At 42.8% G+C, this 143,769-nt stretch overlaps 4 protein-coding genes across 7 annotated transcripts in view; 1 reads left to right on the top strand and 3 right to left on the bottom strand.

The window, feature by feature from the left end:
* Nucleotides 1–6,443: 6,443 nt before the first annotated feature.
* baz1b (bromodomain adjacent to zinc finger domain, 1B) lies at nucleotides 6,444–23,093 on the bottom strand. Of its 3 annotated transcripts, XM_084949928.1 has the most exons (22): nucleotides 22,298–23,093; nucleotides 20,999–21,115; nucleotides 19,882–20,026; nucleotides 19,524–19,713; nucleotides 19,258–19,379; nucleotides 18,900–19,097; nucleotides 18,619–18,807; nucleotides 17,199–18,519; nucleotides 16,833–16,988; nucleotides 16,602–16,740; nucleotides 15,386–15,546; nucleotides 15,040–15,154; nucleotides 14,837–14,935; nucleotides 14,508–14,685; nucleotides 13,485–13,670; nucleotides 13,149–13,296; nucleotides 12,752–12,889; nucleotides 12,412–12,559; nucleotides 11,745–11,860; nucleotides 10,917–11,056; nucleotides 10,722–10,828; nucleotides 6,444–9,532 (listed from the first exon to the last, which is right to left on the bottom strand). In XM_084949928.1, the coding sequence occupies exons 1-22, from the start codon at nucleotides 22,414–22,416 to the stop codon at nucleotides 8,842–8,844; spliced, it is 4,923 nt and encodes a 1,640-aa protein (XP_084806054.1). In that variant the 5' UTR covers nucleotides 22,417–23,093; the 3' UTR covers nucleotides 6,444–8,841. The 3 variants fall into 3 exon arrangements, with proteins under 3 accessions (XP_084806054.1, XP_084806053.1, XP_084806052.1); XM_084949927.1 differs by lacking the exon at nucleotides 12,752–12,889 and having other exon boundaries at nucleotides 17,199–18,489; XM_084949926.1 differs by lacking the exon at nucleotides 12,752–12,889.
* A 757-nt stretch (nucleotides 23,094–23,850) lies between these two features.
* Nucleotides 23,851–26,182, bottom strand: bcl7bb (BAF chromatin remodeling complex subunit BCL7B b). The gene is made up of 6 exons (XM_084949931.1): nucleotides 26,070–26,182; nucleotides 25,493–25,568; nucleotides 25,313–25,400; nucleotides 24,843–25,001; nucleotides 24,645–24,748; nucleotides 23,851–24,533 (listed from the first exon to the last, which is right to left on the bottom strand). The coding sequence occupies exons 1-6, from the start codon at nucleotides 26,180–26,182 to the stop codon at nucleotides 24,462–24,464; spliced, it is 612 nt and encodes a 203-aa protein (XP_084806057.1). The 3' UTR covers nucleotides 23,851–24,461.
* On the top strand, nucleotides 26,143–116,465 carry hip1 (huntingtin interacting protein 1). Of its 2 annotated transcripts, XM_084949929.1 has the most exons (32): nucleotides 26,143–26,235; nucleotides 29,792–29,914; nucleotides 50,404–50,467; nucleotides 50,990–51,132; nucleotides 51,237–51,293; nucleotides 55,432–55,512; nucleotides 56,182–56,258; nucleotides 58,213–58,274; nucleotides 59,360–59,500; nucleotides 61,132–61,189; nucleotides 61,379–61,454; nucleotides 61,697–61,840; nucleotides 62,995–63,092; nucleotides 63,376–63,448; nucleotides 63,539–63,722; nucleotides 63,871–63,959; nucleotides 64,080–64,196; nucleotides 64,376–64,477; nucleotides 66,379–66,573; nucleotides 66,709–66,856; nucleotides 66,968–67,054; nucleotides 67,204–67,311; nucleotides 109,434–109,570; nucleotides 109,670–109,780; nucleotides 109,941–109,999; nucleotides 111,640–111,733; nucleotides 111,862–111,962; nucleotides 112,760–112,865; nucleotides 112,984–113,107; nucleotides 113,187–113,248; nucleotides 114,008–114,125; nucleotides 114,230–116,465. In XM_084949929.1, the coding sequence occupies exons 2-32, from the start codon at nucleotides 29,798–29,800 to the stop codon at nucleotides 114,238–114,240; spliced, it is 3,144 nt and encodes a 1,047-aa protein (XP_084806055.1). In that variant the 5' UTR covers nucleotides 26,143–26,235; nucleotides 29,792–29,797; the 3' UTR covers nucleotides 114,241–116,465. The 2 variants fall into 2 exon arrangements, with proteins under 2 accessions (XP_084806055.1, XP_084806056.1); XM_084949930.1 differs by lacking the exons at nucleotides 26,143–26,235; nucleotides 29,792–29,914 and adding an exon at nucleotides 37,617–38,166.
* Nucleotides 116,466–132,435: 15,970 nt separating this feature from the next.
* ypel2b (yippee-like 2b) overlaps nucleotides 132,436–143,769 on the bottom strand; it is a 16,478-nt gene continuing 5,144 nt past the window's right edge. The window contains exons 2-5 of the mRNA XM_084950009.1: nucleotides 141,025–141,256; nucleotides 140,329–140,372; nucleotides 139,858–139,966; nucleotides 132,436–134,998 (exon numbers count right to left, since the gene is read on the bottom strand). Coding sequence (XP_084806135.1) covers nucleotides 134,909–134,998; nucleotides 139,858–139,966; nucleotides 140,329–140,372; nucleotides 141,025–141,141 — 360 coding nt within the window. The 5' untranslated portion in view covers nucleotides 141,142–141,256 and the 3' untranslated portion in view covers nucleotides 132,436–134,908. The remainder of the gene's footprint in view (nucleotides 134,999–139,857; nucleotides 139,967–140,328; nucleotides 140,373–141,024; nucleotides 141,257–143,769) is intronic.

Genomic DNA, 143,769 nt, shown 5'->3' on the forward strand with positions numbered 1-143,769 from the left:
TGCTCCCTCACTTTTCTCCCCTCTTACTTTGGTTATATCATCAAAGGGAGAAGGCGCACATCAGTGGAGAAAAAAAATGGGGGAGAGACGGCTCTGTTTTGTGAATAATGCATTAATAATCATTTATACTTGCTCTTAAAGCAGAAGGGGGAGACAGAAATTTAGGGCATGTCGCTGCTGCGGTCATGTGAGTTGGTTTTCACACTCAATTTTCGAGACACCTTCATGCTCTGTGAATGATTATGTTACTTCGCTTCTTTCTGTTCTGGCAGCCTGTCAGGATTTTTCTCTTTTTCCCCCCGCTTGTCCTCATTTTCTCTGTGTGCATTCCTGCAGCTGCCAGCCTGATAGACTATTGACTGAGCTCATTCTGAAGTGTGGCATGATATGACACAAATCGAGTTTACGCTCACAGCTCAAAACTACCTTCGCTGTCTGCCGGAGCAGTAAGAGCCTGACTCGCTGTGATGGCACCGGTGGGACAGGTGTCAAAAATGCGGCAAACAGGCCTCGGTGTAACTTCATCTTAAGCTGGGGATGTGTTCAAAATGTACAAAGATATTCATAAAAGATCCTTACAGTGACACCTGTTACAGGTACAGATGTGCTGCTAAAAGACAGTCACAAGCCTCCAGAACATGATAGGATCAGGTGACTGCAAAGACCAATCCTCAAACTCATCTATCTGCCGTTTACTGATCCCTTGTGCCGTCTATGGAATTATCCATGTTTGTTACATTCCTAAATGTACTTTTTTCCTGTTGTTTAGTCACCTTTAGTCACCTGAACATATGTTTTAAGACTGAATCTTGATTTAGACTTCCACATCGTAACTTAAGACATTACCAGAAATGTTGTAAGTTATGCAGCAGATGGCCGGCCCTCCTTTAGCCTGGTTCTGCTGGAGGTTTCTTCCTGTTAAAGGGGAGTTTTTCCTTCCCACTGTCGCCAAAGTGCTCGCTCATAGGGGGTCATATGATTGTTGGGTCGGTGTATGTATTATTGTAGGGTCGACCTTACAATATCAAGCGCCTCAAGGCGACTGTTGTTTTAATTTGGCGCTGTATTAATGAAACTGAATTGAACTGAACCAGAAACCCCTCCTAACCTTGTACTGTAACTTTCCACACCATTCAAGTCAGTGCAGGCTCCGTTGACCCGACGGGCAGTAATAATTCTCTGGGAGGTTCACGTCAGGGTGTGGGAGGTTACACCGTAAGGTTAAAAGGCGTGTCCAAATCATGCATAAGAAATGCCAGTCACCCCATGCAATGCTCAGAAAAACTGCAAAAACCCCAAGAGCTACATCTCAGACTCTGCATTCCTCAGTTAGCATGTTAAATGTTAAAGTTCATGACAGCACAATTAGAAAAAGACAAAACAAATATGGCTTTTTTGGCTCCCAGGAGAAAGAACATGGCAGCATGGGTTAGGAACAAACCACAAGACTTCTGGAACAATGTCCCTTGGACAGTGACCAAAGTGGAGATGTTTGACCACAATACACAGGATCTTGTTTAGAGAAAACCAAACACAAACATCTCATACCAACTGTGCAGTGGTGGAGGGGTGATGATTTAGGTTTATTTTGCAGCCACGGGACCTGGGCAGCTTGCAGTCACTGAGTTGACCATGAACACCTAAGACAGCCAACACTTTGCTAAATTGGGTCATGCAACTGGACAATGATCCAAATCACAGCAGGAAATCAACAACAAAATGGCTGAAAAGCAAAAGAATCGAGTTGTTCCAATGGTGCAGTCAAAGTCTAGACCTCAACCTGAATGAAATGTGTGGTTTAAGAGAGCTTTGCATAAACAAATGCTTGCAAATCTCAATGAACTGTTAAGAAGAGTGGGCCAAAATTCCTTCGTAATGATCTGAGAGACTGATAAAGTCAGACAGAAATTGATCGCTTCAAGTTATTGCTGCCTAACTTGGATCTATAAGCTACTGAATCATTGGTAGACTTCACATCCCTGTAGTTCCTGGGATGGTCATGAGTTAGTCTTTGGTGACTCCCATCTTTTAATGCCCAGCTTTAATCTGCGTCCACACGAGAAGCAAAGCACTCATTGTGCATCACATCGTAGCTGGTGATTGGATGACATTCCAGGCTCTGGTTGCCTAGGTAACTTTACTGTCAGATGTTAATCAACAGTATCCTTCCCTTTCATTGGTAGTTCAACCCATCACTCGCCTGGAAATTGAAAAAGGTTCATCTCGTCGCCACACTGCTTCTTGTGCTGACTCAGATTTTGAGCAGAAATAAGAATGTTTATTAGATTATTTCCCCTTTTGTGACGGCTGTCCAAAGTGTGAATTTGTGTATAACTCACCTGTTAACACAGTATTAAGGCTTGGAGTTAAGCCTCAGCCAGATGCTGACACAGACACTAGATGCAAGTCTCTTCCTGTTTAAAGGGAGCTCGTTCTCCCCATTGGTGCCAAGTGCTTGCTCATAGGGGATCATCTGTGCATTAGATGAGTTCTCTGTCTAATGCACATTATAAGGCACTGTTGAAACAGCTGTTGTTGCAAACTGGTGCTATATAAATGAAATTGAACTGAACTGAATAGCTGCCAGGCTTCACCTCAGCTAACATGAATTTCTGAACTCGACCGTGTTGGCGCATTTTGGAGCATTTTTTGATGCAATTAACTGACAAAGAGACAAAGAGAGTGTCCAACAAGCCTCTCCTCCAGTTTCGGTGAATATTTTATTTGTATTATACGTTGTATTATATAGGAGTGCCAGAACTGTATTGTTTTGAATCTATTTCAAGCAATCTAAGAATTTTTTTTAGGAATTTTTGATCTTTATTAGCATCCTCTTGTTTGTTTCCGTAAGGTCCCAATATGAAAAACCAAACAAAAGAACAAACTAAAGTTTCACAATGAAATAAAAGCTCATAAGGAACAAATAAAGGAAGGAATACAGCATGACAAGTAAACAAATATTTTAATATTGCACCGCTCTTATAGATCGAGGTCCCAACTCCAGGCCTCAAGGGGCGGTGTCCTGCAGTTTTTAGATGTGTCCGTGATCCAACACAGCTCATTCAAATGGCTAAATTACCTCCTCAACATGTCTTGCCGTTCTCCAGAGGCCTGGTAATGAACTAATCATTTGATTCAGGTGTGTAGGCCCAGGGTGAGCTCTAAAACCTGCAGGACACCGGCCATCAAGGCCTGGAGTTGGGAACCCCTGTTATAGATGCTTGAAGCTCGCTGCGACATTGGTGAGTATCACATTAACAATCCAGTCCCTCAGCTGTCCTGCTATGTGGCCCCAGTGAAGTCATTCCTTGTCTGAATGAGAGCGACAAACACACTTGTTCCCCTCTTGCCACATGCCCTCTGCACTAACTTGGACCTGAGGTAAATATTTGCAGGGCAAGTTGCTCCACTCTGCTCGTCCACATCCACACGCTGTGCCGATGGACCCATGATACAGTCGGTTTGCACAGGGTTCAAAGGTTAGTCCACGCATGGCCAGTGTTTGCTTGCTGGCATGCTGCTGCTGCTGCTGTTTGTACTTTTATTGAACTCCGTGTGTGTTTGTGTGATATAAATGTGTCACTAGCAATGCCTAATGTGCAACATGAAACTAAAGGGGAGTTTCACACATCCGAACACATTCAATCAGTGACATAAAGGAGAGCAAATCCACATTATATAAGGAAGTTTTTCCACATTCCACACCACACATTAAGTCATAAAACAGCACAACATGCTCACAACTATTCAAAGTAAAAGATTCCTCTGACGTCATGCAGAGAGGGAAAAAGCAGCTCAAACAGGAGAATGTTGTGCCGTGACCCCGTATGAAAGGCACATGTTGTTTGGCACCAGAAACTTTAAAAAAGAACTGAAATGTAGCAGGAATTTAGGCAGTACTATGTGCTAAAGAGAAGTGGAAATGAACAACCGGGCCAGAGACCCCTGGCAACCACCTGTCACTAGTATAAAATATGTATTTCCAAGGCAAAAACCTTCCTCAATGCAAGCGTCTACAAACATTTTAAAGGTACTCTCTGAGCTGCAGCGAAACCAGGAAGAGTGATGTAAATAGGAAATAGAGACATTCCCCTTCAAAGTAAAAGTTGTGCCTTTTCAAAAATGTGGACTGCAGTGCTGAGGAACAAATTCTACTTCAAAAGTAAACTGTCTTAATTTCCAGTTTGTATTGCGCTTTTTCACGTTTTGCTATTGCTCGGCTAGTAGTTAGCCAGTATTTTCTCATAAATACTTGCTATGTATTGTTGTTGTTGTTGTTGTTAAGCATTTAAAATATTAATAATATAATAAGTTAGGTTTCTTGTTCCTGCCAAATTCATTTTACTCATGTTGGTTTGCTTGTGACAGTTTTTAATAGTATTAGCTAACTTATTTGCTAATGCTAACTGAAGGATTGGTCAGTTGTGATGTTGAACCTGGGTTGTATCATGTCCAATGATACAACCCAGGTTATATAGCACCAATTCACAACAACAGCCACCTCAAGTCGCTTTATAATTTGAAGACGCACTTGGCAACAGTGGGAAGAAAAAACTAATTTTTAACAGGAAGACACATCCAGCAGTACCTGGCTCAGTGAATGCAGCCATATGCCATGACTGGTTGGGGTGAGGGGAGCAAGACATGATGTGGAAGCACAGTGCACAAAGCTCAATATGACTATGTAAGGTTAAATAATATCACATGCAGTGAAAACTATTGGGTTAAATATGGATGTCAAACAATGTATCTGCAACTTTTGAAAATTAGACTACCCCACACGCACTCGTCCAGCACATGTTCATGACAATCCATTGATACTTGTTGAGATACTTCAGTCTGGACCAACATGTGGGTCATACTGACATTGCCAAAAACTGTGTCACTAGCAATGCCTAATGTGTAACGTGGGGCGAACCCGACACAGTCGCTACATAATGAGTCATCATGAAGGACTGTGGACCGTTTATCCCTGCTGAGCTACCTGTAAAATGTTTTTGGTGGGACATGCCAATGTGTGCAGTCGTTATCTACTCTGACCTCAACAAGGGAGTGAGAGTTGGGTGATTAATGCGCGTTTCGCTGCGTAGGATGGACTGTGTGAGGAATGACAAATACCTCACGTTTCACAAGCTTGGACAGAAACCGATAGATCCACAAAACTCCTAAAACATTAATATATCATGGCTGTATCTAGAAGACAATGAGACTCCTCAAATCAAAGTGATCTACGCCCCAGAGTTCATTAGAAGTTCATTCAGACTTTGGTATTACGCTGTGAACCAGTTAAAGAACCAGTGTTAAAAAGAGGTCCTCATGTATTGATTAGGTTTTTATATATTTATACGGGGAGTAAATAAAAAGCACAATAAAACATACCAAAGTGAAAGATCACTTTAGGTTTATTATAGCTGAATGCAGCTGCCACCATGCCTGAACTGCCACTAATCAAGTGCTACGTTTCCAGTGACTTTTCACATCTCTGACCTTTACTCTGATCCATCTTAGACTGTACACCTGTTGCCAAATTACAGATGGCTCACAGGCTGTCACCACTTCACTCCTAAATATTTCATCAGGTCCTGCTGTCCTCCTTGCACTCTTCTTTGGCCCATACATCACACGCTCTGTGGGATCATCGTTGCCGCCTGCTTACCTGTACAAGCCTTTTCTGAGCGAACCTGGTTACCAGTGGTTACTTTTCTCAGGTTATTCCGAAATTATTGTGCAGTTTTTAAAAATCAGGTAAAGCTGCACCTTATAGTTGGATAAATACAATCACCAGTTGTTTTATTAGGTACACCTTACACGTGCTGGGTTGGACCCTCTTTTTCCTTCAGAGCCCTCATTCTGGTCCATGTAGACACGATAGCATCACACAGTTGCTGTAGATTTGTCGGCTACACATCCATGACGAGAATCTCCCGTCCCACCACATCCCAAAAATGGTGTCCTCCCAGAGGACTGCTGCTTACCTCCCATCTTCTTTTTCAGACCACTCTCTGCAAAGATGGTTCCCAGTAGATCAGCAGTTTCTCGAGTACTCAGACCAGCCTGATACCAACACTAGCGCCGCATTCAAAGTCACTTAAATCATCCATCTTCCCGATTCTCACTTTCAACTTCAGTCTTGACCACATATAAATGCCTAAAAGCACAAAATTACTGCCATGTGATTGGCTGACTAATTATCTGGGTTGACAAGGTGAATAGGTGTACCTAATAAAGTGTTAGTATAGCTGACTATGTTGAGAACATCTGAATCCAAACAGACAGCTTCACCTTTTCATGGAACGCTTTGAGTCCAAGTCGCTCATCCTTCTGTGAATAATGAAACCATTTATCCTGTTATGACGGCTTTGGCTTCGACATCCAGGGTTTGCAGATCATTTGTCTTCCACACAAAGATTCAGATGTTCCGAGAAAATGAACCAACACCAGTGTAAAACAATGATTTGATATTTTATTAAAAAGTAAAGACATAACTTGCTTGTCAAAGCTAGCCCATTTTTTGTTTTTTTAAAATCACAAAGTTTACAGACGGACGGCAGTGATGTCAGCCTCATCAGCTCAGCACAAATCAAACAGGGAGAACTACGGTCTTCATCCATAGCCTTTATTGGAAATTCTTTACAAGTGAATCCTCAGAACTTGCCCAAACCCAGCTTTTAGAGACTATAAATATATATAAAAAAGGAGGTGTAAAAGGATTTTGCAGTTGCTCCAAGTACAAAGAAAGCATTTACAGTCAGATCTCATTCTGAGAAGGGCAGTTTGCTCGTTTGTTGACATGTCAATTTTTACAAACATTGTTGACAGCTGTTAATCGTGTCGGGAAGCTGAATTTAAACAAAAACAATACGGGGCAAAAACAATCAGTGGCCGAAAGAAAACAGGAAAGTTTCGATGGTAACAGCACTAGAAATAACACGGGCGAACGGCACAGTACAGACAAAAGAGGGCGACCCAGCCACTGCCACATCAGTATACAGGTAATATATACACACATTTGATGGCAGGCAACCAAATAACTACACATGGTCTTCTGCACACTAAGAGCTAAAATATCCCAGCACTATGAAGCTTCCCTGCAGTGACAGGCAGGTGGTACAAGAGTACAGCTAGCAGCAGTGCCGCTGAAGTACTTGGAAAATGCTGGCACCAGAGTAATAAAAGTGCAGGTATAGAGCGCCACCTGGTGACCACACCAGGAGATGTGCTGGAAAACCTTTGATTTACCTTTAAAGAGCTGCTTTACCCCAAGTCTGAGCTACTAATCTAATTGAGCTGAACCACAGCGCTCACTGTGTCACAAAACGTAAAAAGGAAAGATTTCTGCTGTTGACTATGCGAGAAGTAAAAGAACTCGTGGCACGTTCTGAAGAGAGCCCCGTTTTAAAACCTTGCAAGTTCCTGGGTACTATTTATTATTTACAAATAACCAAATAAAAAGTGCAAAAATTATCAAAGGTTAAAAAAAAATGCCCATTTGTCTTAACAAACATCACATCTGCTGCTTTTAAACACTGTTTACAAATGTTTATGCACATAATTTCAAATATAGTATGGTCCTGCAGCTGCTGGCATATTAAGTGTACTTTACACAGGAGGAGTGCAAACTGACGGATCATTTGAGGTACCTTTAAAGTGGCAGGGCACTACAGAGGGGGGAAAAGGTTGAACAGCTCTACAAGCCGACAAAGAGGGGGCGACTCAGAGTCCGTCCCTGATAACATCTTGGCACCAAAAGCTGGGATGAAGCTTTTGTTTGTTTTAAACCGGTGAAGTGATTGGACTACAAAGCCCCTTTCAGACACAAGCTCCTTTCCTTCTAATGGCTTCACATCACACATTTCGCGTTTTCTTTCTTGTGATTGATAAATTGGCCAGCGAACGTGTGGCTTCACCACGAGATCTCAAGGCTTCTTAATAAGGATTTCGCAAACCAGTGGTCGACATCACGGTAGCTACATCCAACTTCTAAACAGTCTGTGGTTGCTAAAAATGTCCCGGGGCTCTGTGAAGCCTGAAAATTGACTCAGTGCTGTCACTAACAAGATTGAGGAAGCTGAGAATCTTGTGTCTGAAAAGGAATTTTGATTTGCAGTCTCAGCCCAGCTTTGAATGAAAGATTTAAACCTGGGCTAGGAGGGAAAATATATATATATGTATATTTATGTATGCATATGCTAAATCTAGTAAAGTCCTATGGTGTTTATCTATGAACATGGAATTAACCAAAGATTGTAAGCAAGATGCTTCACAGAAAGAGCAATTTACAAGTGACGGCTATCAGCAAACTCCTAGATTGTTTCAGACACACCAACACGATCTGTTACAGTCAGCGACTCGTCACAGATGCTTGGGGGGGGGCAGAGAGCTAGCTGGACTCATTCCTGAAGCACACCAGTAAAGCCATGTCTCAACTAAGTGCGAAGACAAGTCCCTCTGATTACACTGTACTCACGTTTGGAGAGGACACAAAGCAGTTCACAACATTTAAGTCAAATTACACTTGTGTGTGAGGTTGTCGACTTTAAATCGAAGAGTCTTAAGAGCTATGAGGACCTCTCGATTATCTCAAATGTCTCATTTTTCTTGGTTGGAAAAACAAAACATCACCAATATTAAACATGTTACAAATATATATCAGTTTTCTTCTCTTGTTTTTCCAAAATATGAGCATAGACTTATTAACACAAAAAAAAAAAGTCCTTTGAGGATTAGGTCCCGCTGGCTGTGTGAGGAGGAGATGAGGCGCTCGTGGTCATCATTCTGAGGAGCGGGACAGAAATTTTTAAAGCAAAGAGAGATGACAGAAAACAAACAGCACCCTGGATTTCACGAGCGTTTCTGTCTCTTGGAATGTCGCTGCTGGTTTGACCGGTCCTCGTCGCTGCTCGCTGCCTCGTTGTCGCCCCGGCCCCTGCGCTTACGAGTTCTTCGTGTTTCCCGCTCGCCGTCGCTATCCTGCTCCCTGTAATCCTTCCTGCCCGAGGTGGCAGAGGTTCTCTTACTTCTCCTCCTGCCATCGTCATCATCATAATCATCATCCTCCTCCTCCTCATCTCCATCCACCTCATCATCCTCTTCCTCCTCCTCACTCTCGCTGTCGTCATCCTTCTGTCTTCGATCATTTCTGGTTGTTTTCCTCGCATGAGATTTTCCATTTGTCATCTTCTTCTTGGGCTCTTCTTCCTCTTCCTCATCTTCTTCCTCCTCCTCCTCCTCCGATGTTGCAGGAGCTTGGTAGACACGCTTGCGGGAACGCCGCCGGATGTAGCTGAGACCAGGCAACAGCTTCTGGAGCAGCTCGGTGAACGTCTGCTCCGTCTTGACCATACAGGAGAGCACGGTGCTGCCCTGCTGGTTGTACTCCTCGGCATTGGAGAAGACCAGCTTTACATCTTCCAGGAAATCCTGGGCGTGGCGGTACGAGCCCTGGCTGAACTTGCCCAGCATTGTCTGATAATCCATGGGCTGAGAGATGATATCCAGGTAGTCCTCTGCCTCTTCAGAGGAAACAGGCTCCCTGAAAGAGGATTTAAAGCATGTGATGAGTGTTAGACTGGAGACTTGGGACCATAATGTGTCTCATGTTTTATAAAAGTCGAGAAACATACATAAGGCATATTAAATATAAACGTTTAAATCCTGTCAGACATTTATTGGAGGCAGAGACACAAATCCCTTTGGGGTTGCGTCATGAGGGAGATCCAGCATCAAACATGCAGACCTACCCATTGTGGTGATCCCTTCTGAAAAAGGGAGTCACATGAGTCAGAGTGGTGAATGTGACCACCAGCTACCTTGTCTCTTCAACATATCTGAGCAGCTCCCTGAAGACCATCCAGCATGTTTAGTGCAGTTGTTATTATTACGATCATAAACTGTCAGAGGAGCAGTTCAGCCCCACACCTTTCTCTCTCACAAATCTCTACTGCTGCTAGGATTAGCAGCTAATAACCAGCCATACAACCCACACCATTGCTCTGTATAAAATAACTTGCAGAGGTCAGCGCTCGATCTAGAAGGAAATAGTGCCCAAGAGGCTCTGGGCTTTGCAGTTTTCACACTCTGTTTCTGCCGAGGGAAAACCATTTACAAAATGTGACTCAGTCTGATAAGCTTGTAATATTTCTGTGGCACACAGGTTTTTGAATGCACAAGTAGTTTCCATAGACAAATGCTTTCCACACTGATGGAAGCATAAATACATACATTATGTGGACAAAAGTACTGGTCCACCTACACGTTGAGCAGTGCACCTAGGTGCTCCCAGCACACAACGTTTGTGCTGATGTTAATGCCAGAGGAGGTTTGAACTCTGCAGTTACTAACTCAGTGGTCTGCAACTGAGTTTCTCCTAAACACTCAAGATGACACCAGTAACAGCTGCAAGTACAAGGAGTCAAGAAACTTCACAAACCACCTTGATGCAGTGGTGACATCCTATCATAATACCACACTTACATTCAGTGAGCTCTTTAGAACAACCCACTCTTAAATGTCTGTAGAGGCAAACAGCATCAGGCTAGGTGCCTGATTTTACACACCTGTGGCCATCAGGCTCAAAACAGCTACATTCAAAGAGTAAGAGGTGTGCCCAACACTTCTGTCCCTATAATGTCTGTAGTTTAGCTAATAGTTGAAAAGGTTGTTCAGGAGTCAAAGTGGCTCCTGTTTGACATGTACTTGTGTCACATTTCTTCTTCCCTCACCTGAAAGGCCAGCTGTAGCGATATTTCATCAGCTTCTTGAGGATTTCCTCACACCTCTCCAGCTCCAGCACCTGTCTGCTCACTCCTGTCTGGGAGCTCTGTCGCACCTGCAGAGACGGCACACACAAAAGCTATAATTTTAGGACATAAACGATACAAAGCTGGTCTGTTCTAAGCTCTCTGTAAACTTCGTACCAGTTCGTCGATGTCTGCAGGACTGTTGGGGCCTGTTCTCTGCTTGCCACTCTGATTACTAGAAGAGGCCGACTTCTTTGATTTACTTTTTGAGCTTTTCTGCCGTGATGAAGACTGCTTATTTTTCTTTCTTGGTCTCACTGTGGAGGAGGAAAGACGTAGAGAAGAAGCAGAAGTAGAAATTAACATGTATAACGCTGCAATTTCTCTCATGAAATCAATCCACATCCAACTGTTCAATTCTTGGCATTTTAAGAGGTGGCTCGAAACATTCCCCGGCCACCATGATTTGAACGTTCGCCTGTCTGAGCCTCACGCTTGAATTGAGAAAGATAACTGGCTCTTAGGTGCACCGACACCTCTCTGTTGAAACTTCTAAATCATTATCCTTGACACACAGGCCTGAACTGACAGAAGGGATCATCCTGCCACATACTCTGAGTGAAGCCACAGTGACAAAGCTTCAAAGCCAGGTCCAGACCTGTGAGCTGCAGCATCACACACAGACAATGAGACACAAAGAGGACAATGGCTGAAATTCCCCATCAGCATTCCTTTCATTCTCAACCTTCAGCACCAAAGATCCTCCATTTCCAAAACAAACTCGGGTCTTAAAGCCTTTAAAATTATCCTTTCTAGACCATTAATGTCTTCACAACAATGATTAAAAAAAAAAAAAAAAAAAAAAAAAAAGGTATGGAAAAAATGCTAATGCTAACTCAAACTGTTGTATTCCTCACCACCTCCTTAACTGTAGGAGTGAACTTAAACTTGGTCAAAGAGTTACAATTTTTTTTTTTTACCTAATTTTCTCTGTAAAATACTCACAGCTGTGTCCCATGGCTTTGTAGTCGTTCTCTTCTTCGTCCTCATCCTCTTCCTCAGAGTCCTCCTCTTCAGACTCCTCCTCATCGTCTTCTTCATCAGAGTCTTGCTTATAGTTCCTGCAATGGAGAGCTCGCCTTTAAAGACAGCTGATGAAGTATAGGGCAGACACATCTGGGCTTCAGTTACACTGGTTGATCTGCTGCTCTGTTTGTGGAGCACCCTGAAGAGGGTCTCCCCTTTCACTATATCCAGCTACCACACCATCAGTGGGGTATGCGATTACTGATCACATGATAGAAAACTAATAAAATAAACAATGTGTTTGTTAGACTATGTCCTAACCAGCTGTTTCTCAGCGCAGTACAGACAGGTTAGCATTAGGGGACTGGGGCACAGGAGAGATGCTTTCTGTAGTCACTAACTGTCTGAATACTTTGATGTATATTTAAGGTGCATGTCAGCTGGAACCAGGAATTCCTTTAGCCTTTATTTACATTTTGGTTATCTTTTTCCTCCATGCAAGTGGTAGGGTCTGTGAAGGCATAATTACTGTTAGCAGAGAGCAAGACGCAGCTTGCTATTAGACAGCACTTTAAGTTATATTTTAGTCTCCTTTTGTTTTGAACTCTTTAGGGATCAGCTTATTTAAAGAGTGGAGGACAGTTACCTTACGCGGGAGCCACGTCTGGCCACAGTCGGCTGGCAGGCTGGGCACAGCCACTCTCCATTGGGGACCCGGTAGAGAGCCGGTCGCAGGCAGAACAAGTGGAAGGCCTTGTTGCACTCATCACAGAGTATAAGTTTCTCATCATCACCTGGAAGAGATCAGCATCAACCATAAGGCCTTTTCTTTTTAATTTTAAAGCCTTAAGTTTTATTCTGGGTCTTTTTTAGCAGCCCCACATATTTCCACCTCAACTCTTTTGCTTTTCCTGACCTTCAGTGTATAAACAGCTCAGCAAATCTCTTACATGTTTTCTAATGTCATCTTATCACTACAGGTTCACCTGTCGGCCTGCGGAGTGGTTGGCTCCGTATGTAGATCTGCCTGACACTACTACTCTGATGTGCTTTGACCCTGCAGTTGCTGCTCTGCCTGGATCTACACTCCTCCAACTTCAGCACAGATGGGTTCTCCCAGAGCACTAGACAGGAGGGCAGAACATCATTTGGCAAGTGTAAAATGCTTCACTCAAACAGGATCTAACCTTTATGAAGTTTACATGCAAATTAACACCATAATAATCTGGCAAATTCAGAGTGAAACTAGATAATAGTGCAGTTTTTGTTGTCCTCTCTGGAATTTGAACTGTGCGCAATCAATAATGCTCCCATCAGCTGCAAATAACTGGTGATGTGCGTTCTCCCACACAGAGCGGGGCAACCTTGGAAAACATTTCTAACCTTTCCTGCGACAGACTTTGCAGCGAGCGTTCTCAGCAGACATGTCCCACTTTATGCAAGCGTCCAACATTCCCAGCAGCACGTGCATGCGGGAAAATGTCTGGGCCTCTCGGATAGCGGTCTTCCACTTCTCCACTGCTGTTGCTACCTGTGAGGAGAAGGAAAGATTGAAAATAAATTAATTGGTTTTGGGCTTTTTTCAACATTTTTTACTTTATTATTTGTTTTAAATATCAAAAATCAGAATTTCAGTTTCAAATGAATAAAACTTGACCCTGATTTGGCTCCATACTGCTTTAGCATCAGAGTGCTAACAGTTCATCTCTTTCCTCTTACCCTGGCCTCTTCTGCCAACCGCTTCTCCTCATCCACCTCTTCAGCCTTGCTGCTTTCCTCTCCTGCTTGCTTCTTCTTCTTCTTCTGCTTAGGAGCCATGAACCCCTGCAGGAACTTTTTGATTACACAGGCCTGAATGGTGATGATGCACTCGCCGAAGTCTTTCAGGCTCTCCATGTCTTTCAACTGTGACAAGAGGATGAAGCAGACAGAGAATTTCAATTCAAAACACAGACGGCATGTCCAGTAAAGTCACAAAACTTCCCCGATGGGTGCTTCATGAGGAAAGAGCATCTCTCTAGACCAGTTAAACATCTAAGTACAAATGTTTCATGGAGATCATACTCCCTTAAAATTTACAAAGCATACAGAAAGTAATATTTCTTGTTAAATCAGCTCCTCTGTATTACAAGTAATCCATTTAGAAAAAAGGTTAAGGACAGCCTGATGCGTTTTAAGAAAAATAAGCATAATTTCAACAATATCAGGTTTCCAACCTGCAGTGAGTCCCAAAATCTTCATATGCAGAGTTTTTGTAACTAAACTAAAAACAGTATTTTACATCTTTATGATTGAAATAATTTGTGTTTTTAGAAGGACATTTACACTTTTGTGCTGTAGGCCCACACTGGCATCGCCACACCAGGGTTGGCAGTGAATTTTATTGAAAAATTTGAGTAATTAAAAATGACCAAGCATTTCTTACACCCTGGAAAGCCAATCAGTGGGCTGTTCTGACCCCACATTTGTTTACACCGTGGCTTTTAATACTTAAACTAAACATTTCAGAGCCTAACTGTGTACTTGGTTCTACCATATATGCCTTCCACACTGAACATGATTTCAAAACACCTGTTTTCTTGCACTAGTTATCTGTCTAATCAACCACTATGTCCCATGCCCATTGCCTGATAGCCTGAACAAACACTCTGACTACATGCTGTGCCCTTTTAGTAGAATTTAAACACAGATTTTCACTATAGACTGGGAAGAGTCTCATTTTCAAACTGTCTGATTATTCACCTTATCCTCAATGTCCACGTTATCGTCCAGGTACCCAAGGCCGCCCTTCTGCAGGCGTGAGGCTACTTCCTGGATGTCGCTACGCAGATATTTGAGTAGCTCTGCATAGCCGTCACAGGTCCTGAGGCCGAGCCTGGCTTTCCGGGTCAAATGGATGGAGTGGAGTATTTCCTGATACCTGACACAGTGAGAGGGTATTTGACATTATCACCACTGCCACCATAAAAATCATAGACATGAACTACAGACAAAAAAAGAAAAAAACCTGAACTCTGCAGACTGGATAGTTTTATGTGGGTTAAAACAATCTCTTATAATACTGCATTCACCTGCTTTGTATATTTGACTTTAGTTCACTCTCTCTGACCCCCTGAGGATGAAGACTCTCCACCAGTTCCTCCAGCTCAGCTGAACTGTCACATATGAACCTGAAATCAGAAGTGAAAATGAGGAGAAGATCAATTAAACAAAAAGGATAAAATGCATCAAATGAAAGTAAAAAAGGAAAATAAAGACAGACATAGACACCTACCAAAGGTTCTGTCCCTGTTTGGGAACAGTAGTTTCTATACAAACATCTGGTGCTGCACCCTGCTGGGCTCCCTCACTAACAGCACCGTCTACACTGCCATCATCTTTTTCAGTTCCTGCAACATAAATAATAATTTAGTGTCTCGAGATAAAGCCATGTGTGGAAATTTGTTTCTCAAAAACACATTAACTACCAATTATGTGCAAACAAGCCTGCACACAGAGCAAACAAAACCAGACAGAAACAACTGGAAGGAAAAAAAATTCTATATCAGTTAATAAAAATATTTGCATTATTAGATCTAAAGAAAAACAAACATTTTTCAAGAGAATGTATTTTTGCTCACCTTGTGAATCAGGAGCAGGGGCTGCCTCACCGTCCTCCTCTTCTACCTCAGGCTCAGCTGGTTTTTCCTCTGGTGGAGGGGTAAAGCTGTAGTCTATGCTTTCGTGCACCCAGCCTTTCTCGATGTACAGACCAGGAACCACATCAGAGAAAAGCCAGAATCTGCACAAAAACATCACATATGGTTACAATTTACCAAAGTGCTTCTGGTAAATACGTCGTTAGTCTTTTAATTTTGAAAGACTAAGAAACAGCTAAAATGTCCAGAAATTTTGTGATACCCATTAATTTTTGACATTTACAATACATCCCTGACTAGGGATGTTCCTGGGGACTAAATTCTTATTCCCTAACCTGACTAATCCACTATTCTAACACTGAGAAGCAATCAGATAAAGTCACATTTGAGACCAGTTTAATGAACAACGTCAGAAGCTCCCTAAAAATTTGAAAACAATAATTATTAGTACTTTAAATGCCGAATTAACCTCTGAAAAATGAATCAATTGCGACTGAATAGTGTGGCACATTTTGAATCATTCATAGTGCACAGCACATTCGTTTACAAATACAACCCGCGCTATAAAAATTTAAATATAAAAATCATAAAACAATCAGTCATCCATCAATTTCTTCCAGACTTCTGTCCCCAGCCACCTCCCTCAGCTTAACTGGGCATAAACCGAGAATACCGAGGCGTTCCCGGGACAAACAAGAGATGCAATCTCTACAGCATGTTTTCAGTCTACCAGGGTCTTTGTCCTGGCAGGACACGCCCAGAACACCACACCAAGGAAGCAACCACCTCTGCTGGCTCAGTTCAATGTGGCAGAGTTATAGTTCTACTCTGAGTCGCTCCCAAATGGCTCCTCACTCTATCACTAAGGCAGAGCCCATCTGTCCTTCAAAGTCTCATTTCCATTGTTTGTATCTGCGACTCATTCTTTCACCTTCAAAATAACTAACAATAATATGCTTTAAATAAAAAAGAAAAAAAGAAAAAAAGATCAGGCTTAGATTATCTGATTTGTCTTCAATGATGTCAGGCTTGCAGCGCCATCTAGGGCAAACAGCTGCATGACATTTAGGACACAGCACTTTACCTGTAAACAGTTTCAATTAAATTAATGACTGGTACATCTGGTCCAGACGATTTCATCTGTGAGCAGACATGATGTTTTGGCTCACTGAGTTAATTCCTCGTGTTAAGTACCAACCTGTTGTGATTTCTGTCGGTACCTAGAGGAGTCCTGCGCATCACTTGTCTCGCTTTGGTTATTCCATCCTGAAAAGCCCTCTCTGCAGCCGCCCTCTGTTTACGCATCCGCTCCTCTTCAGCCTCCTTCTCCATGCGTTCTAAAAGGAATAATAGTAACCAAAAATAAATAAAGCATACTACGTAATGAATCAAAGTTATAATTAGTATCAATCTTGCTTAAAAACTGTACCTTTGTTCTGTCTGTCCATCTCCTCCTTCTCCTTCTTAGCCTGCATGGCCATTAGTCGCCGGCTCTTCACTGAGCTGATCATGTCCTCTGGTTCTGGCTCAACCTTTACTTCCTTCTTGACCTCCTTTTTAGAAGACCCTTCTTTTTTCTTCTCACCTTTAACCGCATGGAAAACACAAATATGTTAATACAAACAGACACATGTGTTGTGCGAGACTTCAAATACACACTAGACTTGAAAGGCATCTACTTTCTCTGACAATTCTTAGGGTAAAATGTAGATGAACAGTTTAGAAACTGTGTGTAAAGTACACATTTGATTCACAGCAATATATCGAGACTGGTAAAACTGATGATCCCTCCTACCTTTGTTCTCCATCTCCTTCCGCCTCTTCTTCTCGGCCCTCTTGCGGTCATTGGCCTCTTTCAGTATTGCCAAACGCTCCTTCCACAGCTCAGCTGACCGCTGCTGCATTGCATCAACATGGTCTTCCACAGAGTACGTCATCAGGATCCGGTGGCACAGCGCCACTAACAGGGTGACTTTCTCCTCGGGGCTCAGCTCAAACACCTCGGTTGTCTCGAGTTTATCCAGGAACTCGCTGGTCACCACATCGTCATATCCACCCATGGCCCCAGAGTCTTCTGAGCCCTGGCCGCTCTCCTCACCGTGAGCGTCACATGGTCGCAGGCACAACCGTGCCAGCTCGGAAGCTGAGTGCATAGTCAGAGGAATCTCAGATAAGGGCATGTCGAGCTCACTGTAGCCCTCAGCCAGCTCATCCTGCAGTAATGTTTGGAGCAGCACCACCAGCACACGGTTTAGATAAAGGAAGCCAGACCGTTCCCCAGCCAGCGCTTCCATCAGAGCCGCTGCTGTGATGGGATACTGGTCATTTGGCATCAGCAGCCCTGAGTAACAGTGAAGGAAGTCCACAACCATGGCCACATTCCCAAACAATGTGTTGGGCAACCCCTCAGGCATGTCCACAAGCTTGAATGCAGGCAGAGGCTTGCCACCTTCGATCTCCTGATCTTCGTATCGGCGCGACTGTTCACGGCGGACCAGCATCTCCTTCTCTCGTCTCTCCTTGGCCTTTTCTCTTAACTTCTCTTTGAGTTCCTCACGCCTCTTCTTCATCTCTTCCTTCCTTTCCTCTTCACTCATGGCTGCCCATCGCTTCTTCTGCTCCAGAAGCTCCCAGCGTTTCTGCACTAGCTCCTTGAGTTCCTCTGGCAGGCGACTACGATCATCTGGGGACAAGGTCTTGGCAGCTTTGGAGATAAGGGATGAAAGGGAGTTCTTCTTATCCTCTTTACCCTTGTTCTCCTTGTAGTAACGAAGGAGGTGGAGAGCCATAGGGTGTAGTGGCTTCCCAAGTTTCGGTGTACCAATGCCAGAACTACGAGCTCTCTTCTTTGGGCTTCCTGCAGCACCGCTCTTAGCCAGATGCAGTAGAGTCATCTGCTTCATCTTTGGCCCCTTAGCACCAGCTTTACCGTCCTTTTTGGATGCTTTGAGAACATTGAGTTTCTTCTCACCACTCTTTCCAGTTTTCTTTCCTTCTTTTTTGTCCCCTGACTTTTTGCCAGATTTTGGAGTGGAGGGAGTGGAGCCTTTACCTTCTCCTTTCTTAGGGGTTCCTGAGTTCTTTACCTTGAGTGGAGAACCATTCATTTTTATTTTCTGAAATACAACCAAGGAACCATTAAACATAACAGTGACGTTTGAGGGATACCTCATAAATTAAATGACATTTCACCATGTACACACAAGCTGACTAACCTGCATGTGGCCCCAGATGGTGGGACTAAGGGGCATGCCTAAAGCATCTTTCTTCTTTTTCTTCTTCTTTTCCTCCTTCTCATTGCCCGAATCTTCTCCTGGAGTGTCAGCAGTCTTGAGCTTCTTGTTAGGTTTACCCTCTGGAGATGACAAGCTCTTGCGCTTCGTGGAGGGATTCTCTGCCAAGAACTTGAGATGTACGCAGGAAGGTGAGTCAAGAACATGCAACACTTAAAAACTGATTTAAATAATGAGCAGCAAAATGAAATAACTAAACTTACCTTGTGTGGATCGAGAAGAAAGTCGTTGAATTTGCTGGGCAGGTTAAATTTTTTCACCAGTTCATCTTCAACCACCCAGGGAGCACTTTCTCCCATGCCCAGCCTTAGAGCATAGTGTCTGATGAAGTAGCGCATGATCTCCTTGGTTGGAGGACGCTCTGTTCTATAAAGACTGTCCGCTGGGACGTCACAGATCACCTATGACACATGTTGGAAATTTAGAGTCCAGTTTTTCTTAAAATCACCAAGTCTATTGTCCACAAGTATATGAACCTTACGTATAACCTTTTATACTCTAAAAATAGAACACACTCCACACACCATTTCTTGAGTGATGATGTAATAAAACAAAACAAACCTTGTCCTCATTGATGAGCTTTACATCATACTTATGAGGAAGGAATTTAGGCATTGCCCATTTCTTCCTCTCTTCTTTCATGGCAGTGGGTAGTTTCCTCGGAGAACGTCGTGCTCTGTCACCTAAAAGGAAGCCAAACATCATATATTGAACAAATACTGTATAAATAAACAATTTTAACCTGCTTACCCAAGCAGCATTTACAACATGTTCTTAATTTTATCCACAATGCAAGATTTCGCCTCTTAAAACTGATTGGCACTCACTCAGACTCTCCCTCCTGTTCTCCTCTCGGGGAGGAGGCTCCTTCCTCTGGTTTTCCTGGCTTGCGTTCTCCTTGTCGCTGGATGGAGAGTCACAAGCACCTTCAAGTTTCTTTTCCCCGGACTCACCCTCTGTGTTTTCCAAGGGGTGGATCTTTACCACTGTCACTCGCAAACTTTTCTCCTTCCCCACCTGAATCCAAGATGTAAGATTTGACATTATATGAGAAATTTTACACACACACTATAACTTTTAATGCAGTAAATTATCAGGTTACAAAAAAAAAAATACTGACAATATCATAAGATTGACATTACAGACAAGTTTAGAAATGTAATAAGAGTAAGCTGTCAAACTGACCAGGAAGTCGCACTCTTCACCCACAGCATATTTGGTGAGGATTTCCACCCAAGCCATCTCAACCAGTTTGTCTAAAGACACTGTGTTGTGGTGAACCATCTCAAGGACTGGTTTCTCAAACCACTTTGGATACTCCTCTTGAAGCCTGCACACACACACAATGTGATCAATGGTTAGTTTATAAAAAGGTAACAAATGTGACACTGTCTTGCAGCTCCATCGTTCTCTGTTCACAGGGGTTGTGATGCTAACACAGAGTTCATCATCACATGATTTGTTTTACTTTGCTTAGATCTGCAGTGCAGAAACAGGTATGTCAACCTGTGATAGATATACCGTGACCCTGAACTGTAATAAGCAGAAGAAAATAGATGGATGGATCGTTTGCCGAGGGTTGCCAGTAGGGGGAGTAGTTTCTCTTGGCTGACATAATTAGAGCATAAATACTGTACAGCTCATGATCCCGACTTACTTCAGCTCTGGGCAGCTGAGCACTGCTCTTCCCAGTCTCTGCTGTGACATCTCTTTGGGCCATATTTATTTTTTTGTTCTCTCCCTTGCTAAAAGGACATAGTGATCCCATATGTCAATACATATTTCAAGTCAAGTGGACTGAAAGAGATGAGTTAAACCATTTTATTATTTTCCATAGGTTTTTCCATTTGCAGATCAGGATAAAGGAACTCAGGCCCTTGCAGATTCAAGGATGACTGAGTCACTCGCCCTCTAAATAGACTGAGAGGAGGAGCATAAGATTTATCCAATCATAGCAAAGCAGTAAGCCTTGTGACCTTCACTGGGGTTGTATGGTTCCCTTCTTTGTTGATACCATGAACTTCTGTTAAGTGACCACTCTGTATTTCTTGCACAGTCCTTCCACATAAGTAGGTGTGGTTTTTACAATAAGAGATTTATGCAAATCAGGTTTTACTGGACATCTGAATACAAAGGGCAGGACCTAAAGAATTGAATCTATGCATTTTCACTCACTCAACAGCCTTTATTAAAAGTGCATACTCTGTTTGGTCTGAAATCAGCATAGTAGACCAACAGAGCTTTCACAAGTTAACATGGAATAATGAATGTGCATGTGCAACACTGTGGATGTAATACTAACAGTTCGGTGACTTCTTGTTCCTCCTCCCATGCCTCTTTGTGAGTGAGCTGACTGCTTCCAGTGCTCTTGCATGTCCAAATGCGTTCATTATATCTCTGTAGGCGGGCCTCGTACTCTCTGTGTACATTCGGTCAAGGAAGTTACATCATCCAAATGTTTTCCTATTTAGGGTTTTGTTTACGCACAACAAGCAAGATGCAAGTCAATAAAATTCCATCATGACATTTAACATCACTGAGCATAATGAGAGGTCAAGAGATACCCAGCATAAACACATTTCAAAACAAATCATCTGTGAATAGCCCTGTCCTAACAAGACAAGGAGAGGGTTAGGGACGGGAATGAATAATGATTTCAGAGAAAGTCAGAAAGATCAGTTGGACGCTGTGTAATGGAGTATACTACATTTCCATGGGTACTCTAACAACATACCAAGTCAAATTCCCATAGATGGGACTGTTTGACAGCGTAGTGGTTCACAAAGCTTTATTAAGACAATAAAAATGGATAATAGAGTTTAGACACCCGCATAAAGTCAAATATCATAATCGATTATCCATATCAGCATATTATGGACACTTAACACTAGCTACGCGTGCCACAGCAGGTTTCATAACCTTGCTGACAGTCGTGGACCTTTAAGAGCTTAAAGCGTTCATGTGAACGTTTTAACGACGTGGTAAAGTTCTCCAATTGTGACAACAGAAGAAACCAAGCTAACAACAAAATGCTGTCATAAGTCACTGAACACCTTTCAGTCATCCCAAAATACGAAAGTAAGTTAAAGCAAAACGGACTCTGGGAGGCTTCTGTGCTAGCATTACCAGCTAACACATTACGAGCCGGGGAGCGGCGTCAGTCTGGGCTATTGTGACATAATGGGATACCTAACGTTAGCAACTGGCTAGCTCACCCTGTTAGCATTGCCAGCAGAACCGTAAAACATGAAAGTGAAAGACTCCTTTTCGCCCTTCTCTACAATGACGTGCTATTTACAGTCATATATTTAGTTCGGTTAGGTAAAAAGCTAACTAATAGGTAAAATTATTTAATTACCAGAAACAGCGGAGTGTTAGCTAGCCAGCCTGTCAACCCAGAGTAAACTGTGTACATGCGGGGAAACACTTAACGGGGGAGAAATGTCAGGTAACGTCAAATTCCTTGCTTTAGCCAGCTTTATAGCATTCTACTCGTGACTATGAGCACATCAGTTCAGCTAACCAAGACAAAGCCCGCTATCCAGTCTATCGACTGGCTCGATAAGTCGAGACTGATAACCAGCATCATGTTAAAGGATACTCTTTGTTCCTGAAGGCCTCCTTGGTGTGCTCGATGATGTAGACCTCCTCTCCCGGGCCTGGTGGCTCGGCTAGCGGCTTAGCCAGCGGGTACGGTTTCCGGCCCAAAAGCGGTGCCATTTCAAATCCAGAGATGGCACAAGTGCCGAAAGTAAAAACAGATTTTCTAGCAACAGACTAGCGCAATAGTACACAATGGTATGTCCTTTGCATGTATCCCAGTATTAAAAATGTCAGAGCCGACAGATAGCACGTCTCACGTTACCGCCGGCAGGCCCGGCTCTCAGCGTGTAGCAGCTAGCTTTCTAGCTAGCAGGCTGGGTTATCTCGTTGCAAAACAATAACAGTGCGCCGCTTCTCGCCGCCGGACTCATCGCACCATCCTTTGCTCTTCTGGAAGTGGTGTCAGGCTATTTTTTTACGCTGCACCTTAGGTAGAAAACACGCTGGCAAACGTGTCCCCGGACTCAGTTGTTAAAGTTCAGCACCTTCGGGTGAACGTGAAAGGATGCGAACCGCACCAAAATGAAACTCGCGGCAACCGTCAGTCAACAGCAGGTCTGGCGGCTGTACAGTCCCGAGCAAGTGTTCGCAAATTAGGCCTGCTCCCTTTTAAACTGTACTCGCTGCATGCTCTGAAGCTCCTTGGCGTCAGGTAACAGCGTGAGCAAGCGTTGCGAGAAAGTAACCTGAAACAGCTAAGAGGAGGTTAATTCCCTGTCGAAATGGCGGGAGTTTTCAGTCCACCGGCACTGTGCCTCATATCCTCAGAACTCTGTTTCCCCGGTAGCAAGCAGCGTCGCGCGCATGTCCCGCCCCCTCTTCGCTTTCACTGGCTGTCTCGCTGAAGCGCCATCGTCAAATTTGCCTGCAGGTTTCTCAGTGGTTGAATTGTCCTGTCTATTCCCAGCCTTTTCCGATAAACCACGCCCTCATATAATATACATGAGGCAATAGGGTCAGCTGATGACAATAAAAATTATATAAACCGTTCAAATCAGCACTGTTAAATCATATTTCAATAGACTGAACATGGGTTTTGTCGATATCTAACGAGGAGCTGTCTTGTTCAGTTATCGAATTAATTTTTAAAACCATTGTCTGGACTCCATTTTGAATATGCTGATTAAACAATAGGTTACCCACTACTGGGAATCCTCATGGAGAATAAATCCTAACTTTGCAGGATCTTCTTCGTCTTCAGCTGCTTCCTCTAGGGGTCGCCACAGTTAATCATCTCCCGCCATCTCACCCGATCTCTAGCATACTGCTCTGTGAAGCCAGCCCCTCTGCATGCCCTCCTTAATTACGCAAAACGTACTCTGTGCTCTTCCTCTTTTCCTCCTGCCTGGCTGCTCCATGTTAAACATACATTATTCAGTTTATTTACTGTCTTCTCTGCATTTCCAAACTGACTTTCTAACTTTGACTCTAAAATGCTCAGCCTGTCCACGCTGTTCACCCCCAGCGACAATCTGAGCATCTTCTGCTCTGCCACCTTTTGTTAAAATGTATTTTGTTAGAGCCACCGTCTCCAAACCATACTTCAGTAAGTTAAAATGAACAGTCGCATTTATTATGATTTACAAAATGTGTTCAGTTATAAACATGGGCAAATAATATTATAGAGCAATATATATATATAAAAAAATCATATTCTTGCATGTGATAAGCCAAAAGAAGCTTCTTTTTTTTAAAGGAGGGCACTGTATTTAATACACAATGGCACATCTAAAAACAGCAATTTGCATAAAGCTTCACAAATAACACCTTTTCAAAATTGCCAATAAACCTTCAGAATAAAGCAACAGCATATGGAAACATGCATCATTTCAGCTGCAGCTGCCAGGAAAATCAGACATTTACAGCAACTGCATGAAAATACACAAAGCCTGCGAAATACAGTTCAAAATGCTCCCCCCCCCCCCCCCCCCCTCCTTTTCAAGATGAAAAATGAAACACAGCATGACTTCAAATATCAATTAAAGTAGGGGGAAAATAGAAGATTTTGCAGTTAATACACATTTTCTTAAAAGCTGAATTTAAAATAAGCAATATTTGCGTAAATATATGAAGAGATCCAGAATAATTGTCAAAGCTTTGCTAATCTCACAACAACTGAGGACGTGTTTTGTGTGCATTTTGACAAAACGATCATAAATAAGCTATCTCAGAACAGCGTTCTCTCCTGTGCAAATCTTCTTTAAGGGAGGCGCTCCTGATTCATCCAGTTCCTCCTGTTCAATGAAAAGAAACACATTTAATTAGACTGCAATAATTTTAGGAATGATTTAACAAAGGAACATGCTTTTTGGTCTTCTTTGAGCTCATTTTTTAACGCAGTGAACCTGGGTGTCTGGGGTGCTCCGTCTGACAGTTCCTGATGATAGAAGGTCCTCCTTGATGAGAGTGGGTGGCTCATCTGTGCCCTCCTGTCCTGAGTGAACTGGCTCTGCATCATAAAGGAGGCAGCAAGATTATATACTGATTATCGAAGCTTTCGCACCGTCACAACAAATGTGATGCAGTGCGTATTATCCACATACCATCCACGCTCTCCTGGCCGAGCATTGGAGGCTGGGAGTCTTCAGCTCGCAGGCTGGAGGCATGAGGAGGGCTGACCTGCTGCGAGCTGGAGGTGCTGCTGCTGTTATCCATTTTAGGCTGGTAAACGTCCGACAGGAAGCTCTGGTTGCTGTTTTCATCTGGCGCAGAGAGGAAGGGAAAGGCACGGAACATGAGGTTACAGCCCTTTTACGGCATTTTTGATATATATATTACTGTGCATTAGTCTCGACCAACCTCTCATTTCTTTATGAAATGAGCAATAGGTCCAGTGAATTACTGTGACATATGCAAACATACATGAAACTGCAACTGAATATTTGGTATGACCACCTTTAGAACAGTACTGTTACTAATTTCTTTTAGATTGTTGTTTTAATTTAGACAGCATTAAGTACAAAACAAGTCAGCAAACCTTTTAAAAATTATTTTTAAAAGCCTTCAAACATACCAGTAAAATCCAGTAGAGAGTTGGTGTTTTCCAGGACCACATCTTTCAAGCCTCTAACTTCTCCACCGGTGGATTTGGTGCGATATATCTGACAATTGAAGTGCAATTTGTCAGTTTCAAGAAATGTGAGCAAAATAAGGTTATTAAAAAAATAAGCTACACATGACAAAAGGCCCACACCTGCTTTGTTTCCGTCACTGGCACCCACTTGAATATACGTAAAGACGTGTCACCAACTGTCACCCATTTCTTCTCCCTGGGGATGTGATTAGTTTGAGTACATTGAGACAGGAGCTCAGCAAACGTCTTCCGCTTTCACCTGGTCTACAGCCTCAGTCTCTAACATGACATGCAGCATACACGCTCACGTTTTCTCTCTCCAACAGCACACAATGGACAGCTGCACAAATATCACAATGTGCCCACTAACAGGCATCGCTCACAGTGCAGGAGAGGGTTAAAACCCCCGGGGAAACGTCCGCGGGTGTTTATGAATTACACTGTAATTAGACTAACGGGACAGCGAGCCGGAATTAGCCGCGCGCCGCATGTCAGGCTGAAGCCATATTGACAGCTCTCGGCGGAAAAACTCAGCTAGCCCCGCCCCCTCTGTCAAACTGGGGCACGGGTTGGTCGGCGTCTCCGTCAATCATCTAACTTTTCCGACTGAAGTTTGTTGTGCGACGCAGCAGATATCGGGCTTCGGTCTACTAATACCTTTCCCTCCATATTGTCCCCCCGCGGATCGCTTACGTACCATTTGCGCACTTTCTCGATGGCCGCTAGCACCTTTTTGATGTCGTCTTTAGCCCGACTTCGCGTCTCAGCGCGGCCCGATCGTCCCGACATCTTGATGCTGTTATGATTCATCTACAGATGCATCTGAAAACTTCAAGACCAAGCCCCAGTCCTCCGTTACACTGGTAATCTCGCGAGATTCATTCGTCACATTTTTTTTCTCCCTTTTTTGTCAGCTTCATTCTGACACCTTATGTTCACACTATATATATATAATGTACTGTAAAGACAGGCTGGGCACGTTTGATTTTATTCGTCCTTTTTGTCCATTATCCATCCCTTCTGACTATAGTGGGGGTTTCTATTTAATGTACAGTTTATTCAAATGCTGTACTTAATGACAGCTTTGAAGGCTGTAAAGTGAGACGTGGGGATTTTGTTTTCACATTAAAAAAGGCATTCTCCTAAAAAAAATAAAAAATAAACCCAACATGTTGTGGGGTTGTCCCCCTGTGCAGAGCCCCTGTCACCTTTAAAGTGAGTTGTTAGCAGCTCTACTCAAAACTACACTGCTGTGCAAAAGTCTTGAACCACCCCTTATTTCTTTATATTTTGCTTTCAAGCAGCCAGACTTTCTTGTCAATTTTTACCAGTGGTCTTTAGGAATAGCTCTCCAACCTTTCTGAAGATCTTTCAAGCTCGTTGGGAATCAGCTATTAGGTCCAAACTGTGTACTTAAAAAAATGGAGGAAACTGGAGAAGTGGAAGCCACCACCTAGGATCTAATATTCGCTGGAGCCTCATCAGACATGGTCTCAGTGGAAGGGTGGTTGCTATGAGGGGAAACAGGGAGAAGTATCAAAACCATTGTCTGATTTTGATCCACCATACATAGCACCTGGAAAACATCTGATTGGCAAAGGTTACCTATTTCAGCATGACAATGAGCCCAAACTCACAGCCAACAAAGAAAAAGCATGCCTGTATAGAAAATCACACCGCGGAATGCTATGAGTCATGGATTGGCCTCCCCAGAGCCCGGATCTCAACATTACTGAAGGAGTGTGGGATCATTGTTAGAGAGGATGGAACAAAAGTCAGCCAACATCCAAATAAGAGCTTTGAATGTCCTTCAAGAAGCCTGGAGAACTATTCTGGAAAACCACTTAGAGAAATTATAAGAAAGCTTGTCTAAGAGAGTTTAAAGTTCACATATTGACTTTTAAGCTCATTAGATTTGTACAAACTGTGTTAACAATACAAATTAAAAACAAAGCAAATAAAATCCTCTCAGAACATCTTGGATCCACTGCAGTAAATAATTACGTTTATAGTGCATAAAGCTCTTTTCTTTGCTTTTGTATTGATTTTTGTGAACTGAATTAGCGTCTTTGTATGTACTTGTTCCCACGTGTAATCAACAGAGGGCAGCTTTGAGTCAGGCATTAGCAAACCTGCTCCTCCCGGCCCTCAGGGGGCACAGAGCAAAGGTTGTCAGTGTGTTGATTTATTGCTGAGATAGGAAGGAATCACTGACAGGAAATTATCCTTTGTTTGCTTTGCTTGTCATCTGCAGATAGTAAAGGAGCAGAGGCAGGCCCAGCTTCTCTTTAAGCAACTTGTTTTCACTCTACCAAGAATGAAACTAGAAACATTGTGACAATATTGTCAAGTAATGTGAATATTTTATTTATTTATGCAAGTCTGTTAACACTATCATCTTTTTAGTAAGAATGAACCTTTTTTTCAGTTAACATCAGATCAGTGACTGAGAGAGTTACAATAAACTGGATGCTGCCTAGAAAAAATAATCTCAGTGATGAAAAATCTGTATCTTAGTCTCAGACTAAACATTTCTGTGGCGTACGTTTCCAGAATCATCACATTGAATATTTTCTTTTAGTGTTTCTATATCTGTTTGACAGGACATGATAAGACAGCTGAATGTGGGGAAGGCCACAGAAAAAGAAAAATGTCAACATATTAACTGATGGCGTGGGCGGGGACTGCTAGAGCTTCAGCCAGTGGCTGACAACACAGGGAGGAGTCCCAAGGCCGTTACTAGAGAAAATATCCAAATAACAGCCCAGCATGCAGCTGAAAGTTGTCATGGTACCTACAATGGCAGCAACTTCCTGCCACGACTTTGTGATTAAAGGCTTTTCATTTTTCAGAGATTGTGAGGTTTGCACATCAGCGTTGATGACAAACACTATGAGTCAGGTGAATTTTGTGCTTTTATTTACACACAATACCACACATGGACGACCATCAGTTTACTCAAAGTTGTTGCCATCCAGAGGGGGCACGTACTCCTGGCTTAAAATGCAAAATATAATATTTAACTTTGGTTCATATTTAATTTTTTTTAAAGCAAAAACATGACAAGTAACTGGTTAAAGAAATATCTGCTTTTAAAAGTAAAACTAAAATATTTTGATCTTTGGCCATTTCATTGGGTACACCTGTTCAGCTGCTTGTTAACATTTACCTAATCAGCCAATCGCATGGCAGCATCTCAGCGCACTTACGCATGTAGACTTGATCAAGATGGTCTGCTGATGTTCAAACTGACCATCAGAGGGAAGAAGAATGCTGATTTAAGTGACTTTGAATATGACGTTGTTGTTGGTCTGAGAATTTAACGAGATGTTGATCTATTGGGATTTTCTTACACGACCATCTCTAGAGTTCACAGAGAATGGTATGAAAAAGAGAAACTACCTTCAGAGCTCAGAGGAGGATGGCAACACTGTTTCCAGCTGATAGGAAGGCAAAAGTAACAACACTTGTTTACAACCAAGGTACCATGCAGAAGAGCGTGTCTGAATGCGCAACATTCAGGTACAGAAGAAGACCACACTGGATGTCACAAAAAAGAGGAAACTGTGACTCAGACTCACCAGAGAGAAATGTTGCCTCGTGTGATGAGTTGTTGGATCAGAGTTCAGCATAAACAACATGAAAGCATGGATCCATCCAGCCTTGTATTAACTGCTCAGACTGCTGGTGGTGTAATGATGTGGGGGATATTATCTTGGCACATTTCTGACCCCTTAGTCCCAACTGAGCACAACTTCACAAAACTTAAATCATTTCAAACTGGTTTCTTGATTCGCTGTATTCAAATTGCCTCCACAGTCACCACATCTCAATCTAATAGAACACCTTTGGGATGTGGTGCACAAGGACATTCTCATCACTGATCTGCGGTGTGATGCTGTCATGTTAGAATGGAGGAAAATCTCTAAGGGATGTTTCATGCACCTTGTTGAATCTTTGCAAACAAGAAATAAAGCAAGGTGTACCTAATAAAGTGGCCACTGAGTGTATATTCACAATATAATCTGTAAGTTAAAATATAAGTAACAGCTGAGTCTATCTCCGCTCTCCACATGTGAGATTTACGTCCTCGCTAACTGTCGGAATTTGGGAACTTTAGTTTGAAAAAGTGAAAGCGGAAGTGAGCCCTTCGCGGTGAGCTTGTGCGCGAGCTTTACGTTGGTGCCGCTCAGGCTGCTCCTGTCATTGACTGGGGTGGTGTTGGTGGTGGACGCAGAGGCCAAATGCTTCTGTGAACGGGGACGACGAGTCCAGCAGCGCAGCATGGACGGCTGCCCGCCATAGTTAGCGCAGTTCGGAGTCTACTTCACTGTAGCCTAGAGAACGGTTATAAGCTAAAAGCCTCTCTTTCTGTCCCCCCCCCCCCCCCCCCCGCTGCTGTTTGTTCTTCTGCCTCAGACGACAATGGATCGAGTAAAAAGCTCCATGCAGCAAGTCCCCAACGCTATCCCCAAAGTGATCCGACGGACCGGAGGAGCCAACAGCCTGGAGCTGGAGAGGGAAAACTTTGAAAGAGTGCAGGTACGGAGCACAGGAGGTCACAGTCATATAATAACGTTATTCTGCCAAGAGTGTGGGATGGAGGTCCCGGGCTGAGAGCCTCTTTATGTCGCTGGTAGGAGGTTTTTAAAAAGTCATGTCAACTTAAACTATGCACAGCACTGTGTCACTATTTCTCTCCGTCTGACGTGAGAGAAGGAAATGACACAGGAGCCAGATTTTTCCTTCATCATTTTAAACGAGTCACCTTGTGACAGCTGAGTCGATCAGGCCTACCCCGTGTTTGCTTTGCTTTTTTTTTTTTTTTTTTTTGGATCCACATTGTTGTCACCTTCCCACACGTCTGTCTGAGATCAGCAGACACAAAACGAGCCCACTGTACAACAAAAGAGCTGTGGAGATGTGGGTCAGTGGCCTTTTGAATTCAGATAACTCTGTTGCATAAAAAAGCACACAGGAGGGGGGCTCAGTGGAGCTGTATCATGTATGTAAAGTGCCTCGGAAGCCCTGCATTTAAGGCAGGACCAGGGATGAGGATGAAAAAGGGGTGAAATTGTAAAACCAAGGTAACTGACTGTCTTCCTTCCTTGTGTTTAGTTTTCATGGCTGCTGATGAATAATGAATGTTGTGTATCTTTACTTAGCTATATATATATATATATATATATATATATATATATATATATATATATATATATATATATATGCTGTGGAGCCTGCTGCTTCCTGCTTGGTGGTCTCCCCTCCCCTTGCCCCGGACCAGGCGCAGAGGAGGGAAAGCGGTGGGGGAAAGTAGGTCAGATGAATCAAGGCAGCGTGGTAGTGCTGCAACATGCTTTTCCCAATCCACTTCTGCTGCTAAAATCGGACAGTACAGTCCACACAGCCTAAATGTGCACAGTAGGTATTTGGCCTCGCTGCCTCTAGACGGTCTCACCCAGTCTGTCCCCCTCTCCGCCAGCCCGTCGCAGCAGCAGCATGGATTAAAGTTGGGGAAAGACGCATGCGTAGCTTTGTGCATCTCGAGCCAATCCTGGTCACTGGGTCACTGTCAGGCTCCTGAGATCACACCCTGCGGAAGGTGCCAGCATGGCAACGTAATGCAGGCACATAGTTGCTCCAGCTTCCGAGGAAACTGGAGGGGGAAGTAAATGTGTCTGAGCAGAAAGGTGTTTTTGTCTTGCTCTAGTGTATCTCCCATTAAAGGAGGGTGAAAATATTCAGGCAAGCTTTAACAAGCCCAAGTTTGATGTGTTGTCAGTAGATCATACTACTGTTTTCGTACTAATGGAGTCAGTTTCCGCCTCGTAAAGGTGTAATTTTTAAGATAATACTCATTGGGATTTGTCACCCGTGTGAGAGGAAATGCTTATGTTTGCTTTTTGTTCCTCGTGGTTGTTGTTTTTGTTTTGTTTTGGGGGTTTTTGTTGGGGGGGGGGGGGGGGGGGGTTCTGACTGAGGATCCAGAGCTGCGGCAGGAGGTGCAGGAATCAATGAATGTGCTGTCTGCTTTACAGGGATCAACGAGAGATAATCTCATCTGATCTGTTGTGCTCTAAAGCTGCCTAAATCTGCTGGGTGGCTGGCTTTCACCTCTATAGAAATCCCAACAGCCTGCCTGCTTTTAGATATTTGTCTCTGTCACCAGCTTTATCCATTTTTCCCCCCTTTTTTTTTCGTCCGTCCATTCATATTAACAAGCTCACCTTAGATGTAAAACTTTTTTTATGTTATTTGTTTCTAGTGTTTGGAACAGAATCTTATTATTTCTGTTAAATTTCTTGTTTTGCTGGTTATCAGTGATATGTTCAAGTTTGTTTGGACTGTATAGTGTCAAAAATGACTCGGTATAATAACCCCTAATCATAGCCTCAATGCTTTTTTGCAGATGAATGAATCCAGGCATTCCCAGATTATTCCCAACGCTTCTTTATCTGATTTACCCTCACGACATACTGTTTTAGCCTTTCATGCACTTAGTTCAGCTGACATGCTATTTTTTTCCCTCGAAGACCGATTTCAACATCCGTATTATAGAGCAGTGTGCAGAGCTCTCGGTCCACCTCTCGTTTGTTTATGTTTTGCCAGGAAAATTTGAAATAGGTGCAGGGATTTACTAAAACACCTGCAAACATACATGGAAATACAGTATACAAGACAAAAATTGTCCATTTTATACATCTTACACATTACTTTTAACTGACTTTCAACCTTTTGTCCACTCAGCTCTTTAATTAAATTATAACTTTTGGGTTTTTTTTTATTCCTTCGATTAGTTGAGTTTATCCAACCATATAACCCCTTTGTACTGGAGAAGTACCCCGCCTACTCTGCCCACCCTGGCTTAGACCCACTGAGTTAAACAACAACAACTTAAAAATGACTCCAGAATCATCTGCTGTTAGTTGAGACAAGTTCAAGGCGTAAATTAAAAGCTGTTTGTTTTTCTTTTTTTACCCAAATGTCTTCTGTGGTTTTCTAACCACGCTCATCCTGAGAACTTCCTGCCCGATCCTTTCTGTTGTGTGCAAAATCCCCTCTGTCATGTCCACTCGGGGTTATAAAAAGCACGAACCAGGGCAACCTGATAGCACTCAGCACTTTTAATGACATGTTTAGTCTCATAACAGCGACCGAGTCTTTCATTTAGAGTTTAGGCGGATTAAATCTCCGGGGGAGTTTGTCTGAAACGTCATTCTGTGTTTTGGTTTGGGTTGAATCGTAGCCTCAAAGCTGTAGCGAAAACAAAGGAGTAAATAACACAATGAACACCAGCGGGAGTTTTTATCATCTTTTATCTTCAGGCTCCGAAATGTCCAAGATGCCAGCTCCCGGTCCCTGAGCTCCCAGAGGACAGGAGAGGTTTTTCATTTGAAAGCTGGCGTAGGTAGTAATCTATGGACCAATAGGAACCATAATTAGTGCTTGAGGAACATTTCTGGGGCACCAGCTCCTCAGTTGGGATATGCAGAGTGAGCCACAGAGTGACACCACATTGTACGCATGTTACATAATGAAGGCCTTAAAATCAGACTGTCTGTCTGCCTCATCCTTCCCCTTTAATTGTCCATACTGAGGGCACTCCTGTATCTGGATATAAAGGTGCTTTGACTGTTTGACTGTTAATGTTCTCCTTATTTTCTATCAAACTGAACTGCCAGCATTAAGGTTGTTTTGGTTGAGTTTGCAGTCCTGTTCCTGGTGTTTTGGAGGAGTAGTAGAAGCTGGATGTTTAACTAGAGTCTGATTAATCTTTGGGCTGATTCGTAGGAAGTAAATAACCTGCTCTTAGTGCAGAAGGCCTGTCCCCCAGGCCTGCGCGATCTTTTAATTCCGTTTGGTGTCACGGCAGCTTTGGAATTCAGGCAAGGAGCAAGATCACGGCCTTTGGGCACAAGCAGGAATCAGCAGGGGTCTTTGTAGACAGGCGGGTTTTTTTTAATCACGCCGTCTTCCTGCCTCTCTTTCTCCCTCATCTTTTGTCTTTGCCTCCTTCTGCTCCCCTCCGCCGCTCATTGTCTCGAGTCCTCGTCGTCTTCTTTGACATCCTGCGATTCAGAATGCGCAGGAAGTTGTCGAGGGATATCCGCATGCATGCGGGATACACGCAGACGAGCACGAAAGCGAGACCATTAAAGGCGCTGAGGGAGCAGAAACGGCGGGTGGTGGTTTGTGGCCTCATTGCGCTGGCTGCGTGGAATAATGGAGCGGGACGTGAGTGACGGGTTAGTAAGTGGAACAAAGTGCACTGAGGAGTTTCTGGTGGCAATAACAATGACTCTGAATTACAGGTTGTTTTGGAGTTCCCTGCTGATACAGTGAAAGGTGCAAGGTGGAGACGGGGTGCTTGTTTGTTTCAGTCGCAGCAGAGGTCAAAAGTCAGACTGGAAGCTACGTCACCGGTGGAATAGCGTGGTAGGGGAATTGGGCTGCTTCAGCCGCCTGTATTTTATTCGTCGGCTGTAGCGTAGGAGGTAGAGCAAGGAGGTCTGCCAGTCAGGAGGTTCGATCCCTGGCTCCTCTAGTCTTAGTCTGCACGTCGAAGGATCCTTGGCCAAGATACTGAACCTGATGCATTCATCAGAGTTGGCTTAAAAGCACTTAGCAATAGGAAAAAGAATGGTTGTATGAGTGGGTGAAAGAGGCTTGTAGTAAGAAAGCGCTTTGAGTGCTCAAACAGAGCAGAAAAGCACTATAAGAGTACAACTCCATTTACTCCATGTGACAAACTATGTCATTGTCAGATTTTCTTCATTTCAAATAATACAATATTATCATATAATTCTTTCAGGATAATAATAATAAGTCCAGAGGTCCTGCCCTGATGGTCACCATGCCAACACGAATACCAAATGTCAGCATGAAAATGAAAGCTTTTTTTTTTTTTACTGCTGACACAATAACAAAGGTCTCCTCTACACATAAATGTCTGGGGCTGAAAATTCCCTGCTAGTTTGAAGTAAGCTCATCAAAGTTGGGCTTTCTTGGGATTAGCTGGCTTGACCCAACCTAAAACCCCAGGTGGAAGATGACAGTGTTTATCAACTTTCTCTGTTAAGCCCGACTTTCTGCGTCATTCTCGGTGAGCGCTCATATAACAAGGGGCATTTCGCGCATCATGTGACTCTTCCTCTACACGAAAGAGTCCCTGTGAGCGCTGCCTGCTCCAGTCAGAGACGTTATCAGATGATGATGATGGAGATAAAATCTTTAAAGAACATCAACTATACTATAACTATAGCAGTCAAATGTCACACAGTTTCAAATAATACGAGGGGGTTAATAATCTCAGGATTTAACACTCAGAGCGGTAAAAATAAGCATTTAAACTCAAGTTAATGTATTTATTTTATTGCTAAGTGCGCTCTCGGTGCTGATGTTTATTTCTAGTGTGGTGACTGCTCATCGAAGCTCTGAAACTTTAAACCGGGTGCTTTGAAACATGAAAGGTTACTGCCCCGAAGCAAAATAAAGGAGCCGTGGAAATCGCTTTGATTTCTCGGCAGATCAGAGTCTAATAAAATGTATTGATTGAACAGGTGCTCTCAGTGAGAGATACTGTGAACGTTTTTCTGATCTGTCCTCAAGCAGCTTCAATTCCAGCAGTATAGCAGAGACCTGGCAGTATAAAAACATTTATGCACTTTCTGTATCACCGGCTGAATGCATGCACGCTCCGGTGACGATGTGGTGCACAGTTTGCTGAGCTTAACAAGTTGCACGTATAAAATGCGTTCCAGCTCTTAAAACCGACCTGTAAATGAAGGAATCATTTCCTCCACCTGCTCCTCACCGGGGTCAAGCATGTGTTGCCACGGCGAAACTGAAAACTCTGTGTTTAAGCTCAACATAGCTCGCTAACCCAATAATCTCGCTCCGTGGTAAACCCCTCTGATTCGATTTGCTAACATCTGCTTCAGTATCCCAGGTTACTGATGTACAACATATAGACATGATGAAGAAGTGGCTCCAGTCTGTTTTTAAAAATCATCCTGCTGTGTCAATAACACCTTATGTTAGCGTATTCACATGATAACACACCACAAACTCCTGTGTTTTAATGTCTTTTTTTTCCACTGCGAGAAACAAAGATATTCCAGGAAAAGTGTCGTGTCATAACACTTGAGTTCAAACAAGAGACATTTGGAGGACTTTAACACCTGACTGTGTTTTGACATGGTACAATGACCTTTTCCAAGCCACACCTGCTTAAAGAGATATGACACACGTTTTCTAATATGTCATATGGCTGCTGAGTAGGAGGTTTAACACAAATAATGAGCAGGTTAGGTGAGCCTTTGCTCTTCTTGGTCCTTAACCTTTAGTCAGGAAGGTGCAGTATGACATCACGGTTCAAGTGGACTGCGAGAGGTTTACTGGAACAGGAACAAAGATGGCACATGATGTATGCTGACAGCACAACCCAGCCAGCCCGTATTGCACTGCACTTACTCAGCAATCCTAGCCCACATCTGATTTAACTGCTGAAACACCTTGAGCACTTTTACATGCTTCATACGGCTAAATTAAACCAATGACTGAAACTCGGTGATGTGTCCTTTTAAAGCTGGTTAGACTGTATAAAACAGAGATGAGTGTTGCTGAGTCAAAATGAAGACAGAGACAGAGTGGGACTGCTGTATGTGAGAAATGCTCGGCGATGGGCCCACGCCGTACCAGGAAGTGAGGAGACTCGGTGGAAAATAGCCTGCATTGTTTTTAGACTGACTGCTGGGCAGCCTGGAGGTTTAATGCGCACACCCGATAGTCTAATGAGTAACATATTGATTATTGTGGCTGGCCTGGCCTGGCCCTGGTTGGTCAGCTGTGATTGAAAGCCTGGCCTGGATTTTAAAAATGGATCCTGTGGGCTCACTGGCTGTCTCCGAGTCTTCTGTTGTGTAATCCCAGACTGCCTCGTTGATGTTGGCGGTTGTACTGTCTCTTTTTCATTGAGGATGAGTCTTTGTCACTCTGCCTGGATGTTTTGCGCAGATTTGCACAGATTCGCACACACTGGCGACTTTATACAGTCTAGTTATTGGCATCAGGATGACACTTCTGTGTGTACGGCTGAGTCCACACTTGGTCCCTAAAATGTGAATTGAAGTTAGTAAATATGCTGTTTATATACGCTCACTGGCCACTTTATTAGCCGCACCTGTGCAACAGCACGTTAATGAAACTGTATAATGAGCCAATCACGTGGCAGCAACACAATGCATTTAGGCATGCAGACGTGGTCGAGACGACCTGCTGAAATGCAAACCGAGCATCATCCCGGTGATTTAAGTGACTTTGAATGTGGCATAGTTGTTGGTGCCAGACGGGCTGGGCTGGTCAGTTCTCTGGGTAAAAATTGACTTGTTGATGTTGGAGGTGAGAGGAGAATGACCACACTGCTTTGAGCTGATAGGACGGCAACAGTAACTCTCATAACCACTCGTTACAACAAAGGTATGAAGAAAAGCATCTAGGAATTACTGATCGAATTAATGAAGCTTGTATTTCAGTACAGAAGCTTAGTTTACGGGATTAGTAACACCTGCATTTTACCTGCTATGTCATGTTAAAATGGTATCTTTATGGAGGGTCTGTTATAGACGACTCTCCCAGAATTTCCTGCGTCAAAAAGGCCTGAAACTTTAAGCTGTTGTGAAGCTCAAATCCTGCAGGCTGACACAAACACAGAATAACTGAAGACTCTCAGAGGCACCAGATGGGGGCATCAGTTGCCCAGGATTGATCTCCTGGTGGACGCTGAGCTCCTTTCCCCCACTTTTCACCTTTTGAAAGTTGCTTTTTTTTCCCAGGCTTCACCATCACTGTAGTCAGTCAGGATAAGGCTTTAAGGCAGTGTGTGCATATAAAGTATGGAAATATAGGGGCTCTACTGTATACTGTCATAGTTGAGTTGTTGGGTTTTCTTTGTACCACAGCCTTTTTGTTCTTTTGGCTACATTTTATCTAAGTGTCTGTTGTTGTTCCCACATCTTCTTCTCTTCCCTGCTTTTTCTGATCCTCACGGAGAGGAAGATGATTTAATTTTTTTTAATTTCTTTATTTTTTTGGAGATAGGGGAGGGGTAGATGGTCTTTTGGCTCCTGCTGCAGTGTAGATCAGGTGATCATCTGTTACTCCTACTAGTGAATGGAGCAGCAGTGGAAGTTGCAAACCCCAACCACCCCCCACCCCGTTTTGTTTCTCTCCCTGTTAGGACCCCCGGCGGTTCCCCGGACCCCAGTTTGAAACCCACCGTGTTTGAGCCATCCCACTCTGCAGGCTCCATGCTACTATTGTCTAACAGGAGAGCGGGCTATTTGCAAAATAAAGGTAGCCTCCTGCCTCAGTGTTTGCCCCTACGAGGGCTGATTCATGCGAGTGGGGTGATTGTCTTTTCTTTTGCCCCTTTTAAAGTGAAATGAGCGCCTATCGTTAGCGGTAGTCCTCTGGGTTTTTCCTCCCAGACAGCTTGAGCTCCTCGCCGGGTCGGATGCTGAAAGTCCTCGCCGATAAGAGATCGCGCAGAGCTCGCGGAGAAAAGCAGACTGGACGCGGAAGGAAGCAAAGGAAGAATAGAGCAGCATTTTAATACCAAATCGGGACACATGTTGAGCTAACGGCCCTCGCCACCTCCTCCCCCCTTCTTCTCCTCCCAAATGCATTTGTAGGCTCAGTCGCTTTCCCGTTACTGCGCGTTAGGAGAGAGCCAGCAGCTCCTAGGATCCCCCGCTCGCCGTCTTGGAAGGACGATCATGGATCTGAGCAAAATCGTAAGTCCCGAAGAGCCGATCGAGTTGTCTTTATGTGAGCTAAGGACGGATATTAAGAGAAAAAGGGAGAAAGCGACAGGGTTTGCATGTTTTTGTGGAGGTGGGGGTGGTGTCCAAGAAGTCCTGAGCGCACACACTACACTCAGCAGGGTGAATACATGCAAGTTGGGCTCGGTGCAAGCAGGGACTTGCTCTGTCTGCTGTTTACATGGCAGCTAAATGCGTCCGTGGGAAGTTTGGGTTTTGTTGTGAAATCTCGGAGGTCTCCCGTGGGTTTATTCCAGGGGTTTGCGAGCTGCTGTAGTGAAAGAACAGCTGCATTTAGTCGGGGAAATGATGAAACCAAGAGTCAGAAAGCACACGATTGTGTTAATGCAGCCTACTCTCTGGAGGCTTTACATTTCTAGTGCAAGTAAATGAAGCCATTCACACATTTGGCTTTAATATAGTGTTCTTCTGAGACCTGGAAATGTTTCCTGTGTTGACCAGAGCTCTGTTTATGCTGCAGGTTAGAGGAAAAAGTTCTGCAAGCATGGTTTAAATGTGCCATGAATGTCAATTACAGGATCTTATTGACAAACCTCAAGGCCAGTCTGAGTGTGTAGTCAAAGCTCTATAACACAGATTCAAGAGACTGGGGGCTCTAAGGGTGAATTTAAAGTACAACTTCTTCACAAGCAGTGATGTTTCCAAACTGGCGATCGATGTGGAGTTTATTCCACATTTGCCTGTTCATCTTCCTTTGACTCAGAGCGATGGGGATGAGGCAAAAGAGGTGCAGCTTGGACTGCTGAAGCAGGTGCACAAGAAGCCTTTCACAGTGGATGAAGGGGTTGCACTTTTAGCCTTTTGTACAGAAGTGTAAGTGTGTGTGTGGTTTGATGAGAAAGCCTACTCTCTAGTAATCCTCAACCAGGTTAGAGACTCAAAGGTTTGTGGAGGAAAAGCACAACGAGTATAAATTCTGTAAAGATGCACCGGATCCTGACAGGCTGTCCATAGCTGGAACAGGAAAATCACTCTCTCAGCTGTGAGGAAAGAAAAAACCTCAGCCGCCCACGTGAAGTCAGTCAAGTGTAGACATGGTGTAGGTAGGTGTAGCGATGGAAAGCCTCCTAGTGCATCACCTTCCAGTTGCAATTAACAGGTTATTTTAGCTGAACCTCGAGAAAAAGTGGGAAACTGTAAAGTATTCCAATCAAAGCTTTTCTACATGTTGTTTCTGCCTCTGTCCAGTGGGTCTTGCAGACTGTGCATCACCGCTCCACCACAGGTAATCTGGTGATGCACAGCAGAGATGAAACACTGAGGAATGTGGCTGAAGGTATGCAGGGTGTGTTGTTTAGAGATGATGACAGCCCTCCAGCCCTTCCGCGACCCTGAAAAGGATAAGCGGCAAAGAATGGATGAATGGTTATAGACCTACAGTTTCTTTATGTAAATATATACTCACCGGACTCTTTTATTTATTTATTTATTTATTTTACCTTCAGGACTGCCTTAATTCGTCATGATATAGATTAAACAAGGTGCTGGAAACATTCCTTCAGTTGTTGTGGATTTGTAGGCTGTACATTCATGATATGAATCTCTTGTTCCACCACATCCCAAGGGTGCACTATTCGATTAAGACCTGGTGGTTGTCATGTCAGTACAGTGAACTCTCTGTCATGTACAAGAAACCAGTTTGAGATGATCTGAGCTTGGTGACATGGTGCTCAGAAAATATCCCCCAAATCATTAGACCACCAGCAGCAGCCGGAATAGTTGATGCAAAGCAGTATGGATCCATGCTTTTGTGTTGTTTACGCCATCGTCAGAATCTCTCAGCAGCAATAGAGACTCATCAGATCAAGCCACATTTTCCCAACCTTCTATTGTCCATTTCCACAGCTCCCTGTTTTAGCTGACAGCAGTGTCACCTGGTGTGCTCTTCTGCTGCATCTGAATGTTGTGCAGTCAGAGATGCTCTTCTGCATACCTCGGTTCTAACAAGTATTGCTAGAGTTACCGTTGCCTTCCTATCAGCTCGAGGTACTCCGGGCTTTCTTATTTGACATCAACAAGTCATTTTTATCCAGAGAATTGTTCTCTCTGCATATTTTCGTCCTCTTTTTCCCCAGACTCTAGAGATGGTTGTGTAGGAAAATCCCAGTAGATCAGCACTTTCGGAAATACTCTGGCTAACAACCACACTACGTTTAAAGTCAATCAAATGACCTTTCATTCTCAGTTTGATGCTCAGTTTGGACTTCAGAATGTCATCTTGAGTTTCTCTACATGTCGACATGACTTCATGCACTGAGTTAATGGCATTTGATTGGCCGATTAGAAATTTGTGTTAACGTGCAGCTGAACGTTTGCCCCATTGTTGCATCAGCTGAAACAGTTTGTTTTAGATAAAATGAAAAAGAAGCCACGGAAGCAGATGATTGTGATGCCTGTGTAGATTCGGTTATTGCTGTGCTGTGAGGTGGGGTGAGCTGAGGTGCACAGATGTGGCTTTTACTGATACGTCTTCAGGAAGTTGAGGCGAGGCCGTGAGGCTTTTTCACGCAGAGCTGCAAAGAGAGGAGGGGCTCAAAAGCCTGCCACGGGGATGAAGGGCTGAGAGTTTAATTGTGGTGGAGCCCGGCCTTCGGCCTACGTGTGACTTTAACCAGCTGCCACCCTCCACCTCTACCCTCAGCGACGAACCCATTGCTGTTAGGTCGCACGCTCCAAACATCCCGGAGCTGTATGTTTGCATGCTTTTTAGTGGGCTCCTATGAGACTGCAACATCCTGCTGGGCTTATCTGCATCACCCATTGCCCCGTTATTAATGGGACAGGAGATACTCGGTGCATTAGGTGGAAAACAAGCTCCCAGTTACAGCCTCAGGGGCCTGCACATGACTGGCAGCCATTGTTACTAGGCTGGTGGCTGGTTTCACCTTCACTCTATGATAAAATTGTACATTGCATTCCAGATTCAGCTCGCTGGGTTGATAATGCTCCCTCAGTGCCTGCAGTGACACCTGTGTAGCATGCATGGGTTTGTAATTTTTGCTCCCTGCGTGCACATAAGAAAAAACTCTCACTCTGCCCTCTTTGCGTCAGTGCAAGCCTGAATTTTGAGAGATGCGAGGAGGCTCACACGGGAGCAGATTTGCACGTCAGACGCGACACATAACACGGTCCTGAAACAAGCAACACAGAGGGCTCTGTTCAGACCGGTGACCTTTTCAGCCGGGTGGAGTCGCTCTTGGAAAAATGTTTGGGCCAAAAACGCTTTTCCAGTTATTATCCAATTTTTTTTTTTTCAATGGATTTGTAAAAGAATAAATAAAAACTGTTATTTTATGGTGTTGTGACCTCTGAGGAGGCTGCTTGTTTGTGTGAAATGTACCACAGTAAGGAGAGTTCTCAGTTTCACCGCTTATACTTTTACTTGTGCACGTTGAACCATGAAGGCTGTTGTTTTATTTTCGAGGAAATAGGCGGATATTTTTAGTGTGTGAAACCTGAAGTCAGATACCGAGTGCACCGGAACCATGCTCATCGGAGGTATAGTCCAAAAAAAATGTTTACACCACTATATCATACTGCTGTAATCTGTGTTTTTAGATTAAACAGTTGGATTAGGTCATGTGTGTGTATGTAAAAGGGAGGTTTCATAAAAACAAACACAGAAAGGCTTGTCTCCAAATCTGCACTTCTCCTTCACATCTTTGAGCTCAATGGTTTCGTTTTCCAGCTGGCGACTTTGCTTTTGGGTTTACTGTAATCTTTAAAAAAAAGACATTAAAGTCTGGCTACTTGAAGCCAAATTTAATAAGAGGTGAGGCCTGGCTAAACATTTTTGTACAGTACTGTATTCTCCAGGTATGACACCATGTGCAGACTCCAAAGGTTTTTAGAAAGAGATAAGACACAGTACAAATGTTGTTCTTTAAGCATTTGATAGTATATGAATTAAAGATCATTTTGGATTTTTCTATATACTGAGCTGGAGACAAAACACATATTCAGTGAATATCAGACTTTTATTGATCAGCTGAGCAGAAAATGCTATTCACAGTGTGTGTGCTTCACATGTAAGCGTGCAGGTGTTTGCAAACAGATGTGTGTGCTTGATAAGTTGCGTCTAAATATTACGGTCTGTGAAGTGGGGAGAGATGGCATGTTCTTTTTAGATTGTTATTTCAGGTCATCTGTAAGCGATCGCTGACTGCCCATTTTTAAATATCCGTGTTCCTAAAGGTCTGAGTGTATTCACACAAAGACACCTGGAGGGGATCTGGCAGGAAATGGAGACAGAGCAAAGTGTTTGGTCTCAGCTGCTCCCTGTCTGGCTTGACTGAGCAAGGTTTTAGCTGAAGGCGGGGGTGCTGTGGATTTGGGCATTTTTCAGCAGGCAGGAAATGGGCAGTGGAGGGTGTGCCAAGACAGGAAGCCTGACTGAGTGCCTGCAACCCCCCCCTTCTCTCCTTCACCTCCACCCCTACAGCGTCAGCCACAATGACCGTGCCTCCTCTGCCTCACCTCAGCGTTAACAGGGCTCCTGCATTCACAGCCTGCACGTTTCCTGTTTTCATTCCTTCCTCCATCCCATCGCTGTTTACCCTTTTTATAGCAGAATAGCTGGACCGGTCTTGGCGGCAGCTCCAGCCTCGGCCTCCGTCTTTAATTTAGACGGGTAGCTCAAAAGGTATAACAGCAGTTTGGTGTCTGCTCTGTTGTTTGGGAACAGTGACAGACTTGGTGAAAGCATTCTGGGCTCTTGTCCCCTGTTGGGTGTGCTGAGAGGTTAAATCCGAAGGAGGAAACATTGCAAAAAGTTTGGGAAAGCATGCAGCTGTTAAATACAGACATGCAGTCCTTCTTAGCTGTGCCATAATGAAGGTTTTAAGACCAGAGGCTTCACTTGTTGATATCATGCCAGAGTCAGAATCACTGGGAACATGGGTGAAGCTAAAGCAGACTCCACGGCCTGTCATGAGCTCTCTCCTCCATCCACACCTAAATAACTGCTGTCAGATAATCATAGTACCATAACTTAAATGAATCACTCCACTCCCATGCTAAGGATGCCGCCTCCTCCTCCTCCTGCTTAACCGTGAGACTTTAAATCCAGTGAGAACAAGTGTTGCCGAATTTACTCTCCCCCTTCTCATTTGGCCCTGCCGAGGTTTTCCACAGTCATTTTCTCATGATTGAGCATCACTAGCTTTGAGTTATTCTCGGCACAAATGCTGACATGAAATGTGCGACAGCGCGCCAGAGACAAAAATATCCGAGAGCGCTGTCTTTTCTCTGTGACCGTCATAAAGTGACCACGATAAGATGACATGTCTCCGGGACTGACATGGGAATCAAATCGCCCAACATCGCTTTTTAGTCACATGCTGTTTGGGAGGCCGAGGGTTGGGGAAGGGAGTCGCTCAGCGAGGGCCGTTTCGTTTAGCAGGCAGAAGATGCTTTCTCCCTCTGGGTGCTGTGCGCTGGGCCTTCAGCGGGCGCAGCCAGACCACGATCAGCATATCAATGCCGCGCTTTCCACAGAAGAGCTGATTGGTGCTTGCCAGGCCCGACTTTGCGTGCTTTCAACACTGTATCAATAACACTTTGTTTGAAAGCAGAACTGTGGAAAAGAAGATGTTTCTGTAGATACCAAGAAGCAGAAAGGACTTCTGTGTTGCGTCAGCGAGTAATTGATTGATGGCTCGTTATGACTCTTTGCTTCAGGGTGGAAAGGGGAAGCGCAAAAGATGCCGGCCCCCTGCAGATGCAGTGACGTAGGTTCCCCAGTTTAAGGACTCTCTCGGGGCGGATCTTTGCTCCTCAGCTTTATAATCACTTTCCTCTCACCTGTGATTTAATTGCTCGTCATTTGACTTTGTCAGCCGGTCCGAGTGGCTGCACTGCGAGGGGCTAATAGGCCACTGATTTATTGATGCCGGCAAGCCGCCTCAGCCAATGCCAGGAGATCTAGGCAGCTGGCACTCCCATTCAACCCTAACACAAAGTACAAAGTCTCACTGTGGGCTAATTGGGTCATCCTCATGTGGGAACCAGTTGCACTGGCGTTTACTCAATCATCCCTTGATTTTTTCTTCTTCTTTTTTTTTTCTTGTGTGATGGAAAGAAAAGGAGAAGCAAAGCGAATTGTCGATGTTATAACTTACAGCTTCGATCCCTGACGGCTATGTTAGCTCATACGCAGATCACAACACGAGAGTGTCACAATTTTAGTGCTTGTGACAAATTAGCAGCCAGTGACCATGACAGGAAATGCCACAAAAGTCACTTCCCTCATCAGTAAAATGTAAAGCAGATGTGGCTTAAGTGTAGACATGGTGTTTCAGTGTTAACCTACACTTTGAATACAATTTTTAGAAATATGGATCGTGTTTAAAAGAAGGAAAAAGGTGCAAAACACAAGAAGTGTGTATAGATTGTATTCAAACTCTTAAGTGTAAATAAATACAGCGCTATATGTTCATAACTCCTGAAAAGGAGTGACAATATTATCTTAATTTGAGGCTTTTTGTGTTGCCATTGGCCACATTTCATGTTCCAGCCTCCACACGCAAAGCTTCAAATTCAGTCTGTTTAATTCCAAATACTCACAGGTGCATCAGTCTACACAGCCTCAATGTTTCTGGAGAAGAAATAGCTTTTTGAATGTGTTGCATCACTGAAAGCCTTTCTACAACCATTCTCTGTATCAGCCTCAGGTGGTGCAAGAAATCAGGGTTTCGCAGCTGCATGGGGTCTTTTTTTTTCTTTCTTCCTTTTGTGCATGAACAGAATCTTCAGGGTTGTTTAACAAAAAACAAAACAAAGAAAAGTATTCCAGTAATCATAAAGTTCCCATAAATTTCCAGATCCTGTCGTCAGACCTTCTGGTTTATTTGTAAACAGGAAGTCTAACTTTTTTTTTTTTTTTAAAGCACATGACTGATCATAACTCACTGGCCTTCCTTTTGTGGACTCTATCAGCAGACACAGGCTGTTTTCACGCGTACGCTTTTCTAGATCATATCCAGCGGTGCGTGTCAGGATGCAAACATCCGGCGCCGACCTTTAACCTTTTAAAAAACAAGAAAGCGTGCGGCGTCAGGTTGTTATACTTTGTGCCTACATAGAAACAACTAGCCGGTGGCCGTCATGTGTCCCGCCACGTGCCTGCTCTCCCCAGGCCACGCTAGGGGTGTCAAACATAAGGCCCTGGGTCCTAAATCGGCTCAGTAAAGGCTTCTACCTGGCCCACTGGACAACTTTAGAGTGGATAGATTTTGAACTTTTCTTGCTGTAAGTTTTACGGCTTTTCCTTTTAATAAAGAGTCCCCACCCATACTGCACCAAAGTATAAGCGCACTTTCTGTTATCCACGTCTGTCTCTTCTCACCTTTATGATTCGTAGCGGCGCCTGTTCACCATCGACAGGACTACGACCTGAGCACGGAGGGGCGGATGCTGTGCAAACAGCAACCAGCTCCTGAATTCCTCCTCGTCTTCTCATGATCACTGAATCATTCCTGTGACTGAACCAAACTCATAAATTAGATTTTTCTCAACAGTAAACTCGTGTTTGCCTGCTTGCTTGCTTTCGCTGCTGCTGATATGTCACTCAGAGTGATGGTGCGTGTGGAGGTGGCGGTCTATTGTCTGCTGTTGTTTTGACAAGCCAGACCCACATTCTTCTTCTCCGATCCAAATGTCATCTGTTTCAGGATTGTGGCTATAAGGAAAATATTTTCTAGATGGCCTCTCTCAGGCATTTTTTTTCTCAGCAATCTGCGACACCAGGTAGCGTTGTGGAAATCTGAAGTAGATCGAGGTGCACACACCCAGGTTGTCTTTCCAAAGCTAAATAAAACTCGCTGTAAACCTGGAATATTTATAGTCTAGTTATATGTCAAGCTCAGTCACAGGATGCTGTCAGAACATTGTGCAATAGAAGATAACTCGAACATCAACATGTGGTGTATCTGCAAGATCACACAGAGACAGACTAAGAAGATATGGAGCCTTTCATTCACCGAGGTCAGCTCGACACAGAGAAGATCTTAAAATTTTCCTAAAGAGACTGACAGAAATCCCTGCTCCCAGATCATTCCTCCTTTCATCTCTCCTTTCCCTTCCCCATTCCAACCTCCTTCTACCCCACTCCTCCTCCTCCTCCTCTTCCGATTCCTCGCAGTAAACTTCCAGTCCCGGCGGCTCACATACTGGAAGAGGAGGAGCGCACTCCGAACATCTGTGGGAAGTGAGATTATGAAACAGGCCTCCCGTCCTCTGCTGACCCCATCCCCCTCGCTCTCTGCTGGAGATACCCTGCAAATGATAGCGGCAGGATACGCTGCCCTGTTTGGTCGTGTGTGCGGAAGACCGGCATTTCAGGCTCCGTTTGAGTCAGCTGTTTGGATGTAGAACTTTTTCCAGTTTTGTTTTCCCCTCGTGTTTAATGACATAACCAAAAGCATCGTGAAAACTTTCACACAACAGCTAGAAGGCTTTTGAACTTTTCATGCACGTATCTATGGATGCAAATTTCTGTCAGTCCAAATGTAAATGGGCTATAAATATATCTTTCCTACACAGTTTGAGCCCTCAAGGTACTTTCTTACTACTCCAGGGGACAAATGAGTATCTTCCCCAAGGGTACTTCTACATGCAGACGAAGGGAAGCCAGGGATCAAACCGCTGACCTTCTGATTAATAAACGACCTGCGCTGCTGAGCCACAGCCGCCCCAGTCTTGCTGTATTGGACCGTTCAGATATTCCTCAGAGGATGAATCCAAATAAATGCAGCGATCTCTGATGTTTATTTGTTTTTCTCATCATAAGTAAAATGTGTATGGAAATTTCTCAGCAGGTGTTAAATGGTTTATCATAAAATGTCCGCATATCGGTGATCTCCACAGGCTGAGTCAAAGAGGAACTTCACTGGCCAGTTTCCACATCGCAGAAGGCGCCACCAAATACGTGAAGATATTTTGATAGTGAACTTGATTGCACAAAACCAGTTAGACCTCAGCTGATGCGTCAGGCAGTCGAATGATGACAAAATTAGCCAGTGTGTAACGTTGAGGTCTTATTGCATTGTGGGAAATTGTGAAATTTAGCATAGAGGATATGAAAGAATGAGATGTCTAATTCTGCCTCATCGCTTTAATCATTCGTGCTATAAACTCTGTTTTAGCTTTTCTTCTGGCGCCATCGCTGGGTGATCATTTCAGTTCCTGTTTTTCATTTCTGGATCATTTCAACATTCTGGTTTCTGACCAGGCGCCTACAAAACGAATTGCTTTCCACTCAGACTCAAACTGTAAACTTCATTTTCAATGAGCAAGTGTTTTCCTGCTAACAAATAAAACTAAAACGATGAAAACAAACAAGGCTGGATGTAGGAAATGTTTTATACCTCGTGCTTTCAGTCTGTGTAACGCAATATATCTGTCTGGCACAGAGATCAATTATTATCCCTGTTTATTTAATTTTTTATTACTATTACTCAAGCTACTGCACTTATTTGGCGTGGCTGTAGCTCAGGAGGTAAAGAGGGTCTAATGCAAATTAGATTGACTACTGAGAAGTTTGGTCTTTCTATCCCCGGCTGCTCCAGAGTGCATGCCAAAGTGTCCTTGAGCAAGGTACTGAACCCCAAAGTTGCTCTCCGATGTGTTGTTAAGTGCGCATATGGATGGGTCAATGAGGCATGTTGTATAAAGCACTTTGCACGGTCAAGTAAGAACCAGGTTGTTTACCATTATTTGGTTTTAGTCTGTTGTTAGGTGGTTGCTAAGACATGTGATGACTTTATAATATAATAAAACGCCTGATTTAAGTTTGGTGCCTGTAAATCAAATGTGTATTGTGTTGAAATTAAAAGGATGCAGGTGCGGAAATGCGACAAGTGGGCCATTCTAGCCCATTGGTAGGCTGTTGTTAGGCAACACAATGAGGTCACAATACCTGATATAGATGAGGTTTGGTTGGTGAGCCCCTGATTGTGTGTGAGAAGTTACTACTACTGTTGTTGATGTTATTACGGTTGATGGCTGTAACAAAATAATTTTACAAATATGGGATAAATGAGGAATTTTTCATCTTATTTATTATTTGCATGTTAGCATGGTACCATTAGCTTTTAAGCTATGCTGTGCAAAGTCAAAGGAGCTTGCATGGCACAACACAGAAGAGCCACCTCCACAGGACAAGACTCAGCAGTCCATCTGCATCTTAAGGATAAAGGACACTCTTTCGAGGATGCCAATGTTCACATTTTGGACAGAGAGGACAGATGGTTTGAAAGAGGAGTGAAAGAAGCCATCTATGTCCACTGTGAGCGACCATCTTTGAACAGAGGCGGGGGTTTACGACACCAACTCTCTGCCATCTATAATCCAGTTTTGAGATCCCTTCCCAGACGCCTTAACGCCCACTCACATCCTGGGCCATCTGACCTCAGGAATTCGCATGATAAGGTGGGGCCAGGTTTCACAATGAACACACCCGAAACTCTGGCTGATTGGGACCCACACCCAGTTTCACACCTTGGCTCAGGCGATTAGAAGATCATCAGGGGGTCCTTTTGTCCCTCTGTGGGGGGATACTCCCACTAGGTTTATATCTGGGACTCTCCACCATTTGACCTTAGAACTGAAGAAGCTTCTCGGATGAGAGGTGAAACGTCTTCAAGTAAACTTAAAGAAGTCCAGACGCTTTTCTTTGCAAGCTCCTTTGACTACGATGACCTGGATGACTGAGAACCTTCACAGACATATGCTGTGCAAAGTCCAGCCTCACAATCTGCAAGCATTGCTGGACACCCAGGCTTTGTTTTATTAAATAGTGGTTGTGTTTTTAATGCTTTTCTTTGAATAGCACTTTATTAATTTTGTAGTAGTTCGTAATATAAGTTAGTATAAGTATAAGTCTTAGAGCATGTTTAGTATGCCTCATTTTCACCTTCCTATGTTACAGAGAAAGAAGCCCAAAAATATCCTGTATAGAAAGTTACAGTTGAGAGAAACGACTCCCTTTCAACTGAAACGAAACCCCAAACTAAGCCACACTCGGGATTGGTGGCTTCTGCCTCAGCTAAGAAGGTATACTCGCCACTTTGGTGGGCCAGGAAGTGCAGACCTGAAACATGTAGAGCCTGCACAAAGGTAGGCCACAGCGAGAGAGAGAGAACAAAAAGTAATTGGCTGTGACAAAGAAATGCATGGAAAATGGGGGGGCCCCACAGCAGCATATCTAAATGATGGCCTGAACCACGAGCTTTTATCTAAAAGGGTAGTTTAAGAATGAGAGGTAGTGTCCATAGTACCTCCTGAAAGCCAATAGCGTGCCATAGCACAACCAGAAATCCCCACAAAAACTGACAAACGAACACCATCCAAGCTACCGGTGGCAGCATTTTCAGCCTTGTGACTGTGTCACACTGGGTTAGAGCAGAAGTGAAAAGTCATTCCAGTGCGTTCTGGTGGTTCTGTAATTCATGTCTGATGATTCTTAAAATTTGAGCTGAAGTTGGAGGAGCTTCAGGTTCAGTCTGGCCAACATTCCTCAGTAGATGTCACAGCACAGACAGATGCTCCCCTGCTTATCCGCACGTGTCTGGTTGCTGGTGCCGTCTCATTAAATCTGTCTGGTTACAGTCTTAATGTTAACTATGTTTGCTGAAGAGTAGTCAGTGGTGGTTTTCTGTCCGTCCTCTATCCTCTGCAGATGTTGCAACTGTTTCCTGCTCTATTCGTATATATGATGACATCTAATCCTGTGAATTAACACAAACACGCAGGAGAATTAAAAAAAAAAAAAAAGCACCTGCGCTGTTTCAGCCCTTCTTACATGCTCCGTCACATGTCTGTAATTTAACTTGCCGACTGCACTCCATGCTGAGATTTGGCAGAACACGCGTCTCTTTCAGGCTGCGAGGCTGTAGATCCTCCTCAGCAGCAGAGAGGAGGCCTCTCAGCTGCTGCCTTGAATACCAACTCTGCAGAAAATGGGTCAATCAGCGCGTTATAAAAAACCTGGGCTGCCTCTCATTCCCCAGGTGGTTAGAAAAGGGAAAAGGCAACTTTCTGAAAGGTGGAAGATGTCAAGTTTTAAAATGAAAAACTTGACTTGTTTTTTAGTTGGCTTTTTTTGCTGTGAGTAAAAAAGCTGTGGGCTGATTTATTTCCTCTGCTTCTCTCCCCTCTTCTCTTCTGCACTTTCTTTACTCCTCCTCACAGGCTGTCAGCATCAACAAGGCCATCAACACACAGGAGGTCGCTGTCAAAGAGAAGCATGCCAGGAATATCCTAACATAGTGTGTGTGTGTGTGTGTGTGTGTGTGTGTTTGAGGAGAGGAAGAGCATTTGTTTTGACTTTGTTGTGTGTGCAGAATCATCCTTCCGTAGCTGGAGGGCTGTGTTGGTGCAAAACAGCTAATTTTGTGTAACCCCATCGTCTGGACATGGCCCTGCTGCACAGCTAATTTAGTCATGTGTGAAACCAAACGGAAGGCTAGACGGACATATTTCTGTTTTATCAGACAGACTAAAAAGCACCAAACAGCTAACATCTGACATCCTGCACAGAGACGGAGCTAAGCAAAGGCCTCAAACATCAAAAAAGAGATCATTAAATATTATATTATTAATTATTAATTAATAATATTATTAATATTATATTATTAATAATATCATTAAATACACACACAAAGGAGATGCAACAAATGTTAAAATAAGAGTTTTCTGTATTGAGATTGGTAAATACTTAGGCTCCGCCAGGCTACACAAACACTGTAAGCCTGTGATCCTTGACTGCCGCTCTCACCCTGCATCTTGGGGACCCATCATGAGAAAGGTGCCCACACCTTCTGGGCGGCAGTCAACCGGCTTCCTCTCTCCAGCAATGCCGTGCTCTGCTGGAAGTTCTGCCATGTCTTCCACAAGCTTCTGCGGGACGGGCATCCGAACGTACGTAAACACAAAAACTTTGTCTCCCTCTTATTGTAACTGTGTTCTGATACTCAATGTTAAGGATGTTTCCTCTCTCTTTGTTTCCATTGTTGTTTCTTCAGGTGATAAAGGACTCCATGAGGAACAAGGCTGATTTAACTGATATGAGCAGGATGTGGGTAAGGATTATGTCATCTCACACAGTCATAAGTCTCATTTACTGCATTTTCCACACTACAGGGCGCACTTAAAATCTTTTAATTTTCTCAAAAATTGACAGTGCGCCTTATAACCTAGTTTGTCTTATGTATGAATTCTGGCTGTGCTTACTGACCTCGAACCGATTTTATGTAATAAAAAAAAATCTGACAAAAAATGTTTTAGTACGGCTACCGTAGTCAGGAGCCTTGTGGAATAATCTGGGTCCAAAACTCCGTCCGCTTTAGGCCCCAAAGTCAAACGAACACTGCAGCATCACTGAGAGCTAAAAACTGCCTAAATTATTTAATCTTTAATAAAATCATCAGCGTTGCTGCTTTACCAGGTGTAACAATTAAGTTTAACATCCAGGCATCCATGAAAACAGAATTTATTAAATTTAACAGATTTAGAAGTTAGCAGGAAGTTAGCTCGCTAATTTCCACCTAAACATGATATAGCATGTTTTGACTGAGAGATGTCTGAACAAATTAAAACGTACAGCTCTGCTATCACTTCCAACATAAATGAAGACAGAAAACTAAAGAGCTGTGACTTTTGTAGGATTACTGAAGTTGGACTAGCTGGTATATAATGATGTGCTACGTGAGCGCTAGTGACACAGCTATGTTAGCATAACATAAACACAGTGAAGCTGGAGGATGAACGCTAACTTTTTCCCACTTGATAAAAGTTAACGTGAGGGTTCCTGATGGTTAAGGATGCTGTAAACGGACCAAACTTCAGTCAGGAGAACAACTGAGATAATCCATCCACAATACGAGGTTAGTCATTAATATACTGCAACAACACGGTAATAGAGCAGCTGCGAGAGAATTCAACATTAATGAATCAATGGTACAGAAGTGGAGGAAGCAAGAAGAATGAGTTGAGTAAAGTTTGACTTATCTGACTCTTTTGTTTCGCTTAATGGTCCAAAAAATACGGTAATCTTCTTTAGTCATTACTTTATTGTAACACTAAAAATGAATTGAATAAAACACAATACGAATGAAACATACTCATTACTAAAAGGTAAATCAGAAGTCAATACAAGACGAACAAATGTGACCATTTAAACTAGTAAGTCATGTCAGTATAGCCTGGGGTGTTACTCCTGTATTTACAGTGGCTCCATAGTGTAGTGGTTACACATATGCCTAGCATGTGAAAGATATGGGTGGAGACACACATCACTCTGAGGTTTTGTTAGGAAGGGCATCCAGTTTTGAAATCTGCCAAATCAAATATGCCGAGCTATCTGCTGTGGTGACCAGCAATACTACTCTCCAGTAAAATTTACAGCTGTCGTCATAAGAAATGTGATCTATCTTTACTGAACCAGTTTTGTACAACCAAACTGTCTTTTGCAGCTATATGAAGGATGCCTTATTGTTATTGCCTTTAAGTGTCATTAAATTCTAGTTACAGTAATTAATGTTATAAATCATTCTGTGATTGCATGGTTTTCTGACAGCTTGGCATTATTGTGCAGCTTGGCAGTGGCTTGTGGGACCACTGCATTTGTTATGTGAAGACACGAAACATTGTGTATTATTGTCCCCTTTATTCTGGCATCGCAGTTGTGTGTGCAGAAGTGCAACGTACTGTAGAGGCGCTCGGTAAATGAACAAAACAAATTCTGTCAATTAATTTACGGAGGCAGTAGCTTTTTCGCTTTACTTCCTGAATTACAGCAGAGCTTAAAGTGCTTTCAGAGTAGATTATTTTCTTTTTAAAAGCATGTTGAGAGACCAAGAAAGCCACAGAAACAATAACGCAGCAGTAAATAAACAGGCGGCAGAGTTATTAGACATATAGTGCTCAGGCTATTTTTACAAGCTGTTAGATTAAGCACCAGATTAAGTTCACATGGAATAAATTTGTGTAGCAAACCTCAGGCCAGGTGAAGGTACTCACTGAAAAGGCATTAACAGGCTATCCAGGTGGGTGTCGACTCATTAAAATGATCTTTCTAGGAGTTTAACATATACAGGTGCAATTTTTGCTGATTTACTTGGATTTTGTTCATTATCAACAGAGTACGGCTGCCAACTGTCCTCCTTGCTGTGGTGATCATAGCAGATTATATTCATCATCATTTGTTGGTAGCCTGCTGCCAGAGTGTAGTGACAGACATAATGGACAAAAGCCACATGAGCTCATGTTGCATCATCTACCACCCTCATGAAACAGTAATGTCACCGAGGCTGGTGTCGTTCTGGTTTGGGGGATTTGTGCTGACATGCGTTTAGTCTTGGTGGTGTAGTTAAAAAAACAATACTGGATTCTCAAGTTGTTTCAAAAGATTTTCAAAATAATGTCATTTGATAATATTTGCATTTATCTACCCCACTGACTTCCCTCTCCAGGTATCTTGTAGGAAGCCAGAGATGCATTAAAAGAATAAATAATTTAGTTGACCTGAATAGGTTTGAGCACCACTGTTAGTGTTACTGCGCCTTTAGTTAACCAATAACAACCGAAAGAAAACACGAGTGATTAAAATGGACAAGAAATATCTTCCTGGTTGAAAAAGCATGGATGAAAATTGTTTCCTGACATTATAAATGCAGAGATTATTTTATTGATTTATTTTTTCTAATTAAAGATAAGTTGCTAAAGTAATGAATTAAAAGTGGAAAATTGTCATAGCTAGCTAACTGTGTGCCTCAACAGTTAAATTATTATTCAGTGGCAGAAACAAACTTACACAGTTAACAGCTGAAATGATATAAATAGCTAAGTATTACATTAAAAGTTGTAAATTGTCATAGCTAGCTAACTATATGCCTCATGAGTTAAATTATGTAGATAATAAACATAAAGGTTTAGATGGGCAGTAAAAATGATTAACTGTATGCATACATTACATTGTTAGCGCAACCTAATGGATTAATAGTTGAAGTAGGTAACTAAACTTAACTAGACTGAAAGTTGGAAACTATCTTAGCTAGCTAACGGTATGGCTCAATAACTGAGAGAGCTAAAGAAATGTTTTTAGAAAAAAAAACAGTTTTAAAAAAAGTTTTAACAATCAATTTAAATGATTACCTAATTGTATAAATAAACAAATGAAATAGTCAGCTAAACACAATGGATAAATGATTAAAGCCTGTTTCCATCAGTAAAGAAAAACTATTTTACCTTTACCTTCAGCAACTCACATTTTTATGTTAGCAGGTTAGCAAGTTGCATACCAAGTTTCGACTCAGGAATAACTCACAATTTTCACTTGCGTGTGTGTGGGGGGGGGAGGGGTTGTTCAGTGGCACAGTTAACAGCTAAAATGACATAAATAGCTAAGTATTACATTAAAACTTGGAAATTGTCATAGCGAGCTAACAAGTTGCAAGAGCTGTTCAAGTTGTTATCCAACTTGAACAAATATATACATAAAACAAATATATAAATAAATAGATTAAATAAATAAATAAATAAATAAATAGATGAAAGTGGAAGCCAAAAAAGTGTGAATAAACTGTTCGCTAAAATTCTTGTTAACGGAACATAACAGCTTAAACATTAGGCTGAATAATCCTGAATGTACACCCAAATAACATATACAGATATATGTAGTATAGCGTTGATGAAGCAGTGTTGTCCATCTGAATGGGGCATGGATGGAAAATGCTGGGAACCACTGATAGAAGTGAGCAGATTTCTCTTCATTATATTGATGCCGGCGACTCTGATGAAATGCAAGCGTAAACATGTGTCAACTGCAATACATTTAGCCACAAAAATCTCAAGAGACACTCCTAAGCGATTAATTGAGCAACAGCGACTGGGGTGGAGGTCTAAGATATTCCTTATTACACTAACTCAATTTTGCTGATGTCAGTAGGGAGGAGGATACAGGAAGCGTGGTCAGTGGGACAAAGGTTGTGGCCTCTTTCTTTCCTGTTATGTCATTACCACCCTCACTCACAGGCTAGAGATATTCTACTTTTTCCTGGCACAAGGATGTTGTCAACTGGGTTTTTGCATTCACCCGTACACTGTGAGAGTGACCTTACACGGTGTCCCTGTGACCTTTAGAAGGAAGGACATGGGGACACTGTTTCTCCTTTGTTTCCTTGGATTTTCTTCACTTCCTCTTCTGTCTTTCTACATCAGGGTCACCTGAGTGAAGGCTACGGGAAGCTGTGCAGCATCTACCTCAAACTGCTCATCACCAAAATGGAGTTTCACATCAAAGTGAGTTGGCCTGACCTATAAAACCCATCACCACTCTCCCTCGTCTCTCATTATCTTTGTCTCAGACTCTCCTTTTAGTGCCAGCAGGTCTCTGCGGGTGGCTTCAGAGAAAATTCCAGCTTTTACACTAATGGCCTCCCAAGAATCTGTAATGTAGCTTTTTATGAGACATCTGAGTAGAGTTAAGGAGGGACCAGAATACAGTGCCGGTGCTGTCCCAGAAAGTCTGGGTGTTTTTTGCCAAGGTTGAGGATTTTCACCTGGAAAGTGACAAACATGCATATGATGCATGCCTGCTAGTATGCATATTAATTCATTATTAGTAACAGTTGCTCTAATCAGTTGTTTCGATTAAAAATGGATCACTACGCGTAGATTGACATTGCTATTTCACTACGTTTTTAAACCGAGTAATCGAGTAAAAGCAGTAGGGTGAAAGTACAAAATAGTGTGAAATACTCACGGGGTGTTTCAAAGTAAAGCCTTGTCGTTTGTATCTTTTGTCCGGTCTCCCTTCCCTCATCTCCAACCGCTCGTACAACTTATTTGACTCACAGTACTCAGACTAATTAATGAATCTTAATTTAAATAGCACATTGCTTTTTACAACCATCAGATTGGTCTGGTATATAACCGTAATCGGGACTTTTACATTGCTTTGTCTTTCAGAACCCTCGTTTTCCAGGAAACCTTCAGATGTCAAACCGACAGCTCGACGAGGCGGGAGAGAACGACGTCAACAACTTGTGAGTGTGGCGAGTCGCTGCTTCGGCTGCTCGTATTGTTTTTGTTTGGCAGACAGGACCGCTGTGCTGGCAGCGTTGCCTTTTTCTCAGCTTTGTGGAGCAAAAGTGTGAAATGCAAAATCCTTCAGTTGTTACCGGACAGTCACACACGGATAATATGTGGCTGTTCATGGGGATAACCAAAAGGCTTGTTCTTTACTTTGACACATACTAACACTTTAACATGTATACAGAAGATGTTTCATTTGAGGTATAGCCTCCACTCAGCATGATGCAAGCAGTCTCCCATCTGTGCATGGACTGCACAAGTGTCCGGATCTGTTGTTGAGAGATTGCTCTGCATTCCTGGATGAGTGCAGGCTGCAGCTGTGCAGTGGTTACTGGTTGTGGCTGGCCTTTGATGAAAATTTTGATGTTCAATAGGAGACATATTAGGAATAAATGGTGGCTAAGGAAGTGCCTGGATATGCTCCCGATCCGGAGAGAGATGGTCACGTAAGCCAACAGTCCTGGATCGGTATCTGCTTCTTTAATGCTTTGATAGTAATAAACCAGACATGTTTTTGTTTGATATTTTCTCCCAAAAAAGGAGCAAAAGTTTGAGGGAAATCAGAAAAAATGGAAAGAACTGTATAAAAGAAGGAAAACACTCGTCTGTAGGTTAAAAGAAATCTAATGTTATAAGTGCTCTGTACCCATTTGTTAGATTTGCCATCGATGTTGTAATCTGAGGCGGGTATATCAGTGTCAGAGCCATCTCACGGACGCGGAGAGGTTTCAGTTGTCTTTTATTCGTTTTTGCGAGCCACGTGGATCTAATTAACATGGGCAAAAGGAAGACATGAAAGAGCTGTCAAACACTTCATTTAGGATAGTTTGCCCATAACTATTCCTTTCTGGGCTTTTTGTTTTGTTTTGGGTTTTGCTGTTTCGAGGAGATTCCAGGAGAAAGTTACTCTAGGAGAGTTTGACTGAGCTGTAGAAAGTCCTTAACTCATCAACAGGACCCGTATCTGCTCCTTTGTTCGATGAAGATCCTGATGAGCACTGCCGGAGCTAGAAAATGACCTCCAGCAGATCACTGGTGTGAATGTCTCTGACCAAACAATCAGGACTTATAGAGGGTCCTGTACTCACTGCCAGCACCGTGGAGTCCAACTGGAATTTGACATAGAATACCAGAATTGGCAGGTTCGCTTTGAGCACATGTGACCGACACGAAAGGGTCTTTAGAAGCCGTGGAGAACATTATGATGCCTGTAAAGTCATTCAGCATGACTGTGTTGTTAGTGGGTCAGTGATAGCCTGAGGAGGTGTATCCATGACAACAACACCGCCATTAGGTATCAGTAAACCTTGGATCCATTGTCAGACCCTACGCTGGTGCAGTCGGTCCTGGGTTCCTCCTGGTACACGGCAATGCCCGGCCTCATGTGGTGAGAGTATACAGGCATTTCCTTGAGTATGTTAGAACTGCTGCCATTGGCTGCCCCTCGTGGTTGCCTGACCTAAATCCAATAGAAACCCTCGGGGACGTTATGTTTCAATGCCACCAGGTTCCACATGAAACTGGCCAGGAGCTCGGTGATGCCCTGGTCCATATTTGGGAGGAGACCTCCGCAGGACACACCATCCATCATCTTTATGAGCCTCAACATTGTCAGGCATGCAAACAAGCATGTGGGGGCCATACAAACTAACGAGCACCGTTATGAGTTTCTACAATGGCATTTCGGTAAAATCCCTGTGGCATAATATTTTTTGTTTTGTTTTTTACTTTGATTTCAGGTTGATCGTTTTCATTTCCATCTAATGATGTGGCATCCTTGTGTTGCTAACAAATTATCCAGTCCATATCGGTGTAGACATCCAGCATGAGATCTGATGTGTTTTCAGAGTGTTTAATAGCATTTCTATTTAAATGAGCTCTGCGTGTCTCTCTCCTGTCCTGTAGCTTCCAGCTGACCGTAGAGATGTTTGACTACCTGGAGTGTGAGCTCAACCTCTTCCTGGGTGGTAAGTTATTCTGGTCTGACTGCGCTGCCAGCTGTGCTTATCTGAAACCGTGCGCATTAACATTCACACACCCACAGATGAATGCATCCAAGTTCACACTTTCACAGACAGACTGACGGATCGGAGGTCTCTGCACAATGGTGCGCAGAAATAAAGATGATGTCATGATATATATATATATATGTCACGTCAGAGCTCCACCTCTTCTGATTCAGTTTACTGCCAGGCTGTTTGTGGATTCATGTTATATTTTAGCCCCCCTTGTTGTCTGGGTGAGTCATCCCAGGTTAATGTCTCTTGAAGTGTGGGTCGAGCTAAAAATAGAGCGCTGGGATGTGACCAGGAGCTCAGAAGAAATGCCGGGAAGGCTGTGTGCTTCCATTTATGAATGATCAGGAGGAAATTACATTCTGGTATCTATTTATCATGGCTTTCATTCAACATCCTGGTGATGTTATCAAACCCTCGTCCCCAACTCCACTCCTAATATTGCTCCCAAGCCTAAATCATATCTCTTCGTTACATTGGCGATCACATGTCTTGCTTTGACAAATCAAAAATCGAGGTTGCACCCAAATCTCTTATGCTGTCGTCAGCTTCCTCCTGTGGTCTGTTCTCTAAAAAGCATCACGTCATCTGGGGGTGAAGAGGCCAGACATCTAGGTGCATGTGTGTGTGTGTGTGCACGCTGTGACTAAGCAGGAAACCACACCTCAGCTTTACACATAGGCTCTCAGCGGCCAACTTTGGGGATAGTGTGAGCAGGGCAGCAGGGAAATGAAAGAGGGGGGCGTAATGACAGCGAGTCACACAATCCTGTTAGTGTTCAGGTTGCTGCTCTCTCTCTCTCTGCGTCACTTAAAACCTTTTTTAAGTGCAGCAAGAGTGAGCCGTGTGTTGCTCTCAGACACTTTATTAGTTAATTGTGGCAGAAGCAGTAAAATGAAGAGCACAAGTTGATTGAGTCATGAAACATGTATGATTGATGAGTCTCCCACTGTTTGCAATAATTACTAATGCTCATGTGTGTATGTGTGTGCATTGATTTTTGGGTCTGCATTTATTGGCCGTCTCTCTCCTCACAGTGTTCAGCTCTCTAGACATGTCTCGGTCGGTCTCTGTGACGGCGGCGGGTCAGTGTCGTCTGGCCCCCCTCATCCAGGTTATCCTCGACTCCAGCCACCTGTATGACTACACCGTCAAGCTGCTGTTTAAGCTGCACTCATGTGAGTCACACACCCCTGCTGGTCGAGCACACACACGGCTGCAGGCTCAATAACTGCAGCGGTGCTCAGTGTTGTCGTTACTAAATGCAAATGTTGTGCAGTTTTTGAATATCATTGAAGTGACTGGAATCCCTTGTTAGACTGGGCTGATTTGCATTTATTGATGTCTAGCTAAAGTAGCATTTCATCCATGGTGATAACTGATTATTTCCATTTTTTAATTAGTTGAGATTGTGCAGGAAAATAAACACGGGCCTTACTCTGAAACTTTTTTTTTTTTAAATCCTAAATGCTGTTTATGGTTTTCTGACCTTAGTTTATGAGAGCAAATCCTTGGCTTAATCAGAAGTGGTTAAGACTTAGTCTCACTGTGTTTGTTGACCAGTTTCAATCATAATTGTATTTTTAGTTTAATGTTAATTGTTTTTAATGTTCAAAACTGGTCAACAAACACAACAGCAACATTAGGTCTGCAGCTAGCAATGAACAAAACTGCCATTTTTTTTAATGCTTCTGTAATTTGTTGCTAAAGGTAAATAGTAGTCATTGCCATCACATCTGTCTAAAGCACAGATGTGCTTAAGCCATTTAACACTAACTTGTGACTCATTCAAGTGCAGTCGAATGATCAGTGGATGGACCAGTGTTGTGTCTACACGTAACAGACAACCTAACAAAGATCCAATGTCTTTACACACTTTGTAAACATTTTTGTGACAGACTGCTGGTAACAATTTCCATAAAATAGCATTTTTGCACCAACAAGGCAATTCTCAAAAAGCTATTAGTCTGAAACTGAAAGTCACATCTTTAAGAAATAGGAAAAAGACCTGACACAGGACCTGAGTGATGCATCTGGACCTTCAGTTGATCCGTCTACTGTTCACTGAAGCTTCATCAGAAATGGTCTCAGCGGAAGGGCGGCTGTCAGGAAACAATGGAGTACTGCCTGGAAAATGTCTGATTGGCATCACTTTCAATTTTCAGCATGATAATCATCCCAAACACACTCCCAATGCAGTTTTGTTTGCCCGCTTCAATAAGTCACTGCACCTTTTCCAAGCAAAGTATAAAGAAATGTCGGTTGGCTCGACACTTTTGAACATTTCTAAACCTCAAATATTTGACATCATCTTTTTGCATACAACAGTAAAATCACAGACCAATAAATACTGTAGTATGGGCTTGTATTCAAAGTCTCACTCATAAGCACCACTTAAGTACAAGCTGATGAAGCCCTGTGTCTCCTGAACTGCACTGGGTTTAGCTGTAGGATTTCTAGCCTTACCTTTGGCTCTTAATATTCCTCAGATGTGTGCATACTTAAAATCTCTGACAGTTATCTTCAAAGATTGAGAGATGCGTTTCTCCTCTCTGAATTGACGGATTCCTCAGAACCCCTCGGGCTCATGAAAATTTTCAAAGCCTCACTGGAAAAAAAAAATTAACCAGCAGCTCAGTTTCAAAAAGCCTTTTTCTTACTCTCTGGAAAGGTAGATGTGGAAATTTGCAGTTCTGAAGTATTCTTAATCAAATCCCTCCGTATGTGTATGCAGTCAGACATGTTTTAAAGTATCCTGATCTACCTGTCTGTAAGTAATTCCTGGCCACTTGTCTTTGTGTGCACGCAGGCCTTCCAGCTGACACTCTCCAGGGCCACAGAGATCGCTTCCAGGAACAGTTCAAGAAGTATGAAGTTCACTTTCAGTGTCTCACACACACACAGAATTGGTCACAGTTTCTCTGAGCTCTCTGAGCTCTTGTTACCGTGCTGAATGAATTTTTAGTGTCAGACCTTTTTGCTCTGTCTGCTTTTCTCAGTGAGGTTTTCTCGTTTCCTCTTTTTCATTTTTATATCTCTCCCCTTTTTGCTTTCAGGCTAAAGAGTCTGTTTTATCGCTCCAGCAACCTGCAGTATTTTAAGAGGCTGATTCAAATCCCACAGTTGCCTGAGGTGAGGACTTAAGCGCATTTAAACCACACCTAAACGTGTAAAAGTTTCAGTTCAAAGCTTTTATCTTTATTGTTGAATCCCATCGTTTTTCACAACTGAAAATGAAATATGAAAGTCCTGACACGAGGCAAATTCATGTCACGCTTTCATGAAAATGTAGGCAAATAGATTCCACTGTGATGAACCTGACTAAACCAGGACGTTATACAAAGAATAACCTTGTGCTTTTCTGATTGTCGCAGAACCCTCCAAACTTCCTGCGTGCATCTGCTCTGTCGGAGCACATCAGCCCCGTGGTCGTGATCCCCGCCGAGTCGTCGTCCCCGGAGTCAGAGCACGTAGTGGAAACGGACGACCTGGTGGACACGGACGTCCCCGTGCTGCCGGTAACCAGATAAACAGCTCTGGATGCTGTCTTCTTAAATTTGGCCCATCTGTTTGTCCAGCCAAATTATTAGGAACATCTGTGAACTCGTATAGAATCCAATAGAGACGTTCTGCCGCATCGCATAGATTTATATTTAAATGTGTCGTCTGTCTAAGCATTTCCTCTGTATACATCTGGTTTGCATAGTATTAATTATGTTGTTTTTCAGATGCACTTGAAATCCAGTGTCTCAGCTTATTGGAATATTTAATAAGATCAATTAAAATAAATAAATAAAAGGTTTTACAGCATAGAAACAGTCCAACCTTAAACAGTTTGGTGCAAATTATTGGTATGACATGGACGTGATCAGCTCGTGGCACTGCTGAAGTGTTACTGAGGGTTTGACAGAAGGTTTCAGCTTGTCAGTATTTTTAGCTCTGGTGTTTCTCATCTTCCTCTTGACAATACCTCCGAGTACGGTTCAGTTCAGGCGGGTCGATCGAGTGCACTAATGAAATGGTCGACAAACCGTGGGCACGTGTGAAGTCGGCTTCTCCATAAAGTGCTCTAAAATCTCTTGGTTGACAGCTGTGTTGACTTTGGATCAAACACCTCCAACAGCAGCAGGTGACACAGCGCTCAACATCATCCCAGACTGCAGAAACCTCACACTGGACTCTAGATCCTTGATTTCCAAATGAAATACACAATTTACTTTTATCTGGAAAGATACTTTGAACCACAGCGGATGTCCTTAGTCCAGGTAAAACATTTTCAGTGCTGTCTCTGGTTGACAAGTGGTTTCATTTTAGGAATGGATCGGTTTCCTGAAGATGTCTGAGCGTGTGGTGCTCTGACCACAGCCTCAGTCAGCTCCTTCTCTGCAGGCTCTTTCTGTGCCTGCTTGTTGAGGATGTCAGTGATGATCATCTGGGCCGCTGTCAAGTCAGCAGTGCTCCCCATGATTGTGCTTGCGTGTACTGAACTAGCCCATCAGACACTCTGAGTAAATTACAATCCAAACTGTACAAACACAAACTGGAAAGGAAATATTCTAAATACAAGAGATGCTGGATTTTCATGAGCTATCATAATTATCAAAGTAAAAAATAAAGCGGTGACATGTTCCACTTTAGGTTGCTATGTGATTTGTGTGTTTATCCTTTTCAGGCTCCTGTGGAGACAAAATTTGACGACCTGTTTGGCACCTCGGCTGCTATCGACCCGTTCAACTTCAACAGTCAGAACGGCATGCGCAAGGATGACAAGTGAGTGTCATTACAGGAGCATAGTGACATGAAGAAACACTTATTGTATATAAAATTGGCCCAAGCGCTGCGTAAACATGTCTCTGGTGCCTGAATGGTACCGTGTGAATCTTGTTCTCCAGTTTTATGTAGAGCAGCAGAGATGACAAATATTGCCAAGTATTTCTAACAGTCCAGGACACACGTGTGCCATCGTACCCCAAATAACTAAAGTTTTGCTTATGTTAACAACAATCTTGTAAGATCAGATTAGATTCATTTTTATCTGTGATGTTAATGACAGAGACCGGCTGATCGAGCAGCTGACGAGGGAGATCCAGGCCCTCAAAGAGGAGCTGGAGTCTTTCAGACTGGAGGTAAAAACAGCAGCTTTTTTCCTAACTTTATCCGAGCAGCAGCCTCACAAAACGTATGACCTTTTCTCCCGCTCTCCTGTCCGTCGCCAGAGTGGTCGGTTGTGCCAGGCTCTGCGGGGGCGAGTCAACGAGCTGGAGGCTGAGCTTGCCGAGCAGAGCCACCTGAGGCTGCAGGCTGTGGGAGAGAGCGAGTTCCTGAAGGCCGAACTGGATGACCTGCGGAGGGTCAGGGAGGACACGGAGAAGGAGCAGAGAAGCCTAACGGAGATTGAGAGTAAGGTTTTGTTTATTCTACACCGGCACATTATCTACTCAGTCAACGAGTCGAATTTCTGGTCATTGTCGTACACTCTACATCTGACATAGCCGCTTCACCTGCTGTGTGTGTGTCTCTCTGTATGTATTCGCGTGACTTTAACCAGGAAAAGCTCAGGCCAACGAGCAGCGCTACACCAAGCTGAAGGAGAAGTACACTGAGCTGGTTCAGAGCCACGCAGACCTGCTGAGAAAGGTGAGACCCTCTACTTCATGAGATCCTTAGATCGCAGTGGCCTCCTTGTGTCCTTTATTTCTGTCAAGCTGAAGATCTGCTGTCTGAATTACAAGTGTTTCTTTGTGTGTCTGTATGCAGAACGCAGAGGTGACCCGGCAGATGACGGTAGCTCGGGCGGCACAGGATGAAGTGGAGGCAGTGAGGAAAGAGATGCAGGAGAAGGTGAAGGCCGCTCAGGAGGCGGCGGACAGACAGGTGAGAACGAGGCTGGTTTGGTCATCACTGCAAAACGTGTACGGAAAGCTGGCCCCGTGCTTCCAGCTCGGTGGTTTCGCTGCAGAGTTTGGTAAAGTTGGATTTTTCTGCTGCAAAGTGACCAAACAGGCTGTTGTTTTTAAGATGCCTGAAGTTTAATTTGGGCTTTTCTTGCTCAGGAGCGGGAGCAGCTCGAGCATCTTCAGGAGCTCCAGAGAGAGCTGGTCTCCAGCCGGGCAGAGCTGGACTCCCTGAAGACCAGCATGGCCTCTTCGCAGCAGGTCTCTCTCTCCTCTCCTTTCTTCGCTCAGATCCTAAATCCAGATCCCGGAGTTGCTGTGAAAAATTACAAAACTAATTTATAGCCCGCTCCCTGCCCTTTAACATTAATCTATAAAAACACCAGCTAATACAAGAGTGTGCGAAAAGATTAATGACATGGGTGACCTGTGTGATCTTTATGTATAAAGTCTTATAATGGGGCGCTGACACCACACGCTCTTATTCTAATCATCAATTATTAAATGATCTCAGTCACTCTCTAGCTTGGCAGCAGAGAAGGGACAAAGTTAAATACAGCTGGTATCCTCCTGTGATCCTGGAGCACACCAAGCCTCAGATCTCTAGATTTTTCTTCGAAGGAGTCAGGCTTTCTTGGCATTTGTAAAGTGATCTAAAGCAATAATTCTCCAGGCTTTCTGAAAGTTTGTCACAGTTTTTCATCAGACGCTGGTTCCGGTTTGACCCAGAGAGCCGTCAGGGGAAAACGAGGCTTATCTCTAATAAAGGTGCTCATAGCAAAGCTTGTTGGAATTAAACAAATGAGGGATGGCTCAACACTTTTACACAGTACTTTTAAATGGTAACAACACATCCCGGACGCTGACTCAAAGTTAAATAACCGCTTGTCTGTCACAATCGTGCTCCATAAAAACACACTCCGTCCCCGTCCATCATCCACGCCCTCCATTTCTTCTTCTTTTTCATCGTCTCCTCTCTTAGTCACCGACTGTTCCTGTACACGAACCGCTTCAGAGACTCAAAGCGCAGCTTGTGTTAGAATTGATATGCTAATTCGTTTGTTTGACATCAGCGATTGAATAAAACGATTTTCACAGTGGAGAAATTTAAACAGAAGCAAAGCCTTGTTATGTATTAATTTTTTTCCCCTCACCGCCTCGTTTCTTTTCTTAATCGCCTCTCGGTTTGTTTGTTTGTTTTTTTTGTCATTGCTGAGCTGAATAGAAAAAGTTGCAGAAAACAAAGAGAGAGCGAGAGATGAGAGCGGTAAAAATCTTTAACTGCTTATGGAAACACGGATATTTAGTCCCTTACATTAGTGCAACATTTCATTCCAGGATCTTAACTACGGATGTTTCGGAGGGGAGAAAAAAAGCTGGAGCTAACGAGATCATTTACAGGAATATTCATAACGGGATAAGCGTAATTTTAAAATAAAATAAAATAAAATCCCTGAATCATGCTGTTAACCCTCAGGATCCCCGACGACTGTACCGTTTCTCTGCACATGCTCTGTTCCCTGTGCCTTTCATCCGTCTCTCAGCCTCCCACTCCTGACTTCCTATTCTTTGCAGCATCCACTTATCAACTCCATCACTCTTTCTGTCCTCCTCCGTCTCTCTCCAGTTCTTTTCGCTCCCACAGCCCACATTTTATCGCTCTTGTCACTTTATTTTTCCTTCTCCCCGATGAGCAGCTCTCACACTGCAGCTTTAAAAAGCCTAACAGTTCTGTTTCTTCTTCATTTCCTCCTCTGTCTGTCGGACCTGCCGGCACCCAGGCTGTAAGTCTTTCACCTTTTCCTGCTTTTACACTTCACTATCTACCTGCAAATAAAAGGGCACGCACTCGGCTCAAGTTCCACTGCTCTCCTCCAAAGACAGGAGGATGTAGCTGCATTACAAAACCACAAATTCCCAGAGTTCCTTTATTTAAAGGTCAACCCCAAAGCTCTGGAGTCTGAGACAACATGGTTATTGTGGTTAAAGATGAAGTGGGGTTTTTTTGTGTGTGTGTTTGGGTTTTTATAGTGAGGTCAGAGCTCTTCCTGATCCCGACAGCTGTGAATTATCCTGACCATCCAAATCGTTTCCTTCTGTTGTTCCTCTCACTTCATTGTTTTTGTTTCGTAATCCCTCCATGTTTTATTTCCTCGACACAGTCGAGCGAGGTGCTCGGCACTCAGCTGGCAGTGTTGGAGTTGGAGAAAGCCGAGCTGGTCCAGTCGTTGTCGAAGGTGGAGGCGGAGCTTGCAGCCCGGGGGGAGGAGCTAGAGCGGGTCCAAAGCTCGCTGGTGACGGAAAGAGAGAGCAGGGTGAAGAGTGCTGAAACCCTGCAGAACCAACTCAATGAGAAGGTAATGAATTCAAACATCTCCCCTTGTAAACGTCTTCATTTTAGTCACTTTAAATCGAGCACGTGGGAGACGCGAGCGGCTCGGAGTGTGCAGATTGCGATGTTTGTAAGTTTGACCATGTGCGTTTGTCCACAGGAGAGCAGGGAGCAGGCGTTAGAGAGCCAGCTGGCAGCGGCTCGTTGGGCCAGCCTGCAGGGCGCCGTGGAGGAGGCGGAGAAGATCATCCAGGACAGTCTGGCTCAGATAGACGACCCGGCGCACATCAGCTGCACCAGCTCGGCAGGTCAGAGTCTGACGTGTGGATTCTGTGCAGTGCAACTGTGATAGTCAGCTCTGTGTGTAGCAGCGTGTTCGTGTGCATGCTCTCATCAAGTGTGTCGCTCCATCTCTGCAGACTACCTTGCATCCAGGTGTCAGGCCTCCTTAGAGTGTATGGAGAGATTAAATTCTACCAGAGTGGCCTTCCTGGCTGACAACACGGGTGAGACGAAATCAGAATGTGAAAGAATAAAATTAGTTATTTGTTTGTAATTTGTTATCTTTTAAAATCACGCTGTGTTAATGCTGTTAAATAAAGCTGATGAATATTTGTGATAATTTTTACTTTCTTTTTTCTGCTGTTTTGTGCAGGTGTGTCTGAGCTGGTGCGTGCAGTGACCCAGTCTGGCCACCTGGTGGGCGACACCATAGTTCAGGGTAGTGCCACCTCCCACTTGGTGCCTGTGGAGCAGGCTGACGGTAAGATTGTTCCCTGTGAGAGGTACAGAGAGATGATTTCATTTCCTTACTTATCTGAACTGTTCTGATCCTTACACTCACTGGTCACTTTATTAGGTACACCTTGCTAATACTGGGTTGGACCTGTTTTTTGCTTCAAAACAGCCTTAATTCCTCATGGCATGCTTTAAATAAGGTGCAGGAAACAACCTACAGAGATTTGACATGACAGCATCACACAGCTGCTGCAGATTTGTGAATCTCTCATTCCACCACATCCCAAAGGTGCTGTATTGGATGGAGGTCTGGTGACTGTAGAGGTGTAGAGGAGTACAGTGAAGTCACTGTCTGCTTAGTGATGTGAAATCATCATCAACGTGTGTGGGCAAAACAAAAGCGACTTTGGATTTCTAACTACAAATCCATTCTCTCTTGTTTCTTTTTCTCTTTATCCCCCTCCAAAATTTGGATGTAACAGTGAGACCAAATTTACAACCCAATAGAAACAGATCCATATTCATTTACTGCAATATTCAAACTGAATACAGGCTGCTGGCCATTGACATGTAGTATCCTTTTGACTTGAAGTCACCTGGAACTGTAGCTGTGCTGTAAACAAATAATGAAGCAGAGTTTGACCAGAATAAGAACAAAAATCCAATTCAGTTCAATTTATTTATATAGCACTCGTCACAGGATAAAAACCACAAAGTGCTTCACAGTAATATAAAAACAGAAATACATTTTTAAAAAAGCACAATCGAACATACAGCACAAATCTAATTAAAAGCCAATCTAAATAAATGAGCCTTAAGCTGCGTTTTAAAAGAATAAATACAATCAATGCAACGTAATGATGGAGGGAGAGCATTCCACAACCTGGGGGCCACTGCTCTAAAAAAAATCTCCTCTGGTCTTAAAACGTGTTTGTGGGACTACCAACAGCCTTTGATTAGATGATCTCAGGCTGCGAGAGGGAGCGTGGGGTTCTAAAAGATCAGAAATGTAGACAGGGCATCACAATTCAAAGCTTTAAAAGTCAGTACCAAGATTTTAAAATGAATTCTAAAATGTACTGGAAACCAGTGTAATGAACGTAAAACTGGTGTAATGTGCTCTCTTTTTTGTGTCTTAGTTAAAAACCTTGCAGCAGCATTCTGGATTAACTGGAGACAGTCAAGATTCCAATAAACCAGAGGACTAATGGCTCAGAAGGCCCAAATGAAGCTAGTAATGTCCAGATATCTAGCCTATATTAGTTAATATTCATTAACCTATGTAAAGAGCACTTTTGCTCTGTTTCAGGTAAAGTGTAAATCTGCACCTCTGATTTGTGTGATTACATTTTCTCTTTGTCTTTTTTCTGCTGCAGCAATCAAAGTCTGATTTATTAATGACAAACCAGTGGTAGAAGCATCATAACATCAAGAAAACTGGACAGTTAAAGGATTTTTCTTTATACATTAAAAAAATTAATTGTTTGATGATCTGAAATGTTTAAGTGTGACAAACAAATACAAAAAAATTATTTTTCACACCATTGTCATATAAAAATGACTCACTTCCTTCATTCTGTTCATTGACCCCATTGTGGACCACTAAAATGTTTTATAGTATGTAGTATATACATATATATATGTATGTAATATATATTTATTTTATTTATTAGTTTTTGGGTTTGTTTTGTTTTTTTGCACTACATTAGACAACATCAAAATAGCGTTGACATTTTTGTTATTTGTGTTTTGTAATCTTTATAAAAACCTAGAAAAAAAACACCTCTTAATCTTTGGTATATGGCGAGGCGCTGTGGACGTCCAAGTTTGTGATTGTGTAGATTTTTCAAATCAATACCATGGTTGCATCTACTGAAAATCTCTGTGAAGCTTAAATCTCAGTGACCTTGACTTCAAGGTCAGAGGTCAACTTTTCTGAAAATCGGAGGAGTTTCACATTTATAACACAGGAATGTCTACTAGGAGGCTGAAGGGTAGCACTATATATTTATAAACAATCAAAAACAACAATTTATTTCCAATTTGTATGGAATTTATTTCTGTAAACGTGATGTTTTAGGTCAGATTAAAGGACTGATGTGATGGTAAGGTGTCCGCTGCTCTGCTTTGAATATTGGTAGGCTTTTTTTTTTTTTTAATTTTCACAAAAATTGCTAGTTCCCCTAGAGTTTTGGCCACCCCAACAATCAGAAGATTTCCCTATGAGCAAGCATTTAGCGACAGTGGGAAGGAAAAACTCCCTTTAAAAAGGAAGAAACCTTCGACAGAACCAGGCTCAGGAAGGGACAGCCATCTGCCGCGACTGGTTGGGGTGGGGGGAGTGAAAATTAAAAAAAAAAAAAAAAAGCCAAAGTGATAATTATTGGAGCAGCTTAACTAATTTTTCCAGTGTAATTTGCTGTTGATATCCTTTTCCAACCCCAGTTTGTGTTTTTATCACTTTTGTCCAGGGTGGAAGATGCCATGTTGGAGATTGACTCTGTGTGGTTTTTCAATGTGGGAACCTGTTGGAGAGGCCAGGGCTGAAAAAGGGATGCCGTAGAACCTGAGAGGGTGTTATCCGCTGGTGTGCATCCAAGGCCAACATCTCTTTAATTAGGCTGACGAATAAGCGTTGGCCAGCTTCTGGTCCTCGTCTAAACGTCATTATTTGTTCGAGGTCATCCAGACGTGTCAGTTTGATGTATCTTGTCTCCAAAGATTCATATCCTGTCTCGTATTTAAATTGTTGGGCGGTCTTAAATGTCCAGCGCTGTTGGTTGTAGTTGTAGTTGTCTTTTGTGAAATAGTCTTCAGTGTACACGCCAGGATCGAGAACATGATCTGGTGGCTGACCCTGAGTCTCTATGATGAATTTCAAAACATCATAATATTTTTTTCCAGGGTAGAGTGGCACCCCTGTAACAAGCTCAACAGCCACCAGCCCCAGAGACCACATGTCACATGCTTCGTTATAAGGAAGGCCAAGCATAACCTCAGGTGCACTATAACCAACCGTCCCCACACGGTCACCAGGCATCACTGCAGACGCAGGACATGCGAGGCCAAAGTCTATAAGTCTGACTTTGACTGGAGACTCATAGCGATTTACGACCATGATGTTTCCAGGTTTGAGGTCAGCGTGCACTATTCCCAAAGAACCCAGGTGGGACAGAGCATTTGTGAGCTGACCTAAAATTGGCCTGACTTCGCTTATGGGGAGACGCCGGTTATTCGGGTCCTCTATGTAGTCCCACAGGCATTGATCGAGGAGTTCGAACTTTAGGCAAACCCGCTCTCTGTCAAGGAAAAAGCCGTTCCATTGAACAATGTTGGCGGCATCTGGATCCAACCTTCGCAGCTGCTCCAGGATGAAAATTTCCTTTTTTGCCTGTTGCAGAATATCAGTGCGGTTCTTGTTCACCTTAATAGCCACAGCTTGGTTGGTTTTGGTATCACGGCATTTGGCTACAATACCAAAGCCCCCTTCCCCGAGGAAAGCCTCTACCTTGTAGTGGTTTCCCAAAATGCTCCCTTCAACTAGTTCAAGCTCATCTGAGCTGAAGGATGGGCTGGCTGACGTGTGGACGAATACTTGCTGAGAAAATTCAACCGAGTTTTGGAAACTGCAGTTGATTTTCTCTGATCTCTTGCATTTCAAGTTTGAAGGGTGCTGAAAGACCACAGGGTTTTGTGGTCTTTCAGCACTCATGTCAATGCAAGGGGAACTCTTAGGGTTGAAAAAGGGATGCCGGAGAACCTCTGACGGTGTTATGCGCTGGTTTGCATCCAAGGCCAACATTTGTTTAATTAAGCTTACAAACAAACGTTGGCCATTTTCAGGTCCTCGTCTAAACATCAGTACCTGTTCGAGGTCATCGAGACGTGTCAGTTTGATGTATCTTGTCTCCAGGGACTCATGTCCTGTCTCGTACTGAAATTGTTGGTCAGTCTTAAATGTCCAGCGCTGTTGGTTGTCGTTGTCTTCAATGAAATAGTCTTCAGTGTACACGCCAGAGTCTAGAACATGATCTGGTGGCTGACCCTGAGTCTCTATGATGAATTTCAAAACATCATAGTCTTCATTTCCAGGGTAGAGTGGCACGCCTGTACCAAGCTCCACAGCTACCAGCCCCAGAGACCACATGTCACTTGCTTCGTTATAAGGAAGGCCAAGCATAACCTCAGGTGCACTATAACCAACCGTCCCCACACGGTCACCAGGCATCACTGCAGACGCAGGACATGCGAGGCCAAAGTCTATAAGTTTGACTTTGATGGGAGACTCATGGCGGTTTACAACCATGATGTTTCCAGGTTTGAGGTCAGCGTGCACTATTCCCACAGAACCCAGGTGGGACAGAGCATTTGTGAGCTGACCTAAAATAGGCCTGACTTGGCTTATGGGGAGACCCTGGTTTTTCCGGTCCCCTATGTAGTCCCACAGGCATTGATCAAGGAGTTCGAACTTTAAGCAAACCCGCTCTCCGTCGTGGAAAAAGCCATTCCATTTAACAATGTTGGCGGCATCTGGATCCAACCTTCTCAGCTGCTCCAGGACGAAAATTTCCAGTTTCGCCTGTTGCAGAATATCAGGGTCGCTCTTGTTGACTTTAATAGCCACAGCTCGGTTGGTTTTGGTATCACGACATCTGGCTACAATACCAAAGCCCCCTTCTCCAAGGAAAGCCTCTACCTTGTAGTGGTTTCCCAAAATGCTCCCTTTAACTATTCCAAGCTCATTTGAGCGGAAGGATGGGTTAGCTGACATGGTGAAATGTGTCGGCTTGGTCAGTGAATTGCTAAGTAAGCGAAATTCAATCAAAACTCTCCAAAAGTGTTTGCGTGCTGTCAGGTCAAGGTCCGTTGAGCAACTAAGTTTAACAGAGCAAAGCTCCTCCTACTTAAGGGTTTTTTTCTCAGGAAGATGATGACATCACAAGGGATCAAAGGCATTCTACTTTGGATCAATGGCATTCTATTTTTTCCAGTTGAACCTTGAAAAAAAATAGTGTTTCAACAGGGCAGGCTGGCGCCCTGTGGGAGGCAGAGGTGATAGGGTAAGGATGCAGAGGATAACATCCAAGAAAAGATTTACTTATCTGTCAGCTCATCAGCGAGCAGCCGCAGAATCACAGGTGCAGCTTGGCAGGGGATGGAGAGCGAAGACACAAAATCAACAATGACTTATGGCAAAGTTACAGTCTCAATGTTATTCTTTATTTTTTCTCAGTGTCTTCTTGAGGGACAGTATGTGTATATGTGTACGTGATATTAAATGAATGTTTAAGTGCAGGACACTCAGTGCCGCATACCGTATTTTTCGGGCCGAAAGGCTCACTGTCGATAACGGGCCTGTTTTCATACATAAGGCGCATTAAGCGAAACTAAACAGTCAGATAAGTCAAACTTTACTCAATAATCTTGCTTCCTCTTTTCCGTACCATTGATTCATTAATGTTGAATTCTCTCGCAGCTGCTCCAACTTCTATCAAGTGGGAAAAAGTTAGCGTTCATCCTCCGGTTTCACTGTGCTAATCTTATGGTAACATAGCTGTGTCGCTAGCGATCACACATCATTATATACCAGCTAGCCCAACTTCAGTAACCCTACAGAAGTCATTGCTGTTTAGTTTTCGGCCTTCATTTATGTTAGAAATGGTAGCAGAGCTGTACGTTTTAATTTGTTCAGAAATCTCTCAGAACATGGTACATATTGTTTAGGTGGAAACTAGCGAGCTAACTTCCTGCTAACTGTTTGATATTTCTCCTTCCACAACACTGACACTGAAAAGCTTTTTTCTGCTGCAGCAATCAAAGTCTGATTTATTAATGACAAACCAGTGGTAGAAGCATCATAACATCAAGAAAACTGGACAGTTAAAGGATTTTTCTTAATACATTAAAAAAATTAATTGTTTGATGATCTGAAATGTTTAAGTGTGACAAACAAATACAAAAAAAAGATTTTTCACACCATTGTCATATAAAAATGACTCACTTCCTTCATTCTGTTCATTGACCCCATTGTGGACCACTAAAATGTTTTATAGTATGTAGTATATACATATATATATATATATGTATGTAATATATATTTATTTTATTTATTAGTTTTTGGGTTTGTTTTGTTTTTTTTGCACTACATTAGACAACATCAAAATAGCGTTGACATTTTTGTTATTTGTGTTTTGTAATCTTTATAAAAACCTAGAAAAAAAACACCTCTTAATCTTTGGTATATGGCGAGGCGCTGTGGACGTCCAAGTTTGTGATTGTGTAGATTTTTCAAATCAATACCATGGTTGCATCTACTGAAAATCTCTGTGAAGCTTAAATCTCAGTGACCTTGACTTCAAGGTCAGAGGTCAACTTTTCTGAAAATCGGAGGAGTTTCACATTTATAACACAGGAATGTCTACTAGGAGGCTGAAGGGTAGCACTATGTATTTATAAACAATCAAAAACAACAATTTATTTCCAATTTGTATGGAATTTATTTCTGTAAACGTGATGTTTTAGGTCAGATTAAAGGACTGATGTGATGGTAAGGTGTCCGCTGCTCTGCTTTGAATATTGGTAGGCTTTTTTTTTTTTTAATTTTCACAAAAATTGCTAGTTCCCCTAGAGTTTTGGCCACCCCAACAATCAGAAGATTTCCCTATGAGCAAGCATTTAGCGACAGTGGGAAGGAAAAACTCCCTTTAAAAAGGAAGAAACCTTCGACAGAACCAGGCTCAGGAAGGGACAGCCATCTGCCGCGACTGGTTGGGGTGGGGGGAGTGAAAATTAAAAAAAAAAAAAAAAAAGCCAAAGTGATAATTATTGGAGCAGCTTAACTAATTTTTCCAGTGTAATTTGCTGTTGATATCCTTTTCCAACCCCAGTTTGTGTTTTTATCACTTTTGTCCAGGGTGGAAGATGCCATGTTGGAGATTGACTCTGTGTGGTTTTTCAATGTGGGAACCTGTTGGAGAGGCCAGGGCTGAAAAAGGGATGCCGTAGAACCTGAGAGGGTGTTATCCGCTGGTGTGCATCCAAGGCCAACATCTCTTTAATTAGGCTGACGAATAAGCGTTGGCCAGCTTCTGGTCCTCGTCTAAACGTCATTATTTGTTCGAGGTCATCCAGACGTGTCAGTTTGATGTATCTTGTCTCCAAAGATTCATATCCTGTCTCGTATTTAAATTGTTGGGCGGTCTTAAATGTCCAGCGCTGTTGGTTGTAGTTGTAGTTGTCTTTTGTGAAATAGTCTTCAGTGTACACGCCAGGATCGAGAACATGATCTGGTGGCTGACCCTGAGTCTCTATGATGAATTTCAAAACATCATAATATTTTTTTCCAGGGTAGAGTGGCACCCCTGTAACAAGCTCAACAGCTACCAGCCCCAGAGACCACATGTCACATGCTTCGTTATAAGGAAGGCCAAGCATAACCTCAGGTGCACTATAACCAACCGTCCCCACACGGTCACCAGGCATCACTGCAGACGCAGGACATGCGAGGCCAAAGTCTATAAGTCTGACTTTGACTGGAGACTCATAGCGATTTACGACCATGATGTTTCCAGGTTTGAGGTCAGCGTGCACTATTCCCAAAGAACCCAGGTGGGACAGAGCATTTGTGAGCTGACCTAAAATTGGCCTGACTTCGCTTATGGGGAGACGCCGGTTATTCGGGTCCTCTATGTAGTCCCACAGGCATTGATCGAGGAGTTCGAACTTTAGGCAAACCCGCTCTCTGTCAAGGAAAAAGCCGTTCCATTGAACAATGTTGGCGGCATCTGGATCCAACCTTCGCAGCTGCTCCAGGATGAAAATTTCCTTTTTTGCCTGTTGCAGAATATCAGTGCGGTTCTTGTTCACCTTAATAGCCACAGCTTGGTTGGTTTTGGTATCACGGCATTTGGCTACAATACCAAAGCCCCCTTCCCCGAGGAAAGCCTCTACCTTGTAGTGGTTTCCCAAAATGCTCCCTTCAACTAGTTCAAGCTCATCTGAGCTGAAGGATGGGCTGGCTGACGTGTGGACGAATACTTGCTGAGAAAATTCAACCGAGTTTTGGAAACTGCAGTTGATTTTCTCTGATCTCTTGCATTTCAAGTTTGAAGGGTGCTGAAAGACCACAGGGTTTTGTGGTCTTTCAGCACTCATGTCAATGCAAGGGGAACTCTTAGGGTTGAAAAAGGGATGCCGGAGAACCTCTGACGGTGTTATGCGCTGGTTTGCATCCAAGGCCAACATTTGTTTAATTAAGCTTACAAACAAACGTTGGCCATTTTCAGGTCCTCGTCTAAACATCAGTACCTGTTCGAGGTCATCGAGACGTGTCAGTTTGATGTATCTTGTCTCCAGGGACTCATGTCCTGTCTCGTACTGAAATTGTTGGTCAGTCTTAAATGTCCAGCGCTGTTGGTTGTCGTTGTCTTCAATGAAATAGTCTTCAGTGTACACGCCAGAGTCTAGAACATGATCTGGTGGCTGACCCTGAGTCTCTATGATGAATTTCAAAACATCATAGTCTTCATTTCCAGGGTAGAGTGGCACGCCTGTACCAAGCTCCACAGCTACCAGCCCCAGAGACCACATGTCACTTGCTTCGTTATAAGGAAGGCCAAGCATAACCTCAGGTGCACTATAACCAACCGTCCCCACACGGTCACCAGGCATCACTGCAGACGCAGGACATGCGAGGCCAAAGTCTATAAGTTTGACTTTGATGGGAGACTCATGGCGGTTTACAACCATGATGTTTCCAGGTTTGAGGTCAGCGTGCACTATTCCCACAGAACCCAGGTGGGACAGAGCATTTGTGAGCTGACCTAAAATAGGCCTGACTTCGCTTATGGGGAGACCCTGGTTTTTCCGGTCCCCTATGTAGTCCCACAGGCATTGATCAAGGAGTTCGAACTTTAAGCAAACCCGCTCTCCGTCGTGGAAAAAGCCATTCCATTTAACAATGTTGGCGGCATCTGGATCCAACCTTCTCAGCTGCTCCAGGACGAAAATTTCCAGTTTCGCCTGTTGCAGAATATCAGGGTCGCTCTTGTTGACTTTAATAGCCACAGCTCGGTTGGTTTTGGTATCACGACATCTGGCTACAATACCAAAGCCCCCTTCTCCAAGGAAAGCCTCTACCTTGTAGTGGTTTCCCAAAATGCTCCCTTTAACTATTCCAAGCTCATTTGAGCGGAAGGATGGGTTAGCTGACATGGTGAAATGTGTCGGCTTGGTCAGTGAATTGCTAAGTAAGCGAAATTCAATCAAAACTCTCCAAAAGTGTTTGCGTGCTGTCAGGTCAAGGTCCGTTGAGCAACTAAGTTTAACAGAGCAAAGCTCCTCCTACTTAAGGGTTTTTTTCTTAGGAAGATGATGACATCACAAGGGATCAAAGGCATTCTACTTTGGATCAATGGCATTCTATTTTTTCCAGTTGAACCTTGAAAAAAAATAGTGTTTCAACAGGGCAGGCTGGCGCCCTGTGGGAGGCAGAGGTGATAGGGTAAGGATGCAGAGGATAAGATCCAAGAAAAGATTTACTTATCTGTCAGCTCATCAGCGAGCAGCCGCAGAATCACAGGTGCAGCTTGGCAGGGGATGGAGAGCGAAGACACAAAATCAACAATGACTTATGGCAAAGTTACAGTCTCAATGTTATTCTTTATTTTTTCTCAGTGTCTTCTTGAGGGACAGTATGTGTATATGTGTACGTGATATTAAATGAATGTTTAAGTGCAGGACACTCAGTGCCGCATACCGTATTTTTCGGGCCGAAAGGCTCACTGTCGATAACGGGCCTGTTTTCATACATAAGGCGCATTAAGCGAAACTAAACAGTCAGATAAGTCAAACTTTACTCTACTCAATAATCTTGCTTCCTCTTTTCCGTACCATTGATTCATTAATGTTGAATTCTCTCGCAGCTGCTCCAACTTCTATCAAGTGGGAAAAAGTTAGCGTTCATCCTCCGGTTTCACTGTGCTAATCTTATGGTAACATAGCTGTGTCGCTAGCGATCACACATCATTATATACCAGCTAGCCCAACTTCAGTAACCCTACAGAAGTCATTGCTGTTTAGTTTTCGGCCTTCATTTATGTTAGAAATGGTAGCAGAGCTGTACGTTTTAATTTGTTCAGAAATCTCTCAGAACATGGTACATATTGTTTAGGTGGAAACTAGCGAGCTAACTTCCTGCTAACTGTTTGATATTTCTCCTTCCACAACACTGACACTGAAAAGCTTTTTTCTGCTGCAGCAATCAAAGTCTGATTTATTAATGACAAACCAGTGGTAGAAGCATCATAACATCAAGAAAACTGGACAGTTAAAGGATTTTTCTTAATACATTAAAAAAATTAATTGTTTGATGATCTGAAATGTTTAAGTGTGACAAACAAATACAAAAAAAAGATTTTTCACACCATTGTCATATAAAAATGACTCACTTCCTTCATTCTGTTCATTGACCCCATTGTGGACCACTAAAATGTTTTATAGTATGTAGTATATACATATATATATATATATGTATGTAATATATATTTATTTTATTTATTAGTTTTTGGGTTTGTTTTGTTTTTTTTGCACTACATTAGACAACATCAAAATAGCGTTGACATTTTTGTTATTTGTGTTTTGTAATCTTTATAAAAACCTAGAAAAAAAACACCTCTTAATCTTTGGTATATGGCGAGGCGCTGTGGACGTCCAAGTTTGTGATTGTGTAGATTTTTCAAATCAATACCATGGTTGCATCTACTGAAAATCTCTGTGAAGCTTAAATCTCAGTGACCTTGACTTCAAGGTCAGAGGTCAACTTTTCTGAAAATCGGAGGAGTTTCACATTTATAACACAGGAATGTCTACTAGGAGGCTGAAGGGTAGCACTATGTATTTATAAACAATCAAAAACAACAATTTATTTCCAATTTGTATGGAATTTATTTCTGTAAACGTGATGTTTTAGGTCAGATTAAAGGACTGATGTGATGGTAAGGTGTCCGCTGCTCTGCTTTGAATATTGGTAGGCTTTTTTTTTTTTTAATTTTCACAAAAATTGCTAGTTCCCCTAGAGTTTTGGCCACCCCAACAATCAGAAGATTTCCCTATGAGCAAGCATTTAGCGACAGTGGGAAGGAAAAACTCCCTTTAAAAAGGAAGAAACCTTCGACAGAACCAGGCTCAGGAAGGGACAGCCATCTGCCGCGACTGGTTGGGGTGGGGGGAGTGAAAATTAAAAAAAAAAAAAAAAAGCCAAAGTGATAATTATTGGAGCAGCTTAACTAATTTTTCCAGTGTAATTTGCTGTTGATATCCTTTTCCAACCCCAGTTTGTGTTTTTATCACTTTTGTCCAGGGTGGAAGATGCCATGTTGGAGATTGACTCTGTGTGGTTTTTCAATGTGGGAACCTGTTGGAGAGGCCAGGGCTGAAAAAGGGATGCCGTAGAACCTGAGAGGGTGTTATCCGCTGGTGTGCATCCAAGGCCAACATCTCTTTAATTAGGCTGACGAATAAGCGTTGGCCAGCTTCTGGTCCTCGTCTAAACGTCATTATTTGTTCGAGGTCATCCAGACGTGTCAGTTTGATGTATCTTGTCTCCAAAGATTCATATCCTGTCTCGTATTTAAATTGTTGGGCGGTCTTAAATGTCCAGCGCTGTTGGTTGTAGTTGTAGTTGTCTTTTGTGAAATAGTCTTCAGTGTACACGCCAGGATCGAGAACATGATCTGGTGGCTGACCCTGAGTCTCTATGATGAATTTCAAAACATCATAATATTTTTTTCCAGGGTAGAGTGGCACCCCTGTAACAAGCTCAACAGCTACCAGCCCCAGAGACCACATGTCACATGCTTCGTTATAAGGAAGGCCAAGCATAACCTCAGGTGCACTATAACCAACCGTCCCCACACGGTCACCAGGCATCACTGCAGACGCAGGACATGCGAGGCCAAAGTCTATAAGTCTGACTTTGACTGGAGACTCATAGCGATTTACGACCATGATGTTTCCAGGTTTGAGGTCAGCGTGCACTATTCCCAAAGAACCCAGGTGGGACAGAGCATTTGTGAGCTGACCTAAAATTGGCCTGACTTCGCTTATGGGGAGACGCCGGTTATTCGGGTCCTCTATGTAGTCCCACAGGCATTGATCGAGGAGTTCGAACTTTAGGCAAACCCGCTCTCTGTCAAGGAAAAAGCCGTTCCATTGAACAATGTTGGCGGCATCTGGATCCAACCTTCGCAGCTGCTCCAGGATGAAAATTTCCTTTTTTGCCTGTTGCAGAATATCAGTGCGGTTCTTGTTCACCTTAATAGCCACAGCTTGGTTGGTTTTGGTATCACGGCATTTGGCTACAATACCAAAGCCCCCTTCCCCGAGGAAAGCCTCTACCTTGTAGTGGTTTCCCAAAATGCTCCCTTCAACTAGTTCAAGCTCATCTGAGCTGAAGGATGGGCTGGCTGACGTGTGGACGAATACTTGCTGAGAAAATTCAACCGAGTTTTGGAAACTGCAGTTGATTTTCTCTGATCTCTTGCATTTCAAGTTTGAAGGGTGCTGAAAGACCACAGGGTTTTGTGGTCTTTCAGCACTCATGTCAATGCAAGGGGAACTCTTAGGGTTGAAAAAGGGATGCCGGAGAACCTCTGACGGTGTTATGCGCTGGTTTGCATCCAAGGCCAACATTTGTTTAATTAAGCTTACAAACAAACGTTGGCCATTTTCAGGTCCTCGTCTAAACATCAGTACCTGTTCGAGGTCATCGAGACGTGTCAGTTTGATGTATCTTGTCTCCAGGGACTCATGTCCTGTCTCGTACTGAAATTGTTGGTCAGTCTTAAATGTCCAGCGCTGTTGGTTGTCGTTGTCTTCAATGAAATAGTCTTCAGTGTACACGCCAGAGTCTAGAACATGATCTGGTGGCTGACCCTGAGTCTCTATGATGAATTTCAAAACATCATAGTCTTCATTTCCAGGGTAGAGTGGCACGCCTGTACCAAGCTCCACAGCTACCAGCCCCAGAGACCACATGTCACTTGCTTCGTTATAAGGAAGGCCAAGCATAACCTCAGGTGCACTATAACCAACCGTCCCCACACGGTCACCAGGCATCACTGCAGACGCAGGACATGCGAGGCCAAAGTCTATAAGTTTGACTTTGATGGGAGACTCATGGCGGTTTACAACCATGATGTTTCCAGGTTTGAGGTCAGCGTGCACTATTCCCACAGAACCCAGGTGGGACAGAGCATTTGTGAGCTGACCTAAAATAGGCCTGACTTCGCTTATGGGGAGACCCTGGTTTTTCCGGTCCCCTATGTAGTCCCACAGGCATTGATCAAGGAGTTCGAACTTTAAGCAAACCCGCTCTCCGTCGTGGAAAAAGCCATTCCATTTAACAATGTTGGCGGCATCTGGATCCAACCTTCTCAGCTGCTCCAGGACGAAAATTTCCAGTTTCGCCTGTTGCAGAATATCAGGGTCGCTCTTGTTGACTTTAATAGCCACAGCTCGGTTGGTTTTGGTATCACGACATCTGGCTACAATACCAAAGCCCCCTTCTCCAAGGAAAGCCTCTACCTTGTAGTGGTTTCCCAAAATGCTCCCTTTAACTATTCCAAGCTCATTTGAGCGGAAGGATGGGTTAGCTGACATGGTGAAATGTGTCGGCTTGGTCAGTGAATTGCTAAGTAAGCGAAATTCAATCAAAACTCTCCAAAAGTGTTTGCGTGCTGTCAGGTCAAGGTCCGTTGAGCAACTAAGTTTAACAGAGCAAAGCTCCTCCTACTTAAGGGTTTTTTTCTCAGGAAGATGATGACATCACAAGGGATCAAAGGCATTCTACTTTGGATCAATGGCATTCTATTTTTTCCAGTTGAACCTTGAAAAAAAATAGTGTTTCAACAGGGCAGGCTGGCGCCCTGTGGGAGGCAGAGGTGATAGGGTAAGGATGCAGAGGATAAGATCCAAGAAAAGATTTACTTATCTGTCAGCTCATCAGCGAGCAGCCGCAGAATCACAGGTGCAGCTTGGCAGGGGATGGAGAGCGAAGACACAAAATCAACAATGACTTATGGCAAAGTTACAGTCTCAATGTTATTCTTTATTTTTTCTCAGTGTCTTCTTGAGGGACAGTATGTGTATATGTGTACGTGATATTAAATGAATGTTTAAGTGCAGGACACTCAGTGCCGCATACCGTATTTTTCGGGCCGAAAGGCTCACTGTCGATAACGGGCCTGTTTTCATACATAAGGCGCATTAAGCGAAACTAAACAGTCAGATAAGTCAAACTTTACTCTACTCAATAATCTTGCTTCCTCTTTTCCGTACCATTGATTCATTAATGTTGAATTCTCTCGCAGCTGCTCCAACTTCTATCAAGTGGGAAAAAGTTAGCGTTCATCCTCCGGTTTCACTGTGCTAATCTTATGGTAACATAGCTGTGTCGCTAGCGATCACACATCATTATATACCAGCTAGCCCAACTTCAGTAACCCTACAGAAGTCATTGCTGTTTAGTTTTCGGCCTTCATTTATGTTAGAAATGGTAGCAGAGCTGTACGTTTTAATTTGTTCAGAAATCTCTCAGAACATGGTACATATTGTTTAGGTGGAAACTAGCGAGCTAACTTCCTGCTAACTGTTTGATATTTCTCCTTCCACAACACTGACACTGAAAAGCTTTTTTCTGCTGCAGCAATCAAAGTCTGATTTATTAATGACAAACCAGTGGTAGAAGCATCATAACATCAAGAAAACTGGACAGTTAAAGGATTTTTCTTAATACATTAAAAAAATTAATTGTTTGATGATCTGAAATGTTTAAGTGTGACAAACAAATACAAAAAAAAGATTTTTCACACCATTGTCATATAAAAATGACTCACTTCCTTCATTCTGTTCATTGACCCCATTGTGGACCACTAAAATGTTTTATAGTATGTAGCATATACATATATATATATATATGTATGTAATATATATTTATTTTATTTATTAGTTTTTGGGTTTGTTTTGTTTTTTTTGCACTACATTAGACAACATCAAAATAGCGTTGACATTTTTGTTATTTGTGTTTTGTAATCTTTATAAAAACCTAGAAAAAAAACACCTCTTAATCTTTGGTATATGGCGAGGCGCTGTGGACGTCCAAGTTTGTGATTGTGTAGATTTTTCAAATCAATACCATGGTTGCATCTACTGAAAATCTCTGTGAAGCTTAAATCTCAGTGACCTTGACTTCAAGGTCAGAGGTCAACTTTTCTGAAAATCGGAGGAGTTTCACATTTATAACACAGGAATGTCTACTAGGAGGCTGAAGGGTAGCACTATGTATTTATAAACAATCAAAAACAACAATTTATTTCCAATTTGTATGGAATTTATTTCTGTAAACGTGATGTTTTAGGTCAGATTAAAGGACTGATGTGATGGTAAGGTGTCCGCTGCTCTGCTTTGAATATTGGTAGGCTTTTTTTTTTTTTTAATTTTCACAAAAATTGCTAGTTCCCCTAGAGTTTTGGCCACCCCAACAATCAGAAGATTTCCCTATGAGCAAGCATTTAGCGACAGTGGGAAGGAAAAACTCCCTTTAAAAAGGAAGAAACCTTCGACAGAACCAGGCTCAGGAAGGGACAGCCATCTGCCGCGACTGGTTGGGGTGGGGGGAGTGAAAATTAAAAAAAAAAAAAAAAAGCCAAAGTGATAATTATTGGAGCAGCTTAACTAATTTTTCCAGTGTAATTTGCTGTTGATATCCTTTTCCAACCCCAGTTTGTGTTTTTATCACTTTTGTCCAGGGTGGAAGATGCCATGTTGGAGATTGACTCTGTGTGGTTTTTCAATGTGGGAACCTGTTGGAGAGGCCAGGGCTGAAAAAGGGATGCCGTAGAACCTGAGAGGGTGTTATCCGCTGGTGTGCATCCAAGGCCAACATCTCTTTAATTAGGCTGACGAATAAGCGTTGGCCAGCTTCTGGTCCTCGTCTAAACGTCATTATTTGTTCGAGGTCATCCAGACGTGTCAGTTTGATGTATCTTGTCTCCAAAGATTCATATCCTGTCTCGTATTTAAATTGTTGGGCGGTCTTAAATGTCCAGCGCTGTTGGTTGTAGTTGTAGTTGTCTTTTGTGAAATAGTCTTCAGTGTACACGCCAGGATCGAGAACATGATCTGGTGGCTGACCCTGAGTCTCTATGATGAATTTCAAAACATCATAATATTTTTTTCCAGGGTAGAGTGGCACCCCTGTAACAAGCTCAACAGCCACCAGCCCCAGAGACCACATGTCACATGCTTCGTTATAAGGAAGGCCAAGCATAACCTCAGGTGCACTATAACCAACCGTCCCCACACGGTCACCAGGCATCACTGCAGACGCAGGACATGCGAGGCCAAAGTCTATAAGTCTGACTTTGACTGGAGACTCATAGCGATTTACGACCATGATGTTTCCAGGTTTGAGGTCAGCGTGCACTATTCCCAAAGAACCCAGGTGGGACAGAGCATTTGTGAGCTGACCTAAAATTGGCCTGACTTCGCTTATGGGGAGACGCCGGTTATTCGGGTCCTCTATGTAGTCCCACAGGCATTGATCGAGGAGTTCGAACTTTAGGCAAACCCGCTCTCTGTCAAGGAAAAAGCCGTTCCATTGAACAATGTTGGCGGCATCTGGATCCAACCTTCGCAGCTGCTCCAGGATGAAAATTTCCTTTTTTGCCTGTTGCAGAATATCAGTGCGGTTCTTGTTCACCTTAATAGCCACAGCTTGGTTGGTTTTGGTATCACGGCATTTGGCTACAATACCAAAGCCCCCTTCCCCGAGGAAAGCCTCTACCTTGTAGTGGTTTCCCAAAATGCTCCCTTCAACTAGTTCAAGCTCATCTGAGCTGAAGGATGGGCTGGCTGACGTGTGGACGAATACTTGCTGAGAAAATTCAACCGAGTTTTGGAAACTGCAGTTGATTTTCTCTGATCTCTTGCATTTCAAGTTTGAAGGGTGCTGAAAGACCACAGGGTTTTGTGGTCTTTCAGCACTCATGTCAATGCAAGGGGAACTCTTAGGGTTGAAAAAGGGATGCCGGAGAACCTCTGACGGTGTTATGCGCTGGTTTGCATCCAAGGCCAACATTTGTTTAATTAAGCTTACAAACAAACGTTGGCCATTTTCAGGTCCTCGTCTAAACATCAGTACCTGTTCGAGGTCATCGAGACGTGTCAGTTTGATGTATCTTGTCTCCAGGGACTCATGTCCTGTCTCGTACTGAAATTGTTGGTCAGTCTTAAATGTCCAGCGCTGTTGGTTGTCGTTGTCTTCAATGAAATAGTCTTCAGTGTACACGCCAGAGTCTAGAACATGATCTGGTGGCTGACCCTGAGTCTCTATGATGAATTTCAAAACATCATAGTCTTCATTTCCAGGGTAGAGTGGCACGCCTGTACCAAGCTCCACAGCTACCAGCCCCAGAGACCACATGTCACTTGCTTCGTTATAAGGAAGGCCAAGCATAACCTCAGGTGCACTATAACCAACCGTCCCCACACGGTCACCAGGCATCACTGCAGACGCAGGACATGCGAGGCCAAAGTCTATAAGTTTGACTTTGATGGGAGACTCATGGCGGTTTACAACCATGATGTTTCCAGGTTTGAGGTCAGCGTGCACTATTCCCACAGAACCCAGGTGGGACAGAGCATTTGTGAGCTGACCTAAAATAGGCCTGACTTGGCTTATGGGGAGACCCTGGTTTTTCCGGTCCCCTATGTAGTCCCACAGGCATTGATCAAGGAGTTCGAACTTTAAGCAAACCCGCTCTCCGTCGTGGAAAAAGCCATTCCATTTAACAATGTTGGCGGCATCTGGATCCAACCTTCTCAGCTGCTCCAGGACGAAAATTTCCAGTTTCGCCTGTTGCAGAATATCAGGGTCGCTCTTGTTGACTTTAATAGCCACAGCTCGGTTGGTTTTGGTATCACGACATCTGGCTACAATACCAAAGCCCCCTTCTCCAAGGAAAGCCTCTACCTTGTAGTGGTTTCCCAAAATGCTCCCTTTAACTATTCCAAGCTCATTTGAGCGGAAGGATGGGTTAGCTGACATGGTGAAATGTGTCGGCTTGGTCAGTGAATTGCTAAGTAAGCGAAATTCAATCAAAACTCTCCAAAAGTGTTTGCGTGCTGTCAGGTCAAGGTCCGTTGAGCAACTAAGTTTAACAGAGCAAAGCTCCTCCTACTTAAGGGTTTTTTTCTCAGGAAGATGATGACATCACAAGGGATCAAAGGCATTCTACTTTGGATCAATGGCATTCTATTTTTTCCAGTTGAACCTTGAAAAAAAATAGTGTTTCAACAGGGCAGGCTGGCGCCCTGTGGGAGGCAGAGGTGATAGGGTAAGGATGCAGAGGATAACATCCAAGAAAAGATTTACTTATCTGTCAGCTCATCAGCGAGCAGCCGCAGAATCACAGGTGCAGCTTGGCAGGGGATGGAGAGCGAAGACACAAAATCAACAATGACTTATGGCAAAGTTACAGTCTCAATGTTATTCTTTATTTTTTCTCAGTGTCTTCTTGAGGGACAGTATGTGTATATGTGTACGTGATATTAAATGAATGTTTAAGTGCAGGACACTCAGTGCCGCATACCGTATTTTTCGGGCCGAAAGGCTCACTGTCGATAACGGGCCTGTTTTCATACATAAGGCGCATTAAGCGAAACTAAACAGTCAGATAAGTCAAACTTTACTCAATAATCTTGCTTCCTCTTTTCCGTACCATTGATTCATTAATGTTGAATTCTCTCGCAGCTGCTCCAACTTCTATCAAGTGGGAAAAAGTTAGCGTTCATCCTCCGGTTTCACTGTGCTAATCTTATGGTAACATAGCTGTGTCGCTAGCGATCACACATCATTATATACCAGCTAGCCCAACTTCAGTAACCCTACAGAAGTCATTGCTGTTTAGTTTTCGGCCTTCATTTATGTTAGAAATGGTAGCAGAGCTGTACGTTTTAATTTGTTCAGAAATCTCTCAGAACATGGTACATATTGTTTAGGTGGAAACTAGCGAGCTAACTTCCTGCTAACTGTTTGATATTTCTCCTTCCACAACACTGACACTGAAAAGCTTTTTTCTGCTGCAGCAATCAAAGTCTGATTTATTAATGACAAACCAGTGGTAGAAGCATCATAACATCAAGAAAACTGGACAGTTAAAGGATTTTTCTTAATACATTAAAAAAATTAATTGTTTGATGATCTGAAATGTTTAAGTGTGACAAACAAATACAAAAAAAAGATTTTTCACACCATTGTCATATAAAAATGACTCACTTCCTTCATTCTGTTCATTGACCCCATTGTGGACCACTAAAATGTTTTATAGTATGTAGTATATACATATATATATATATATGTATGTAATATATATTTATTTTATTTATTAGTTTTTGGGTTTGTTTTGTTTTTTTTGCACTACATTAGACAACATCAAAATAGCGTTGACATTTTTGTTATTTGTGTTTTGTAATCTTTATAAAAACCTAGAAAAAAAACACCTCTTAATCTTTGGTATATGGCGAGGCGCTGTGGACGTCCAAGTTTGTGATTGTGTAGATTTTTCAAATCAATACCATGGTTGCATCTACTGAAAATCTCTGTGAAGCTTAAATCTCAGTGACCTTGACTTCAAGGTCAGAGGTCAACTTTTCTGAAAATCGGAGGAGTTTCACATTTATAACACAGGAATGTCTACTAGGAGGCTGAAGGGTAGCACTATGTATTTATAAACAATCAAAAACAACAATTTATTTCCAATTTGTATGGAATTTATTTCTGTAAACGTGATGTTTTAGGTCAGATTAAAGGACTGATGTGATGGTAAGGTGTCCGCTGCTCTGCTTTGAATATTGGTAGGCTTTTTTTTTTTAATTTTCACAAAAATTGCTAGTTCCCCTAGAGTTTTGGCCACCCCAACAATCAGAAGATTTCCCTATGAGCAAGCATTTAGCGACAGTGGGAAGGAAAAACTCCCTTTAAAAAGGAAGAAACCTTCGACAGAACCAGGCTCAGGAAGGGACAGCCATCTGCCGCGACTGGTTGGGGTGGGGGGAGTGAAAATTAAAAAAAAAAAAAAAAGCCAAAGTGATAATTATTGGAGCAGCTTAACTAATTTTTCCAGTGTAATTTGCTGTTGATATCCTTTTCCAACCCCAGTTTGTGTTTTTATCACTTTTGTCCAGGGTGGAAGATGCCATGTTGGAGATTGACTCTGTGTGGTTTTTCAATGTGGGAACCTGTTGGAGAGGCCAGGGCTGAAAAAGGGATGCCGTAGAACCTGAGAGGGTGTTATCCGCTGGTGTGCATCCAAGGCCAACATCTCTTTAATTAGGCTGACGAATAAGCGTTGGCCAGCTTCTGGTCCTCGTCTAAACGTCATTATTTGTTCGAGGTCATCCAGACGTGTCAGTTTGATGTATCTTGTCTCCAAAGATTCATATCCTGTCTCGTATTTAAATTGTTGGGCGGTCTTAAATGTCCAGCGCTGTTGGTTGTAGTTGTTGTTGTCTTTTGTGAAATAGTCTTCAGTGTACACGCCAGGATCGAGAACATGATCTGGTGGCTGACCCTGAGTCTCTATGATGAATTTCAAAACATCATAATATTTTTTTCCAGGGTAGAGTGGCACCCCTGTAACAAGCTCAACAGCCACCAGCCCCAGAGACCACATGTCACATGCTTCGTTATAAGGAAGGCCAAGCATAACCTCAGGTGCACTATAACCAACCGTCCCCACACGGTCACCAGGCATCACTGCAGACGCAGGACATGCGAGGCCAAAGTCTATAAGTCTGACTTTGACTGGAGACTCATAGCGATTTACGACCATGATGTTTCCAGGTTTGAGGTCAGCGTGCACTATTCCCAAAGAACCCAGGTGGGACAGAGCATTTGTGAGCTGACCTAAAATTGGCCTGACTTCGCTTATGGGGAGACGCCGGTTATTCGGGTCCTCTATGTAGTCCCACAGGCATTGATCGAGGAGTTCGAACTTTAGGCAAACCCGCTCTCTGTCAAGGAAAAAGCCGTTCCATTGAACAATGTTGGCGGCATCTGGATCCAACCTTCGCAGCTGCTCCAGGATGAAAATTTCCTTTTTTGCCTGTTGCAGAATATCAGTGCGGTTCTTGTTCACCTTAATAGCCACAGCTTGGTTGGTTTTGGTATCACGGCATTTGGCTACAATACCAAAGCCCCCTTCCCCGAGGAAAGCCTCTACCTTGTAGTGGTTTCCCAAAATGCTCCCTTCAACTAGTTCAAGCTCATCTGAGCTGAAGGATGGGCTGGCTGACGTGTGGACGAATACTTGCTGAGAAAATTCAACCGAGTTTTGGAAACTGCAGTTGATTTTCTCTGATCTCTTGCATTTCAAGTTTGAAGGGTGCTGAAAGACCACAGGGTTTTGTGGTCTTTCAGCACTCATGTCAATGCAAGGGGAACTCTTAGGGTTGAAAAAGGGATGCCGGAGAACCTCTGACGGTGTTATGCGCTGGTTTGCATCCAAGGCCAACATTTGTTTAATTAAGCTTACAAACAAACGTTGGCCATTTTCAGGTCCTCGTCTAAACATCAGTACCTGTTCGAGGTCATCGAGACGTGTCAGTTTGATGTATCTTGTCTCCAGGGACTCATGTCCTGTCTCGTACTGAAATTGTTGGTCAGTCTTAAATGTCCAGCGCTGTTGGTTGTCGTTGTCTTCAATGAAATAGTCTTCAGTGTACACGCCAGAGTCTAGAACATGATCTGGTGGCTGACCCTGAGTCTCTATGATGAATTTCAAAACATCATAGTCTTCATTTCCAGGGTAGAGTGGCACGCCTGTACCAAGCTCCACAGCTACCAGCCCCAGAGACCACATGTCACTTGCTTCGTTATAAGGAAGGCCAAGCATAACCTCAGGTGCACTATAACCAACCGTCCCCACACGGTCACCAGGCATCACTGCAGACGCAGGACATGCGAGGCCAAAGTCTATAAGTTTGACTTTGATGGGAGACTCATGGCGGTTTACAACCATGATGTTTCCAGGTTTGAGGTCAGCGTGCACTATTCCCACAGAACCCAGGTGGGACAGAGCATTTGTGAGCTGACCTAAAATAGGCCTGACTTCGCTTATGGGGAGACCCTGGTTTTTCCGGTCCCCTATGTAGTCCCACAGGCATTGATCAAGGAGTTCGAACTTTAAGCAAACCCGCTCTCCGTCGTGGAAAAAACCATTCCATTTAACAATGTTGGCGGCATCTGGATCCAACCTTCTCAGCTGCTCCAGGACGAAAATTTCCAGTTTCGCCTGTTGCAGAATATCAGGGTCGCTCTTGTTGACTTTAATAGCCACAGCTCGGTTGGTTTTGGTATCACGACATCTGGCTACAATACCAAAGCCCCCTTCTCCAAGGAAAGCCTCTACCTTGTAGTGGTTTCCCAAAATGCTCCCTTTAACTATTCCAAGCTCATTTGAGCGGAAGGATGGGTTAGCTGACATGGTGAAATGTGTCGGCTTGGTCAGTGAATTGCTAAGTAAGCGAAATTCAATCAAAACTCTCCAAAAGTGTTTGCGTGCTGTCAGGTCAAGGTCCGTTGAGCAACTAAGTTTAACAGAGCAAAGCTCCTCCTACTTAAGGGTTTTTTTCTTAGGAAGATGATGACATCACAAGGGATCAAAGGCATTCTACTTTGGATCAATGGCATTCTATTTTTTCCAGTTGAACCTTGAAAAAAAATAGTGTTTCAACAGGGCAGGCTGGCGCCCTGTGGGAGGCAGAGGTGATAGGGTAAGGATGCAGAGGATAAGATCCAAGAAAAGATTTACTTATCTGTCAGCTCATCAGCGAGCAGCCGCAGAATCACAGGTGCAGCTTGGCAGGGGATGGAGAGCGAAGACACAAAATCAACAATGACTTATGGCAAAGTTACAGTCTCAATGTTATTCTTTATTTTTTCTCAGTGTCTTCTTGAGGGACAGTATGTGTATATGTGTACGTGATATTAAATGAATGTTTAAGTGCAGGACACTCAGTGCCGCATACCGTATTTTTCGGGCCGAAAGGCTCACTGTCGATAACGGGCCTGTTTTCATACATAAGGCGCATTAAGCGAAACTAAACAGTCAGATAAGTCAAACTTTACTCTACTCAATAATCTTGCTTCCTCTTTTCCGTACCATTGATTCATTAATGTTGAATTCTCTCGCAGCTGCTCCAACTTCTATCAAGTGGGAAAAAGTTAGCGTTCATCCTCCGGTTTCACTGTGCTAATCTTATGGTAACATAGCTGTGTCGCTAGCGATCACACATCATTATATACCAGCTAGCCCAACTTCAGTAACCCTACAGAAGTCATTGCTGTTTAGTTTTCGGCCTTCATTTATGTTAGAAATGGTAGCAGAGCTGTACGTTTTAATTTGTTCAGAAATCTCTCAGAACATGGTACATATTGTTTAGGTGGAAACTAGCGAGCTAACTTCCTGCTAACTGTTTGATATTTCTCCTTCCACAACACTGACACTGAAAAGCTTTTTTCTGCTGCAGCAATCAAAGTCTGATTTATTAATGACAAACCAGTGGTAGAAGCATCATAACATCAAGAAAACTGGACAGTTAAAGGATTTTTCTTAATACATTAAAAAAATTAATTGTTTGATGATCTGAAATGTTTAAGTGTGACAAACAAATACAAAAAAAAGATTTTTCACACCATTGTCATATAAAAATGACTCACTTCCTTCATTCTGTTCATTGACCCCATTGTGGACCACTAAAATGTTTTATAGTATGTAGTATATACATATATATATATATATGTATGTAATATATATTTATTTTATTTATTAGTTTTTGGGTTTGTTTTGTTTTTTTTGCACTACATTAGACAACATCAAAATAGCGTTGACATTTTTGTTATTTGTGTTTTGTAATCTTTATAAAAACCTAGAAAAAAAACACCTCTTAATCTTTGGTATATGGCGAGGCGCTGTGGACGTCCAAGTTTGTGATTGTGTAGATTTTTCAAATCAATACCATGGTTGCATCTACTGAAAATCTCTGTGAAGTTTAAATCTCAGTGACCTTGACTTCAAGGTCAGAGGTCAACTTTTCTGAAAATCGGAGGAGTTTCACATTTATAACACAGGAATGTCTACTAGGAGGCTGAAGGGTAGCACTATGTATTTATAAACAATCAAAAACAACAATTTATTTCCAATTTGTATGGAATTTATTTCTGTAAACGTGATGTTTTAGGTCAGATTAAAGGACTGATGTGATGGTAAGGTGTCCGCTGCTCTGCTTTGAATATTGGTAGGCTTTTTTTTTTTTAATTTTCACAAAAATTGCTAGTTCCCCTAGAGTTTTGGCCACCCCAACAATCAGAAGATTTCCCTATGAGCAAGCATTTAGCGACAGTGGGAAGGAAAAACTCCCTTTAAAAAGGAAGAAACCTTCGACAGAACCAGGCTCAGGAAGGGACAGCCATCTGCCGCGACTGGTTGGGGTGGGGGGAGTGAAAATTAAAAAAAAAAAAAAAAAAGCCAAAGTGATAATTATTGGAGCAGCTTAACTAATTTTTCCAGTGTAATTTGCTGTTGATATCCTTTTCCAACCCCAGTTTGTGTTTTTATCACTTTTGTCCAGGGTGGAAGATGCCATGTTGGAGATTGACTCTGTGTGGTTTTTCAATGTGGGAACCTGTTGGAGAGGCCAGGGCTGAAAAAGGGATGCCGTAGAACCTGAGAGGGTGTTATCCGCTGGTGTGCATCCAAGGCCAACATCTCTTTAATTAGGCTGACGAATAAGCGTTGGCCAGCTTCTGGTCCTCGTCTAAACGTCATTATTTGTTCGAGGTCATCCAGACGTGTCAGTTTGATGTATCTTGTCTCCAAAGATTCATATCCTGTCTCGTATTTAAATTGTTGGGCGGTCTTAAATGTCCAGCGCTGTTGGTTGTAGTTGTAGTTGTCTTTTGTGAAATAGTCTTCAGTGTACACGCCAGGATCGAGAACATGATCTGGTGGCTGACCCTGAGTCTCTATGATGAATTTCAAAACATCATAATATTTTTTTCCAGGGTAGAGTGGCACCCCTGTAACAAGCTCAACAGCCACCAGCCCCAGAGACCACATGTCACATGCTTCGTTATAAGGAAGGCCAAGCATAACCTCAGGTGCACTATAACCAACCGTCCCCACACGGTCACCAGGCATCACTGCAGACGCAGGACATGCGAGGCCAAAGTCTATAAGTCTGACTTTGACTGGAGACTCATAGCGATTTACGACCATGATGTTTCCAGGTTTGAGGTCAGCGTGCACTATTCCCAAAGAACCCAGGTGGGACAGAGCATTTGTGAGCTGACCTAAAATTGGCCTGACTTCGCTTATGGGGAGACGCCGGTTATTCGGGTCCTCTATGTAGTCCCACAGGCATTGATCGAGGAGTTCGAACTTTAGGCAAACCCGCTCTCTGTCAAGGAAAAAGCCGTTCCATTGAACAATGTTGGCGGCATCTGGATCCAACCTTCGCAGCTGCTCCAGGATGAAAATTTCCTTTTTTGCCTGTTGCAGAATATCAGTGCGGTTCTTGTTCACCTTAATAGCCACAGCTTGGTTGGTTTTGGTATCACGGCATTTGGCTACAATACCAAAGCCCCCTTCCCCGAGGAAAGCCTCTACCTTGTAGTGGTTTCCCAAAATGCTCCCTTCAACTAGTTCAAGCTCATCTGAGCTGAAGGATGGGCTGGCTGACGTGTGGACGAATACTTGCTGAGAAAATTCAACCGAGTTTTGGAAACTGCAGTTGATTTTCTCTGATCTCTTGCATTTCAAGTTTGAAGGGTGCTGAAAGACCACAGGGTTTTGTGGTCTTTCAGCACTCATGTCAATGCAAGGGGAACTCTTAGGGTTGAAAAAGGGATGCCGGAGAACCTCTGACGGTGTTATGCGCTGGTTTGCATCCAAGGCCAACATTTGTTTAATTAAGCTTACAAACAAACGTTGGCCATTTTCAGGTCCTCGTCTAAACATCAGTACCTGTTCGAGGTCATCGAGACGTGTCAGTTTGATGTATCTTGTCTCCAGGGACTCATGTCCTGTCTCGTACTGAAATTGTTGGTCAGTCTTAAATGTCCAGCGCTGTTGGTTGTCGTTGTCTTCAATGAAATAGTCTTCAGTGTACACGCCAGAGTCTAGAACATGATCTGGTGGCTGACCCTGAGTCTCTATGATGAATTTCAAAACATCATAGTCTTCATTTCCAGGGTAGAGTGGCACGCCTGTACCAAGCTCCACAGCTACCAGCCCCAGAGACCACATGTCACTTGCTTCGTTATAAGGAAGGCCAAGCATAACCTCAGGTGCACTATAACCAACCGTCCCCACACGGTCACCAGGCATCACTGCAGACGCAGGACATGCGAGGCCAAAGTCTATAAGTTTGACTTTGATGGGAGACTCATGGCGGTTTACAACCATGATGTTTCCAGGTTTGAGGTCAGCGTGCACTATTCCCACAGAACCCAGGTGGGACAGAGCATTTGTGAGCTGACCTAAAATAGGCCTGACTTCGCTTATGGGGAGACCCTGGTTTTTCCGGTCCCCTATGTAGTCCCACAGGCATTGATCAAGGAGTTCGAACTTTAAGCAAACCCGCTCTCCGTCGTGGAAAAAACCATTCCATTTAACAATGTTGGCGGCATCTGGATCCAACCTTCTCAGCTGCTCCAGGACGAAAATTTCCAGTTTCGCCTGTTGCAGAATATCAGGGTCGCTCTTGTTGACTTTAATAGCCACAGCTCGGTTGGTTTTGGTATCACGACATCTGGCTACAATACCAAAGCCCCCTTCTCCAAGGAAAGCCTCTACCTTGTAGTGGTTTCCCAAAATGCTCCCTTTAACTATTCCAAGCTCATTTGAGCGGAAGGATGGGTTAGCTGACATGGTGAAATGTGTCGGCTTGGTCAGTGAATTGCTAAGTAAGCGAAATTCAATCAAAACTCTCCAAAAGTGTTTGCGTGCTGTCAGGTCAAGGTCCGTTGAGCAACTAAGTTTAACAGAGCAAAGCTCCTCCTACTTAAGGGTTTTTTTCTTAGGAAGATGATGACATCACAAGGGATCAAAGGCATTCTACTTTGGATCAATGGCATTCTATTTTTTCCAGTTGAACCTTGAAAAAAAATAGTGTTTCAACAGGGCAGGCTGGCGCCCTGTGGGAGGCAGAGGTGATAGGGTAAGGATGCAGAGGATAAGATCCAAGAAAAGATTTACTTATCTGTCAGCTCATCAGCGAGCAGCCGCAGAATCACAGGTGCAGCTTGGCAGGGGATGGAGAGCGAAGACACAAAATCAACAATGACTTATGGCAAAGTTACAGTCTCAATGTTATTCTTTATTTTTTCTCAGTGTCTTCTTGAGGGACAGTATGTGTATATGTGTACGTGATATTAAATGAATGTTTAAGTGCAGGACACTCAGTGCCGCATACCGTATTTTTCGGGCCGAAAGGCTCACTGTCGATAACGGGCCTGTTTTCATACATAAGGCGCATTAAGCGAAACTAAACAGTCAGATAAGTCAAACTTTACTCTACTCAATAATCTTGCTTCCTCTTTTCCGTACCATTGATTCATTAATGTTGAATTCTCTCGCAGCTGCTCCAACTTCTATCAAGTGGGAAAAAGTTAGCGTTCATCCTCCGGTTTCACTGTGCTAATCTTATGGTAACATAGCTGTGTCGCTAGCGATCACACATCATTATATACCAGCTAGCCCAACTTCAGTAACCCTACAGAAGTCATTGCTGTTTAGTTTTCGGCCTTCATTTATGTTAGAAATGGTAGCAGAGCTGTACGTTTTAATTTGTTCAGAAATCTCTCAGAACATGGTACATATTGTTTAGGTGGAAACTAGCGAGCTAACTTCCTGCTAACTGTTTGATATTTCTCCTTCCACAACACTGACACTGAAAAGCTTTTTTCTGCTGCAGCAATCAAAGTCTGATTTATTAATGACAAACCAGTGGTAGAAGCATCATAACATCAAGAAAACTGGACAGTTAAAGGATTTTTCTTAATACATTAAAAAAATTAATTGTTTGATGATCTGAAATGTTTAAGTGTGACAAACAAATACAAAAAAAAGATTTGTCACACCATTGTCATATAAAAATGACTCACTTCCTTCATTCTGTTCATTGACCCCATTGTGGACCACTAAAATGTTTTATAGTATGTAGTATATACATATATATATATATATGTATGTAATATATATTTATTTTATTTATTAGTTTTTGGGTTTGTTTTGTTTTTTTTGCACTACATTAGACAACATCAAAATAGCGTTGACATTTTTGTTATTTGTGTTTTGTAATCTTTATAAAAACCTAGAAAAAAAACACCTCTTAATCTTTGGTATATGGCGAGGCGCTGTGGACGTCCAAGTTTGTGATTGTGTAGATTTTTCAAATCAATACCATGGTTGCATCTACTGAAAATCTCTGTGAAGTTTAAATCTCAGTGACCTTGACTTCAAGGTCAGAGGTCAACTTTTCTGAAAATCGGAGGAGTTTCACATTTATAACACAGGAATGTCTACTAGGAGGCTGAAGGGTAGCACTATGTATTTATAAACAATCAAAAACAACAATTTATTTCCAATTTGTATGGAATTTATTTCTGTAAACGTGATGTTTTAGGTCAGATTAAAGGACTGATGTGATGGTAAGGTGTCCGCTGCTCTGCTTTGAATATTGGTAGGCTTTTTTTTTTTTAATTTTCACAAAAATTGCTAGTTCCCCTAGAGTTTTGGCCACCCCAACAATCAGAAGATTTCCCTATGAGCAAGCATTTAGCGACAGTGGGAAGGAAAAACTCCCTTTAAAAAGGAAGAAACCTTCGACAGAACCAGGCTCAGGAAGGGACAGCCATCTGCCGCGACTGGTTGGGGTGGGGGGAGTGAAAATTAAAAAAAAAAAAAAAAAAGCCAAAGTGATAATTATTGGAGCAGCTTAACTAATTTTTCCAGTGTAATTTGCTGTTGATATCCTTTTCCAACCCCAGTTTGTGTTTTTATCACTTTTGTCCAGGGTGGAAGATGCCATGTTGGAGATTGACTCTGTGTGGTTTTTCAATGTGGGAACCTGTTGGAGAGGCCAGGGCTGAAAAAGGGATGCCGTAGAACCTGAGAGGGTGTTATCCGCTGGTGTGCATCCAAGGCCAACATCTCTTTAATTAGGCTGACGAATAAGCGTTGGCCAGCTTCTGGTCCTCGTCTAAACGTCATTATTTGTTCGAGGTCATCCAGACGTGTCAGTTTGATGTATCTTGTCTCCAAAGATTCATATCCTGTCTCGTATTTAAATTGTTGGGCGGTCTTAAATGTCCAGCGCTGTTGGTTGTAGTTGTAGTTGTCTTTTGTGAAATAGTCTTCAGTGTACACGCCAGGATCGAGAACATGATCTGGTGGCTGACCCTGAGTCTCTATGATGAATTTCAAAACATCATAATATTTTTTTCCAGGGTAGAGTGGCACCCCTGTAACAAGCTCAACAGCCACCAGCCCCAGAGACCACATGTCACATGCTTCGTTATAAGGAAGGCCAAGCATAACCTCAGGTGCACTATAACCAACCGTCCCCACACGGTCACCAGGCATCACTGCAGACGCAGGACATGCGAGGCCAAAGTCTATAAGTCTGACTTTGACTGGAGACTCATAGCGATTTACGACCATGATGTTTCCAGGTTTGAGGTCAGCGTGCACTATTCCCAAAGAACCCAGGTGGGACAGAGCATTTGTGAGCTGACCTAAAATTGGCCTGACTTCGCTTATGGGGAGACGCCGGTTATTCGGGTCCTCTATGTAGTCCCACAGGCATTGATCGAGGAGTTCGAACTTTAGGCAAACCCGCTCTCTGTCAAGGAAAAAGCCGTTCCATTGAACAATGTTGGCGGCATCTGGATCCAACCTTCGCAGCTGCTCCAGGATGAAAATTTCCTTTTTTGCCTGTTGCAGAATATCAGTGCGGTTCTTGTTCACCTTAATAGCCACAGCTTGGTTGGTTTTGGTATCACGGCATTTGGCTACAATACCAAAGCCCCCTTCCCCGAGGAAAGCCTCTACCTTGTAGTGGTTTCCCAAAATGCTCCCTTCAACTAGTTCAAGCTCATCTGAGCTGAAGGATGGGCTGGCTGACGTGTGGACGAATACTTGCTGAGAAAATTCAACCGAGTTTTGGAAACTGCAGTTGATTTTCTCTGATCTCTTGCATTTCAAGTTTGAAGGGTGCTGAAAGACCACAGGGTTTTGTGGTCTTTCAGCACTCATGTCAATGCAAGGGGAACTCTTAGGGTTGAAAAAGGGATGCCGGAGAACCTCTGACGGTGTTATGCGCTGGTTTGCATCCAAGGCCAACATTTGTTTAATTAAGCTTACAAACAAACGTTGGCCATTTTCAGGTCCTCGTCTAAACATCAGTACCTGTTCGAGGTCATCGAGACGTGTCAGTTTGATGTATCTTGTCTCCAGGGACTCATGTCCTGTCTCGTACTGAAATTGTTGGTCAGTCTTAAATGTCCAGCGCTGTTGGTTGTCGTTGTCTTCAATGAAATAGTCTTCAGTGTACACGCCAGAGTCTAGAACATGATCTGGTGGCTGACCCTGAGTCTCTATGATGAATTTCAAAACATCATAGTCTTCATTTCCAGGGTAGAGTGGCACGCCTGTACCAAGCTCCACAGCTACCAGCCCCAGAGACCACATGTCACTTGCTTCGTTATAAGGAAGGCCAAGCATAACCTCAGGTGCACTATAACCAACCGTCCCCACACGGTCACCAGGCATCACTGCAGACGCAGGACATGCGAGGCCAAAGTCTATAAGTTTGACTTTGATGGGAGACTCATGGCGGTTTACAACCATGATGTTTCCAGGTTTGAGGTCAGCGTGCACTATTCCCACAGAACCCAGGTGGGACAGAGCATTTGTGAGCTGACCTAAAATAGGCCTGACTTCGCTTATGGGGAGACCCTGGTTTTTCCGGTCCCCTATGTAGTCCCACAGGCATTGATCAAGGAGTTCGAACTTTAAGCAAACCCGCTCTCCGTCGTGGAAAAAACCATTCCATTTAACAATGTTGGCGGCATCTGGATCCAACCTTCTCAGCTGCTCCAGGACGAAAATTTCCAGTTTCGCCTGTTGCAGAATATCAGGGTCGCTCTTGTTGACTTTAATAGCCACAGCTCGGTTGGTTTTGGTATCACGACATCTGGCTACAATACCAAAGCCCCCTTCTCCAAGGAAAGCCTCTACCTTGTAGTGGTTTCCCAAAATGCTCCCTTTAACTATTCCAAGCTCATTTGAGCGGAAGGATGGGTTAGCTGACATGGTGAAATGTGTCGGCTTGGTCAGTGAATTGCTAAGTAAGCGAAATTCAATCAAAACTCTCCAAAAGTGTTTGCGTGCTGTCAGGTCAAGGTCCGTTGAGCAACTAAGTTTAACAGAGCAAAGCTCCTCCTACTTAAGGGTTTTTTTCTTAGGAAGATGATGACATCACAAGGGATCAAAGGCATTCTACTTTGGATCAATGGCATTCTATTTTTTCCAGTTGAACCTTGAAAAAAAATAGTGTTTCAACAGGGCAGGCTGGCGCCCTGTGGGAGGCAGAGGTGATAGGGTAAGGATGCAGAGGATAAGATCCAAGAAAAGATTTACTTATCTGTCAGCTCATCAGCGAGCAGCCGCAGAATCACAGGTGCAGCTTGGCAGGGGATGGAGAGCGAAGACACAAAATCAACAATGACTTATGGCAAAGTTACAGTCTCAATGTTATTCTTTATTTTTTCTCAGTGTCTTCTTGAGGGACAGTATGTGTATATGTGTACGTGATATTAAATGAATGTTTAAGTGCAGGACACTCAGTGCCGCATACCGTATTTTTCGGGCCGAAAGGCTCACTGTCGATAACGGGCCTGTTTTCATACATAAGGCGCATTAAGCGAAACTAAACAGTCAGATAAGTCAAACTTTACTCTACTCAATAATCTTGCTTCCTCTTTTCCGTACCATTGATTCATTAATGTTGAATTCTCTCGCAGCTGCTCCAACTTCTATCAAGTGGGAAAAAGTTAGCGTTCATCCTCCGGTTTCACTGTGCTAATCTTATGGTAACATAGCTGTGTCGCTAGCGATCACACATCATTATATACCAGCTAGCCCAACTTCAGTAACCCTACAGAAGTCATTGCTGTTTAGTTTTCGGCCTTCATTTATGTTAGAAATGGTAGCAGAGCTGTACGTTTTAATTTGTTCAGAAATCTCTCAGAACATGGTACATATTGTTTAGGTGGAAACTAGCGAGCTAACTTCCTGCTAACTGTTTGATATTTCTCCTTCCACAACACTGACACTGAAAAGCTTTTTTCTGCTGCAGCAATCAAAGTCTGATTTATTAATGACAAACCAGTGGTAGAAGCATCATAACATCAAGAAAACTGGACAGTTAAAGGATTTTTCTTAATACATTAAAAAAATTAATTGTTTGATGATCTGAAATGTTTAAGTGTGACAAACAAATACAAAAAAAAGATTTTTCACACCATTGTCATATAAAAATGACTCACTTCCTTCATTCTGTTCATTGACCCCATTGTGGACCACTAAAATGTTTTATAGTATGTAGTATATACATATATATATATATATGTATGTAATATATATTTATTTTATTTATTAGTTTTTGGGTTTGTTTTGTTTTTTTTGCACTACATTAGACAACATCAAAATAGCGTTGACATTTTTGTTATTTGTGTTTTGTAATCTTTATAAAAACCTAGAAAAAAAACACCTCTTAATCTTTGGTATATGGCGAGGCGCTGTGGACGTCCAAGTTTGTGATTGTGTAGATTTTTCAAATCAATACCATGGTTGCATCTACTGAAAATCTCTGTGAAGTTTAAATCTCAGTGACCTTGACTTCAAGGTCAGAGGTCAACTTTTCTGAAAATCGGAGGAGTTTCACATTTATAACACAGGAATGTCTACTAGGAGGCTGAAGGGTAGCACTATGTATTTATAAACAATCAAAAACAACAATTTATTTCCAATTTGTATGGAATTTATTTCTGTAAACGTGATGTTTTAGGTCAGATTAAAGGACTGATGTGATGGTAAGGTGTCCGCTGCTCTGCTTTGAATATTGGTAGGCTTTTTTTTTTTTAATTTTCACAAAAATTGCTAGTTCCCCTAGAGTTTTGGCCACCCCAACAATCAGAAGATTTCCCTATGAGCAAGCATTTAGCGACAGTGGGAAGGAAAAACTCCCTTTAAAAAGGAAGAAACCTTCGACAGAACCAGGCTCAGGAAGGGACAGCCATCTGCCGCGACTGGTTGGGGTGGGGGGAGTGAAAATTAAAAAAAAAAAAAAAAAAGCCAAAGTGATAATTATTGGAGCAGCTTAACTAATTTTTCCAGTGTAATTTGCTGTTGATATCCTTTTCCAACCCCAGTTTGTGTTTTTATCACTTTTGTCCAGGGTGGAAGATGCCATGTTGGAGATTGACTCTGTGTGGTTTTTCAATGTGGGAACCTGTTGGAGAGGCCAGGGCTGAAAAAGGGATGCCGTAGAACCTGAGAGGGTGTTATCCGCTGGTGTGCATCCAAGGCCAACATCTCTTTAATTAGGCTGACGAATAAGCGTTGGCCAGCTTCTGGTCCTCGTCTAAACGTCATTATTTGTTCGAGGTCATCCAGACGTGTCAGTTTGATGTATCTTGTCTCCAAAGATTCATATCCTGTCTCGTATTTAAATTGTTGGGCGGTCTTAAATGTCCAGCGCTGTTGGTTGTAGTTGTAGTTGTCTTTTGTGAAATAGTCTTCAGTGTACACGCCAGGATCGAGAACATGATCTGGTGGCTGACCCTGAGTCTCTATGATGAATTTCAAAACATCATAATATTTTTTTCCAGGGTAGAGTGGCACCCCTGTAACAAGCTCAACAGCCACCAGCCCCAGAGACCACATGTCACATGCTTCGTTATAAGGAAGGCCAAGCATAACCTCAGGTGCACTATAACCAACCGTCCCCACACGGTCACCAGGCATCACTGCAGACGCAGGACATGCGAGGCCAAAGTCTATAAGTCTGACTTTGACTGGAGACTCATAGCGATTTACGACCATGATGTTTCCAGGTTTGAGGTCAGCGTGCACTATTCCCAAAGAACCCAGGTGGGACAGAGCATTTGTGAGCTGACCTAAAATTGGCCTGACTTCGCTTATGGGGAGACGCCGGTTATTCGGGTCCTCTATGTAGTCCCACAGGCATTGATCGAGGAGTTCGAACTTTAGGCAAACCCGCTCTCTGTCAAGGAAAAAGCCGTTCCATTGAACAATGTTGGCGGCATCTGGATCCAACCTTCGCAGCTGCTCCAGGATGAAAATTTCCTTTTTTGCCTGTTGCAGAATATCAGTGCGGTTCTTGTTCACCTTAATAGCCACAGCTTGGTTGGTTTTGGTATCACGGCATTTGGCTACAATACCAAAGCCCCCTTCCCCGAGGAAAGCCTCTACCTTGTAGTGGTTTCCCAAAATGCTCCCTTCAACTAGTTCAAGCTCATCTGAGCTGAAGGATGGGCTGGCTGACGTGTGGACGAATACTTGCTGAGAAAATTCAACCGAGTTTTGGAAACTGCAGTTGATTTTCTCTGATCTCTTGCATTTCAAGTTTGAAGGGTGCTGAAAGACCACAGGGTTTTGTGGTCTTTCAGCACTCATGTCAATGCAAGGGGAACTCTTAGGGTTGAAAAAGGGATGCCGGAGAACCTCTGACGGTGTTATGCGCTGGTTTGCATCCAAGGCCAACATTTGTTTAATTAAGCTTACAAACAAACGTTGGCCATTTTCAGGTCCTCGTCTAAACATCAGTACCTGTTCGAGGTCATCGAGACGTGTCAGTTTGATGTATCTTGTCTCCAGGGACTCATGTCCTGTCTCGTACTGAAATTGTTGGTCAGTCTTAAATGTCCAGCGCTGTTGGTTGTCGTTGTCTTCAATGAAATAGTCTTCAGTGTACACGCCAGAGTCTAGAACATGATCTGGTGGCTGACCCTGAGTCTCTATGATGAATTTCAAAACATCATAGTCTTCATTTCCAGGGTAGAGTGGCACGCCTGTACCAAGCTCCACAGCTACCAGCCCCAGAGACCACATGTCACTTGCTTCGTTATAAGGAAGGCCAAGCATAACCTCAGGTGCACTATAACCAACCGTCCCCACACGGTCACCAGGCATCACTGCAGACGCAGGACATGCGAGGCCAAAGTCTATAAGTTTGACTTTGATGGGAGACTCATGGCGGTTTACAACCATGATGTTTCCAGGTTTGAGGTCAGCGTGCACTATTCCCACAGAACCCAGGTGGGACAGAGCATTTGTGAGCTGACCTAAAATAGGCCTGACTTCGCTTATGGGGAGACCCTGGTTTTTCCGGTCCCCTATGTAGTCCCACAGGCATTGATCAAGGAGTTCGAACTTTAAGCAAACCCGCTCTCCGTCGTGGAAAAAACCATTCCATTTAACAATGTTGGCGGCATCTGGATCCAACCTTCTCAGCTGCTCCAGGACGAAAATTTCCAGTTTCGCCTGTTGCAGAATATCAGGGTCGCTCTTGTTGACTTTAATAGCCACAGCTCGGTTGGTTTTGGTATCACGACATCTGGCTACAATACCAAAGCCCCCTTCTCCAAGGAAAGCCTCTACCTTGTAGTGGTTTCCCAAAATGCTCCCTTTAACTATTCCAAGCTCATTTGAGCGGAAGGATGGGTTAGCTGACATGGTGAAATGTGTCGGCTTGGTCAGTGAATTGCTAAGTAAGCGAAATTCAATCAAAACTCTCCAAAAGTGTTTGCGTGCTGTCAGGTCAAGGTCCGTTGAGCAACTAAGTTTAACAGAGCAAAGCTCCTCCTACTTAAGGGTTTTTTTCTTAGGAAGATGATGACATCACAAGGGATCAAAGGCATTCTACTTTGGATCAATGGCATTCTATTTTTTCCAGTTGAACCTTGAAAAAAAATAGTGTTTCAACAGGGCAGGCTGGCGCCCTGTGGGAGGCAGAGGTGATAGGGTAAGGATGCAGAGGATAAGATCCAAGAAAAGATTTACTTATCTGTCAGCTCATCAGCGAGCAGCCGCAGAATCACAGGTGCAGCTTGGCAGGGGATGGAGAGCGAAGACACAAAATCAACAATGACTTATGGCAAAGTTACAGTCTCAATGTTATTCTTTATTTTTTCTCAGTGTCTTCTTGAGGGACAGTATGTGTATATGTGTACGTGATATTAAATGAATGTTTAAGTGCAGGACACTCAGTGCCGCATACCGTATTTTTCGGGCCGAAAGGCTCACTGTCGATAACGGGCCTGTTTTCATACATAAGGCGCATTAAGCGAAACTAAACAGTCAGATAAGTCAAACTTTACTCTACTCAATAATCTTGCTTCCTCTTTTCCGTACCATTGATTCATTAATGTTGAATTCTCTCGCAGCTGCTCCAACTTCTATCAAGTGGGAAAAAGTTAGCGTTCATCCTCCGGTTTCACTGTGCTAATCTTATGGTAACATAGCTGTGTCGCTAGCGATCACACATCATTATATACCAGCTAGCCCAACTTCAGTAACCCTACAGAAGTCATTGCTGTTTAGTTTTCGGCCTTCATTTATGTTAGAAATGGTAGCAGAGCTGTACGTTTTAATTTGTTCAGAAATCTCTCAGAACATGGTACATATTGTTTAGGTGGAAACTAGCGAGCTAACTTCCTGCTAACTGTTTGATATTTCTCCTTCCACAACACTGACACTGAAAAGCTTTTTTCTGCTGCAGCAATCAAAGTCTGATTTATTAATGACAAACCAGTGGTAGAAGCATCATAACATCAAGAAAACTGGACAGTTAAAGGATTTTTCTTAATACATTAAAAAAATTAATTGTTTGATGATCTGAAATGTTTAAGTGTGACAAACAAATACAAAAAAAAGATTTTTCACACCATTGTCATATAAAAATGACTCACTTCCTTCATTCTGTTCATTGACCCCATTGTGGACCACTAAAATGTTTTATAGTATGTAGTATATACATATATATATATATATGTATGTAATATATATTTATTTTATTTATTAGTTTTTGGGTTTGTTTTGTTTTTTTTGCACTACATTAGACAACATCAAAATAGCGTTGACATTTTTGTTATTTGTGTTTTGTAATCTTTATAAAAACCTAGAAAAAAAACACCTCTTAATCTTTGGTATATGGCGAGGCGCTGTGGACGTCCAAGTTTGTGATTGTGTAGATTTTTCAAATCAATACCATGGTTGCATCTACTGAAAATCTCTGTGAAGCTTAAATCTCAGTGACCTTGACTTCAAGGTCAGAGGTCAACTTTTCTGAAAATCGGAGGAGTTTCACATTTATAACACAGGAATGTCTACTAGGAGGCTGAAGGGTAGCACTATGTATTTATAAACAATCAAAAACAACAATTTATTTCCAATTTGTATGGAATTTATTTCTGTAAACGTGATGTTTTAGGTCAGATTAAAGGACTGATGTGATGGTAAGGTGTCCGCTGCTCTGCTTTGAATATTGGTAGGCTTTTTTTTTTTTTAATTTTCACAAAAATTGCTAGTTCCCCTAGAGTTTTGGCCACCCCAACAATCAGAAGATTTCCCTATGAGCAAGCATTTAGCGACAGTGGGAAGGAAAAACTCCCTTTAAAAAGGAAGAAACCTTCGACAGAACCAGGCTCAGGAAGGGACAGCCATCTGCCGCGACTGGTTGGGGTGGGGGGAGTGAAAATTAAAAAAAAAAAAAAAAAGCCAAAGTGATAATTATTGGAGCAGCTTAACTAATTTTTCCAGTGTAATTTGCTGTTGATATCCTTTTCCAACCCCAGTTTGTGTTTTTATCACTTTTGTCCAGGGTGGAAGATGCCATGTTGGAGATTGACTCTGTGTGGTTTTTCAATGTGGGAACCTGTTGGAGAGGCCAGGGCTGAAAAAGGGATGCCGTAGAACCTGAGAGGGTGTTATCCGCTGGTGTGCATCCAAGGCCAACATCTCTTTAATTAGGCTGACGAATAAGCGTTGGCCAGCTTCTGGTCCTCGTCTAAACGTCATTATTTGTTCGAGGTCATCCAGACGTGTCAGTTTGATGTATCTTGTCTCCAAAGATTCATATCCTGTCTCGTATTTAAATTGTTGGGCGGTCTTAAATGTCCAGCGCTGTTGGTTGTAGTTGTAGTTGTCTTTTGTGAAATAGTCTTCAGTGTACACGCCAGGATCGAGAACATGATCTGGTGGCTGACCCTGAGTCTCTATGATGAATTTCAAAACATCATAATATTTTTTTCCAGGGTAGAGTGGCACCCCTGTAACAAGCTCAACAGCTACCAGCCCCAGAGACCACATGTCACATGCTTCGTTATAAGGAAGGCCAAGCATAACCTCAGGTGCACTATAACCAACCGTCCCCACACGGTCACCAGGCATCACTGCAGACGCAGGACATGCGAGGCCAAAGTCTATAAGTCTGACTTTGACTGGAGACTCATAGCGATTTACGACCATGATGTTTCCAGGTTTGAGGTCAGCGTGCACTATTCCCAAAGAACCCAGGTGGGACAGAGCATTTGTGAGCTGACCTAAAATTGGCCTGACTTCGCTTATGGGGAGACGCCGGTTATTCGGGTCCTCTATGTAGTCCCACAGGCATTGATCGAGGAGTTCGAACTTTAGGCAAACCCGCTCTCTGTCAAGGAAAAAGCCGTTCCATTGAACAATGTTGGCGGCATCTGGATCCAACCTTCGCAGCTGCTCCAGGATGAAAATTTCCTTTTTTGCCTGTTGCAGAATATCAGTGCGGTTCTTGTTCACCTTAATAGCCACAGCTTGGTTGGTTTTGGTATCACGGCATTTGGCTACAATACCAAAGCCCCCTTCCCCGAGGAAAGCCTCTACCTTGTAGTGGTTTCCCAAAATGCTCCCTTCAACTAGTTCAAGCTCATCTGAGCTGAAGGATGGGCTGGCTGACGTGTGGACGAATACTTGCTGAGAAAATTCAACCGAGTTTTGGAAACTGCAGTTGATTTTCTCTGATCTCTTGCATTTCAAGTTTGAAGGGTGCTGAAAGACCACAGGGTTTTGTGGTCTTTCAGCACTCATGTCAATGCAAGGGGAACTCTTAGGGTTGAAAAAGGGATGCCGGAGAACCTCTGACGGTGTTATGCGCTGGTTTGCATCCAAGGCCAACATTTGTTTAATTAAGCTTACAAACAAACGTTGGCCATTTTCAGGTCCTCGTCTAAACATCAGTACCTGTTCGAGGTCATCGAGACGTGTCAGTTTGATGTATCTTGTCTCCAGGGACTCATGTCCTGTCTCGTACTGAAATTGTTGGTCAGTCTTAAATGTCCAGCGCTGTTGGTTGTCGTTGTCTTCAATGAAATAGTCTTCAGTGTACACGCCAGAGTCTAGAACATGATCTGGTGGCTGACCCTGAGTCTCTATGATGAATTTCAAAACATCATAGTCTTCATTTCCAGGGTAGAGTGGCACGCCTGTACCAAGCTCCACAGCTACCAGCCCCAGAGACCACATGTCACTTGCTTCGTTATAAGGAAGGCCAAGCATAACCTCAGGTGCACTATAACCAACCGTCCCCACACGGTCACCAGGCATCACTGCAGACGCAGGACATGCGAGGCCAAAGTCTATAAGTTTGACTTTGATGGGAGACTCATGGCGGTTTACAACCATGATGTTTCCAGGTTTGAGGTCAGCGTGCACTATTCCCACAGAACCCAGGTGGGACAGAGCATTTGTGAGCTGACCTAAAATAGGCCTGACTTCGCTTATGGGGAGACCCTGGTTTTTCCGGTCCCCTATGTAGTCCCACAGGCATTGATCAAGGAGTTCGAACTTTAAGCAAACCCGCTCTCCGTCGTGGAAAAAGCCATTCCATTTAACAATGTTGGCGGCATCTGGATCCAACCTTCTCAGCTGCTCCAGGACGAAAATTTCCAGTTTCGCCTGTTGCAGAATATCAGGGTCGCTCTTGTTGACTTTAATAGCCACAGCTCGGTTGGTTTTGGTATCACGACATCTGGCTACAATACCAAAGCCCCCTTCTCCAAGGAAAGCCTCTACCTTGTAGTGGTTTCCCAAAATGCTCCCTTTAACTATTCCAAGCTCATTTGAGCGGAAGGATGGGTTAGCTGACATGGTGAAATGTGTCGGCTTGGTCAGTGAATTGCTAAGTAAGCGAAATTCAATCAAAACTCTCCAAAAGTGTTTGCGTGCTGTCAGGTCAAGGTCCGTTGAGCAACTAAGTTTAACAGAGCAAAGCTCCTCCTACTTAAGGGTTTTTTTCTCAGGAAGATGATGACATCACAAGGGATCAAAGGCATTCTACTTTGGATCAATGGCATTCTATTTTTTCCAGTTGAACCTTGAAAAAAAATAGTGTTTCAACAGGGCAGGCTGGCGCCCTGTGGGAGGCAGAGGTGATAGGGTAAGGATGCAGAGGATAAGATCCAAGAAAAGATTTACTTATCTGTCAGCTCATCAGCGAGCAGCCGCAGAATCACAGGTGCAGCTTGGCAGGGGATGGAGAGCGAAGACACAAAATCAACAATGACTTATGGCAAAGTTACAGTCTCAATGTTATTCTTTATTTTTTCTCAGTGTCTTCTTGAGGGACAGTATGTGTATATGTGTACGTGATATTAAATGAATGTTTAAGTGCAGGACACTCAGTGCCGCATACCGTATTTTTCGGGCCGAAAGGCTCACTGTCGATAACGGGCCTGTTTTCATACATAAGGCGCATTAAGCGAAACTAAACAGTCAGATAAGTCAAACTTTACTCTACTCAATAATCTTGCTTCCTCTTTTCCGTACCATTGATTCATTAATGTTGAATTCTCTCGCAGCTGCTCCAACTTCTATCAAGTGGGAAAAAGTTAGCGTTCATCCTCCGGTTTCACTGTGCTAATCTTATGGTAACATAGCTGTGTCGCTAGCGATCACACATCATTATATACCAGCTAGCCCAACTTCAGTAACCCTACAGAAGTCATTGCTGTTTAGTTTTCGGCCTTCATTTATGTTAGAAATGGTAGCAGAGCTGTACGTTTTAATTTGTTCAGAAATCTCTCAGAACATGGTACATATTGTTTAGGTGGAAACTAGCGAGCTAACTTCCTGCTAACTGTTTGATATTTCTCCTTCCACAACACTGACACTGAAAAGCTGTGTGAAAATGGATCTAGCTAGTGACAGCTGCCCTCTCCTCTTAGCCACAGCTTACTTCTTTACCCAGTTCTTCATGTTGACCATGTCTACACACATAAGTCCATTGATGATTTAGACATGCGTTAACTTGCGCTTTTGAACAGCTGTACCTAATAAAGTGACCATTAAGTGTTTGTCTGTATATCGTGTGGCGGGACACTCACATTGCAGTCGCAAATAGTTCTTTAGTCGTGTTTTAAATACAGAATGTGAGCCAAAACAGGCCAGAATAGAACAAAAGTGCTGACTTCATGCAGATGTAATGTTTTCGCCCTCGGGGAGATGGCAAGTCTAAACATGCCCAAATATAATGGAGTTCTGGCCAGTACTTATTTTACTGCAACAAAAGAAAAAAACAAAACCTAAACACTGGGTCAAAACCACAGGCTGCAGAGGCTAAGGATCGATGAGGAGTACTTAGCTTTGACTCGGTGTCTGTGCTTCCATACAGTGGAGCCTGTGTACAGTTTAGAGCAAATCATCTTGCTGTCAGGTGCTGCAGAGTTATATTTTGGCTTCCTCCTGTCAGAGTGTTCGTTTGCAGCAGTTGACACGCCTGAGGAGATATCGGTTTAATTAACACTCCAGCTTCAGCTGCTTGTGGCACCGTCACATCCCAGAGTTCACAGAGTATAAATCTGGTAGCTCAAACACTTAGAGTGTGTGTGTGTGTGTGTGTGTGTGTGTGTGTGTGTGTGTTTGTGGATTTATAACACGTGCATCCTTCCTGCCCCTTTTTGTGTGTCAGCCCTGTCAGAGAGTGTGAAGGTGTGCGGGGCTGAAGCTTTGGCTCTGCTGGGACTGATGAAGCAGCAGGACAGCCTCGCTGCAGCGGACAGCGGCAAGCTGAAGGCAGCTCTGGAGGCCGTCCTGGCCACGGCAGAGGTGGGTAGAGATAAAGAGTCGCTCTGTCTCCGCAGCTGCTTTGTGATACGATGGCTAATTTCTCCCTTAATGTGAATACTTGACTTTCCGCTGTTTCAGAAATTGCGTCCTCGGGGTTTGGAGCTGCAGCAGGGGGAGCTGGGAGACCTCGTGGAGCAGGAAATGGCTGCCACTTCTGCCGCTGTGGAATCAGCCGCTGCCAGGATAGAGGTGCATAAGTGTGTTTGGGAGGGGTGTTTAACTTTGGTCATCAGGCACCAGGTGTTTGTGCGAGTGTCCAGTGTGAAAACATTGTCCCCTGTTTGACTTTGCAGCAGTATTAACCTCTCACTCTTCTCCCCCCCTTATGCTCCTCTGTGCGCTCCAACAGGAAATGCTCAACAATTCTCGAGCAGTTGATACAGGAATCAAGATGGAGGTCAACGAGAGGTAATGCTCAGATTAGGACTTGGTTTTTTTGGAGGGGGGTCACCGCACGGAAGCTGAGCAGATTATCTTTTTCCTATAACATAATTTTTAGTTAAATGTGGGTTTCCAAAGATAACTGACTGTCTCCCAGGAGAAAAAGTCTTAATCTGGCTTTTAAAGCAGCTGCAACCGTGAGCCTTTCTACACTCATGCAACAGCGTAAAACTCGGACGAGCGGACATTCAGCGACCTTTAAATGAGTTCAGAGTCATGTAATGTCCTCGCTCTAACCAGGCAGCACCCTCCTCCTAAAGCAAACAGTCACACAGTGCACTGAAGCTCTGATATAGACCTGCCAAACATAGCACAGGCAACAACACCACATTTTACCTCTAATTAGAAACAAACTTCAACCTCAAGCTTTTTAACTTCCGGTGGTTTTGTTTTGGTTTCTCTTTCCTGCACAGCAGCAAAATGCTTTTGAACTTTAGAAGAAGTTGAGTCATCTCCAAAAACTAACTCAGCATCTTCTTCAACAACAAGAAGCTCTCCACAAACCAAAGCAGTGTTTACCTTCAAGGGAATAGTGCTGTAAATAACTATAAGTCACTATATAACATGATACTACAGTATATTTCCTGAAAATACTTTCTTTATAGATATAACACATTTTGATGGAGAGGTCAGAGGTCAAATGTGACACAATTTTTTAAAGTCTTTCTATATGTTGATGATACACCCCACACTTGTAAGAATCATAGTTTCTAAATTGGAGGCTTTTTGTTAATTTTCCACCAATAAATATTTAAGTGAACTTTGAAGATGTGAGCTAAATTTTAATGGATTGTTAACATTACACCACTACAAAGTTTCAGAATGATACACACGCATACAAACATTACCAAAAATGTGCAAATGTTGTTTTTTTGGTAGCGTTTTGCCTCCTTGGCAGAGGCGAGTGTTCCTAAGAGAGCGGCGAACTCCTCCATCTCATTTTGAATAAATAACACAGACACAAGCCTGCAGGTATCTGTTTGTATTCTGATGGGCGCAATCTGAGGAAATGAAGCGGAAAGGGAGATGGTTTTCATCAACCGCGAGATGTCGGATAGTCACCTGCTGAGTGCTGATGTGTGAAGAGTTTCATAAATTCAACCACAAAACCAGGACAAAGCTTGACATTTGAAGCCAGCCTGCCACTTGTCTTCAATGCAGTATTCTGTCTTTTCAGCCTCATTAACTCATTAAATAAACGTCGCGCCGTTTGTCGGACCCACAATAAAAACAAGATTGGGTTGATTGGGTTTCTCTGGTATTCATCCAAGCCGTGTATTAACTCTGTGTGCAAATTAAGCCAATCAAACTTTCTCTTAATTCTCAGGGTGACTTAATTATTCATGTAAAAAAGGAAAAAAGTGTTTAATCTGTAGCTGCTGTGGGAGATGATCATGCAGAGAAACAAACAACCACTACAGCTGTAACCAAAACAAAACACACAAACTGCACTGAGGATTTGGGTCAGTGGTGCATCAGTCGTGCATTAGCTATCGCTACAAGCTGCGTTCAAGATATCTGCAGGTACAGCTTCTGAGCTACATCAGGCTTGCTTGAGCTGGAGAGCTGCAGGCAGTGATTGTCTTCTGCTCTGTCGCCCTCTGCAGGATCTTGGCCTCCTGCACAGAGCTCATGCAGGCCATCAAGGAGCTTATTTTGTCTTCCAAAGATCTGCAAAGGGACATCGTGGAGAGTGGAAGGGTGAGTCACACTGCAGCTTTATGTTACTGGTATTTTTTTTTTTTTTTTTTTTTTTTTTGCATTAGCGTAGTTTAAATAAACCCAATATCTAACATCTAATTTAAACATGTTTGGTGTTTGTCCACCAGGGGGCAGCCTCCATGAAGGAATTTTATGCCAAGAACTCACGCTGGACCGAGGGCCTGATCTCTGCCTCCAAAGCGGTGGGATGGGGCGCTACAGTCATGGTGTAAGTAGCCTTCCTCTCCTCTGTGAGTCTTCCTCACAGCAAAGTATTAAAGTGCTTGAAGGCTGAGTGCTTGCTGTGGGAAAGTTGATGATGGTGATGAGCAAAGAGGTGACTTTTTGTAGAAGAAGATTGATAAAGCGAACACCCGTGAGGTCATTTACAAAGTTTTAGTTTCCTCTGAGCGTGATGCCCAGGAGCTCTGGCCTAGTGACAGGGAAGATGACATCACAGATGCAGACTGCTTCCTCTGAAGCGTTCCTGGGCGCACACTTAGAGATGGGATTAGGTCGGGCAGTCGTTCAAAGCAGAAAAGGAGCAAAGTGAAATTGTTCAGGCATCCAAGGAACCTCCTAGATGTGCCGTTGGTACAGACTCAGACTCTGTTAGCTGAGTCAGTGTTCCCCAGGATGAGCTGCGCTCTCTGCTTAAAGTGCTGTATTTTCAACAAGTGGAATTGCCAAATACAAGAAACCAGTAAAACTATATTTAGAAAAACCTTTGAATTTCAACCACAGGTGGACAAACTTAACAGTTTTGTTCATGTCCTGTAGTAATGATGGCTGTTATCTAATGTTATGTAAATGTTATGCTATAAACGCTTACCCTGATGTGGGGTATAGTTTATGTTTTAAGGAGTCGTTTTTGTTGTTTCTATGTGTGCTTTGGTTTAAGATGCTAGCCGCGTTAACACTATAAAAATCTCCAGTGTATAAAAACTCTGTTTCCACTTCCTTTCTAGCTTTAAATTAAAATCAGAGCTTCCCTTGAGTTTGTTTTGCACTGTGTTGTTGTTGCAGGGATGCTGCTGACCTGGTGGTTCAGGGCAAAGGGAAGTTTGAGGAGCTGATGGTGTGCTCACATGAAATTGCTGCCAGCACAGCACAGCTCGTGGCTGCTTCCAAGGTGAGCAAAGAAGTTGAGCTTTTTTTAGAAAGCTGAAAACGTTACTTTAGCAGTTAACTCTAGGGAAAGATGTTAAAGATTTCACGTCTCTCGCATTATTGCTGCTCTCCTTCTGCAGGTAAAAGCAGACAAAGACAGCACCAAGCTGCACCGCCTGCAGCAGGCGTCCCGCGGCGTCACACAGGCCACCGCGGCCGTCGTGGCCTCCACTAAGTCTGGGAAGTCCCAGATTGAAGAGACAGGTGAGTTTTAGTTTCCTATTTTCTGCTACCTTAAAAAAAAAAAAAACAACCACAAAAAATTTATGCCTGTCTTTTCTAGACACTATGGACTTCTCCAGCATGACTCTCACCCAGATCAAGCGACAGGAGATGGATGCACAGGTGAGCGAGCAGCCGACGGTTGAGCTGCGAGTCTTAATTAAATCAGGAGGTGACCGTAACTTCATCCGAGAAGCTTTTCACAAGGTGCCTTTCAGTGGACGTGGAGTAAAAATAGTCTCTCCCTTTTGGCCCCAAAATAATCACAAAGTCTTATTTTTAACGAGCGAGCCGCTCGGGTAGGCGTGCTGATCCGAGACTCTGAAGGTTCGTTTTTCATCGTGAGTGAAGCCAAGGTTCATGTGAACACTTGAGTCTGTGTTGTGGCTTTGCTTCACCCACACTGAAAGAAAAACACGGGAAGCTCTGAACCTTCTCTCACACACACAGACACACACACAGCTCATTGTTGGAAACACACACAGGGCTCCTATTTTAAGATGTGTGTTTTAGTTTAAGTCAGACCTGTTTAAACAACAGCTTTCATCTGGTTGTTTAGAAGGTTTTCTCACACACACACACACACACACGCACACGAGCCTGACATAATTCAGCCTGGATGACAGTTGGATTTTCCGTGTTTGAGAAAAGTTAAACCGCTGTATCTGTATCACACCGTGACACCCATAAACCCACGCTGGCAGCTGTGGCTGCGTTACGTACAGTTTTAAATGTAATAAATCATCGGCTGTTGCTCGATGAAAGGTCGTCTTCTCCCTTGTTTGTTCAGCTTCGAGCCGATCTGTTTATAGTTTTTAGTTTTCCAGGATTTGAGAGGGGAAAGTGATTAACGGTCCTGTGAACGTGTCGGGGTCTCCTCAGGTCCTGGTTCTGGAGCTGGAGACCCGTCTGCAGAAGGAGCGAGAGCGTCTCGGCGAGCTGAGGAAGAAGCATTACGAACTGGCCGGCGTAGCAGAAGGCTGGGGCGAGGATGAAGAGGGTGGGCACCCGCGTTACAATTCATGCACGGTTTAAAAAAAAAAAAACCCAAAAAAACGTAGCAACAAAAACACTTAAAATCTGTCTCCTCCTCGTCCTCCACAGGCACAGGCTGATCCCCGCCACCGGTGTCGTCACCCCACTCCTCCTCAACCCAGAAGACCGGCTTCTGTCTGCCTCTTTCTATTTATAGACACACTTTTCAGCCTTTCTTCTCCCTTGTTATTTTTTTAATTATTATTTGTTTGTCTGTTATCCAAGCCAAATGAAAAGGTGCTTCTTTTCTAAACCCGCTTCTCCACCCATGTCCCGAAGCTTCCATAAAGGACAGCACCAAGGGCTCAGCAACAGCGGAGGATGGGTGGGGGTGTTAGTGGTATCGGAGGGATGAACACGTGCACACGAGGAACAGTGTGAAAGACGACCCACAGCCCGGCTTCACGGCCTTCCCCCCCGCTCCTCCTCCTGGACTGTGTTGGGAAAACTCAGCGGCGAGGTCTCTTATTGTCGTTTCCCTCCTCGCTGCACAAGTTCTACTCGTCATCCCGGGACGCACCGCACAAAGGCCGAACTCTGAGGAGCAGGACGGAGGGGGGAGATGAGTCCACCCAGCCCACATTTGTGTCTCCGTAACATAGACGGCGTGCTCTCCCATTAAAAACAGATGTTTTTGTCCTGCGCGTGAAACCGCGGGAGCCCGAGACGCTTCTTTTTTTCTCACTGTGAGTTCTCACCTTATTGAGTCCGCTTCGCTGGACTTTCTGCCTTTCACCTCCTCACCATTGTAACGACCATGACTGTTAACTTAAACACCGACCCCTCCCACACACACAGACACACCCCTGATTTTTGGTCTTTATTTTAATAAGCGCTCAAATAGAACGATCCATGTGCAGGAGGGTTGGGTTGCAAAGTAGCACACACACACACGGTCCCTGTGAACTACCTCATGCTACATCATTGGAGGTAGCCGTGCATCAGGGGGAAGGTTTAGATGAGCAGGTTTGCTGAAAACACTAATAACATGGGTCTGATTTTTCAGATTTTCCTTCTTTTACTGGTTAAACTGGGGAACAGGGTAGCGAGAGGCAGCCCTCTTTATTATTATTATTGTTATTATCATTATTTTTTTTAATATAGAGCTCGTTCTGATGTCTTTTTCTCTTCATCAAAACACAAGTTTTGCTCCTCGGTTCAGTAAAGACAAAGACCCTCTGCTGTCTCGTCACAAGCTTAGCCCAATAAATCAGCAGGAGAAGCAATATCCATGAGAACTTTGACCTTTCTTGAAGTCAGACTTAAACGAGGACTCGAGGCCATTCCCGCTGCACAAACCTTTAGATCGGCCCGGTTTGATCACGTGACCCAGCCTCTCGCCACGCACAGCGGGGGACCGACTGCCGTTATTTTCCCTGAATTCCTTCTCTGAGTGACAGAGGGATCACGGGGACTCGGACGAAAGCAAACTGCAGTGTTTTTTCAATAGCTTCCTAAAGACCAAGTAGCTGTGGACATAAACTACAAGCCTCCTGTTGTTGGAAATAATATTTTGCTTGCTTTTAAGAATTCGGTTTAACTTAAACGAAACGGTTAGTTTCCTAACTTCCTGCTGAACCCGACGAGCTGCCGTTTGGCTCTGGACTCTGAAACCTGAGACGAGCAGGCGTTTATTTTCAACCCTCAACACGTTACTTACCTTCTTTCTATTCGATGACCCACGGTTGGTGGTGGTGGGGGTTTGTCTCTCTGTGTCTTAACGTACTTTCGTTTTGGACGCTCCGCTTCAGCTGCATATCTCTAAAAGGTTGTGACACTGGGTAATTTAACAGCTGCTGGTCGAATAGTATTTGCCAATAATAAGAAGTATTATCTGCAGTGCTATTGAGTCCAGGTCTTTTTGTACTAAATGATTTTTAGCTGTAGTCTGTCACTTCTTCCACATCTGGACAACACATCTGGTAGCTGACTTCAGTAGAAGAAGAAAACCTCCATAAAAGAAAGGAGCGTTTTCTTTGTATGGATTTTTTTCCAAGTGTCTTGAAAGACTCGATTGCACCTCGAGTGATATTTTGGGTTTTATTTTATTTTTTATTTTTTTGCCCAAATTACCTTTTTATTAACCTCTCTCTCTCCCTCTTTGGCTCTCTCTCTGGTTCATGTCTGTTTAGTCCTACCAGCTCAGCCAGCCTTTCAAACTGCCTCACACTGTAGTCAGAGAGAAACAGATACTCACATAGCAACATTGAAATATGTCTTTGTATAATATACTAAAACTATGTTGGTGGGTTTGTTTTTATTTTTTCAGTTTTTAAAAATAAATATTTCAGCTCATTAATACAGACCATGGCGTGACTGCGTCTCCTTCTTTCCCTCGTTGGATCTTAGTTCTGGGGAACAAACCAAAGCCTGTAAAGAGCACAGTTTTGAGAAATGTTAGTATTCTTGGAAGACGTCAACATTGCATAACAGTCACTGATTGATAAATTACTTGAGTCATTGCTCTGTTAATCTTTTTACCTGATAACGCGGTGGTCGCTGGGCAGATTTTGAGGATTTCCAAGAAATACGTGAATAGCTGGTGGAGATGACGTGCAGACAAGTGCAAACAATGGCATCCTTATGTGCATGAGAGCGCAGTGGTGGGAGGGTGCAGCGGGTGTAGGCTCAATAACCATCTTTTACAGAAGCAATAACCCCTTCATGTGCGTTGGATCAGATTTGAAATCCTAATGCAGCTAATTGATTTTTCTTTTTCAGGAGCAGGGGTTGGGGTGGACTGTTTTCCAGTAAAAGGATTGACTTGAGTATTTTTAAAGTGCTTTGTTGGCACTCACCTTTGCCTAGATTTTCTGGCCAATGAAAGACAAAAGAGGAAAAACTGCTAATGAATCAGCCTGAGCCACACCCTCCCCCACCGCACCGAGATATGGTTGGAGGCGCTGCGGGACTTGTGAGTAAATGAATCGGTGTAATCTAAAACCACTGTGCTGAGATTACATAAATCCCCAATCTGGGCTGCTCCAGGATCAAACGTGTCTCCTCATAAGAGCCTTAAATGCTCCTAACTGCAGTACAGCTGATTGCCGCTGAGGAAAAAACAAAATACAAACAATACCACCTCACAGCAGCAGATCATCATTAACTCTGCTGGTAATGTCTGAGTTATAAACCCTGCTTGCATCTTTTAATCACAACACTATAGTTAAAGTCTGAGTATTTCAGAAGCTGCTGATCTGCTGGGATTTTCCCACACACCCATCTCTATTGTTTATAGAGACCTAAAGGTCTCCTTTTCCAACCAAATATCCAGTAAGCGGCAGTTCACTGTGTAAAAATATCCTTTTGGTGTCAGAGGAAGCTGACACCAAACTGCTGACAAACTGCTGATCAAGCTGATTGGAAGCCAACAGCAGTTTGAATAACAACCAAGGTATTCAGAAGAGCATTTCTGAACATGCAACATGTTTCATAAAGCATATGAGCCACAGCAGCAGAAGACCACAATCCTGTCGGCTAAGGTGAGGACACAATTCAGCTCACCATAACTGGACAACTGAAGATTGGAAAAACATTGTTCTGATCAGAATTTCTGCTGCAACATTTGGACGGTAGGGTCAGAGTTTGGTGTAAAGGACCTGAAAGCATGGATTGTGCCAACAGTTCAGGTTGGTGGTGTAATGGTGTCAGGATATTTTCTTTGCACACTTGGGACTCCTTAGTACCAACTGAGCATCATTTAAACATCACACCCTACATGAGTACTGTTGCTGCTCATGTCAATTCCTTCATGGCCGCAGTCCAACCATCTTCTTATGGCTGCTTCTTGCATAATAATGCACCATGTAACACTGGTCAGATGATGATGAGTGAGTTTACTGTACTCAAATAAGCCTCCACAGTCACCAGATCTCAATCCAAGAGAGACCCTTTTGGGATGTGATGGAACGGGAGATTCACATGATGGATTTGCAGCAACTCTTTTATGCTATCGTGTCAACATGAACCAAAACCCCTGAGGACTGTTTCCAGCACCTCGCTGACTTTTTTGCCACAAAGAATTAAGGCAAAAAACGTCTCTATTACTACCAAGGTGTACCTAATAAAGTGTCTGCTGAGGGTGATTCAAACATTTATTTAAATTTAAAGTGTACAGGTGTGCTACAGAAATGCATCCCCTCTCTGTGACGGTCACAGCTGCAGTCAGGTGCAGACAGGCCACAGGTGTGCTCTGTTTACAGTCAGCAGGGACTGTAAACCTGCAGGCCCAAAACAGCAGTAACCCTTTTGTAGGTCAGTAAATCCTGTAAGCTGAGAGTGTTGAGCAGCAACAACAACAACAGCAACAGGCTGAGGATCTGTAGAGCGGCACACAGCTAATCATAGCGACACGTGACATCTGAGGATCAATCAAAAAATACGGTGAATATAATCAGGGCAGAACAGCAGATCAAAGGGCAGTGCGCACAAAGACGTTCGTCAGACGTGCAAAACATGTTTCTGAATATCTTAAAACGTGTCTATACAAAAAGAAGTCACCCTTCTGTCTGGTGCACGCTTCGGTCATCTCCACTTTGAGACAGAAACAACATGTCATGTACAAGTGAAGCACATTTAATAAATGAACTTTCCAAAAGCCTTTAAACTGTCCTCTTAAAGGTTGTTCAACATTATTGTTGAAATGACAAATAGTCACTTTTTATTGTTAGCATTAGTTGTTACCATGGCAATAAAGCTTAGAGGACACCTTAGCCTAAATTCACTAATGTTAAAATGCATGCATAAAAATGTTATGTTGTCTCTACAGACAAAGAGATGTCATTAAAGCAGCTCTCTCTCTTTAAAGAGCCCTACATCAGTACATGTTGTTCCACTCCCCTCTCAGTGGCTCAGTGTGCAGCGGTGCTGAACTGTTTTGCTGTTGTGTCACATGGGTTATGTAGTGGGTGGTGCCTGTGAGAAAGACAGGGCTGAGCTATTTATAGCCTCTGCAGTCTCTTACAACAGGTCTCCTGGCAGCAGCAGCAGCACAGCCTCGGTCTGTCTGAGGATTCAGCAGGGACCAAGAAGCCCCACGTATGCAGCATTTTTTAGATTAGTGTTTACACTGACAGGTTCAGCACGATGGTTCACACAGGTAGAGATAAACTGAACTGTAGTAGGTTATACAAGAAGAAAAGCATACAGCATATAGCAGGTTCTGCACAAAGCTTTGTGAAACTGGCAAGAAGAGTAACTAGTAAACAATAGTGGTTTCAGAGAAACTTATTTTTTCCAAAGAGCTGCTGGTGACATATAATTGCATCCATCCTTTGCACATGAAACTAAAGCCACTGCTGTCCCCTGTGCACGTGGTGGTGATTCACATTTTCTTTTTTCAATTGTGTGTGTTTTCATGTGTTTGTTTTGCTAATGTGCTTCATTAATTTCTCATTTGAAGGCCTCATGCAGTGCAGACCTCTTCCTTAAAGCTGCATCACAGCTGGTCTTGTACAAATCTGTTTTGATTTTTGTGCACATTACACACAGTTAGGTCGATTGGTTTTTGGATAATTCTTGCTATGTTTTTTATAATTCAAGGGGTGGAACAAAAAACACTTTAACAGATTAAAATAACAAAATCGCAATAACTATTTAAGAATTACAGTCAATTTTCAGTCTCAACAGTAACTCATTGAGAGGCAGTTGCATGGCCATGTGAAGCCCATTATCTTGTATTTGTTATTTGCTTACTGGAGCTCTCAGTAAGCAAATCCAAAAAGATGGCAGTACAAACAAAGGAGGCCGTCATTATGCTGAACAACCAAAATTAAACCCATCAGAGAGTAAAAACTTTAGGAGCTGCCAAATCAACAGTCTGGTTGAGCAGCTGAGCGATACCAAAAGACCTGAAAGACCACAGAAGACAACTAAAGTGGATGATCACAGAATTATTTCCATGGTTAAGAAGGAAATCCTTAAAATCTAACCAATCTAAAATCTCTCTGCTCAGATCCAGAAATATACTGCAGAACCGATTAGAAAAAGCTTTATAACGCAAATAATATAATGTTTTAAAACATGCTGCAAACCCAGTCAAAAGGGTTCTCAAAGCAGCTTTTGGAGTCAACATCAAGCGATGATAAGCTGGTCCTGATGTTTCTAAACAACAAACAGAAGAAATGGAAAATATGAGTTCATGTGCCTGTCAGGAGAAAACCGCAGCAGGGAGAATTTCATAGTTTGATCCAGGAGTTGAAGTTTTATCACAGTTGCTTTTATACATATTTCAGGATGTGAGAGGAGGAGTTTGAACTCTTGTTGGCAGAGTTAAGACCACATCTGAGGAGGCAGAAAAATTATTTCAGAGAGCCAATTGACCTGGAGCGCAGTTGTGGTCTGATTGGTCAGCCTGAAAAAATAAATGCTACAAATTTATCCTGTAAAATTAGCCGGTCGGTGTGAACGGCTGCATTAAAAATAGATATGTAAAAAAGTATTTTTAATACATGATATATTTGCATGAATAATCAAAGTCTACAATCAAGAGACTCTTTCATAAACATAAATACAGTTTACAACACGTGCAAATCAGTAGTTAGTTAGTTAGTTCAAGAATAAGGCCAAATTAGGCTTAACCAGAAAACATATAGAAGAGCCTGCACAGTCCTGTAAAGGAAAATAAATAATCTTTGAACAGATAACATGAAGATGAATTTGTACCAGAATGATGGGAAGAGAAAAGTTTGGTAAAAGACTTATGTTCTGAAACATACCACATCAGCTGTCAAACATAGCAGAGGAAGTGTTATGGTATGGGCCTGTGCTCCCACTGGAAGCAGGTCACTAGTGTTTATAGATGATGTGACCGCTGATAGAAGCTGCAGGATGAACTGCAAAGTGTACAGGGCTACACATTCTGCTCAAATTCAGCCACACGTTCTGCACAACTGATCAGACAGCATCTCATAGTGCAAATAATATGATGACTCAAAGAATACTGCAAAAGCAAATAAATTATGTGGTTCGTGTGAATGGCTGCATCAAGAATATGAGTCCAAAATATATTTTTCACACACAAAATATTTGCATGAATTTTACGCACCTGCTGTATAAAGGCCTTGATTCCCTAAACAGTTAATGCATATTTCATTTTTGTAAAACTACTTGAATTAAAGTTAAAAGTCTGCACTTTCACAAACTTACTCATAGAACTAGAGTTACATTAGTAACAACTACTCTCCTACAAGTACTTTTGTGGAACTTTTTCTCTACATCCATTGTTCCCAGGAGGACAGATTTTACCAGGGAAACCACCCATTTAAATTGTAATTATGTTTTCAAGTTTTTACAACTACTCATTTTTGCTGCAGATCTACAACTCCTAGAACTCATATTCTCTACAGTCAATGTAAAGTATGACATTATTTCCTCTATGTCCTTCTTTACCTAACACTTGTCATAACACTCATATCATTTCTCAGATTTATATAAGGGGGAGAACATGATTTTTTTTCAATGGTAATAGAATAGAATAAAATAGAATAGAATTCAACTTTATTGTCATTGCACATGTCACAATTACAAGGCAACGAAATGCAGTTTGCATCCATCCAGAAAGTGCTTTAGCAATAATATAGATATATAGATATTATTATTATTATTATTATACTATTATAGGTTTGAGGGTACAAAATATGGGTCTATTATGGGTATGTTACAATATACACGGTATGAAGGTATACAGGGAGTGCAGAATTATTAGGCAAGTTGTATTTTTGAGGAATAATTTTATTATTGAACAACAACCATGTTCTCAATGAACCCAAAAAACTCATTAATATCAAAGCTGAATGTTTTTGGAAGTAGTTTTTAGTTTGTTTGTAGTTTTAGCTATTTTAGGGGGATATCTGTGTGTGCAGGTGACTATTACTGTGCATAATTATTAGGCAACTTAACAAAAAACAAATATATACCCATTTCAATTATTTATTTTTACCAGTGAAACCAATATAACATCTCCACATTCACAAATATACATTTCTGACATTCAAAAACAAAACAAAAACAAATCAGCGACCAATATAGCCACCTTTCTTTGCAAGGACACTCAAAAGCCTGCCATCCATGGATTCTGTCAGTGTTTTGATCTGTTCACCATCAACATTGCGTGCAGCAGCAACCACAGCCTCCCAGACACTGTTCAGAGAGGTGTACTGTTTTCCCTCCTTGTAAATCTCACATTTGATGATGGACCACAGGTTCTCAATGGGGTTCAGATCAGGTGAACAAGGAGGCCATGTCATTAGTTTTTCTTCTTTTACACCCTTTCTTGCCAGCCACGCTGTGGAGTACTTGGACGCGTGTGATGGAGCATTGTCCTGCATGAAAATCATGTTTTTCTTGAAGGATGCAGACTTCTTCCTGTACCACTGCTTGAAGAAGGTGTCTTCCAGAAACTGGCAGTAGGACTGGGAGTTGAGCTTGACTCCATCCTCAACCCGAAAAGGCCCCACAAGCTCATCTTTGATGATACCAGCCCAAACCAGTACTCCACCTCCACCTTGCTGGCGTCTGAGTCGGACTGGAGCTCTCTGCCCTTTACCAATCCAGCCACGGGCCCATCCATCTGGCCCATCAAGACTCACTCTCATTTCATCAGTCCATAAAACCTTAGAAAAATCAGTCTTGAGATATTTCTTGGCCCAGTCTTGACGTTTCAGCTTGTGTGTCTTGTTCAGTGGTGGTCGTCTTTCAGCCTTTCTTACCTTGGCCATGTCTCTGAGTATTGCACACCTTGTGCTTTTGGGCACTCCAGTGATGTTGCAGCTCTGAAATATGGCCAAACTGGTGGCAAGTGGCATCTTGGCAGCTGCACGCTTGACTTTTCTCAGTTCATGGGCAGTTATTTTGCGCCTTGGTTTTTCCACACGCTTCTTGCGACCCTGTTGACTATTTTGAATGAAACGCTTGATTGTTCGATGATCACGCTTCAGAAGCTTTGCAATTTTGAGACTGCTGCATCCCTCTGCAAGATATCTCACTATTTTTGACTTTTCTGAGCCTGTCAAGTCCTTCTTTTGACCCATTTTGCCAAAGGAAAGGACGTTGCCTAATAATTATGCACACCTGATATAGGGTGTTGATGTCATTAGACCACACCCCTTCTCATTACAGAGATGCACATCACCTAATATGCTTAATTGGTAGTAGGCTTTCGAGCCTATACAGCTTGGAGTAAGACAACATGCATGAAGAGGATGAAGTGGACAAAATACTCATTTGCCTAATAATTCTGCACTCCCTGTATTATGACTATGCTATAGCTTTAAGTATGTACAGGCTGTAGTGAGTGTACAAGCTATGTACAGGCTATGAGCAGAAGGTTAAGAAAGAAGAAGAAGAAAGAAGGTTAAGTGCTCTTTTTTAATCTGTTTTTTATGTCTTATATAGTAGTTTACTATGTGGAAGCGGGGTTCACATAGAGTTAGGTTTGAAGATGTCAGTCGATTTACTTACCTTTGGACGCAGGCTGTCTTCAGTCTTTGTAATAAGCAGACTCATAAATCACACTTTCTATCTAAGAGTAAACAGCCACAGTCTATTATCATCTTCTAAACACAATTCTATCACATGATTTATTTCTGTGGTTGACAGAGTCAATGTTGCCTTTGTCAGCAGGCTCAGCTTTTCCCAGCAGCCTCCCTGACCCCTCAGAAGCTGTCACAACAAAATGAGAGCAACACGATCGCATAGCACCAGAGTCGGCCAGCTTTCTCCAAATCTGTAATTAAAATTCATGCTGTGGCAGAAAGGTTGCATTTTATTTTAGTTTTATGGGCTCTTTAAAATGCTATTTTGTACTCGATGGTTGCTACGTTGTGTGCTGGGACTTAGAGATGAGAGGTCAGAGAGTGCACTGAGCTCGATTTAGGCCTGTGCTGCTTCACACCGTAACCTTTGGCATTATTCACCTTCTTACACACTTCAGGCCACATCACAACAGCTGACTGTACGAGCTGTGGAGCAGTTTCCCTTTCACGTTGGCCTGACGATTTTTTCATGAAGAGAAGAGACGAGCAGGCCGGCAGACTCAGGCTGCTGACATGTTAGTAAGACAAGAAAACACTTCAAGTGACTCATTATTTTTGGCAGCAATTTCGGTGTGACCCACTAGGAGGATTATTTATAGCATGATACTGTTTGTGTGGATTAGTCATTTAGCTGTTTAGCTCTGTAAGCAGCTGTGGTCATTCTGAAGATTGCAGTTCATTTTAAACAAATTTAAGGAATACGCAGTGCCTCTTCCCCCAAGCAAAATACATTCACTGAAGAGCATTAAAAAGACAAAAACTTAACTTAATCTTCTCAAAGTAGCTCATTAAATTAGACACTGTTTTGGGCGGAGGTCATTTCAGTCCCCATTTCAGTTCACCAGTTATATAAAATGAAACATTAAATCCAAATAAGTCTTGACCTACCCCTCACTTCTTTATATATTTGTTAAGAAAATAGAAAATATGTGCAGTGATTTATTGACACGTGCAAACAGACAGTGCATCAGTGATGTTGAGGCCAATCTTGAAATGCAACCTCAAACCACGACAGAGCCTCCACTGTGTTTCACAGATGGCATTTACTGATGTACCTTTCTCCTGATCTCAACTAATCAATGACATTATAGTACCAAATCACCCCATTAGAGCACTTTGCTCTCGCACTGCAGGCCTACTTGTTGTTTCTAGAGTATTTAAAAGTAGAATGGGAGGCAGAGCCTTCAGTTTTCAGGCCCCTCTTCTGTGGAACCAGCTTCCAGTTTGGATTCGGGAGACAGAAACTATCTCTACTTTCAAGATTAGGCTTCAAACTTTCCTTTTTGCTAAAGCACACAGTTAGGGCTGGATCAGGTGACCCTGAATCCTCCTTTAGTTATGCTGCAATAGACATAGGCTGCTGGGGATTCCCATGATGCATTGAGTTTTTCCTTTCCACTCACCTTTCTCACTCACTATGTGTTAATAGACCTCTCTGCATTGAATCATATCTGTTATTAACCTCTGTCTCTCTTCCCCAGCATGTCTTTATCCTGTCTTCCTTCTCTCACTCCAACCGGTTGCAGCAGATGGCCCCGCCCCTCCCTGAGCCTGGTTCTGCTGGAGGTTTCTTCCTGTTAAAAGGGAGTTTTTCCTTCCCACTGTCGCCAAAGTGCTTGCTCATAGGGGGTCATATGATTGTTGGGTTTTTCACTGTATGTATTATTGTAGTGCCTATCTTACAATATAAAGCGCCTTGAGGCGACTTGTTGTGATTTGGCGCTGTATGAATAAAACTGAATTGAATTGAACAAAAGATTTCAAATTTGGATTCATCAGTTCATCAGACCAGCTGCCACTGATTTTCTGTCCAGTTCTTATGTAGTTCGGCCCACATCAGCCTTCTCTGTCTGATTCTCCTTCTTTAAGAATGGCCTGTTAGCACACTTCCTCAGATTGTTTAAGGATACACTGCACACTATGCTGAGATATGCTGTATGTTTTCAGCTAATAGCGCTTTGGAAATTACCTTCTTGGTGGAAAAATAAAATTGTATACCTGTCAAACTGTGGTATCTTTGCCATTTTTCATAGATTCAGGTAAAGAAATGGGAGCAAATGATGATGAAGCTGCTAGCAACACAGTGGAGTTAACCTTGTTTGTGGCTGAATGTTTCATCAGTCAGTGTTAAGTGGCTTAACAAGAACGTTTTTGAAAGACCTTCAGACAACCTGCAGAAAAAAATGTGTGTGTGATCCAGGATCACAGAAGGATATCACCTGTGTTTAACTGCTACAAAACAAGTGAGTGAGTGAGATCATCAAATAACTGTTATGTGTTGTCGGCGCCCCACTTTATCCAGACTTTAATCCATAAAGATTGCCCAGGTTTTACATTACCTGAGTGCACAGCAGAGCAGTGAAAGTTGTGGAAGATTTCTGAGACGAACTGCTCTTGTGTTGGAAAACTGTCTCAATGTTTTTGCTGTTTGCAGACCAAGACTATCAGGTCCCTTAACAGCAAATGTCATCACTCAGACCAGCCTCACTGAAGGCCTTTTCATTGTTTTGTGCTCGCCTCCCTTGTTCCTCTCCAGCCTTGGCCTGTGTGTCTGATACAGATATGAGTGGGGAAGGAAAAAACCTTCCTTGCTCTGTTGGGGCCTGCGGGTACTTCTACCCAAGCAAACAAACAAGTAGGCGGCACTTTGCTTCCCTTGGAGGGGGGCAGCAATTTCCTCCAAAAAGAAGGAAAAACCACAGAAGGTGCTTTTAGATGCTGGTGCAAACAATCTGCTGTCGACACTTCATGTCTTCCTATTGATTACCAGCACCACAGAGCATTTTAGACATGAGACAGCATGATTTTATTTAGGGCAAGTGAACAAAAAGTTACACAGCACTGCACTTGTGAAGCTGTGGGTTGTTGAGTTTCATGCTACCACACTTGGAGGAGAAGGATTAATCATTTGTGTTGTCTGTGTGCCACAGCTGGAAAAGTAAATTAAAGCAATTAATCAGGGACAGGGGCATCATAACATGGCTTGGAGCTGCCATTTGTATTGTGTGTTCTCCCTCGGCTACACTTAAGTATCACAGCGGTGTGCGTGCGCGTGTGTTTGTTTGGGTGGGTTTGCTTATCTGTGCATGATGGATGATTTTCTGGGAGCCATTAGAGACTCGAGAGCATGGCAGCAAACTTGTGCCATAAAAAAACCCATAAAAAAAGGAAAAATTTGTGGAAATAAGAGTGCGTTCAGAAAGTCATTAAGACTTTAATGTCTCTGCAGTAAATGTGAACCTGCAGCTTAGCGTGTTTTAGGGCTTCTAAACCTCAACGATTAACACCTTGCATTGCTTTTTTAAATCCATGAAACCAAAGGATGAAAATAATAATTATTTATGATAAATAGGAATATTGCCCTTTCTTCAGCTCCATTTTGTTTCCTGGGATTTGCTCTGTTACTTTCATGGATTGGCTGCAGTGATCTGGAAATTGCACTGGTCTGTCAAGGTAAATAGAGTCTTGAGTGTAAAAGTAAAGCTTTTGTTTTACTGGTTGATCTACATCCTTCCCCTCACCTGTGGTCACGAGCTCTGGGTAGTAACTGAAAGAACAAGATCATAGATACAAGCGGCAGAACTTAGCTTTCGCCTGGGGTGGCTGGGCTCCTGTTTGAAGACAGGTTGAGAAGTTCAGTCATTCAAGAGAGGCTCAGAGTAGAGCTGCTACTCCTCTATATTGACAAGAATGCCTCCTGGGCACCTCCTGGGTGAGGTGTTCTGGGCATGTCCTACCCGGAGGAGGCCCTAGGTTAGGTCCAGATGCATCGGACAGATTATATCTCTCAGCTGGCCTGGGAATGTCTTAGTGCCTTAGTGGAGGTGGTGACTTGGGAGACGGAGGTCTGGACTTCTCAACTTAAATTACTGCCCCTACAACCTGGCCCTAAGCAGAAATTAATGGATGGATGCACTTTCACCTTAATATTGAGTTCAGTGTGTGGTGTATGTGGTTTTGTACTTCAGTAATCCTTGTAGGAATCTATTTAAAGATTAACCAGTACACAGTATGTATGCAGACACAGCTGTGTAAGTCTACTGGACCACAGGTACCATAAAAACAAAAGGACCGCTGTGATGTCAGGATGAGAATCCTCATTTGCCCTCCTCATAAAGTAGAGTGTGTGGGTGGTTGTTTGGCCAGAGCGCAGTGTTTGCAGCCTGGCAGATTGCATCTACTGTTACATATTCCGGCATCTATTGTTTCAGAAGCCTCCCTGGCAGGATATTAGATCATGGGATAATAAAGAAAATACCAACACACAGATATAATGTACATTTGTAAGTTTCCAGCAGTTTAAAATACCATAAACGTCTTTGTACCCAACATGACCCAGATGCGATCTCTCTGCCGTCACAACATATGTGAACATCTGTAAAATCTAGGCCACATGGGGTTACAAATCCCATTTTTTTCTGTGTGCATGTGTGTGTATGTGGGAGTCACATCATATGTTGTGTCCTGCTTTGCCCATTTTTCACATCCGATGTGCTCGTTGCACACGTATAGTCATCCAGACAGTCAGCCACTGCCCTACTTTTGCATAGACATGAACACTGAGAGGCAGCCAGGTCAGTTTGAGAGACAGAAGAGGGGTGGGCACGGCAGACCCAGACAGTGCATGACACCAACTCCTCCACTGCTCCGGTTTAGGAAAGAGAGATGGAGTGAGACGGGGTTGCTAGGAGACCTGGCCCAATGCAAACACAGCACCATCTGCTGCAGTGAGATTTGGAGTGGGTTAGCCAAGTCAGGAGGTTCACTGGAAACGAGGCTACAGGGAGCAAGAGGGAGCGGGAAAGCGGGAGGAGAGCACGGGATCCAGGCTGATAATGGGAGGTGGAAAGGGAAGAAAGGAATGCGGGATATGAGTGGAGCGGGATATGAGCGGAGGAAGTACTGGAAAGTACTATAAACACGATGAGGACCTCGATTATTGCATGACTAACAGGTGTGACTCTTATACCAGCCCCTATAGTCGTCCTCCTGCGCATACACACAAACACACACACTTTCAAACGTAATCTCACAGAAAACATCAGGCGAACCATCAGCACGTATTTTCTGTATCAGAGTGATAAACACTCATGAAGGTGATGCCAAGCTGCTGTTTCGTTTTCTCGGTTCTCCAGTAGTAACAGATGATGCACTTGTTACCATGGGAACCATAAAATGTCATCACCAGCAGATATCACCGTTCAGTCGCAGCGGGCTCTGCGCCCACGTCCTCCGTCGAGCCCCGGTCGAGTCACACAAACACACGCCTGATAATGAGTCATTTTTCTCACCGTTACCAACATTGGAGCCACGTTTTAATTACACAAGAATGGTATCAGTGGGAAGAAACTACACAACAGTCATTACAGTCCTGTAACTCTATGGTACAGTGTTGCTTCTAGGTGACTGGGGCCTTTTATGCCCACACAATAAATCCTCATTTATAATGCAAAGCTTTAAAAAAAGGACACAGACCCTCTGTTTCTGTCACATGGCTCTATGGACACTGAAACAACTATCCACAAATATATCTTTCTGTCACGTCACATGCAGATGAAGAAATTCACATTGTAAAGCTTTTAATCGACGTGTTTTCTAATAGAAAATGATCACAACTCAAATTTTTGTCCCTTTATTTTGGTACTGTGTGTGGTTTTCAAACTGCACTTAGAATAACAGTCACACTTTTCTTTTATCTCTTCTATTCAAATTAGGTTGATACTGTAACATGTAATGTGATTAAGTTCAGACTGTGCGCTTCATATTTTATCTGCACAGAACATTTGCTTATATAATGCCAACACTAGGAAACTGGAAACAAATATTTCAATGTAAAACAGAGGAACAAACACTGAAATAGGAATAATCTTGTTTCAGGGTTGGGGTTAGGATAGTTTTGTTTAAGAGATTATCTGCCATACACTTACTGGCCACTTTGTTGGCAAAATGTAGCATCACTGTTGGTGTTGTCGGGCTGTTCCGAGTTCCGAGTATTTCACGCAGTGAAATGTGACCTGATACGCTCCTCGACTCGAACTTTATATACAGTGAATGAGTATATACAAAGAGGACATTACGTGCAGCAAGTGGGTGAGTTATATACATTATATAAATAAAGATAAAAGATGGTAGGGTCAGAATATAGTATGTCATATTAGAATATTACTGACCATATCATCCCTTTACAACCAAAGTGTACCCATCTTCTGATGGCTGCTTCACACCTCGTCATAAAGCTCAAATCATCTCAAACTGGTTACTGTACAGTTCTGTATCAGATTTTGTTAGACTTTTATTAAGTAACTATCTACTTTATTTTTATTAATTGCATTTTATTAACTTTAGGCAACCAAAATAATAAATGAAGTACATTTCACACACCAAAAACGTTTTAAGATTTTTTTTAAATTAATATTTTCACTTATTTATTAACTGAGTCAATTGTCCACTTGGTCAAAACTGCCTGAATCCAAATTTAAAAAATGTGCATGCTCACACAATATTACTTCACCCAATATAGCACAGTGTGCAATGACTGGAGAGCAATATGAAAGGCAGGCAAAACCTGCACTCCTGCTAGCTAAGCTAGTTGCAGAGATACCTCTAACTTATTTGTTCACCATTTCTTCTCATTTTCTAGAATTTAAAAAAGTAACAAATTGCAATTTAATGATTCAACAGCTTAAACATTAGTGTGTAATGCCACATATTTAAAACACAAGCTAAATGTTTGATATAGAGATAACCTGCAGCTAAAACCCAGACCTTAAAATGCTAACTTGCTTTAGCGCTATGAGGCAATCTTCGCAGACTCTTGACTCCAGTGGTATTTGCCAGATTTCCTGCTATTCCCTTTTCTTCAAATCATGTTTCTTACTTATATATTTGGTATATGTTTTAGGTAAGATATTTTAAAACTGTCAAACTTAATAATTATCAAATTAAATGATTGTCAAATTATTATAGCCAAATCTACAATCTTGCTTTTACAAACGCAATTCCGTGAAAACAAAATGCAATGATTTGCAAATCTCAGTCTATTCCAAATAAAGCAAACATCAAATGTTTTAACTGAAAAAGTGTATTTTTTTTAAAACATTAACACACCTTGAATTTGATGGCAGCAACATATTTTAAAAAGCGTGGGACAGGGACAACAAAAAGCTGGAAAAGTAAGTGGTACTTAAAAGAGACAGTTGCAGGACATGATTGGGTATAAAAAGAGCATCTTAGAGATTCACCAATCTGGAAAAAACTGTCTGCAAATTGTGGAACAATTTTAGAATAATGTTCCTCAACATAAAATTGTGAAAACTAAATCTCTTATCTAGAGATATAATGTCACAAAAAGATTCTGAGAATCTTCAGGTCCCAGGGTGGCACTTCATTCAAAACAGGCATGTTGCTGCTATGGAAATCCCTGCTTGGGCTCAGGAAAACTTCCTGAAATCATTACTGTGAGCACAGTTCACCGTGCCATTCACAAATGCGGGTTAAAGCGCAAACAAGACGCCACATGTGAGGATGATCCAAGGAACACTGCTGTCTTCTCTGGGCCAAAGCTAATTTAAAATAAACTGAGGCAAAGTGGAAAGCTGTTTTCCTAACATTCTTTTAGGAAAACATGGACACCACATCCTCTGGACTAAAGAGGATAGGGACAACACAGCTTGTTATCAGTGCTCAGTTTGAAAGCCTGCATCTCTGATGGTACAGAGGTACATGTGGAATTGGTAGCTTGCATAGCTGGAAAAACACCATCAATGCTTAAAGGTATATACAGGTTTTAGAGTAACATATGCTCCCATCCAGACATCTTTTTAGTGAAGGCCTTACATATTTCAACAAGACAATGCTAAACTGCATCTATTACAACAGCATGGCTTCACAGTACATGAAATGAAAAATATGACAAAGACCCAGGACTGTTGAGCATCTAGAATCCTATATCATCAATGTCCAGCAGCTGATCTCCTCAGTTCCAAGACTGTTGCTAAAAGAAGAGTAGTTGCTACGTAGTGGTAAAAATGGCCTTTTCCCAACTTATTTGAGACGTGTTGCTGCCATCAAATTGAAAGTGAGCTTGCTTTTTTCCTAAAATGGTACATTTTCTCACTTCAAACCTAGATTTTCTATGTTAGATTGCGTGCTGCACAATATCGTTTAATATTTAGTATCTACTGTTATCTACTGCTAGCTAGTTTATTGTGATGGTGCTGTTTTTTTATGTTGCTCTTTTTTTTGTTTGCTTTCTCTTCTGTTTTTTTTTTTTTCTCCATACAGGTGATCCAGGTGTTTTGTTTGTTTTTCTTTCTTTCTTCTCCCCTTTGGTTTTCTTTCTCTCCCTCTCTCTTTCATTCTTTCTCCCTGTCCTATCCCCCAGTCATGTCTGTCCCGTTTGTAGCAACCGAAAATAAAATAAATTCATAATTATAATAAAGGTCAATCAAATGGACCAATATGGCAAGGCCATGATGATCCACTTGGTAAAATAAATCCGCTTGGCATCTTTCTTGGCCTTAAGACAACAATTCTGATGGCTAAAGATCCAAACGGGACACAAAAAAAAAAAAAAAAAAAGATTGTGAATAAAACATGGGTTTATGAGAGCAATGTGTTCTGTTTCTACAGCATCCCAACCTTTTCCTCAAGGTTTTCTCACATTTGTCCGAACACTTCAAACTCAGTTGCTGGAGTGGGCGAGGTAGCGCGAGAAGACAAAAACACAACGACCCTTACAGATACCGTGATGCATTTTATTAGATGAAGATCCAATGATATATAGTCAACATCAGCATCCTCCTTTAAAAAAGACATTAAAATTGAAACATTTTCAGTAAAAAAAGTAGTATCGTACAGCCAATGTGGGGTACCAGAGAGAAAGCATGACATGACCTAAATCATATTCATTCATCATCGTAAGGATCATAGATAAAACACAATACATTAACACTGTTTACAATCTGTAACACAGAGGTTGACATGAATGATGAATACAGTAAATAGAATATATTCATATATTAAGATCTGTTTACAAAATCAAAGTAATGCATGTATGTATATTATATATCACAGAGAAAGGCTATCCACAACCTTGGCTTTCAGCTATATGCACACCCCTTGTTATGCAACACTTTGCCCAAGCAAAATGAAATCTTTTGTTTGGTCAATTTATTGTTAATGGGTGGGTTCTTTGGTAGTGCTGGGTTTTTAACGCTGCAGCCTCGGACTGAGCGGTGAGAGTTACCGACGAGAGTTAACCGTTAAGGTTTGGTTGTAACCGAAAAGGACTCTTCACCTACGGGGCAACTTCTAGAGCAATGTTCGCAGGAAACTGTGTCTGTGACAAAACAGAGCAACTCATTTTTACTTTTCTAAACCAGGATCACATTTAATCTGCGATACATCTCACAGCTCAAACGGACTGAGATGAAGCTGACTAGGTGTCAAGTTACAGCACAAGGTTTCATTGGAACTTTAATATGCACAAAATGGTGTTTTTCACCAAAAAAAACAAACATCATGAGGATCTAGCACAAAACTAGTCAGAAAACTTTATACCGTGCATGCATTAACAGTGCATTTGCATGGGATGGAGGCAGCTGTAATGGATTCTCTCATTTGAAAACAATACATTTCCATCGGAGAATAACACACCCAGCTCGTTTTGTAGGATCCTGGCCTTAGCAAAGAAAAGTTAGCATCAATGAACCTGAGCAACGCTTTCCAGCAAGGTTACCTCGCACTGTGATTAATCCAAGACCCTTAGTGGATGAGGAGTATTTAGTAAGCTAGGTAGATCATGTATCGATGCATTTAGGAAAAAAAGTGAATCTCATACATTGCTTCATAATGTTACCCATTAGTTTCTCCTTTTTTAAACAAGGGACAGTTAGTTAACGATCAGGGTAACAGCAGTTAAACAGCAGTCATCCCAGACTGAAAGAGAGCCTTTGAGCGATGACTGAAAATCTGCAGTCATGTATAACTCGGTTAAAAGTATATTTTCATGTTCTCTTGACACATGAAACCAGTTGCTCTCTAACCACTGGCTGGTTGGCTTCTTCAAATGTGTTTGCATCTGACTGATCGCCTCATCACCTTTGCTCTTCCTCTAAGCAGCAGAAAGATGCTCACAGTGTTTGCAAACCTTTTAGGAACTCTGGCCAAAGGTGCTGACCTGAGACGTGCCTACGTTTTGTAATTCAGTCTGGTCCTGTAACAAAGGTGGTCTCAGCGATGGGTCCGCAGACACCAGACGAGCTCGGGGGAACGATCAGCAGATCGCTTTACACGACTTTGGTGTATTGAAGGATGAATAAAACCCGGGAGAGCTGCTTTGCTGCTGTGAGGGCAAATTCCTATGAGGTTTTGGAACAAGCTGGTGGCTGTCCATCTCTATCTCTCTTCCACATTCGGCTCACCCTGATCGTCCTGAGCTGCATCACTGGCATGACATGGAGTGGATCCCAGCCAGAAACCATCAGAGCCTCAACATAAATGGATCAGGACCCTTCCCTGTCCCACTATTTGGAGTGAGAGGCCCAGTGGGTAGCAATCTCTACCCCATCATCCCCAAATCAGCGCCCCATGTGCTAGGGCCTCCGTGCCAAGCCTCAGCGCCAGGCCTCATCAATGGCCCAGCTGGCATGGCCCCGATCAGCTGGATTTGCTATAATCATATTAGGTCATCTCTTTTACGTCGGGGACGGAGTGGACGTTCGTCAGCTCCTCATTCAAGGCCGTCGAACCCCTGCAGGCTGGGCCAACCGGTCTCGTTCTGGCTAAATTTCCCGTTAACAAATGGTTTTAAAGTTATTATTAGACAAGGTACAATACTTCACACAGTGGAGACGTCTCCTAGCAGGTATAGAGGGAGTGCGGCTGTCTTTTTTAAAGGCTCAGAAAAAGAAATTAGACATCTTGCCTCGTATACTGTTGCTGGCCAGTCACCTAGTCCTGCTAGCTGCGTACAAGCCTGCCTAGTCCGTCTCTCTGTCAAACTGGGATGTCTGGGACTTTGACGCGTGTGTTTTTGTGTGTGTACATCGAGAGGTGTGATAGGGAGGGATGGGTAGTAAGTTACAAAGGTTAATGGTAAATCAGCCAAACCAAAGTCACACACTCACCCACCACACACGACCCCGCTCCCACCCTCTACCCAGTCCCTCCCCTCCTCCTCCTCCGCTGCGGTTGTCACCCGGCTGCTCGCCCCTCAGTCCCAGCCGTTGTCCTTGATCATGTGGGCCAGCTCGATGATGAATTTGCCCTCTTTATACTTTTGACTGCTCTCAAAAGCATGTTCCTGGAGGGAGTGGCAGAGGACAAAAGACAAGAGAGGCTGTGTTTATTTCAAATGTAACAGCATGTATATGGAGAGTAGGCTAATGCAGTCTTTTCAGTTCTGTGCAAAAATCCTGGCCTGTCTCTGCTCCTGGCTCCGGGGAAGCTGGTTATATAACAATCAGTCACTAAACACTGCAGAGGAGCCTGCAGATCCAAAACCCTGACCAGACTGCACTGTCATACCTTACATTGGCAGGACTGAGTCTCTAAGCAGTAGAGACACCAAATGAACACAGGCTGCAGCCAATGCAGGGCAAACTCTGCAAGCTAAAGCTTGCTTTTCCTCGCTTGGGTGTGTGATCCAAAATTCCTCAGGAAAATATGAATGGATTTAGAAAAAGTACCAGAGTACAAGTCTTAGCTACATAGATTATTAGTGGCTTGCAGTGTTGGTAAGCTAAGTAAACACACAAACATGTATGTAACTGTGCAGCTCATTCTTCCTCTGCCATTATCCAGTTCACTGACTCTTTGCTGACTGATCCTTTTATCATTCAAAAAAAGAAGTCTGCATGCTTGGGCTAGCTTACTGAAATGCTGGGAACTCGGCCAAAAAGAGTCCAGAAATGGCAAAAAGATTTAAGCCAGATAAATGCTTAAGGTCTCAGCCAATGGCTATTGTGGTACAGTGGGTTATCTACCACTGTCCAGTCCGCATGCCAAAGTATCCTTGGGCAACATACTGAATAGAAATGCTGCATGAATGTGTGACTGAGAGATTGAATGGGTCGATGACATTTGTAGTAGAAAGACTGTTTGAGTGCTCTCCAGAGTAGAAAGGCAGTATGTAAGCCTAAATTTTCAAACTGGCAATAGCCAATTGGGGAAGTTGGGGAAAAATTAGCATTCCCTGACTGGTTACATGAGGTTGATGTCTGTTGCTATGGAAACACTTGCTAGATTGGTCGCTAGTCTAGCTAATGAGTGATCAGCCACTCCCTTGACAAGTGGTTGAGGGAGGCTTGGATAGACACTGCAAACACTCTCCAAGTGACAGTGAAACTGTGAAAGAGAACGTCCATCTTCAACTGGCAAAGAAGCTGAACGTTCTCTGTTTCCAGTTCAGATTGCACTTTGCATTTCACTACCACTCCGTGGCAAGTTAGCAATGTTTGCAGACAAATCGGCATCTTCCATGCAAACTACAGGCGGCCAAAGCAAGAAGAGGATTTCTGATACAGCCCCCTTTTTTCGAACAAGTTCACCAAGCAACAGCAACCAAACTCCAGCGACCACTCAGCAATCGGTTTGCCAACCAGTCATCAACCAGTGGGGATCTATGACCTAGATCTTGGCTAATTTCTCTATTGGATAAGCTACCAGTTTGTAAGTACATACTAATGGCATTTGCATCATTCTCAACTGTACACTGAAACAGCTTCTTCCCCTGGACAATTCCGACTGTCACCAAACACTATCCACCCACACCCCACCTCACCAATCTGAGCCATGGGCTGAGTATCCTTCATCATTCAGGCCCCTAACATACACACTCTAGTCAGACCGAGCCATTTGCACTACTCCCAAGCCCTTTGTTCTCCATTGTGTGCCTTTTCTAGTGTGTGCTTCTGTCTTAATGTCTAAAATGACATTTATTATAGTCTTTTATTTTACTTCATTTGCTTAAAATTAGTGAGGCCATTGCAAACATGTTGACGTCACTGAAGGCATGTCTCAATCAGCCATTGATGAAATCCTTTTAGCACAGCTTTGAAAAGTATGGAAAGCTGTTTTTATCCATCTGATGTTCCAAAGAAAGAGTTGATTATTGTTAAACGTGTCACAAAACAGTAATATTCTGCTTTCTGTGCAGGACATTCACTCACTGTGAGACCCTCTGAGGTGTGTCACGGTGTAGGCCGATACAAATGTTCTTTTACGATCGCCTGTACCTTGTTTTGTCTTTGGCTATTTTGGTTCAGACCTGCAGAGGCATGCTATCAGATTTCTCGGTGTAGAAGTGCAGTAGGTCAAGCCTCTCAATAGAACTTTGAACGCTGCAGAAAATCTACACTGCTGCCGGCAAAGGATATTAATGGAAGCTCTCCATTAAGCCCCATCTAGTGCCTGCACGCTTTTGCATACATGTGACCTCTGTTTTCTCTGCCTTGTGAGGTCCTGACAGGAATAGAAACTACTGAGAGATGGAGCTACTTCTGTAGCTGGTATACCAGGTGTTTAACATGTGCCATAAGGAGGGTACTTTTTTAGGCGGAGAGGTTAAAGAATAAGGTCTAAGATTATAGAGGTAGTCATGAATGTTAAAGTTAGAGGTTAAGCAAAGAGTTCTGGTCAATGGACCTTTCTCAGAAAAAAGATACTGCGTGCACATGTTTGGTTGAACTCTTCAGGGATGTAGCCACGTGCCCTATAATGTAAACTCTCACTTCCAGGGTTCACCACGGACAAATACACATGCTCTGTTGATATATGAAGACTGCTAACGTGTGGATCCTGTTTAGGTTCTCACTGACATGTGACCTAAAAAACTGCCTGTCCTAAAAACATACCGCACATGTATTTTGACATACAATATCACTGCTTTACAGACGCTTCAACTCTACATGTGTTTTAAACTCAAAAACGGTTCCAATCAAATCTGAGTCTATTTTAAACTAGATAAAAGATTCCTAAAGAAACTACTTTTCCATGTAAAGCTTCTGTTTGATTAACAAAGGGAAAAAGTCTTCTGTTGAACCATCAACAACTCAGACTTTTATTAAAGTCCTATACTCCGAACCTTCAAGGGGCAATGCTTTTGCTTCTTTTTATGACGTGAACATTAACTGCACAGTGTAGTGGTTACAGAATAATGACATCTTCAGTGTTTAGGCTTGTTGCCTCCAATTCTTGATGTCATTATGTAAGACCGTTAGCCACTGAGGAAAATAAAGGCTCGATTGTGCAACCAAAACAAAAAGAAGAGAACTTTGTGTTTGTGTTTCCTAGCAGAGCTATTGGTAGATTTTCCAGGTAGCTGGATGCTGGAACAGCCGGAGTAAATGTGGAAACTCTATTGAGGATAAGAAGGAAAAAAAACTCTGGAAAGTTCAAAAGTGACGTTCAGCTGTTTTGGTTTTTTTGGTACCCAAGTCACATTTATTTAAAGATACAGTCAGTTAAGTTTTTGAGCTTATTTAATAGATTAAAAAATGTTGGAATAATAAGTATAAATCAATCGGTGAGTAAATAAAGAAACTGATGCATTCACATAGACACGGAAATAATCCAATAAAAGCACACAGAAGTGCATGCTGGATTGTATAACCATTGTTGTACCACCATCTTGAATACAGTGTCTACAGTGGCCTAATCCTGTTTTATGTATGTGGCTTTTAATTTATAGATCACAAATAGCTCCTTCAAACTATTTATGTCCATTTCACATTTGTATTTGCACGCTTTCATCATCTCTTTCTCATTATTTTTTCTCCTCCCTCATTTCCACATCATCCTCATCTCGTGAACTGAAGTCAGGGTTTTAATACACGAAAGCCTGCATTAAGATGCTTACTTATTCCCAACATTGACACAATTACTTATCGTCAGGAGATTAGACATTCAAACCTCCCATCTCCGGACAGCTGACAATGAGCCAAGCTAGCTAAACAACAACAGCTGGTTATAATTTAACATTATCCCAGCTCATGTTAAGCTCAGATGCCCTAAAAATGACACCTGAACTCAGGTAAAGTTTGATTACATTCTTTAAATAGAGTTTATTAAAGTCAAACAATGTTAGCTCCTCTGCAAAGAAAGTTTCACTAATGCTGGCTAACAGCAGTTAAGAGAAGCTAATAGGGGCTAACAGAGGCTAACATGAGCTAAAGACGGCAAAAACAGCAGCCTTACAGACAGAAAGGTTCAGGATATCAGCCAATAACTCAACTCGGTATCACTGTCGTTGGTCAGAAGTAGTCAAAGTTTTACAGCCTATTAAAGAGTAAACAGAGGTAAACCCCTGGCATATTGAGAACTGAGGCAAAAAGTGACAGCCTATACTCACTACATACAGTATGAATGGTGGCTAAACTAGGTTTCCCCACAGTGGCCACCATAGCTAGGATTATGCACTTGAATTGGGAAGTCTTCTAGTCTTATTAACTGCTCGAATGGTTTTAAATTCCAGATCACATTTTACTATACAATCATACAGCATTTAAACTACCTCACATCCGTGGCCAATTTAGAATCAGTAATTACCACAACATTCATGCCTTTGGACTGTGGTAGGAAATTGGGAGTAAATCAATGCAGGCTACAGGAGAAAATGCAAACTTCATACAGAAAGAACTCACAAACGTAGAGGTCTGAACCAGGAGAGAGCAGTGCTAACCATCGCACCAACCAAGTCCACAGTCTCTCTTTTTATAGCAAAATCTAAAACCTTCCACCTGTTTGTTTTCTGTTTTTCCTGAGTTTGTTTTTCTATTGCGAAAAATCAGACACACACAACCTGGCATTATATCCACATTATGTAACAGAATGTGTCCATTTATCGGTCTAATGCAAGGCTGTTTTATAACAAAAATTGAATGCAATCTTATTCCTTCAATATGCTGCCTGGTAGTTTAATTGACTGCATGATAATTTATTGTACTTTTAGTCATTATATCAATGTGTCAATATGTTTCCCTCAGATCTGTAGTAAAATCAGATTAGAAAGAGGTATAAAATACAGAAAGAACCAAAGAATTTTACCCCAGTAATTAACTGGAATCTAAATATAATTAGGGTACAAATAAAATAAGAGTACGCTATAATAACAAACTCTCAGCTTGTCGCCCTCTAAACTTGGATGTGGTTTGTGGTACTTACGTATTTCCAGCCAAGGGTCGTTTTGCAGTTCTCACAGTAGATATCTGCTACAGCGTGCAGGCCCGTGAGCAGAACTCTCTCCTCTGCAGGGCCACACCCAACATTTACCCTGAGAGAAAGAGACACAAGCAGAGACAAAGAGAAAATATTAAAAAAAAGAAGTGTGAAAGATGTTGTGCATAATGTGCACAGAGGGTGTTGCACAGAGGGTGCACTGACAGGCCACCAGGCCTTGCAGCAGCATCATTTTCACACTCAATTCAGCCAGTAATAACACCGCTCTGAGGCACAAACTGGCTCTATCTACACTGGGGCCTTAAAAAACAAAAACAAACACACCCCAATATTAACCTGGCACATCACCTGCTTCCTGTTCAAGTCCAGCATGCAGGTTTCCTGCGACGCCTTGTTCCTACAGGTAGACTGAAATGCAACAAGAGCACTGGCTTTTATTCCTAAATCAATACTCACACTGAGTTGAACAGGTAGGCTCTGCCCTGGCTGCCCTGGAACGACTGCAGAGACAAGATGAGACAAAAATGAGAAGACTGAGAAAAATCCACTAGTCCATACAGTGCAATAACTCTGTAAGATTATATAAGCATGCTATTATACTGCAATAGTGCTCGTATGTTATGGAAGAGCTTATATTAAAGCCTGTGTGGTCTGTTTATATTACTGATAACATCGTGGTTGACTGCTGTTTTAATAGGCCTACCTTTACCTGGCTTTTATTTATAGTAAGGCCAAAGCTCGCACTGACGCGCCATATTAAACAGATTTAATTCAGCCAGCTATGTTACGACAGGCGGAAGGCCTTAGTACACAGGTGAGCATGTTTCCGTAATCACACATGGAAAAAGTGATAGCACATTCATAATCCAATTCACTAACCAGCTTATAACCTAATCCATAACCTAATCCGCCCACAGGCAATAGTGAGGTGGTGGCTGACACAAGCGTACAGGTGTTCAGCCTGCTGTTTATTTTCATCCTTTCTTCCTCTTTTATGCTTTTTCAGTACTTGTCCTTTTAAGTGCTGTTAAACAATTGTCTTTATTTCTGTGTAACTGAAGTAAAACAGTAAATAATCTGAATCTACCTGCAATAATTAGGTGCCTGAATGGCAGCACAGGGCGCGATCACGCCACTGTTGCCGTTGGATACCTTTGAGATGAGCTCGTCGTGGTTGGCTAGGTGAGCTCGGCAGTGGATGCAGCTGTAGGTCCGGTGGCAGCTCGGCAGGTACGCCTGGAAGGTCTTGGAGCGCGTCATCCTGACCATGGGCGGGGTTGGCGGGCGGTGCAAGAAGGGACTGCCAGCCCAGGTCGGCTCACAGGGGAAGCACCGCAACACACAGGTGAGGGCCGTGGTGGGCGGTGGGTCGGGAGGTGAACACCTGAGCGCAGAGAGGTGATAAAAGTGCAACTACTGATGACATGCGACTGTAACAGCTGCCTCCTCAATCCCAACCTACAGGTGTATAAGTGCTGATGGGAATAAAGTGATCACTGCTCTGCGGGTTGAGAGAATTCTCCAGCTGGGTCGCATCTGTGAAACTCATAAAACCTGAAAAAGCTATGGTGGGACAAGACAGTGTGCATTATTAATGACCCGAGGAACCCTTAGTGGTCGTTTGAGCCACCAAAGCAGGGACAAAGACTCATTTTGGTAAATATTTGATAACGTGTTACTGTAAGCCATTTATTACCTTGTTTGAAGGCAGTTTTCGGATGAAGCTTGGCTTTTCTACTACAGGACTTTTTAGGAAAACATCTGCTGACTGGTGAAATCAGATATGTTACTGCTTAAGGACCTGTCTGAATTAAAAAATGCTTATAGAAGAGGCACACGGCTGTCCAATATGTACCAATGGGCCTGCAGGACAGTGACTGACCATGATACAAGCACACAGTAAACACTAGTATCCATACTGGGTATAATGAATATTTATAATTATATATTTCACTGCCCCAGCCTGTGTCCCTGCCTCTGCAAAATTATTTATAGTCCCCATCTGATTTTAGCATTGCATCGTGAAACAGTCCACAGCACAAACAACAATCATATTAGAGGATGACTTTCACGTTCAGCGTTCACAATCCCATCACAGCAGACATGACAATGCCTGGTGCAGGATGATCCCCAAAACTACCTTTCACTAAAAAAAGAGAAACAAAAAAGGGGCCGATTCAGAAAACTCACTAACAATGTTAGAAATACTCCTACTGCCTGATTGCTGACAGAAGAATTACCCACAAAAGATGAAAAGCAGCTGTGGACCAGGGCTGCTGATTTTGCCAGTAATGCAGCAGCTGCTGATAGAAAGGAGCAGCCACACGCCTTAGTGAAAAAGATCCACCCCAACCTGACCGTCATTCACTGCATCAATCACAAGACTGAACTTGAAGTCCATGAAGGTGCAAAAAGCGTTACAGGGCTGAACCACTTTCACACATTTATCGACTCTCAGACTGAAAGTCTGGTGTTAAGCTCAATAAATAAAGACAGTCGCCTCATTCTCAGCACGAGTGTGGGTAAAAGAGGGGCCACGAGCTGCAGATGATGCAAAAATGCCTTAATGGAAGCAGAATGTTTTTTTAAGTCTAAAATGTAGGAATCTACTTTAGCAGAATGTTTATTTATTATTTGTTTAAACTGACAGTATTTTGTTCTGTTCACCTAATTTCAGATTAAATAGTGATGTTAAGTGCAAATGGGATTTAATTCTGTTACACTGTTTGTATTATTAGGTGTGAATGTGTCACCTGTGTCTGGAGAGGGATGCATAGACTGAGACTACTGCGCATACTAATTTAATTTTAAAAATACGTTATAATATACTCAATATGCATACTTGAGTGTACTTGTCATCACTCGCAGCCTGGACCCAATTCAGGGGCCACAACCTTTAAAGGACTCGAGGCTCCTGCTGCCTAGCAACGTAAAGCAAAACGTCTGTCCAAGACTAGAGACATCTTGGACAGAAGTGGTGGAGAGAGAGGAGAAAATGCTTGTCTTACTATTATATTTGATACATTTGGCTTTTTGAGACTTCAGACTAAAAAACCCAAAATAAGTTGCAACATTTATTTTTGAGCAATAAAATGAAAAGAAATGACCAGATATAGCAAATATTATACAAATTAAAACACATATATGCAAATTAATATTGAATTTGCATACAAGAATTCAGTAAACACTCTATTTTCAAAAATAGTGGAATTTTCTAGTAATTATTTAATGGTTCGAACTATAAAGAACCATTTTGTTTTGTTGTTATAGGAGAAAATTAAGCTGTTTCATTGTTACATGATGTACCTGAGGCTGAGAGAAGTTTAAACTCAGGCTATAGGCTCTGTGAGGCTGCTTTTACAGCAGTGCTAAATGCTAATTTCAGATGACTAACATCCGAATGTTTAGAAGTGCTAGGTTATTTCTGCTGTAAAACCCGTCTCAGATTTCAGGACTGCCTCGTGCTTTTCCTGTTTTCGATTGCAGGTCAGATGTCTGAAGATATCATAGAACAACAAATGTACAACATATATATGTAACAGGTATTCAGTACTAGTCATTAATAAAGCCACTTCTTGCCCACCGTTAACATGCAGTCAAACCCTGACTCCAGCTTTGCCAGTGCCCACAGGCAGCAGCAGTCCTTGCTCGCTCTCTGAGGCTGCAGAGATAATCTGCTTAGCCAAGCACAACTGTGAGGACTGCGCTCTGCTCGCTCCATGATATCCAAATGGATCGAGGCCTTAAAATACTTCTGCTGGTGTGCCCTGGTGACTGAGAAGATTAGAGAGCTGACCCAGGAACCCATCCCAGGGGCTGAGGGGCAGAGAGGACAGGAGTGTGTTTAGACTAACTGTACAGGAAGAGCTAAATAGTTAGAGGCCTACCTTTTGATGC

The sequence above is a fragment of the Perissodus microlepis genome, chromosome 14, assembly GCF_051167445.1.
Source record: "Perissodus microlepis isolate ML-2025 ecotype Zambia chromosome 14, ASM5116744v1, whole genome shotgun sequence".
Lineage (NCBI taxonomy): Eukaryota > Metazoa > Chordata > Actinopteri > Cichliformes > Cichlidae > Perissodus > Perissodus microlepis.

Bases quoted from the DNA above. Each gene is read 5' to 3' on its own strand.
- baz1b (XM_084949928.1), bottom strand. From the start codon at position 22,416: ATGGCACCGCTTTTGGGCCGGAAACCGTACCCGCTGGCTAAGCCGCTA. The intron at 18,520-18,618 runs GTTAGTCAGCTT...GTTGTATTTCAG, and splicing joins CCATCTGGGGCCACATGCAG to AAAATAAAAATGAATGGTTC. The intron at 14,686-14,836 runs GTGAATGCAGTA...TCACTGTGTCAG, and splicing joins AAGTCAAATATACAAAGCAG to GTATCAGGAAATACTCCACT.
- bcl7bb (XM_084949931.1), bottom strand. From the start codon at position 26,182: ATGAATCATAACAGCATCAAGATGTCGGGACGATCGGGCCGCGCTGAG. The intron at 25,401-25,492 runs GTGTGGGCCTTT...TTCAATTGTCAG, and splicing joins CAGTGACGGAAACAAAGCAG to ATATATCGCACCAAATCCAC. The intron at 25,002-25,312 runs GTATGTTTGAAG...TCTCTGCGCCAG, and splicing joins CTCTCTACTGGATTTTACTG to ATGAAAACAGCAACCAGAGC.
- hip1 (XM_084949929.1), top strand. From the start codon at position 29,798: ATGGATCGAGTAAAAAGCTCCATGCAGCAAGTCCCCAACGCTATCCCC. The intron at 66,574-66,708 runs GTAATGAATTCA...GTTTGTCCACAG, and splicing joins AGAACCAACTCAATGAGAAG to GAGAGCAGGGAGCAGGCGTT. The intron at 111,734-111,861 runs GTGAGTCACACT...TTTGTCCACCAG, and splicing joins ACATCGTGGAGAGTGGAAGG to GGGGCAGCCTCCATGAAGGA.